Source organism: Glandiceps talaboti, chromosome 13, assembly GCF_964340395.1.
Source record: "Glandiceps talaboti chromosome 13, keGlaTala1.1, whole genome shotgun sequence".
In the NCBI taxonomy this organism is placed as follows: Eukaryota; Metazoa; Hemichordata; class Enteropneusta; family Spengelidae; genus Glandiceps; species Glandiceps talaboti.
Window position 1 is genome coordinate 18,486,873 of NC_135561.1, and position 144,179 is coordinate 18,631,051.

General features: G+C 36.6%; 9 protein-coding genes across 11 annotated transcripts in view; 4 read left to right on the plus strand and 5 right to left on the minus strand.

Annotated features, from left to right (window-relative positions):
- Nucleotides 1-4,488, plus strand: part of LOC144444490 (proteasome inhibitor PI31 subunit-like) — a 32,312-nt gene extending 27,824 nt beyond the window's left edge. The window contains exon 6 of the mRNA XM_078133920.1: nt 1,130-4,488. Within this exon, the coding sequence (XP_077990046.1) occupies nt 1,130-1,259 (130 nt within the window). The 3' untranslated portion in view covers nt 1,260-4,488. The remainder of the gene's footprint in view (nt 1-1,129) is intronic.
- Nucleotides 4,489-10,448: 5,960 nt separating this feature from the next.
- On the plus strand, nt 10,449-44,349 carry LOC144445102 (protein tyrosine phosphatase type IVA 2-like). Of its 2 annotated transcripts, none has more exons than XM_078134657.1 (5): nt 10,449-10,660; nt 34,099-34,606; nt 36,630-36,722; nt 38,512-38,717; nt 39,686-44,349. In XM_078134657.1, the coding sequence occupies exons 2-5, from the start codon at nt 34,472-34,474 to the stop codon at nt 39,789-39,791; spliced, it is 540 nt and encodes a 179-aa protein (XP_077990783.1). In that variant the 5' UTR covers nt 10,449-10,660; nt 34,099-34,471; the 3' UTR covers nt 39,792-44,349. The 2 variants fall into 2 exon arrangements, with proteins under 2 accessions (XP_077990783.1, XP_077990782.1); XM_078134656.1 differs by lacking the exon at nt 10,449-10,660 and adding an exon at nt 10,694-10,803.
- Nucleotides 44,350-52,178: 7,829 nt separating this feature from the next.
- Nucleotides 52,179-60,715, plus strand: LOC144444795 (tRNA (guanine(10)-N(2))-methyltransferase TRMT11-like). The gene is made up of 10 exons (XM_078134334.1): nt 52,179-52,244; nt 53,041-53,106; nt 54,276-54,524; nt 55,068-55,205; nt 55,481-55,637; nt 56,392-56,643; nt 57,516-57,585; nt 58,440-58,571; nt 59,599-59,719; nt 60,483-60,715. Exons 1-10 carry the CDS (start codon nt 52,179-52,181, stop codon nt 60,624-60,626), a joined length of 1,395 nt encoding a protein of 464 aa, XP_077990460.1. The 3' UTR covers nt 60,627-60,715.
- Nucleotides 60,716-62,667: 1,952 nt separating this feature from the next.
- Nucleotides 62,668-73,379, minus strand: LOC144444674 (ER membrane protein complex subunit 2-like). Its single transcript, XM_078134179.1, has 10 exons — nt 73,328-73,379; nt 71,740-71,853; nt 71,067-71,217; nt 69,360-69,417; nt 68,792-68,877; nt 67,266-67,325; nt 66,306-66,387; nt 65,830-65,931; nt 65,236-65,340; nt 62,668-64,048 (listed from the first exon to the last, which is right to left on the minus strand). Exons 1-10 carry the CDS (start codon nt 73,371-73,373, stop codon nt 63,965-63,967), a joined length of 888 nt encoding a protein of 295 aa, XP_077990305.1. The 5' UTR covers nt 73,374-73,379; the 3' UTR covers nt 62,668-63,964.
- Nucleotides 73,380-73,643: 264 nt separating this feature from the next.
- On the plus strand, nt 73,644-85,897 carry LOC144444609 (33 kDa inner dynein arm light chain, axonemal). Of its 2 annotated transcripts, XR_013481860.1 has the most exons (7): nt 73,644-73,832; nt 75,096-75,241; nt 75,884-76,053; nt 77,027-77,205; nt 77,988-78,152; nt 78,599-78,722; nt 85,887-85,897. XR_013481860.1 is itself a non-coding variant. In XM_078134094.1 (6 exons), the coding sequence occupies exons 1-6, from the start codon at nt 73,752-73,754 to the stop codon at nt 78,632-78,634; spliced, it is 777 nt and encodes a 258-aa protein (XP_077990220.1). In that variant the 5' UTR covers nt 73,644-73,751; the 3' UTR covers nt 78,635-79,013. The 2 variants fall into 2 exon arrangements, 1 of the variants encoding a protein (XP_077990220.1); XM_078134094.1 differs by lacking the exon at nt 85,887-85,897 and having other exon boundaries at nt 78,599-79,013.
- Nucleotides 84,435-87,679, minus strand: LOC144444368 (medium-chain acyl-CoA ligase ACSF2, mitochondrial-like). The gene is made up of 2 exons (XM_078133782.1): nt 87,611-87,679; nt 84,435-86,118 (listed from the first exon to the last, which is right to left on the minus strand). Exon 2 carries the CDS (start codon nt 86,100-86,102, stop codon nt 84,435-84,437), a length of 1,668 nt encoding a protein of 555 aa, XP_077989908.1. The 5' UTR covers nt 86,103-86,118; nt 87,611-87,679.
- A 5,868-nt stretch (nt 87,680-93,547) lies between these two features.
- Nucleotides 93,548-97,070, minus strand: LOC144444369 (medium-chain acyl-CoA ligase ACSF2, mitochondrial-like). Its single transcript, XM_078133783.1, has 3 exons — nt 97,050-97,070; nt 95,544-95,628; nt 93,548-94,953 (listed from the first exon to the last, which is right to left on the minus strand). Exons 1-3 carry the CDS (start codon nt 97,068-97,070, stop codon nt 93,548-93,550), a joined length of 1,512 nt encoding a protein of 503 aa, XP_077989909.1.
- An 8,206-nt stretch (nt 97,071-105,276) lies between these two features.
- Nucleotides 105,277-106,944, minus strand: LOC144444371 (medium-chain acyl-CoA ligase ACSF2, mitochondrial-like). Its single transcript, XM_078133784.1, has one exon. The coding sequence runs from the start codon at nt 106,942-106,944 to the stop codon at nt 105,277-105,279; it is 1,668 nt and encodes a 555-aa protein (XP_077989910.1).
- A 17,422-nt stretch (nt 106,945-124,366) lies between these two features.
- Nucleotides 124,367-126,037, minus strand: LOC144444372 (medium-chain acyl-CoA ligase ACSF2, mitochondrial-like). The gene has a single exon (XM_078133785.1). The coding sequence runs from the start codon at nt 126,035-126,037 to the stop codon at nt 124,367-124,369; it is 1,671 nt and encodes a 556-aa protein (XP_077989911.1).
- Between the last annotated feature and the right edge of the window lie 18,142 nt (nt 126,038-144,179).

The following is a 144,179-nucleotide window of genomic DNA, read 5'->3' on the forward strand; positions in this document are numbered from 1 at the left end:
TAGCACATATCCCTAACCCTTTGTTTGCTAGTGTCTTCAATGGTACAGTATGGGAAATGTGGTATCATTCATTTGATAACAAATTCATCATTGTCGTAAACAATCTGTCACATTTGTAACAACAACTAATCGAGTCTCGATATAGAGACCGCGTGCAGGAGTCAGAACGGCTATCATTCGGTTCCAATCACTGCTGATTAGGAATTGCTGTTAAATCCAAGTAATTTGTATCTCAACATGTTCACAGTTGATTTACATAGGTTAAAAGGTACAAGCAGCTCAAAGTTTTAAGTATTGGGCTGTCAATCCATCTTGGTTGAAGATCCTCATCAGAATGACAAATTCCATCATTACAGCTGATCACTAGGAAGTCAATGGGTAAAAACAACCCCTAGAATTGCTTGTGCATTATAACTCCTGTAAATCATTTGATCTGCCAAGCTGATGAACATTTTTGGTTATGTTCACAGTTGTTGCAAATTAGAAATTCAATTTCACATCTATGCTTGAAATTGAAAATTTTAAAGTGGCCATATGGATGAGAATTTGGTATTTATTTTGGATTTTTATTTGATAAAACAGCTTCTCTGTGTTTTTCTACTTTAAAATATAATGCGAAAGAACATATACCAAGTCCATCTTCGCAACTCAATACATTGCAAAAAGATGCAAAAAGTGTAAAAAGTTTGTTATTGTACGTACAATAACAAACATTTTACACATTGTTTAATGTTTGCCGTTTATTGAGTTATGAACATGAACTTGGTATATGTTGTTTCACATTATTTTTTCAAGTAGTAAAACATAGTGAAGCTGTTTTATCAAATAAAAATCCTAAATAAATACCAAATTCTCATCCATATGGCCACTTTAAAACATTAAATGACAAAGAATACTAACTTCAAGCTTGTATGTGAACTTTTGAAACCCTTCTTGTTACCATTGGTAAAATGAGGTTAAACACAAAAACTTATATTGAGAACAAGTCTTGGAGAAATTTATAAGTTTTGTGAGACATTTTGGTTTTATTTACATGCCAAAAAAATACTTCCTAATACTACAGTACTGCTTTGTTACATTTGATGTTTGCAATCAATAAAACATCTTGTTCCCTGATTTTCTTTTCCAGAGGTGCTGTACCACCCGGAGCAAGGTTTGATCCTTTTGGACCACCAGGAACTGGACCGGGATCAACATTCCGGAATGAACCAGACCCAGACCACCTACCACCACCTGGATATGATGATATGTTTGGTTGATAGCATCTGCAAGTTTCTCCACAATTTTGATTGAGTTTGTTATTTTTCCATGGACTACTGTATTTATCCATAGAAATTAAACACAAGTTACTGTTTTACAAAGAAAACACTTTGGGAAGGAAGGAATATCACATATGATTGAGTTGCAGTATCAGTTATCAGCAAACTTTTGATTGATTACTTTCAGTTTGCAGGATGATGGAAATTGAACAAAATAAACTTAAAACTCTGAATATTGGAGAACTTGTACCAGAGGCGATTTAGTTACAGTCTTAGCTTCAGTTATAAATTCACTTTCAACTTTCAATGTTTGATTGACCAATTTGAGGTTGCAGGATGTTTGTATTTGATGGAAATTGAACAAAGTAAAATTAAAAGACTGAAAGAATATAGGAATTTCAGACTGACTGGAGGAGTCATACCAAATGCAATCTCTAATAGACTAGTTTCAATAGCATCACACATTATATTGTTTCCAAACTTTTGATGTACTGATTTCTGTTTATAGCCATGAGTTGTCAATTAACAGTAAAATAAAATAACTGTGTTGCATTTAAAGACTTCAGTCAAACCTGACTGAACGTTTATGGAGGATTATACCATTCACAAGCCAGGTTCCACAAAAAATATGGACTATATACTCTGGTCATTGTACATCATGACAAGAAGCATCTATTTCCCAACAATGCGTGTCTATGCCATTGATTCTGCTATGTACGAAATATGAGTCAAAACACTTTAAATTACCATTACTTTCCCCGATTTTTTATATATTATTGCCAATAGTATAATTATATTATTCCCCAATATTTTTCTTCATTCAGCTGAAAATACTTGTGACCTAAGGGTTGCCACTACTGATCTAGCGACTCATACTGAGAAAGGCCCCTTAAGTCACTCATATTTTCTGTGCCTGAACGAAGCAAAATATTGGGGAATAATATCTAAATTTATCAACCAGAGTTGAATTCTTCTCGAAATAAGGAAGTAGCCTGTTCAGTAGGAGATATCCCCAATATCGGTGCATCTTCATTCTTTCCTATTAAACGGGTTTGCATACGGAACTGAGTCTCTACCAGGTCGGCGACCATTACATTCAGGTGTTCAACCCGTCTAGATAATTCACTGACGGCTCTAAGAAACATGTCTTTGTCACCATCGGGGACTTCCGAGACCTTGCCCTTTTCCTCTGAACTGTGAAATCACAGGAATCTCCGACGGGACCTTGGTGTCCTTTCGTCAGTCTGTTACATATTGTACAGTGAGGAGCTCTACTCTTGTCACTCTCTGATTTATCATCCATCATAACATCTCGGAAGAAAAATGGCAAGGAGGAGCCCCACCCAGCACACTACTTTTATAAACCACTGGCTGGGCTTTGATTGGGTCAACGCACCTGGAGCGACTATATGTTAATGCATTTCAATAACAATTAAAATCCCATAAACCAGAGTTGAATACTGCCAGTTGTGCCAACAAATTGGTTTCAAACTTAATTAGTTTAGTTTAATTGGTACAGGTAACTCACTTCAAGTTGAATCACTTATTAATGTCTTATTTAGGTAAACATCACAAGATTATGGCTTTCTTAAATCCCGACCTTGATGTCAGTTTTAACTTCCATTCTTCAGTAGAGAACTTCTTGTGAAAAGTAACACCAAGAAATTCACGTTTCATAAATTTTTCATTCATTTTCAACCATTATTTTTCCGTTGGGCATATCAAAATAACGACAATTATACAAAGATGACAAAATAATTTCAACATTCTGTCAGTAAATTACAGTTCTACTTCTTAAAATTCTTTTTAAATTCTTATTCCTCAAAGGAAATGTTATATTGTTATTGCCATTTACATTTTGTTCATAAATTCTGATACTTCAGATATATGCTCTGATTGAAGGCTTATTTCTGAAATGTTAGCTTTACATTAGCTTCTTTGGATACTTTATCTTAATACCAAGTTTTTCTCCATGTTTCACAGCTTTATATGACATCATTTCTGTGTTAGACACAGAAAATATTTTTATGCTGATTTTTTTGAAAACTAGTTGATTAGAAATCCATGATGAATACAGGAGATTTCATCTTATCTTGCAAATGTTATACATCATACCAACTTCTGCCTACGCTCAATATAGACCAGTCTTGCTATCTACATATGATCTACAAATATTTAAACCCTATTGTTTGGAAAGTTTTCATTTTGAAATTAACCAATTTTGTGCTGCTTTCCGCTTATTGTACATGATTGGTTAACACCAGCGGCCCAGCTCTTCCAACTATAGTGATATACCCACCCATTGTTTCATTGGAAAATGTTTGGAGTGTGTCTGCCCACAACTCGAATTCACTGGAGAAATGTACACTTGGTGCTTGTACCTCACGGCACTATCAAACATCTATTTACATGGTGGTCACGCTGTAGTGTAAATCAGCCAAACGAAAAATAAAGGAAAAATGGATGTAGAGGTGACCAGGTTTCAAGGAAGATCCAGTATCACTACCTTAGCAAATAATTCAAAGGGGGTGGGGAGGGGAGGGTGCCAAATGTCATCAGTAAGGATTAGCTGAGATTGAATAGGTGTTGAAATCAATTTATGAATATTTGTAACCGTGGCATGTTGGGATGAGATTGCTTGGATGTGCCTTGTATCCAATTGAGCGTAGGCACAGCTTCACATCATTAAACAGTGTATCAAGATAAGGGAGACTGATCACAAGGTTTCATGTTGAGATAGGCACAATAAAGATAACACACAAACATCCCTTACACAGTGTCTGCTCTGTATTTTGTTAATGATAACAAAATACAAATGTAACAATATGAAACATGAAACCTTGTGATGAGTCTCACTGATCTTGATACATCGTTCATTATCATTTGCAAGCTAAGATGAACTCTCCTGTATAGTAGTAGTTTATTATAGTGACATGCAGAATTAAAATAAATTACAATAAATATACGAAAGATATACATCTGCCCAACCCCTTTGGACTTATAAGTCACCTTTTTCCAAAACAAATTAATAAACAAACAAACAGAACATCTGTAAACTTACATACGATATGTAAACATAGAAGAAAAATACATAGAACAGATCTATGGCAATATTTATCTAAACAAAGATTTTTCCTTCTCTCAAAAGCATTATACACATATATAGCTATATGATGATATAATGATGTTGATGCTGTAATTTGTAAGATGGCTGTAAATAAAAAGAATTTAAACACTCCCAGTGAGTACCTGAACTCTTATTTTGATGTATTTTGTATAGAAAGATATATTATGGGAAAATGTACCATTGGCAAAATAAGATATATACAAAGTAAAATTATTTATGTTGTATGTGGTAGATACGCACTATAATGTGATTTTTTGGTCTAACTTTATCATTTGGAAACCACATGGCAAATGATGGAATCTGTTAGGGATGTTTCTAGTAGTGTCCAGCTAAAGATGGCGTGTAAGACATATGGACACATATCCCTAGCAACCATCACCATATCCTTAGTGAAAGGCATATGATAGTCTATTGCTGAAAACTGCATGGTAAATGCTGGAATCTGGGGTGTTTCTAGAAGTGTCCAGCTAAAGATGGAGTGTAAGACATATGGACACAGATGTTCCTAGCAAGCATCACCATATCCTTAGCGAAAGGCAAATGGTAGTCTATTGCTGAAAACTACATGGTAAATGCTGGAACATGGGGTGTTTCTAGAAGTGTCCAGCTAAAGATGGAGTGTAAGACAACAGTTGTCCCTAGCAACCATCACCATATCCTCAGCGAAAGACAAATGATAGTCTATTGCTGAAAACTACATGGTAAATGCTGGAACATGGGGTGTTTCTAGAAGTGTCCAGCTAAAGATGGAGTGTAACTTGTAAGACATATGGACACAGATGTTCCTAGCAACCATCACCATATCCTTAGCTAAAGGCAAAATGATAGTCTATTATTAAGATAACAGTGAGTGATGAGTAGTAAAGGGAACAATCACTCAAAACAAGTTGACACAAATATGCCTAATGACAAAGACCATGCACATAGCAACAGCGAAAAGACTTTAAACAAAGATGAAATGATAGTATTCATGTGAACAAACATTCAAAAATGTAAACAATTATCATCTCTTATCAACAAACTCCACATCAGTAGCAACAGCAAAGTAGCAATCTCTCTTGCAAAGATAACACTGATGGGGAGTATCGTGCTTGAACTTTCAAAATTCAAATACAGATATTCATAGCAACAAAGACCATGCCCATAGCAACAGCTGAATGATATTATCTATTACAAAGGTAGCAACACTGATAGACTTAATAGTGAAAAAACACCACAAGTATGCTTATCAGCCACGGCCATGTCCATAGCAACAACTAAACAATAATGCCCTTTGTAAAATAAAAATTGCGACAAGTTACTTCCTTCATACATGGGCTATTATGCTGTTCCATCTACCAAACACTCCATAAATCCTTGTGTAAAGTATACAGTATACGACATTGTCACCATTTCTTTCTGATAGAAAACATCAACTGATGTGTACTGTCTATAGTGCAACAGCCTTGGTTACTATGGTAGCATAAATATTTACTTGAAGGACGTTTCCTTTATTTGAATGGTAGGCATTGATGAAAATAATAACTATTGATATACATGTACGGTGTGTAGTTTATTTCCTACATAATATTAGCTGAATGGCAAGAATATATTGAACAGTAATAGATTATTAGTATTGCTCATTAGTATTACTGACTATTTATTCTAACTCAATGAAGTCCGTATACATCAATCTACCGATAGTAAAGTGCAAAGGAAGTGGAGGTGCATAAAAGAAAGAGGTAATGTGCAGGAAATGGTAAAGAAGACAACAAAAGACTGTAATAAAAATAGGTGGAGATATTTACATAAGTATTAGTAGTCATGGACTTGTAAATTACTTTATTGTTCAAACAGAATGGAACGTGCTCTATAAAAAGAATTCACCTTGTTATGCTTTTACACCATTTACACCATTTTGGTTACTGTTCATTTTGAAGTCAGGTAAAGTCGCAGACAGGGGAAAGAAAAGCTCACATTTCGCTTCCTGATTTTCAGGTGTTTTCAGGTATTTTCACAATATTACTTATTACTTCTCGGATGAACAAGGTGGTGAAATGTAAGCTTATTATACTGGTAATACTAAGCCCAGCTGTGAAGGAAGATAGAAAAGGAATACTACCACTAGATACCAAATAAATTGTTCATAGCAAAGTACAGCTATAGCCCAGTCTGTAAGATACGATGTGTCGTGTCATGCCCATCGCAGGCAGTACCCACAAGACTGATAAGGGCTGAACTACACGACATGAAACCTATCGTAGTCTATATAAAGCCTAGAGTTGTAAAACCTTGCAACCCCACCAAATCAATTAAATTAATTGCCGAATATTGACAAATGTGGACGCCTCGCCCATCTTGAAACTGATTGATGTATCATTCATTATGTATATGTTATTTACACCCCGGTCGTGTAATATTTCATATTATGTAATATATTCCAGCAATATATATATTTGCCACTCGAACTTATACACTTATTGATTTTTTAACTGGCTCTCATATCTCGAAGGGTGGTGTCGCAGAGTTTATTAAAATTATTATTATCATACAAACGAAATACAATTTGTATATTACCTTTCTGGCTTCAATAATCAAGATATTGGGAAGGCAATTTTAGAAATCGACATATCCATGCTCACTTAAATCCCTTGATTATCATCAATGATGATGCCGCGTTTACTTACTACTGTCGTTCCCATGGTGAATTGTAAACTGATAATGAAAATAGATTCATCAAGGACAGTCCAATAATTATAGTACGATATTGTACTGTCCTAGTGATTCTTGGAACCATGAGCAATATATATATTCTCCTATAGATTCATCTAGTTCCAATCACAACTTTATTTTGTGGAATTAATATTAAAGTAAATGTCAAAATTAATATTTAGTAAAGGTCTCCCAACATCTTTTTTAAATATTCGTGTTTGAATACCACAGTGTTTGTTTTCTTTATTTAGTCTGTTGTTGTTGGTTTGTTGTTGTTGTTGTTGTTGTTGTTGTTGTTGTTGTTGTTGTTGTAGTTGTAATCCGTGCTGGCTGCATTTAGGGAGCCTTCAGAAATTACAAGGGGTGGGGGTGGGGGATTATACCCAGTCTGTGGAATAAAATGTGACCCTCCCCCTAGTCCGTTAAGCTAAAAAAAATGACCCCCTTCAATTTCCTTTCTCTAAAATATGACCCTCCCCCTGTTCAAATATTTCGAGGAAAAAAAACATTTTTAACGATGTCTCCCTTTGGCGTAGTTGTTAGAGCTCAAGATTAATAGTCAGGAGGTCTTGGATTCCGGAATCTCACAAGCGACAGGGAATATTTCTCTAGTAAGACCCCTTCCCATTATTACCACCATAGTGAGTTTGTGTTTGTATTAAATAAATGCCTGTGTTTGGATGTAATTGGCTGCGCTGAAGACCAGAACTCCAAACAACGAGATGAGCACACAGCTGACAACATCAGGACTGAGGTCAACATCTCAACATATCTTGCCACACTGTTCCCCTTTACTATTGTGAGACATACTCCTCTCCTCACGCCATCACAACTAATACTAGTAGTTAATTCACTACATTTCAGTGATATGTTATGATATTATTTTACAACACGTGGCAGTGATGGGATATAGTAGCAGTAGGATTTGGAACCGGTGGCAGCGGTGGGATCATACCAAATTAATAAAATAATGCAAATTTAGATAAAACTGAGTCAAAGTAAAATGTGACCCTCCCCCATTTTCCATTTTCAAAATTATGACCCCCAAGGACCGATTTGTAAAAAGTAACCCACCCCCTTATTCCCCTAGCCTACCCCCTTGAGGCTTCCTTATATCGGCTAACAGAAGATAGAAAGAACTTCCAAGACAAATGTCCGGGAATTAAAGAATGGATTACAAACTACACACATGTTTCGATGGACTTTTGATTCACGTGTGAGACCAATCTCTAAAAGAAATCGAGTATGAAAAGTAAGCAGCCTCAGTTGTGTATTTATTTATTTCCATATCAACACAAATAAAATCTTAGTGTTTCCATATCATTTCCTATAAATGTTATAAATAGGATCTAGGCCTAGGATACTAGAACAACTCTTTTGTAGGGCATTTGAGCGTAATTGTCATTTTTGAAACGGGTATCATGAATTGACTCTGCTTACAAATGTCGCCAAACACCTAGTTATGTGGAAAGAAATGAATGTCTTTTACAGCAATATATACTTCACATATAAGTATAAGGGGATCAATCTCGTATGCCTAGAGACGTTTATTCAAGTTGTAGATAGTCTGGCTTTGTTTAATATTTCGGGACGCTCAAAATTATGCATGACCTGTTGTCATCGTTATAAACCTACGCTCATTTACTGTGCGTGACTTATTGTATTTATTTTGCAACTTGAATAAACGTCTCAAGACATAACTTTATACCTTGCCTTCAAAACTTTGCTTGTTTATGTTTGTTTGTAATTGTGACGATTTTATTGAAATAATAATGTTACTCTCCATTAAACTTACAGGTCGGGTTATCCTGACTGACCTCTCTTAGTGGCCGACTTCTCGTGATACCAAAAAGATAACAGAAAGCGAATGAACAAATGAACAACATATAGCTAAACAAGGCCTATAATACATAAATATAATTTTATATAGAATTTAGAAATTAAACTTTTGGGAAATGTGTCGATGCAATTTTCGACGATGCCATTACCAGTTGCTATTCAAGAAGGTCTTAAAAATAACCATGTTTTCTCCAATCATGTGGATGATAAAATAGTATTTGAATACTGGCCATATTTGCTAAAAATCTATGGCAATTTTTTTTTTAAAGATTAACATCGTTCCGTGGATGATTGGAATACCACTGATTGCATTCAACATTTTATTTATTTATTTATTTATTTATTTATTTATTTATTTATTTATTTATTTATTTATTTATTTATTTATTTATTTATTTATTTAGTTAGTTTGTTTGTTTGTTTGTTTGTTTGTTTGTTTGTTTGATTGCTTGTTTGTTTGTTTGTTTGTTTGTTTGTTTGTTTGTTTGTTTGTAGTGCAGTTCCCCGAACCTATCAATCTCTCGATTCCACCGATATTATCTACGTGTTTGCGTACACGTTCTATTTATATATTTGCCCTTTAGCTTATCAGTTTGATGACGCACAGAAGTTTGATAGAAGTGTACTACTACCACAGTCACAGTGAGCATATTCTATTCAAGGATGGTCATGGTACATTATGTTGTTTACTTCTATTTAGTACTATTTTATTTTTACAAATATTCAAAAATACCGTCACTGCAGCATCGGTGCACGAATCGTTTGACCATAATTGAATATGAATAAAGCTAAATATACTTAAAGGCATAATACATAATTAATTCAAAAATTAATAGAATTTTGAAAATTAAAAATTTGGAAAATTAATGTATTAATTAATATAATTTTCTATTAGCTCACAAGTGACAGTGACACTGCTTACTACGGAGTCATTGTGTGAGTTTACTAGGCTTACTGCAACTACTGTAACTAACTACTTGCATTGTAAGTTGAACTTGTAATGTAAGTTGTATCGTGTGTATGGAATTAATACCATGGTTGGTTTACTGAACCGTGGATTTACCAAAGGAAAAAATAAAAAAACAACCGTGGTCTCAGTTTTGTCACGACGTTTATCAAAATATACCAACTCCTGCCTAAATTCATTGTCCGCAGTGTTATTGATAACAAAGATCGCGATAGCATGTCAAGGTCATCGGTACGGTCAACAAGGAAGTGGGTGACGCAGACGTACTGCACACCGTGACGGCCGGAGAAGAAACCATACATAGAACAGCATCAATGAATGAATGAATGAGTCAGAGAAAAAAAGATGAATAAATTACAAGTACTAAATAATCCGACATCCTCAATCTATTGCAACAATTTCTGTATAGAGCTTTGCAGTTTATTTTTTTTTCAAAAATAGTACCGGATACTCAGCGATTTCGCGCAACACGTCAGCTGTGCTGTGCCGGCAAAAATGTAAAATGTATGCCATGCTCGAAGCCGGCGCAGTCCAGATTTTGTGTCAAAGGTCATTGAAACAAAATGGAGTGATCAAGAAAGTCGGTGTGTGACATCACGCGGAATCCTATCAGTTGGTGATACACATATATTCTAAAGGTTACATTGCGATCCGAATAGTATGTAGAATGATATGAAATCATATTTTGGGGTTGAACGGGTTCGAGGACATCCTTAATATTCGACAAGTACAGTCGCTTTTATGATCAAAAATAGAAATTCTCCTAGCAACAGCAAGGTAAGTGCGCATGCGTACATTGCGACTGACGACATTTCGTTCATTTGTCTCGAGTACTTCTTATATGTTACAACTCCAACATACTTCTTGTGTTGTTGCGATTTCTACTACTGCGGTTTCCTTCAATGTGCAGGGATATCACGGTTAGTTGGTTTAAAATTTGTGTTTCCTTTTTACCGAGTGGAATTTTGACAGAATCAGTCTGTCTTTGACGTTCCTTTCTACTCGTTCATGTCAAATCGTAGGTGGGTCGCTTTACTCGATCGCGATCGCTCTTTGTTCGGATTCTAGAACTATGTGTAAATGTTATGCAGTTGATTGCATGGGGTGTTGTCCCCTGCTATAACATGTCTGATGCCCCAATTTAGAACTTGTTAATATATATTCAATATGGCCAATAATCCAGTTTATAATGAGCTATGTTAGCGCAGGGTTTCGAAAGAATACGGTAAGTAACGGTGTCCGCACCACCGTCATCGTTCTTGTCTGATGGGTGGATTAGAGATGTCGCAGTTTAAAAATTCAATTCTGCGTCACGTTTGAAATTCTGTAATTTATTTGACTTAAGCTATAACCACCGCGACAAATTATGTGCGGAATGTGTGAATATTTTTACTGCTATTTTAAAATCACCATCATGTCAGATAGCGACGGCGGAAGGTTGAATGGAAAGCATAACTTGTCGATCGATCAAATCTTTGTTCGTGCTGATCTTGGTTGGAGGGAAAATTGGATCCTTAGAGACCAATGTATGCATTTTTTATGGTTCATATTCAAAGTACAAATGCCAGTCAACAAAATGAAACCTCCAAATTGCGTACTATGTTCAGGTGTGTCATTACCTAATTTCGACGCGAGTTGTGAAATTTTTGATCGTGCCGGTGTGCTCTACAAGCAAGCGTTCGTATGTGACTAACTACAGTCGAATCAGTCGCTACAAGGTCACCTGTCGTTGAAATGAGGTCAGCTGTTCTGATTGCATGCCGGCGACTCGTGACCATTTTATTATACTGCTTTTCCAATATGCCAATCTTTGGTGTTAGAAATGGTTTCATGGACACGGGTCTGTTGCTAAGCACAACAACATCCCCAGCATACTAGAATTTGACGCTTTTACGTGACACATAATACCCTAAAATTGTACAGTGTATGGTAATGAATGATACAGCTGTGTGGGCGACCAGTCCGACAAGCGGGCTGTGGGCCGGATGAAATTGAGTTAGAAATTGATAAATATGTTTTTATGTATGAAGTGTAAAACCGGGTTCAGTGACCACCTTGGCGTATTTTTAAGTTGATTTAGTCATCAAGGTATGAATCATTCAAAGAGGATGAAAATGGTGAAACCAAATCCCAACGTAGGAAATTGATGTATATATTATACTGAAGCAATTATTTGCTGTACTATTACTGATGACTAGGTATAATTACTTGCTAAATTTCGTAACACTGACTGTATTTTCTATTCAGAATACATATATGTGTTAATTTCAAGTAACACCTGTATACATCTATGATATTGTCATGGTTGGGTTAGCAGAGAAGATGGCAGTCACTAGGATGATTATGGTGTATTGTATGTGTCACCAACTTATTTATGGCACATGTTATTCAAGTGATTAATCAAAATTTATAAAACACCATACCTACCACAGCTTTGTCTGAAAACAGAAGTGTTCTTGTTTGATATCTGATGTACTGAATTGATTGTAAGCACTTGGAATTGTACTTCTTTGAAAATGGCCAACAGAGCATAGGCAGTTGACAATACATCGCTTTACACACTTGTGGGATTGTGTATGCCGACAAATTATGCTCCACAGAATAGACAACCGATTGCTTTGTTGTTGGTTTGATTATCATAGACTTACATGCATATATGTACAATACTTCAGCAGTGACAAGTCAATTTATTTAGTCCAAAGTATGACTAAAATCTAATACTAAATAGTAACAAATTAGGTTATGAGTTGTTTTCCTCACCCTACCATCTTTGTTTTTTAAAAGACTTCAAAAACAGTGTTAGCTAGTAAACTTGTTATGATCATATTATCTTCCTTGATGTTCACTGCTTGTCAGATTATGATGCAATCTTGTAGATAAGCCTGGTATGTCTAGAGATAAAAGAATTGTTTTGCAACTGTGTGTCCCAAATGTAACTAAGATAGATGTCAATTAAAACTCATGTACATTGTAAAGTTATTATGGAAGATCTAGTATGCAGAGGAATAGTTGGATGTAATTCTCCAATATTTTTCTTCATTCAGGCAAGGTAAATGTGAGTGACCTACAATGTAAGAGGCCGCTGTCATTATGAGTCGCTAGACGAGTAATAATAATCCTTAGGTCACGAGTATTTTCTAGCTGACTGAAGAAAAATATTAGAGAATAAACATAGTTATACCAGCACCAGTAATATAAAAATAAATCAGGAAAAGTAATAGCAATTTTGAATATTTTGACTCGTATTTCGAACACAGCAGAACCAGTGACGTAGACACACATTGTTGTGACATAGAATGATCAGAGTATATATTCCATATTTTTTGTTCAACGTGGCTCGTGCATGGTATGATATATATAGTAACTGTTCTTGACTTTATGCAGCAGCCTAGACTCTCTCGCCGGTCCTAGGGAGCATCGCTATTAGCTGTTTTGTATGTATCAATATATATACTGCATAGTTGTACTAGAATATCCTTGTACTGTGGGCCTCATCGACCGCATAGGGCTAATCATTTATCAATGCGTTTCTGTGATGCTCTGTGTTATTGCGATGCCCCAAGCATTGCAGTAACATGGAGCATCACAGTAACATGTCAACAAATGATAAGGCCTATGTAGTCAATGAGGGCCCACAGTATATTCTAGTACAACTCTGCAGTAGATGTTGGTACATACATGTACAAAACAGCCCTTTTAGTGATGTGGTGCTCTAAGGACTGTGAGAGAGTCTAGCAACACCCCTCCTCCTCCTCCTCACACACACACACACACACACCTGTCACATGCACGTTTGAGGAAGGAGAACATTTTTTCTATGTGTCATCAGTATATAGTCAGTATAATTTTCAATTGTCTATTGTTACACATGTATTTATGGTGGAATTGGTGTCTTTAATGAACCATTTTTGGATCACAAATCAAGCTGATACATAAAAACTTGATATGGTAAAATGTCCTCTGTCATGGTCCAAGGAAGGTAATAAAAAACCCACAACTGGTGAGATGCCTTGTTGCTGTGCATTGTATGTATGATGTGTATATAAACCAATAATCATTGAAGTCACCATGTCTTCCTTATACAATATATACACCAGCAGCAGTTATTTTAATAGGTTTATTTTTTACTGAAAAGGGACTATTATTTTCATTAAGTACAGTGCATATTTTTAAGGACATAACTAGGATAATTCTATCTATCATGCTTCCTTTTTGTGGAAGTTTGGACAGGGAAGAACATACCCTGTTTGTCATGTGAGACAAAATTGTGACCGGATGAGTAATCCTACTTCCGTTTAGAATATAAATCCTTGTTTGCATAACATATAATCCATGATTCAGACTCTGTATTTGAAGGCCATCATCTACTAGTGATAACAATAACAGGTGTATATTTAGAATTATGATTGGAGAGTGTTCTGAGTGTGTTATTGTAAAATAATGGTGTTTTTATATTTAGATTGAGTTCATTATTTCATGATGGGCAGGGTAAGACTAGTTATCTTTCTCCAGAATGTGAATTCTCATTCAGTTGGGTGTGTCAAAATACAGCTACACAGACGATTCCCATGTGAGCTCAAATTGTTGAATATTAGTGAAGAATAATTTCAGCAGCTGATAAAGGTAGATGCAACTATTGGTATGCAATGATGAAGAATATAGTTGATCTCCATAGCAACCAAGTTGATATTATTAACATCTGTATAGGTAATTCACACCTGTTCTTTAAATATTCCATACTAATTCATGTACCTGTGAGTGACAATGTGAAATTAAATCAATACCATCAGGTCCTGAACTCTATGATACAGACCATGTTAGTCACTGGAAATGGTGAAAAAAAATTAAGCTTAAAACGAAAGTTTTCTATGTCAAAGGAAACCCTACAAAGTGTAGACTAACTATTACGTGATGACAGCAAGAACAGTGTGTACAATGTATGTCGGAAAACAATTTTAATTAAAATGAAAGACTATTGTCCAGAATGTCTGGAGTGTGTATGAAGGGTGAGTGCTGGTTGGAATTGGTAAAATTTTATACTTGAACTGTACGTTTTGAATATTTCTGATATTATGAATTAGAGTTTCAGTGGAGAAAAGTAATAACCCCCAATAAGTCCTGATTTTAAGTTCATGGTTTTTATAAATTCATTAGAGAAAAAGTGTGGCTTTGAGTATACGTTATACAGAGATTTATGTTAGGAGTGGCCACTGACATTCCCAGTATTAAAACAAGATCTGTGTGTGTATGTGCATAGTTACATGGCCATCAGTTTACATGACCAATCTATTTGCTCTCTTATCTGTTATATTATATGTAAACCCTGGTCTCACCCAGAGATGTTTATGAGACACTTTGATCCATTTATTATCTAGGATATGTGAAACAGGACTGGGGGCAACAACTTAACAAGGTGACCTTGTGTAACGTACGGTCAAGGTCATGAACTGATTTGATTGTTGGAGGTCCGCTAAAAGTTTTTGTTCCTCATCCCAAAGTCATTACAGTCGAGGTCATGTACAATTTGTATCTCAGAGTAATGGCACTGTTGATAAGTTGGGTGAAATATGCAGACAAAAGTCAATTTAGTTTGTTCACCATAGCATATTATTGACTGGTAATGAGATTAGAATGAATAGATATATGGACATTAGGTACAAATGTAGGTATGAAACCATGTTAGTATCGGCTATGACATCACGTCAGTACCGACTAGTTTAAATAAGGCGTACAAAAATTTCATCAAATCAAATTCTAGTCTGATTTCTAAACACAGTCAATCGTAATTTCTCTCTGCTTTGTGGAAATCAGTCAAGTGATTCAACATCAAAAGAAAGCAAAAACTTCCGATTACTTTAGGGGTTGGTGATGATTTCTCAGTTGTTAAGTCGTGCTAAAATGAAAGCATTCCGACTGGAATGATTTCCCTGTAGAATTGTTGGTAATCAGCTTACTATGTACAGCTCTGTATATTATATTATGGTGCTAGTATATTATATTCTAAAATCCAGTTTTTATCAGACAGTGTCGATAGATAACAATCAGTTATTTCATCCCTTCTGTATTTCATCTTCAGAAAAAAATTGCATCTCTATCTTTATAAAAAAAATGTAATTTTTTCACTTGCTAAGGCCTAATAATAATAAAAAACGGTGTGGTTCCGATTACACTCAATTTTAGAATACAAGTAGGTGGGGTACATGTAGGTAGATTTTATATACAATGTATATCTACCCCTGATGAGTGAGGACTACACACCTCACGAAACAGTTCTGTAGGGTCTATAGCATATAATTTGGTTCAAATTTTCAAAACCTGTTTATATATATATATATATATATATTTATATATATATATATATATATATATATATATATATATATATATATATATATATATATATATATACATACATACATACATACATACATACATACATACATACATACATACATCCATCCATCCATCCATCCATCCATCCATCCATACATCCATCCATCCATCCATACATACATACATACATACATACATACATACATACATACATACATACATACATATATATATATTCTCCTTTTCAAAACGACTTGCCCTAGTCCTCATATCACTTCTCCTTGACAAGTACAATTGTAAGAGGACATTATTTCAAGCCCAGCCACTAGTACTAGTAGTATTATAAAGTCAGATAAAGTGACCCTGTTTTAGTCTCATTGAAAGTCCATGTTAAATTTAGAATGAACTTTATACATACATGTAATGTCCAGTCCACCTAGTAGTACAACCAACCAGGATAAAAACCATGAAGACTGTATGGTCTGTTTTATGACTGCATGAATGCAATGCAATGATCAATATGCCAAATCATCAAATTGCATTTACAATTACTTTGTAGTAAAATTTCAACTTTGTACATAGATGAAAAGCTAAACCGGGGAAACCTCTGTCAAAAGTAAATGTATTGTTAAACTAATATCAGTGATGATATCGTTCATTTTGTATTTCCAACACCTTTATTTACTAGTCTTTATTGTCTTTATTGTTTTAAAATTAAAAAAATTAGCATCTGATGAATTGCATCAATGTTATAAGGGATATATGGGATTATAGTATAGAACAACAAGTGGTATTTGAATCATCTCTTCACCCCAAGAGAGATCTTGAGATGCGATGTCATGGATAGAGCACTTGACTAATTATGGGAAGGGGGCATTTTACTCTCGGATCGACAAAGTTGAAAACAAACGACAATAAACGAAGGAAATGGAGGTATGATTAAGATTAAAGAAATGGAGCCCTATTCACTGCATCAGATTTTAATCAGATTGTGCTCAAACATACATGTAGGTACATTATATTACATGCATGAACTGTGGAATAAGTAAAACACTAACGTAACAGAGCCTTGTCAGATCACGCATAGACCCTCCACTATGATATGAATCCAGCCTGTAATGTTATCATGTCTTGCACCTGTTCCTCTTTGCTTTCTAATAGTCATGTGCATAAAGTCAATTGTTTGGTCACTCAGTTACTTATCAGTTTTCCAAGAAACTGGGTGGTGTTGGTATTTAGAAGTCATTCAAAACTGGACAAGATGAATGTTAGTGTACATTTGTTCTTCCCATTTATTGATGGCATATTTGTGTTACTTGGATACGCTATACTTTTCACATGTTGATGGTTCAAAAATGTGGAACTAACTTGTTGTTAACTATTAATTTATGAGCTACATGTAGATTTGTTGAAGAGTCGTTTATGTTAGTGATACTGATAGGTGTTGGCAAATTTGTGAATACGTGTGATAACATCATTTTTTGTGTGCATTTTCTTTTTGTACTTGCTAAATTGGTTATTAATTACCCATAATACCCAGTTGTGTATGTTAGTATTAATGCACTTTATTTGTACATACAGCCCTTTCAATTGTGTAATGATATCAATTTGTTGTCAAAAGTTATTATAGGTTTATACCTGAAAGATGTAAAGAAGTATTATGAAACACAGTAAATTAAGCTATTACATCGAACTTGTTAGAAACTTTGAGGTCACTGTTACCATTGGTCAACATCACTGATTTGTGTGTACATGTATAACATCACTGATTTGTGTGTATTGATGACAGGTATTTTAGGACTGTTTGACTTCAGTGAAATCATGCTGAATTTTCACCACATTTTCTGAAACTGAAAGATGCTGATATTGTTAGGCAATTACAAGTGATACTTCTAAGGACAGAAAAACTATAATCTACATGTATATGGCTCATCTTTTCTCTCTTTTTTTTGTATGAACTATATATTTTTGAAATCCAACTCACCCCCTCCTTTAACTACATGTATTTCTCAGAATATTTCCTGTCAAAGTTATCCTATTGTGTGTACAGAAAACTGAACAATTGTGTCAATTCACCCCACCCCCCCCTACATTCTACATGTTGTACCTCATCACACCACCCTCTCTCCATCTCTTGTAACCTGTCTACTACCTCACTACTCCACCCCTCACCTCCATCTTTGTAACATGTCTACTACCTCACCACTCCACCCCTCCATCTTTGTAACCTGTGTACTACCTCACCCTGCCCCCCTTCCCCTATCTCCATCTTTGTTACAACGCTACAATTTACTACGAGAAAAATCATGGCGATAATAGTGATTACAATCAAGACAGTCCAGCTGAGTGTGTCCTCATGAATAAACTAGTAAGGCCACACAGTAGAATTACATGCATACCCACTGTGGTAGATATGTGCCCAGAATTTCTATCAAATGCACTCAGAATTAGTGACTGCATACAAGGCCAATCTCATCAAATGTCTGTACATTGTATGAACCTTGGCATCATTAGAATAAATCTAGTCAACACAGAATAGACCTCGGATAATTGAAATCTACTGGGAATCTAAGGTCTGTAATATATACATGTACATGTATCAAAAAAACCTCAGCTTTTCCTTGGATAAAAGGCCAGAACTGAGATTGTGTGTCTGGTAGAGTGACAGTTCCATTGAATTCTCTTTAACAGCAGATTTTAAAACATGTATGATGAAAATAAAATAAAGAATTAGTGGGTGAAAGAAATTTTTTTAATGCCATTATGGAGTTTATACATGCATTGTACATACAAGTATTTATATAATTATGCATGTATATGTATTTAATAGATACAAAGAATGATTAAAACATTCAGTGTGCAAAAGAAATGTTTTCTACACCACACTATATTTAGGAGATCATGTATATGCATGTACAATTTAGATGCAAAGAATAATGAAAACATTGACAGTTGCACAGAACCGTGATCAGGATTAGCTCATGACCTTAGATTTGTTTTCTGTAAAACTTAAATCCATAAGTCAGAATCCCCAGGTGTCTATACCATGGTGTACATGTATGTACATTACACAAATCTAGCAGACACATTCATTGGTTTGTAATATTCTCAAGTCTGTATGTAGACTCAGTTTGAAGAGTATCGGTACCATGAATAGGCCTGGACATTACTTCATTCTTTATAGTGTACAGTATGTGAATTCATGTACTTTTGGTAGACTTGTATTTTGAATACAATTGTATGTATAACCTGGGCTTTGTATAATTGTATGACACGATGTGCAAACCAAGTTGCCGCCATTCAGACTAAAAATGTAGGATTTGTTTACCACAAATACAAATGTAAACATGTCTGTGTCATCATTTCGTTGTTGCATGAACTGTTTAACAAAATGGAAACATTTTCTTTTGAAAAAAAAAACCCAGCCATTTCTTGAAAACTGAAATTACATTTTCAACTAGAATATACAAATAGTGTAAATCTACCACTATTTCAGTAAATTTTAAAAACAACAACAACAACCTGAGACTTTAACTTTTGCGTCTGAGAGTACTTTACATGTAATATGCCTAATGCCAGGTATAGTACAGTGTGCCCTCTGATGATAGCTAAATTTTGTTGTTGTGAGTCAAAATGATAAAAACTTGTCATTTCTTGTAAGTCACCACATACAAAATGTAGTAAGAGATAAGGGAATACCAAATTTTGGTGCGTCACTAGACATTGTGTACATGTACGTCAGTGGCGCGACAACTAGGTTTAGAGGGCACACTGGTCAGGCCAGTACATGTACATGTATGTTCTGTCTAAATATCAAACTAGCAATTGTTGTACAGATAATATATTGGTACATATTGACGTATCAAAATTTCTAGTATTCCCTCTATACATCTACATATAAATATATATATATATATATATACATCTACATATAAATATATATATATATATATACATCTACATATAATATATATATATATATATATATATATATATATATATATATATATATATATATATATATATATATATATATATATATATATATATATATATATATATATATATATATATATATATATATATATATATAGACCATGAAGTTCTGTACAATGATGTTTATTTGGAATTTTAAGTTTGTTTTTGCCATTTCCATGGTTTGTCTCAAAATATAAAATCTGTGAATACAAATAACCTGGTGTGACATTCCATATAGACAAAATTGTGTTTGAAATGAATAGTAAAAAAATTCCAGCTACTATTACACAATGAAGATGTTTTTCAGCTAAAAAAAATCAAAATAGTCTGTTCTACTAGGATATTATGCAATAACGTCATATGTAATGAATAAGCTTAATTATTAATATAATACTTGTTTTCTCCATAATCTCAAGATCTGCAGACATATAGCCATAAATCATAGATTATGTTCTGAACTCATATCTTGGTATTCCCCTGGGAATGATCTACTTATCCATTGCTGTGGTGCCAGTTTGTTGTGGAGTTTTAAGGTGTATGATGTATTTGTTCTGTCTGATGTCAGCTATTTTGTTCTCCCCTCCTATTTAATAAAATAGCATAGTAACTTAACTTTGTGAATACAAATGTACGTGTACAGGTCTGAATAATGATATCACAAGTACGGTGCAGTGCATACATGTATGAAGCAGGTGATGTTTTGGACAGTGGTTTAATTCTTGAGAGTGGATGACTTGACAAGGGCAATGTAAAATGACAAATGGATACACTCCCAGTGTGTGTACATTACATGTAGGCGGAAACATCAAATTTACAGTATACAATGTAATCAGCATAAATGCAACAACTTGGACCAGATCCAAAAGTTCCGTCCATGTACAATGTAGACAAGACCTTTTGACATAGTGGGGAAATAAAGAGAATTATTTCGTGTAAACTTCTTTTTCAGTGTTTTCTTAATTTCCTCGTTAAATGTATTTGCTGTCATTACAGGCCCATTGACCCAACCCTTAAAAATGTTGTCAAATTTGTAGTATCCAAGTTCATTTTATCAACAGTTTCAGTCTCATACTCTGTACAGGTACAAAAGGTATATTCTACTTTTACAGTTTATTTACATGAGGTCTCTCAGTAACGCTTTTGTACAGTTAGAGTGTGTATCAGTTATTGGCACCAGATTAGAATGCTATATTTCGGACGTACTGTAGCAACCAGTAAGGGGAAACACTTGGTTCTGGTGGCAGTTGTGATACTAATTTTGCTTTGAATGAAGTGGATTGAAATTTGATGTCATTGTATCATATCAAGATTGTATTCAGAAATTACAAGTCATAGAGGACTTGATACTCTTGTTACATTATGATTTATTCAGGGAGACCATTGCGGATTTCTCTTCAGGTCAAGTGTATGGAAGATGTAATGGCCATGGTAGGATGCATGTACAACATTCTACCCTTCATAATAAGTTCATTTGAATATTCATATGAGGCAGATACATGTTAGGTTGTCTACTTCGGAAATGAAAAAAAGAAGTGAAATGAGCTGGTACCCTATGAATTGATACATCCTGGAGTAGGTACATGTACAATCATTCTGTGTATATCATATGGTATTAGATTTTAATTCAGTCTCCCAGAACACATTATCATGTTATTACGACTATCAGTCTTTTCAATGAGGTGATCATAATGAGTCTCTACTGGTGGGCCATTTTTTAGCTTTTTTAATGAAAAATGTATTATTGTAGCCTGAGGTGACATAAACTGTGCTGAGGTGATAATTGGTGTGTCCAGATAATACATTTTGTAACTGCTAGAAGTGAAGAAAATTGTATACTGATGTAAATCTGTACAAAATGTACAAATGGACCTAAGTTTACCCTGCCCATGCCTTACTGTACATGTATGATGTAGCTACGATTTCTTAAAACCATTGACTTTGAGAAAAGTGTCTCCTTATAAAGTTTGCAAAAGGCAATGAAATGATGGTGTCATGAAATTTTGTATATGGATGCACTGGAAAGAGAAAAGCACTTGTCATTATTGTAGCAGACACTCTAACATTACATTTAGAGTAGACTGTCTCAGTCTGCTGGTTTGGTGACTTTGCCAGGGCTATGTGACACAGTTTTGGTATATCATGTAATCACTAAGAATACCAAATACATGTAGATACAGTGAAATACAGAAACATTCTCTGAACTCATAACCAACTGCAGATACTTCGTCTACACTATCCAATGGCAATATTCAGCAAAGCCAGTGGATTGAAAATTAGAAAAGAAAAGAGGACGATTTCTGTACCAGGAAATACTACATGTATGAGAGAAAATAGAATAAATATGGGAATTGAGGTTACATTGTTTTCGGGGTAGGACTCATCTGTTGACATTGTAGACACTTAACATAACAGTTTTACATGTACATGTAGTTTGATAAAATATGGCATCACAAAAGAAATAAAACCATAAGGTTTTTGTTATCTCACTTCTTAGTTTGATCACATGAAATTGTCATAATTCATAATTGATATCATATGTTTGATGAAATAGTATAAGCCATTAAAAATAAATGTTCCTTTTAGACTCAATGATACCAGCAAGTATGTGTTCCTCTTTGCTGTGTTTTTTGCATGTGATCCTGTGGGTTATAAAATGATAAATGTTAAAAGTGTCGTCAATTAGTGGAATGGTCATGAAAATATATCTCACACACACACAGACACACACACAGACACAGACACACACACACACACACACACACACACATCATGCACACCAAAAAGTAATTATCTTGGCAAGTTGGCAAAATGTTCGCATCAGAGTGAACCAAAGAAAGTATGTGTACACATGATACTTAGTAACTTTTTGTAAAATGTTTGCCATAAAAAATCAGAGATGAAGAAAAAGAGCATGATAAATTACAAATGCATTGTGGGCGAGTTTTGCCCATTGTACCATGCATAAGTGAAAAATATGTAATGTACATGTACATCTTGGTCATTTTCTACGCCATGACAATGTGCGTCTGTGTCATAGCAATGCGTGTCTACATCACGAGTTCTGCTGTGTTCAAAATATGAGACAAAACATTCAGAATTGCCATTACTTTCCCCGATTTTGCTTTGATATTACTGGCACTGGTATAATTATGTTATTCACCAATATCTTTCTTCATTCAGCCAGGAAATACGTATGACCTTATTGGTTTGTCTATTACGAGTCACGAGATGAGTAGTGACAAAGGCCTCGTATTTTCCCTGACTGAACGAAGAAAAATATTGGGGAATAATATCCCATTAATCTTTATTACATCAATAGTCAGTATGTTAGTACTGATAGTGAATATGAATTATTGAATATCGTCATCAAGTGAATTTGATCCTCCTGGGTGATCATGACAGATTTTGAGAAATGGCCATGTAGATTTGAGTGGTTTTTATTGTGAATAAGAATTGATGAACGGAGAGATAACAACAAGTCAAATTAAAGGCTATTATCTGAATGCCAGATGTTGTCACACAATATGACCTTTAAATCCAAGCATTTTTTATAAACATACATGTTTGTCACATACCATTGTTAAATTCCACTGTTTGGACAACCTAGGGTCTCATTTCAGTCATTCCAAACAAACACGGTCAACAAGTTTTGACTTGAAAGATTTGCCATTAAAAATAAGAAATCCATGCGGAATGTACGTGTACAAGTTGTTTTCATGATTACTCAGAAGCATTTGAATATAATGAATTATTTTGGGGCGATGTCGCCGTCTAGCTGCCGGCAGGGCCTCTTATTAGTGTCGCAGTACAGACAGTGCACACAATGTGATTATAAAAAGTGATATCTGTTGCTGGGATTCACATTATCTGACCTTTGAGTTTAATACGCTTTGATATAAAGCCTTCAAATGAATGCCAGGATCTATATATGGATGGTGGTTGTCATGTGAAAACTGAGTGGAATCCGGACTATGCTTTAAGACATGATCAAAACAACATTGTTAGCAATGCTTTACTTCCAAACTTCGATAGTTAGGGTTGTTTTCTCCTTCAGTGAGGCCTCATAGATTATATATGTATATTTGTCGTCTCCAACCTATGTTGCTCAAAAAACGTGACACTCATAGAATTAACTTGTAGCCAATATACATGTATACATTGTATCATTCATTCTAAACAAAAGGGCGTGATCGCAGTGTCAGTGTTCTGTCCAGGATATATTGCAAGGATGGTCTCTATTTTGTATATTAATTTACATATGAATAACATTGGTTTTTCAAGAAGTATGTGCATGATAAAATAGTTTTATAAATTAAAAATCCAAAATAAATACCCACTCCTCATCCATATGGTCACTTTAACATGCATACATGAAGTAGCACGGTGCACCTGGGTATTTTGAACCTCGTAACTCATGTATTTAAGTGAAAAGTTAATCCAATGAAAAAAAGAAAATTAAAAAGTTTCATGGCATTCTGAGGAGTACTATCCACTAATGAAATTATATAATTATAAATTATATTTCATGAGTGGATTTTGTTCACTTGTCAGAATTTGAGAACACTATAAAAATGCTGTTTATGTCAAGTACAACATGTATAGCAGACGCTAATCTTCAATTTTCTAAAATTAAAGTTTATTTTAGAAAAGTAATTAATTAAAAATAATAAAAGCATCCAGTTTATAATGGTGAGTGTCAGAGTATACTAATTCCTAAAGCATTTGAAATACAAAAAGTAAGCTACATGTACCATAATTGACTACTGGCTTGATATTGTACATCCATATATACATCATGTACCAATTGATGATAGTTGTATTAACCTTGTAGGCTTGAATCACTCCCACAAATTGCATTATGTATGAGGTAAGATATTGTCAAACATAACTCCTTACTAAGAAAGTACAATTTAGCAGCTCTAGGAAATGAAGTAGTAAACAGTATAATTATAGCATTGCCCTTCTTACAAGTATTTTGAACTGTACCATGTCTTGCACACAGATCGTCATCCAACTCCAGATATTATTAGTCTAGTTCCTATACGGTATCGTTACGATTTACACCTCCACTCAGAGTTAGAGACCACGTTGGCATCCACACTAAGATATTATGTGTTACTCAAACGTCCCATTTGATTATCACAAGTGTGTCTGAAATACAGTGTTTGGTACATGTGTGATATTTAGTATGGAGGTGACTGTTGTACTGCTATGCTGATAAAAAACCTGCCATTTCCACTTTAATGAGAGTTCTAGTACATGTAATTAAAGTCAAATATTGTAATTAGTACACTATTCTCCACGGGTAGGACCAAGAATAAAAGTTAAAGTTTGACAACTTAGTTGGGTAGGGCTTCGGATATAGTTAAACTTTAGGTACACATTAAGGACTTGGCCTAAAGACTTGGCTATCTGACTTGAAATACTGGCAAACAACATTTTCAAGCTAGCTATCCAAGTCTCTGGCCTAAATGTATAGTAGGTGGGACTTGGGATGTAGTCAAACTTGGAATAGTACTTGGAACAGAAACTTGCTTTAAAATATGACAATATTAGAAGAGGGAAGAGGAAAATAAATTAGATATGAAAGTACTGTGATTCCACAACTGTAGTTCTAAGTGATTCATTTGGAAAGAACACAGCAAAATCAAACGAAAAATAAATTGATGTCCATGTCATTAACTTTGGAAGAAGTGCATTTATATTTACAGGAAATCAGACAAATTTATCATTTTGAATTTTAAAAAGTAAACTCGTGTATCTGTATCACTGATCAGTGAAATAATTAAATATTAATCCAAAAATACGAGTGACCTTAGGAGCCTTTGTCACTACAAGTCCGAGTCACTCGATGAATAACGACAAACCCTTAGGCCACGAGTATTTTCCAGGTGGATGAAGGGAAATATTGAGGAATAATATAATTATACCTTCTAAATCATAATTCATGAAAAATCATATTTCAATCACCGCAGAACCAGTGACGTAGAACGGATTGTCTTGACGTAGAACAACAAGTAGGGTACAATGTATATAATCCCTGTTTTTGGTATAATTTTTCTTATGACCCAAATTAGTATGACCCATTTGGAATGAGAGAAAAAGACATCAAACTCATCAAAATAAATAGGTTGTCTGAATAGGCATGCTACATGTATAGTAGGAAGTAGGCTATATAATAGATCTGCTGTATACCGGCTGGACAACACAGGAAGTTGGAAGAGCAACTAGCATTACATATACAAAATGTGTATGGTGCCCTCTTTTAGTTGACTCTTATGAATTATGCATGATGTACATGTATATTGTCAGACTGACTGATGGACTTAGCTTACAAGATGTTGGACCCGACACCAGGTAAAATGTTGACATGCCACATTTCAACTCTTGACATTCAATTGGTCGGGTAGTACATGTATAAACACTATCTCTTGCCAAGTATGCATTACATGTCTGGAAGTCTACTGACAAACAAATGTTGTACATTAGCTATGTCGTAATGGATAAAATGTGTTAGTTTGAAAATACCGAGGAATAGAGAGTCATTTCTCCTGTATGTAAATGGAGAAGTAAGCAAGGATTTACATGTATGTGCCTTGGGGACTTCAGCTGACATTATCGTGGTATGTCCTAGGCTCTTCAAAGAGAAAAGACACAAGAATTTCCTGATTCTTCAACTCTGTAAAAAAATATTTTAAAGCAATCTCATCTATAAAAGTGAAGCTGCAGGCAATTTCATTTCCCCAGTTGCTAACACATTTGGGTGCAGTGTTAGTGCCACCGTGGTGTTAGCACGGAACTAGCCCGATTCTAGCCCTATCAGGAAGTACCGGTAATTCGGGAGCTATCCCTGTACAGAGAATGTAGTGCAATTTAATTTGCTTGACTGGCTATGGAACGTATACAAAATATTCCACTGAATCAAAGCTGAGATTTTAAGCCATATTGGAAAATAATTTTGTTGATAATGTAGATAACTAATGATGTCGAATCCAAGCTTAGTAGTTTACATGTACAATGTCTGTCATCCAATCTGTCAGTTGACTGAATTAAATTGCAGGCTTTCAAGTTTCATGTCTTCAAATTTCATCATTACGAAGTAGTTTCAAATCCTCGATAAATTTTGATATTAAATTGCTACCATGTAATAGATTTCATTTCATCTGCTTTATTAATAGTGTTATTTCAAAAGAAAAATATTTCATGCACACCGTGAATTGGATTTGTAAAATTAGAATTTATTCGATTGTTGTCATTGGTGGTTTCCAAGGTAACAGGCTAACATGTATTGGCAGGGTGAACAAGAAATAGCACTGATCAATACTTAGTTAATATACATAGGACAGGTCTGTACAATGTATAGACATGTACATGTGTGGGTTACCAGGTAAGCACAAGTTGTGATTTATTGGTATGCGTGATTTAGTCTGCCACTGTGGTTTGAATTCTAAATACATGTCTGTGTCCTGTTACACAAAAGATGTTCTCTGTTTGCCTGTCTTTCTTCTATCTTGTCATTTGTGTTGAACTTTGACCTCAGTGTACAAATGTACCGTAAATAGAGTGCATCTTTCTCAAGAGTCATACAATGGCTTCCTTGATGTATTGTATTGTACAGATCTTTGTAAGTTGTACATGTACATGTACATGTAGCAGATATAAGAATGAACGACCCTGAACTTCAAGCTGGACATTGTACACTGTACCAGTATATATATTGGTACCAAAGTACATGTAGTGTTTTTTGTGAAAGGTGACCTACATTTTTGTATTATAATCAACAGATGAAGGAAATCTGATAGAATTTGCATAGATTTGCATATATTTCCATATCATGTATACATATATACATGTATTTTTTTTTCCTGGGAATCGTCCACTGTCCCGGCAGATTTCTTTTTATGTAGATAAATACATGTATACGCACAAATGCCCTAACATTTCTACAGAAATGTATTCAGGTTTGGAACTATGTAATGTGTTCCATATCATGTCCCCTGTGGAATTGTCAAAGCTTTCCGAGTCAGTCCACGGGCTCTCCTGGAGTCACCCAGGCCCGGCAACATGGCATCTACTGGGTCTGTGTACTGTTTGAATTCACAGATTATTTGATAGCGAAACATAACTTTTTTTTAAGCAACGGAAGAACAATTTCCAATCTTGATATTCCTATATTTGTATAACTCATAAAAAAACCCAGTAAAGAGTAGAAGTCACTTTGTAGACTATGAGATACATGATAAAACCAATTAAAACATGCACTATACATAATTTCTTACTAATGGAGAGCTGGGAGCACAGTAATTTTGTTACCCCTAGCAACAACTGAGGATAGTTGCTAATGGGCAACAATGATGGGCGACTATGGATTACTATTCCCTAGATAGCCATCAGCAGATGTATTTTTAGCAGACAGACTTGTTGTGAGTGTAGTACCATGGCAAAGTGATAAACATGCCCGCCTACATCATGTATGTCTTCATAAATATTAAAAGAGAAAATAGTACGAAGTAATTTCAAATGTGCATCACTTCAAGTATCAGTCATACCCAACAAATCATGTTTATTAGTGCCGTGGAAGTTTGTAGGATTCTCAGCAATTTGTGATATACTCAATCCAATGGAAGGACATGTCAGTTTTAGAGTAGTTTCAAACTGTATGGTAATAGTTTCTGTATGATGATGTTGGTAAGGAATACTTACAAGTTGTATCTTCAATATAATATTCAATCTATTTATTCTTAATAAGGAAAATAGCAGTGTTCTATCAATTTCAGCTTCAACAAGTGTTGAATGTGTTTGTGTGGACCTGGAGAAAACTTCATGTACGGATTTGAATATTTCTGTGAAAACACACACACACACACACACACACACACACACACACACACACACACACACAGTGCACACATACGTGTGCATACGTATGATACACAAGCACACATGCACATCAGTGTTCTCCCCAGGCCCTTGAAGCGGCACGGCACCGTGACGCTTGGACGGCAGGCCGTGACGCTTGACAATGTGCCGTGACGCTTTAGATCTTGCCCGACATCCTTGTTTATGATATGGTAATGATTACCAGACAGATTTCATTGAAGTTTGCCATCAGTATTGTTTTCGATAGGAATAAAATGCGTAAACCCGCTAATGGTAGTGTGATTCACACTCGGTACAACAGCTTTCGGTAAATCAAAGGCAAAACCGGCCCATCCGTAATGTCGGTTCGGTTTGACAACTATAAAATCAAACGATGCCGTGCCATTTTGCTATAAAGTATAAAAGTTCGACAAACGCATGAAGTTGACATTCAGTGTCAAGTTAATTTTCTATGAGTGACAGAGTAACAGTGATAACACCGTATGTCTCAACCCAAGAGCATGAGCATGTGCATTCTTCAATGTCATGAAAAGAGTTGAACAGACTAATGTACCTTTCGATAAAGTGGCAATGTTATCTCCGATTATCAGCTTCATGTTCAATTTTACCCTGAAAACATGTTTAGTTTGTAGTTTGACATTGTAATTTGTAGACTGATACATCGTACGACTACACATGGATTTTCCAATATGGCGGCCATGACGTCACAAACTATCGCGAGTTTTGGAAGTCCTCCATAGGGAAGTATAGTAAGTCTCGTGTATCACGATATTTCGGACTAACACGATGTCTGCCGGTTGCTGTACACAAACTTTTCGTGTTTCGAAAGTCTAATTTATCTGTGGACATTAAGATTTAAATAATTTCAGCTTTCCTAACAATAATAATCAATAACACTGCTTTATGAGTTTCTTTTTGGTGCTAATATTTTGAATTAAGAAATTGGCCTTCAACTTTCCTTTGGTCACATGTACATGTACTACTTGTTTGATATTAATTTTATTATGATGTACTTTGATTTTTCGGGAATATAATTATATGTAAATTGATGCTAATTTATGCTAATGAGCAGATATCCTTTCAACAAATCCTGGGGAGAACACTGCACATATGCATGCGTGCGCACACACACACACACACACACACACACACACACACACACACACACACATGTATATCCATACATGTATGTACATGCATATATCATATGATACACATGCATGCACATGCACAAACACACCTACACACTAGACTAGTATACCTGTAGACATCTATATATATCTAATACATGTATACTAACTTCATTAGAAACAGATAAATTCCATATAAAGTCTTAGTAAATACTGATAATCCTAGTTTTTTATCCGTTGTAAATATCCTATTTATACTTTCTATTCATCTTTACTTCATCCAAAGTATAAAAACTGTGTGATAGGGAGTTTAGAGTTGCATAATTTGTTAGACATGAAAATTGATAGAGACAAGAAAATCTGACTGAGATGTAATCTGTATAAATAATTGATTGATGGACTATTAATACGACTGTACTAATGAGTTCGTAAATCATAAATACAACTAGAAATGTCAGACACTGCAATATGTCATCTCATCATTTCTGGATTTGTTCGTCATATTTTTATTTTTACAATGGTTTAAAAAATTGTGATGGATCATTCCTTCTCTCTAGCCCATAGACAGCCATCGGATTGACACAGCTGGATGTGGTCCTTCATACTATAGCGTCTGTGAAAAATCTTTGAGAGTGGGCAATCACAATGAAGCAATCCCAAGTTGCAAGTGAAGAATAGAACATGATACCAATAAAAATCACATCCTATGGATTTCTCTGACTTAAGATTTGAGATTTCTGTTGTTTGCAGCATTCATGTATTTCATAACTTAATTGTTACCATGGATATATAGATACATGACATGTATGCGACGTCTGAGGTCAACTTGAAAGTCATTGTGAATCTCCAGGTGTAAGATCTATTCTTCTGTTTCTTTGTGACCATGGTGATGTTAATATCAAGGATCAGATAAGATGGCACGTTTTTCTTCCTTGATGTGAAAAGATGCATTGAACATGAGTACGCAGAAGATCTTTCAAATGAAACAGACAGCTCCATGTGTATTTTCATGAAATTGATAAACACTGAAAAGATTTTTAGAAGAAAGGATTAATAGTATAAAACGAGTTGTCACGGTTACATATAGAGCTTATAATCTGAATGATAGACAGTTCAGTCAGAATCAGAACGCATTCAGCATTTTCCAATTTATAAAAATGATGTTTCCAGAAATAGACGATGTTATTCAGTAACAATGATATTTGTGTGAATATATTGACTGTCAGTCTTATTAGTTTACGTGATATTCAGGATTGCTTTCAAACAGTATTCCGATGCTCAAAGCATACATGTTTTGTGACATCTATCGGTGGTGAGTAACAAAATTCTGCTGTACATGTAAATTATTGTTATAATACTGTATAGGTATGCATTTTCAAAGCAAAGCTGTTTTTTCAGGGTGTTAATATTGCTTCCTGTAATATTGTAACTTGGAAATTTTGCTTGCGATATACCATACTTTCCTTTATCTGACACAGTGGGTTTTAGTCCTCTAAATATTGAAGGGTAATAATGTCTTTTACTCCTAGATTGTGTATGTGTAGTCAAGACATTAGATATGCAATTTCTTAAATAAGTTAGGGGAGGGGGGGGGGGGGGGGGTCAGTTACGTTATTACCAGGTTTGCTTGCCTGTCATCCGACTATTCCAGCATTATTGAAGCCTTCCCTATTCAGACGGAGTGTGATGTTCAAAATGCTCAAAAGCAACTACAATCATTTGTGAAATTCAATGTGGTTTAGTTGTATTATTAAGTACAAGCTACATGATGTATACTATATTTGTATATATGTAATCTAGATGCTATCCATGGCATTGAATCTCTAGATCTCTCTTTATCTCAATATCATCGCAAACCATACATTTCAAACCCATATATTTAATATTTGATGTGTACCTTGTGTATATTATGGTAATTGAGCATGTGTCTATTTCATTTTTACAATTAGAAATATTCAACTGTACCAGAAATCATGGCTTGAGTCTTTCAAGAAATGTTGAAATCAAGTTACTCTCATGGAATATATGTTGATTGTAAACCCTACATATGAAGGGCTAACTAATGTAACTAGTTTCACACCTACATATTTAGATGGATTTTTTCATGTAAACAAGAATGAAAATGTCAATGTTTCAATCTTTAAGAGTCTGAGTGCTTGTATTGTTTCCCAGAAATTGTTGATTGAGTGGTACAGTAGTTAGAAAATCATTTGTTTTGCCATGACTCTTTCTTTACCATCAATAGCCAATCCCAATTTGCAAATACTTTATAGTGTGCACTCCTCTTGCAATCAATGAAAATGAAATTCAAACATTGAGTTCGTTTCCAAGCCTTTTTTGAACTGAAATGGTAAAGTAGGCATCGTAATCTAAGATCTAAGAATATTCACACCTGTCACCAAATAGAACCAAAAAATGTGTCCTGAAAGAATTAGCATACATATAGGTACATTGTATGGATGGACTACCGGTACATTGTACATGTTCCACACTCGTCTCTGTTGGTCAGTGTGATAAAACTTGCAATTCTTGTGAGTCACCACATAGTAAGAGATAAGGGAACACCAAATTTTGGTATGTCACTAGAAATTGTGTACGCCAGTGGTGCATCAAATTGTCTTTTAGAGCACACTGATGTACATTTAGTGAATCATTATAATTGCTAATATTAGAGATTTATAATATTTATAATCTGTATATTGTTTCTTCTTAGTTATGACTCATTATGCTGCCATGATAGGTTTTTTGAATTTAAATGACTTTAAATATGAAGTCATCATACATTTCAATTATGATACCATATGACACATAACAGGGATGTAGATAACGGCTGGTAGCCAGGAAAACAACCAGCTGCTCCATATTTCATATATATTACTGCCAGCATAATATACAAGTACCCCCCCCCCCACCCTCCCCCCCCCCCCCCCCCCCCCGGTAGTATTGTACTTTTTTAGGTGTAAATGTAATGTTGATACAAAGTCAGGCATTTGGTGCCCTTCGAATGTTAACAATAGTGACACCTGTAGTACATGTACAAACATTGAACATATATTTGTATACCTTCTTGGTATGAAGAAATGATTATTGTTTGGTTTCCATGTGAAACTTGTAACACTGCAAACTATAGTAAACTGTGCCTCTTCATGTAAATGATTGTACTGAATAATAATCATGTTAGTTTTTATATAGCACACTTTCCCACTTTGTACTCAAAGTGCTTTAGTTATTACCCCTGGCACGGACCTATATTGACACAACATCCCTTTATACTCCCTCAACTCCCTAGGGAACATACAATCCATTGCAGCCTCTGTAAGCACATAGGATTAAAAAAAACATTCACATTGCAACTATCCTACCAGGTCCCCAATTATACAGCTGGGTAGACTGAGGTACAATCGTGGTTCACATCTTGCCCAAGGACTTGAGCCATCCAGAAACAAATGACAGCGATGGGGCTCAAACCTGCAACCTGCATATTCAAAGCCAGCCACTCTAACCATTCGCCCATTGTGACTCCACAATAAAGTTAATTAATAAGAGACAATTACTGAATAATCAATTCATGAGGAGAAACCTTGCATGTACTTATACAGATGTAGTACATTCCCACCAATCAGAGTGTTTTGTTGTGTAGCTGACGCAATGAAACATACATTGTAGCAAGCTTAAACTACATGTACCGATATGTGCTTCATGGGTAAAAATTATTTATTTTATTTAATACACACAAGACAAACAGTAAAAGTACTTGTACAGTAATTCCATGTTACTCTGACTTATTACATAATCATCACCTCCCCCCCCCCCCCCAAAAAAAAAAAGAAAAAAAAAAGAAAAAAATATGAACAAACAGTGATAGTTACTGGTATGTTTTCCTCTTCCTTGCAGTTTTCCGGTTGCTTTGGAGTGACATTTATGGAGTTTATCAAGAACAGCGGAGATTACTGCCAGAGCCAGCACGAGTAAGTGCCACCTGTAAGAACAACTGAATAAGGCACCAATCAAAATACATATCAAGCGCCAAAATAACTCTGATTTTTAAACAAATATTCAAAAAAGGCGGATGGGGTAAAAACACTGTACTACTGTCCAAATCAGTCACATAGCGTATGAGCTGATTACTGATTTGCCTGTCTACCCAGAGAGGAGAAATATTATTGTCTCTTTTGAGTCACTGCATCTGACTGGCTGTCTCTCCGAGTCACTGCACCTGATTGGCCGTGGAAAATTAGTTGTCTTCACTTGGGATATCTATTTTCAAATGCCAGACTACAGTCACATTAATAATATGGCTCGCAACAATTACAGACCAGCGCCAGCTGAGATTTGCTACAAGGGCATGAAGTTCCTGATTATTGACCGCCCAACCAAGCAAACTATGAGTACCTTTATTGAGGTGAGGACCAGAAACACCAACAATCGAAAACTTACCATCAATAGATCTGTTGTTAATCTCGATATATATGTGTATGAAGCCCAAAGAATTTACAAATACATGGAATGGCAGTCTTGTACCAACTTTTTAATACTGTACTTCTAGAGCAGTATTTTTATGGGCTTCTCTCGCATACATTGAGATTCACAAAAGATGTACTTGTGTGGTCTGTTTAGCACAAGCTGTGGCCCATACAAAAAGTAGTTACTATGTGAAAATTGAATTCAAAAGTTTTTAATATGCATCTGTACCATCCTTTGCCAGTTCATGTAAAGAAATAATCAGTGGTACTATACAAGGGCTTACACATGTTCATCTTGAATTAGAGTATTTATAGAGTAAGAGTAAAAGAAGAACACTACTCTAGGAAATAGTCATTTTCAAAAACTATAGGTTCTTAAGTCATTTCGTGATTTTATATCACCTACAATTACTTGCGATTTAATGATTCCTAAGTGCCTATCAGTGTAAAACATCTCATGAATATTCATTGTTCAACCATGAATAAACATTTCTGCTGACTCCCTTGAGGCAATGTGGCCCACAGTAAAGATACCCTGTAAAGGCACACGATCAATTAGATGTTTCTCTGAAATCGCAAGTATGTGTTTTCATCTCATGAATATTCATTGTTCAATCATGAATAACCATTTCTGCTGACTCCCTTGAGGTAATGTGGCCCACAGTAAATATACCCTTGTATTAAAGGCACAAGATCAATTAGATGTTTCTCTGAAATCGCAAGTAATTTTAGGGGATGTTACTTTGTATAACCATAAAATGACTTCCAGAACCCATAGAGTTTATGAAAATGTCTCTATTTCTTGCCTGGAATAGTGTTCCCCCTTAATGAGTACTGTTCTCAGACTGTTATGTCGTTTTTGATGACAATCATTACATTTATCAGATGAAATTGAATGATAAAAGTTTAATGGGTTTAAATTGCAAGGTAAATAAGTGGTAGCCACGGCCCTATCAGCTAAATCTTCTGAAGACTATAAGATACGTCATGTTGTTAAAGCCCTATTAGGTTTCTAAAGCTGTAGAGCTGTAGCTGATAGCATGGTACAATTGTTGTATCTAACAGACTAAGTAAATCCTACATGTAAACCAGGTTGCACTGTTGTCCTGACTACAGATACCGTGAAATGAAACGTTTCCGACTAAATGTTGACACAATGGCCACAGTATTTCTAAATTGTACATACTCCAGTGAACTTAGTGTTGTATACACTTGTAATAAGAGTCAAGACCTCAGGTCTGCACTTTTGGGGAGTTGCTGAATATAGCTCACAGGTACTGAGCACCTCTGTGTGGGTGCCTTCACAGTAGACAGAATAGCTTGAGGGTTCTAGCAGCTTTACTACCATGAACTTAACTTTAATTGCTTTGTTGAAGTCTTGTACTATGAAATGAAGTGATCAACATATTTCAGACTATGTGATGAAATAGTGCCTGCTATTTCTAAATCATACAACCAGTGACAGGCAAGCATTGACAAGCAGAACTTGCTATAAGCAGGAAAAATAAACAACTGAATTGGATTAATAACACTTTGTACAGCATGTTGGAAGTATTGATACCTGTTTCACATTTCATGGTTTGATAAGAACAGTTGTATGGCCTCTTCACATGTATTTGGAATGGTAGGGGGAGGGTGGGACTTGTAGTTGTTTGTGAATGTGAGGTATTATGGCAAGAGGCCATAAAACTGTTCTTATTAAATGTTTGAATGTAATGCATGTCTCTGTACTTCCAACTCGGTGTGCCAAGTTGTTATTAATCTAATTCATTTGTTTACTTTCCCTGTTTGTAACAATTTTCGCTTGTTAACGTTTGTCTGTCACTGGTTGTAAATACTCTAGTCAACTATTATCCTGATTATTAACTTTGTCAAGTCTCAGGTTATAGGTACAATGAAATGACACATTTGTGAGTATAAAATACACTATTTTATAACTTGTACTTGCTCTTAACATTACAGGAATTGAAGAAACACGGAGTGAAGGATGTAGTGCGTGTATGTGAACCAACATACAGTACCGATATCTTAGAGAAAGAGGGTATTCGAGTCTTGGTAAGTGTTAGTGCTTGACTTGTTACAAAAAATTGTACTTGCACAGTGTTATTGTCGATACCTGCAATAGCAAGGTTGAAAGTAAACAAGGAGCTGGGGGGGGGGGGGGGTGAGATATTCTCACATGCACTTATCGTAATGCATGTGTAGCACGTGGAGTAGAAGTCATGGTGTAGACCAAGAAATCTAAAGATTGTACATGCATTTGTATGACACGCTCACATGGTGGTGGTAAAATTCTATTTTTGGGTAACAAAGATTGTTGTGTCTCATTTTGTAGATTTACTCAGCAGTTTTTCTTTCACCAATGTTGGTCCAGGCATTCAGTGTTTTATTATGTACTGTAGATTGGTATTACAATGGTTTGCCAAATAGTATGAACACTTTGCTGAGAAACATACATATTTTTATGAGCAAGACAACTTTAGAAGTAATTGGATATGAGATCCTTTATCAAAGCTGACCAGTCATCCCGACTGAGTGACACAATAGCAGTACATACACACACAGTCAGGTACTTAGACATACACAGAATAACTGAAGTTTTGCTCAAGCCACATAACTTTACTCAACTTCTACTTTTTTGTCTACATGTATCTTAGTACTTGACTGTGTATGTGCTTCTATTGTGTCACTCAGTGGGGATGACTGGTCAGTTTTGATAAGGATCTCATATCCAATTACTTCTGATGTTGCCTATTGTATATATGCTTGGCCCTGACATAACTTTTACAATCTATCAAGAGTTTCAAGTATGGACATGATACAACAGTGTTTGACAAACTGTATTTCTAAGCCTGTCAAACTGTGCTACAACTATTGGCAGGAAGTTTCCGTATTGATCACAGTGTAATGTTTCACTCCCTGATGTTTTAATTGAAACAGATTGTTACTAAGACCAAGACTGGCTAGTCACTGCACATATAATATGACATACACACACTCACTTCACTGAGACAGTAAACAAAAAACTCCAACATTTGATGTTACATTAGCAACTACAACACCATACACCATTGCAGCTTTGTTTAGTATACCAGATTAGATATCCCACAGTGTCCCTATCCTGAAGACTCTACTTAAAACTCCACTGGTGAAATGTACACTAATTAAACATCAAGGAGTGAAAGATTACACTGGGATCAATTAAGAAACTTTGCTGCTAGTAGGTAGTTTTAGCACAGCTTGAGACATGCTAAGAAATACAGTTGGTCGAACATTGTTGTAAGGACCCAAATGCTGAAAAATGTAGTTGATAACTTTTCCATTCTTTCAATGAGTTAGTATATGATTGTGTACTAAAATAGAGAGCAAACCCTCACTATGTCATTAATAAGTGAGGTATTAACATTAGATCAGATAAATCATTGAGTTATGGTTAATATTTAGTGTAAACCGCTTCTAGACTCAACTTGTTTCACTTTACTTTATTCACTTTATTGCCAAGGAAGAAAAGAAAATGATATCATAAATATCAACTAAATACATTGGCAATTTTTGAGGCAAAAAAAAATAGCTTACGCTAATCTAGTTTGGCTTCTTCTCAAATTCAGTATGCAATGACAATGTAAAGGACTAAATGAGTTGGAAATGCATTACTAGTACAGCTACAGAGGTAAAGGAAGTTGAAAGGAGAGAGTGTGTGAGAAAGTCAACTGTCTACATATCATAAATAAGGCTTTGTTTTAAAGCTTTCCTACAAAGATATTTTGCATCGTGTGCCACTGGAATGATTCTATCACTTTAATCCAGGGTTTCGTACTTATATCTCTTCTTAATCCACTTACAGGATTATCCCTTTGATGATGGAGCTCCTCCACCAAACGATGTGGTCGACCAGTGGTTTAATTTACTGAAAACCCGAAACAAGGAGGAACCTGGTTGCTGCATTGCTGTTCACTGTGTCGCCGGGTTGGGACGGGCACCAGTATTGGTTGCCCTTGCACTCGTTGAAATGGGGATGAAATTTGAAGATGCAGTAGAGATGATCCGACAGTGAGTCTTGATCTTAGTTGTAAACATAATGATGTAGTCTGGACTGAAAGAGTCCTCATTGGTTGTGTTACTGTAACTAAGGGACGATCGCACAATGTCACACAAGTTCAATAAGGAGGGGGGGGGGGGGGGGTCTGACGTCAATGCAATTGTTGAACTTCATGTTCACACTTCTAACCAAATTTTTGAAAACTTCCACGCCTTCAATGATACAAGCTTCTGTATTCACTAGTGAGATGTTGATAAGTTAATAAAAATTTACCTCTAATGCGAGATACAGTGCTGGGTTTCTGGTAGTATTTTGATGTGTTTCCGTTATTTCAGTAAACAGGTTCATATGGTTGAAACTTTATGTTTACCATCATGATTTTACATGTACATAGCATTGATCATAGAGGTGAGACCGCTACAGTTTTGGTTTCCATCATATATAAACATGTGATATCACACTTGTGAACATTGTTTAGGGGGAGGAGGTTTTGTTGAGCTTGTTGGACATTGTGCAATGGTCCCTAAGGTAGTATATAAGCTAATTGTAACCAGTGACATGGTAACTTGTTAACTCTACGATTTTTTCATGATGGTTGAATAGTTAGAGTGGCCAGGAAAGAGGGTACAAGTTATCAGTTTAAGTCTTGCCTATGTTATTTGTTTCTGAATAATTTGAGTCCTGGGCAAGATTTGAACTATGCCCGTGTCTCAGTTGTATGTAGTTTAGGACCTTGTAGGATATAGGTTGCTGTGTGAATGGTATACACTTATGGGCTTACAGATGGATTGTATATGTTCCAGGGAGTTAAGGAAGTATCGTATAATGGGTCATTGCACTATTACAGGTCCATGCCATGGGTAATGAAATGCTTTGAACACAGAGTGGGAAAGTACTATATAAACATAATATTGTGCAAAAGTTGATCATTTTAGGAGTGAGTTTAAGTTGTTGTATTTTTCTATCTTTTTTTTTTTAGAAAACGTCGAGGTGCCATTAATGCTAAACAATTGGCCTACTTGGAGAAGTATCGTCCCAAGTCTCGTCTGAAGATGAAGAACGGTAATGGCTGCACCATTCAATAGAGAAAATCAGATCTTGCCAAACAACAACGAAAAACTAAAAAATAATAATAGAATTTATGCAGGATGGAAAGAAATTTCTTTGCCTTTCCCCACTTGTAATTTTTTCCTTTCTTATTCAAACAGTTGTGTATCATCTTTGAAGTAATATTTAGTAAATATCTACAATACATCTCTTGATAGAATGATGTGTTGAGGAAGGTTCCATGTTGTGGTAGGGGTGTCCAAGTGTGTGCCCACACGGTGTGTTTCATTTCACCTTGCTATTTGTCAAAACATTGGGTGTGGTTTTTTGTGAAAGATTATAAAGGTCAAATGGTTTGAGAAAAGTCATTTGAAAATGACGTCCAAAGTACCTTGATTTTTTTTTTAATTTCCTAACTAAAACAAGTTTTTCTTCTGTATATGGAATGTTGTGCCTCCCCACTTTTTTCAACCGATAGCATAAATTATTGATTGATATCTATGAAATGAAATTTGCAGTCATGTACTAGAATATTTTTGTGATATCCAATTGTGTGTTGTAATGAAATGTTTTCCTCTTATTTAATTTCTACAAAAATGCCGTGGTGGAGCACAGTTTGTAAAGATGAATTAACTTATACATTGATCTGATTAATTTCATTTTAAGAGCATGATCTTGAACTTGTAATTGGAGAGTAACTGCACAATGGCAATCATGGTTTCAGATTTCTGAAATTCCACATTCTTAAATAATTGCTTTCAGACGTCGTCATGATAGAAAAATGTAGTTTTGTGATCAAATTATAAATCAGTCATGTACATCTTCCAAACTTAGCAGTAGATACTGTGTTTATTTTGAAATAATTGCAGTGGACTTGAAAACCCACCAGATGATAGCAGCTTATGCAAATATTTATGCTAATCCGGTAAATATTTGCATACAAACCGAGGTTGAAAAACTCTATGTCCAATCAGAGTGACTCTTTGTAGCAGACCTAGTCTGTTGACGGGAAAATGTATCACTTTTGCCTTAAACTTGGAATAATTGCTGAAACAGCAAACTCTAAATCAAAACAGAAGTGCATGAGATTTGTAATTTTATGACACGATATGTTTTATTTTGGACATACTGAAATTTCTTGCCCATATTCAAGAATTGAATTGTTTACAAGTTACTTAGTCTTCTAGAAACACCTTAAATTGACATTTATAAACAAGAATTCATTTGGAAAACGTATCCGGAATGCCTCTGATTATAACAGTGGGGGAGAAAACAATACTTGTGTGTTTTCAGGACAATTTTTTCAAAATCATGACTTTCATGCACTTGTAATATTGATTTCAAATACACAAGTTGTGTAGTCATTGGTATATTGTACTGTTTATCAATATGATGGTGTGTATTTTGCCAGGGGAGTTATGATCATGTGTAATCAAAAACTTTCCATGAGTTAATCATGTGACTTTCCATGTGTAATCATGTGACTCCACGCATGATCATGTGATGCTCCATCTGTTGTCATGTGACATCTGTCCATCCATCACAAATCAGATGTTGAATGCAGCTCTTCAAATAAGCAAAACACACCACCATTTTGTGAACCACGCAACTGTACAAAATGATCGAAAAATTCAAGTATTTCGGTTAAATTGTAACCTTTTTATGTGTTCCAACTTCTAGTAATTTCACAAGACTATGTAGCATTGTTATTATTCCTTTCTAGGGCACCATCATTTCATGTGCAGGTAATAGTAGAAAACAACGAGAGAAAAAAAAAACGACTTGGCACAGGGTATCTTTTTATATGAAGAGAAATCAATAACATATTTATTACACCAAAATATAATTTTTACAAGATCAATTAGCCCACCCTCCAAGAAACAAAAAAAAAAAAAAAAAAAAAAAGACTTGGGTGATGTCTGTGCCAAGAAAGTATGTCACAAGAAATAAACAGACTTAAAACAAAAATCAACCCATCCATGAGAAACGTATTTTCAACCTCCGGTCACAAATATATAAGTGCAAGAAAGAAAGAAAGAAAGAAAACAAAAAACACCTTATTTCAAGCTATCAATGTATTTTACAAATTGTAGAATTTTCAAAGAATTTTTCTTCAGGATTTAGAAGTGTGTGTCAGTTGGTGGGGAAGAAGGAAACAATGCAAACGATGTAAACGTCAGCTGACACTGATGTGTCGACCTAATGTTGACAGTAACAATTAGGAGATTTAATTAAAAAGGGGAGAAAATATAGTGAGACTCTCGTCAAATTTGGTGATAAATTTTGATGAGGACGCCTTAAAACCTTGATCTATAAAACAATAACTATTTTTGGCTGTCAGAGCTTTGTTAATAAACATCAACCATCACCATCTGGTGTTTATTTCCCCACTTTATCCAAAAAATAAAAAAGGAAAAAAAAAGAAGAGATGTGATTTTTTTGTCTACCCAAATTGTTCAAAATGGTGCTTTTTGTCGAGAACATCACAGTCCTGTATATTTTGTCTTACCATGCAAAGAGTGATTGTTTACCCAATACACAGACTGAAGATTTGTTGTTGCGTGCACTCCTGTAACAGTAAGGTAAACATTGAGTGGATCAATCAATTGATTAATTACATTTCTATAGTTCTGATTTCCGGAGCAATGTTCTGTTCAGTAGCACTAAATGGTTAAAGCACACCATAGGCTTTGGTCAACAAGTAAGTCCTCAGTTTTGTTTTGAAACAATCCAGGCTGGAAGCTTGGCGAATGTCAAGTGGCAAAGAGTTCCATAAATTGGAGGGTGACATATGAGAATGAACGACCTCCATAGGTGACTTGTCTGTAATTTGTTGTTGTAAGCAGATTCTTGTTTGTAGAACGTAGAGTGCGACTCGGTGTGTACGGCTGGAGGAGATCACAAATGGATTACAGGAGTTTACACAGTGACAAATCGTTCTGTCTACCCATTACAGTGTTGCTGGTTTAATTATATCTACAAGCCTTCAGGGGTCTTTACTCATAATCTAGTGCTATCCACGGCATCAATTCTCAACATCTCTCTTTATGTCTAGCTCAATGAGGTCCTGAGATGAAATTTAAAATTAAACCGAAGCCACCAACACAGCCATTAACATCATGTCTTTGTTAATCAATCAAGAATTCTACCCGATGAGAGAAGTTGGTGTTTATTGGGGGTAGTTATATAATATCCAATTTGTCTCAACAGTTATGGGTTTTCTCATTTGTATGAACAACTTTTGGTTTCAGATTTCTCATTCAGCTAGATGGTTTGAAGAGATGATTTGATGCCATGGGTAGCATCTAGACTACTTTACACACAGCTCCACATTAAGATGTACTCATGAAACTGTTGTTAAGTTATACTGGAAAAAAATGATTCTATATTTAAGTTAAAAAAAACAGAATTTTACTTTGACTTAAACAAGTTATTTGGAACTATTTATACTCTCAAACGCTTCTTTCATTTCCATCAGTAATGATGTAAATGAAAAGTAGCATTCTTTTATTTGTGTTTTTCTATTTTATTGCCATGACAACCTTGTTAAAAACAGTTGTATCTTTCAATGGTTTTCACTAAGGGGGAGTCTACAATAAGCTTTGCTACGAGTACTCAGAATTATGTATTGTCTATAATCCCATGCTGTGTATATCCCAGACTGCATTATGCATTCAAAGAAACTAGAAATAAAACTCAAAAAACTTAAACTGTTATGCAAATTATGACATGAGCATCAATTGTTGGTATCTCATGGTCATTGTTAAGGGAAGTGTTCAAAACAGGAAGTGATACTTTGACCCAGTGTGAATAAAATCTGATCAATAAGAAGGCTCCGTTCATTTTACCATATGGTAATTAACATACTTCACGTCTACCATGCTTGATGCTTGCATCATGTGTATGTAAGTGAAGTATTGGCCCACCTCCTCATCCTAGATTATTTGGAATGGGATCAACCATTTAAACGTACAGCAAATAGACACAGACATGCAGGCGCCAATGTTTTGATGTTTGCATGGTGGTATGTTAGTTGCTAATATGTAGCAAGAAACTGTATTCATTCAATCTTGCTATCTTGAAGTGTAGCATGTCCAGTTTCTTATTGGTCTCTGTATGATTTTTATCAGACAGCAGGTGAACACTAATCTGCAATAGGCTGTATTACACATACACAAGAAAATGCAAAGAACAAGAGCATCATAGACACAACATATGGTAAATACCATAAAAATGAATTGAGCCGTTGATAAGATTTTAAAGGGAATGCCTTTGACCTGGAAAAAAAATAGAAAAAAAATGAAAATAAATTGAAAATGCAAGTGATAATGGTGCACCTCAATACAGGAACTCAGGGTGTGTAGAGCAGTATAAATAATAATAGTGACTTGATACCTATAGCATAAAATAACATCTCTCCATTTCACAGTGCAGCTTGCTGTATTTTACCCTCTTGGAATTTAAAAATGCTGTCAATGTGTTGTGTATAATGTATCCTTCCAAGATGTATGTTGCAGTTTAAAATATTTTCAGAGGTGGGGAAATAAATATTAATTAATGAGAATCTCTTCTTTTGTGATTTGTGTGTGTGTGTGTCTGTGCACACACACACGCGTGTGTGTGCGTGCGTGTGTGTGTGTGTGTGTGTGTGAACAACTTCAATTCATAAACTGCCAGACTGATTTTCTTGGTATTTGGTTAGGAGTTTGCTTTGGGTGTGTAGATTAACTTAAGCTCAAAAACTAATGTGCTGATTGGTCTTAAGTTTGATGGGAATGTTAACATTCTTTGGGATGTGTAGATAAAGATTTGTTCATGACATGATGATCCCAGCAGTGACATACAAATTAGGTCTAACCTGTGAATTTTGGTCCAAATGATACATCTTGTAAATTAACAGGTGGATTGGGCTGAAAGTTGGTGGGAATGTTTCTAGAGCTGTCAATATGCAGATGTACAAGGCATTGATGCAATTGTCCCTAGCAACCATTGTGGTGCCCTTAGCCCTGAACTTGGCTCATTCGAGGTACAGAGATCGTAAGCTGGACATATACACTGGATGAACTCACACAATCATGATATAAAGTTGTTTAGGGAGCCTTCAATATTTACAAGGCGGGGCGGGGAGGGGGCGAGGAATCGGTGGGGGAAGGGGTCACATTTTGCAAACCTGTTCTTGGGGGAGGGTCATATTTTGCATTACAATGTTTGGGGGAGGGTTACATTTTACAATCCGTAGTTTTGTGACCAAATTGAAGATTCAATTATTGGCAATTTGTTTTGTGTGTTTTGAGATGTAAAAGTGAGGTGAGTACTCAACATTTATTTTTACGAGTACTTTACATGCCAAAATAAAAATACATAAATTGTAAGAAAATTGTTTAATAAAACGATGCATTTTGTTGAGTGTACCATCTCACCTTATCACTCACTCTATTCGTGAATGTTGTTAAAATATGATGGTGATGGTAGCAGTGATAATGATGATGATGATGATGATGATGATGATGATGATGATGATGATGATGATTTAGTTTTGAATATCATAGAGAACACGGAAAGTGATACATGTACTGACTCAAGTAGTACAGCAAGTCAGCTTAGAGTGACACTGATAATGGCAATACTGAGGGTGATGATGATGATGATGATGATGATGATGATGATGATGATATATGTTATCAGGGAACTTTTACAGGTGACCAGATCATATACAACATGGAAAGCATTTCTCAGACCACTTAGTGGCTTGAGTTTTCACCAACCCTACATCGTACAATCTCTCTTAACTTTGTTTCCCAGAATGCCTCGTCCCAGTTTATAGAAGGTCGTAAGCCGGATTTACCAATTTTTGTAACTCTATTTCAGATAGGTTACACGGTGCAGGGTTGATGAATACGATATTTCTGGACCCCTAAGGCATAAAGAAAAATGCAGCTGAGATAAATTCCGCCTAGTTTTATACCACTTTAATGTTATGCACCTTTCCACTTGTTAAAATGAATACTGGTAAACCGTCGTCCACATTCACCAAGTAAGTACCAAGTACTGCCTTCGTAAGGAACAATGGGCCTATTTACTACACCTTTTCAATAGCATCATATCGCCGTATTGAAATTAAAAAAAATGATGACCCCATAACAAAAAATCGACAGAAATCAAAATGCCATATAACTTAAAATGGGGTTCAAATGTAAAGCCTTGCATATCGAGAACATTGAAAGGTTGAACATCAGCTACTTAGATTGTCACAGTGTTAAAACACATTTCGACTGGAAAGTATTTTAACCGAATATCTGTTTTGGTTCACCGCGGCCTTCAATTTGACTCGTCAAAATGTAGTGCAGCCACTCCACGGTAATTTGATTCCAGAATCCTGAGGAAGGTCTGCTGTGAAAGACCGAAGCGTCGAATAAAGTGCGTATTTTTATTCACTCAATTGAGTGAGCCTCGTGACTTGGACTTAATTGTCCTCTAGATTTGAAAGTGTTTCTACATTAGATTGTAATCAGATTGCGTAAATATAGGATGCACTCTGTCGGTTTAAAATAGAATATCTGAAAATAGAAATACATGGGAGATCTAAATAATATATATGTCCACTATAGCAATTGATAGTCGTAGTGAAATATCAACATAGACAGGCGATTGTACGTAAAATATAACTTAGATTTCGGTCAATTCCGAAGAGACATTGTTAGCGAAAACATATCTAGAACTACATACCGTGTCTAGTTGAGCCTGCAAGCTGTGAGCTCTAAATATTTGATACAAAGGAAATATGATAAAGCATCTTTAATATTCATGCAAAATGGAATTCACTACTGTGTCATCAACTTACACAAAATCTCTGACAATCTTTGGCCTATACGCAGTTAAGGTCGTAATATGTACATTTTACTAATACGACTTTCACTCAAGTCTACGAACTTTAAACTCTCAGTTGCTCTATTATTTGGGGATTATTCCGTGAGTCACCCGTCAGTTTGAATTATGGTGTGGGTATATGTAACGGTGCTGTAATGGCAAGAAATACGTTAGACAACACCGACTCCATCACTGTGACCGTGATACATCGTGAATCCCAAGATTGTTCTCAATCAATCAATCAATCAATCACTTACTCAGTCTATTCAATCACTATGTCTATTGACGCATCATACCCTATCACCTACATACACTTCTTAGAGTGGGAAAATTGTCTACGGAATAAAGTGTGTGGGAGGCATTGTTGAGAATGGAGATTTATATCTTGCTGCAATTATCTCAGCCTGCCCCAGAAAGGCCAAATTATCATACTACATACTATTACGTCTAACTTAAGCCAAATAAAAAAACACAGTTATATAGACACCTTCTTTCACCCCCACCGTACCCCCACCCCACCCCGTACTTAGTTCAGTTAACCGAAACATAATCGTGCCCTCGAGGATCTATGTCGGAATCCATCGTGCAAATGGCCCTAGTGTCAATCATGGCATTTAAGAGATAGGTCCACACAATGTAAAATTGTTCACAGATCTTGATATCGTGTCTCCAGAACTCTCTCGATTGTCAGCATAGAAGAGAAAAGTGCAAAGCCCTTCAGACTAAAGTAGTCTCGCTAGGATTTCAAATACTTTTGTTACAGTATGTCGTATATCTCCGAAAGCGTTTGAGATTTTAACATTTGAAAACGGTCATTACTATATTCTCTAGAATAATACATTTTTTTAATATCACGGTACGGTTGTACTTTATTATTAATAGCTCCCAGTTTACAGATTTGATAACATGACGTCAGACGTAATACAACTTACAAGTGACGCAGTCTGTAAATCCAGTGTACAAAACCAACAGAACAAATGCCTATTTTGAAACAAATAAGAGTCGAAATGCACGATATGCATATATTAAGATTATGGTGTGCTAGCATTGTTTGAATGGTTAAAACAGTGTGTTAAAATGTTATTTTTACGTCGCATACGAATTTCCAGTGAGAACTCTAGACATGATTTGTGTTATTTGAAACTATTAAATTATAATTACATTACATTATATTTCATGAAAGAAAAGTAACCACGTACTTACTTACAAATAATCAACTGCCCCTTGTGAGCCACGATGTCAACTGTTGTCAGTCTATGTAAAGACATTACATACAATAGTTTGAGTGTGTGTGTGTGTGTGTGTGTGTGTGCGTGTGTGCGTGCGTGTACGTACGTACGTGCGTGCGTGTTTGTTGTGACACTCACGCGCACACATATATATCTATAATTTACATACAAAGTAAAGCACGTTTACGATCAATTGCATGTAGCTGTTGGGTTAAAATCCCAAACTACTAGTCACTCTGACCAACGAATGTATATTATGCATATCTCTTTCAAATCACTCAAACTCTAAGGGGTAGACCATTCGATATCCTGGGGGGGGGGGGGGGGGGCTTGGAAGATTGGTGGGGAGTCATTATTTTTTTCCCACCTGCTTGCCTGAGAATTATTTTTTTCTCCTTCGCCTATGCTGGCAACTTTTTTTTATTTGCTTCATTGAGATATCTGGATTTTGTTTACGTCAATGTTGAACACCTACTTTTGTTGCCACAATTTTCTGTTTGGTTTTCGCACAGGGTAATACAGAGAGTAAAAAGATGCTGTTCTATCACACACATATTTTATTTAGAAAACTACATATTTAAATAAACATCATTGACAGTTTTTATGCCATGGCCATGGTATGATGACACACTGAAAATGCAAATCGGAAATTGGTGAGCTCAAACACTCAGATAGACCGGTCAGTTTCTCCAGCTTGGGGGAAGGGGGGAATGTCAGTGTTTTTTTTCCATTGGTCCGACAAAGAGTCACTGCCCCCATGAATAAAGTTTCATAGCATCTGCTGACAGTAAAGCTGTAGAGGGAAGAGCTTTGAGACTGGGATACGTCAACCTCTTGTGTGGGTGTGTGTGAATGGGGGGGGGGGTTCTAGAAGCCCTGGGGGATTTTTACTCGTAAAGCCAATTTTCAGGCTATTAACAGACACTTCAGACAATAATTTGCCGCAAGCTTTACAAGACAGCTCTAACAATTGTAAAAAGCAACTACACATGGTTGAAACATTTTTGAAATAAAGTTTCATAGCATTTTGACAGTAAGAGGTGGAGGGAAGAACTTTGATTTGAGGCTTGGACATGTCTACCTCTTGTGGGGGGGGGGGAGTCCTAGGGGTCTCCCCTAGAAGCTTTTCAAGTTTTTTTTTTACCAATTTTGGTGAATCTTATTGTGTGTTTAACGAATGAGTGGCCTCTGGGGTGATGGAGTCCAAGCCCCCCCCCCCGCAGATCTGCAGTTTTTTGTTTCTATTTAGGCAATTTTTAGGTTATTCATAGCCTCTGAGATATGTATTGCCAAGCTTCGAAAAGCTAAAGTAATTATAACTTTTTAAAAAGTTTTCCATGTTATAAAAGTGGACCTGTAACATTATAGGGGCATTGATATTGCATGTATAGTAAAGTTACTGATGTGTTAGAGCACTTTCGGAGGTCATACCTAGTGTACAATAGAAACTTGAATTTGAGTTGATACATGTAGTGTCCGAAATAGGAAGTATATCCATCCCTTCTGACAAATTCATACTGAAGAGACTAGGACAATTTAGATTAAGTTCTTTTATAAAGTATCCAATAGTATGAAGATTACGATAACAAAACCTTCAAGTGAAGTGAAGCACTGATTGTGAAACAGCCAAACACTTACATGGCATGTTCTGTAACTAGTGTGGTAGCTAGGTAATACATGTATTATATGTATACTTTTATGTATAGTTATGTTTGAACCCTTACATGAAGTAATATTTAAACAATTTATGAAAGAAACAGAGACAAGAACAAATATATATATGTACCACAGGCTAACGAAACTGACTGATCCCTGACATGTGTTTGAAAATGTTTGTCATGATTTGACAAGTGTTCTGGTTGGAGAGGTACGAGCAGGTTGAACAGTATACTCGAACCTGACAGGTGATTAAACATAACAAATTACTAACAAATATGATAATAGGGAACTTGCAAACCCGCCATGTTGAATGTTGCATCATGGGAACTGTGATAATAAATACTAATAAATTGGTATTGTAAACAACACTGTTACATTGTTTGCAGCCACGAATGGTCAATTCATAGTTTACCCTGACTATTGTAGGAGGTTTTTTATCGGTAGCTCCAGATTAGGTATTATGATAACCACAGATAATCCCATAGTCCTTTGCGTCTGAGCATGCTCAGTCTGGATTGCAAGTTCCCTATTTGCCCGATATTTCACATTTAGGATCAAAGCAATTTATATTACTGTCACGGTGGAAGTTACCCTTTCCTCTAGCCTATGATATTAGGCCATCCGTACTTAATTCTATGTTTCTGATCACAACACATCTTGCATGTAATGAGTCGGTTGGTCGGTTAAATTTGGAAAAAAAAAGTAAAAAAAAATAAGCGTATATTATTACTTGTTGGTGATATTTCATAATGGTACTTTAACTGTCTGAATGACGTACAAATGACAATTACAATATACGTAGGAAGGAAACTATGAACCACTTGTTTTATTCCCGTCGTCTGACACTGGCAATCAGTGACATTGTGATATTTTTCTACTCCTGCCGTAGAGGGCGTGGATTAAAAATATTGGGCCAGACTGCACTAAAGAAATATATAATAGAGTCTGTCTTCAATATACAGGCCTTTAGGTCTGGGTCTGTCACCTTACACGAAATCCTTTACAATCGTTATGGCTTTACAGTTATTCATTTCGGGGGGGGGGGGGGGTATTCCAATAGAAAGGGTATGTGCCGCCCAAAACGGAAAAATCCTTAAAAACAGGTCAACTTTTCACGTGAAAATTAATGGGGTTGATAACATTGGAACCGTCTTCATGCTTTAGAAATACCTTCATAGCTAATAGGTCTGTTTTTGGATTATAAATAGGTAAGCATTAATTATTTTAAATAAATGTTACCTTATGTACGAAAGTCGCGGGTTTTTTTTTTTTTTAAATTAAAAAAAAATTTTCGCGTTAATGTTCGGAGTTTTTGCAGACTTTTCTGCCAAAATAGTGGCATAAGTCTACTTTTTGATAAAATTAAAACGAATAATTATGTTCATAGAAGAGGGAAATAACGCTCATATTCCCACATGATGTTCCCATAATCTGTAAGGTACGTCGACGTCGTACATGACATGTAGGGGAGCGCGCCCTCACACATCAGTCAACCCCTCTCACCCACAACTTGAATATCACAAGACAATGTCATTACGGAGTCGGAATATTGGTGATTGTAAATGAAATAAACTTTTATCAGAGTGAAAACAATCAAACTGACAACGTAAGAAAAGATTGAAAAAGATGTTTCCATCAATATTTTATAGCTTCTATCAATATTTTATAAGGCTTACATACTTTTATGACGACAGGTTTTTGAGCTAATCCATCACTAAACAATGTTGGTGGTCTGAGCCTAGCAGGTCATGGTCATGGTCATGGTCTCATGGTCATGAGAAATCTTCAAAGAATATACAGTACTAAGGAATCCTTCAGTAAAGTAATTACAGGGGGGATCAGGCCCGGGCTGTTGCGTAAAATATGACCCTCCCCGAGTCCGTCGTGTTAAAAAGTGACCATCCTTTAACTTTCTTTCTTCCATCCCCTGATAAAAATAGTTCAAAACATGGGTTAAAATGCTGTCAGAAATGGAAAAAGAAATGAGTTCGGAATCAATGTAAGTGCTTAATCCCACCGCTGCCACCATATGTTGAAAGTTTTAAAGGCATTTGCTATTTCCCACAACTACCACCATGTGAATGTGTGTGACGTCACTTAATTAATTAATAAATAGTACTGTGTACTAATGTGTTTGTTTCAAATTCATAGTTTGAGCTGAAGGCCACAAACTATCAAAGATTAGATTGACACACTCCCCATGAGACCCACGTCACTGCGCTTCTTAGAGTTTACATGGTTGTCAGCAGTGATTTGATTGATATGGGTTGATATTATGGGGCTTAACCTAACCGAAAATTTAACCCTAATCCTAATATAACCCAAACCCGTACCCAAACCCAAATGGCAGTATTAAAGGTTAATGGGGTTTGGAACAGGTGGCACCGCGGCAATGAGATGGTAACCTGGTCCCCCCCCCCCCCCCCCCCCCCCGAAAAAAATGCAAAGTTAGACAATACAATGAGTCAAAGTAAACTGTGATCCTCCCCAATTCCATTCCTGAGAGCCGATTTGTAAAATGTGACCCCCCCCCCCCCTCCTCCCTGTAATTACTGAAGGCTACCCAACGCCCGACCCAACGAAGGTCATGTCGGGACAAAACGTGACACTGGAGAAAACAAAACGCTTACAATTATTACATTCAAGATGGCTGCGCCCAAGACTTGCAACATGTCTGGAAAATGGAAACAATATCTACTACTGTTCGCACAGGAACACATCGAATTTAGAATGCCGGTGAGTATTATTAAAGTGTACAATCAACTTCATGTTATGTCCCCCCCAAAAATGATATCGATTTTTGAAACAAATGATCGTAGATTTCCAGTAATATTAATAATGTTTGGGGAGCATTTGTTGTGATTGTGTCATTGTTTCATGGTTTGTGGATCTTGCCTCCGAGGGCCGATGTTTGAACACTCTCATTCACCAAGATAGTTGGGTTAAGTTTCATTCTATTCGGCACCCTGTTGATCTGACCATGGAGCTACGTATTGGTCCTGCTACCTCCACGATCTGTCAGTTCCATTGCGCTATTTAGTATATACATCATGGCATGTATTATTGTAATTTGTACATGATTGCATAACTGCAGTAACAGCACTTTCAATCATCCAATATACTTTTTGTTGCAAAGCCCGTAAGAAAATAAAATTGAAAACGAAAAATGTTTAGTAACAAAATAAAATTAAAAAAAGAAAGAATAAAATATTGCAAATAAAAACAAAAGCTACAATTATTACATTACAGCTAATGATTGCGTTGCACATGGTACAGTAGTCCTGCTTGCATACGGAGTAATCTGGGACTCGATTCTGACAATCGTCCCTCTCCTTAGGGTTGTGTCAGTAATATAGACCCGTGCACCATCTGCAAGCAGGACTAATGTTGCAGTGACCATACATTTATCGGATATCGGATCGGATCCGATCAAACTGCTCTCCTTTGGCTGTGTTGCACGATACTGCATGATTACAAATAATGATGGCAATGTCACAAGTTTAATATAAAATAGCCATGGTCTTTATTTCAGGAACTGCAGTCCATCTTTAGTTTATTTGATATCAAAGCAGAAATAGAAGACATAGAAGACAAAAAAGTAAGTACATTAAAACTTTGTCAATGTTTCAGAAAGTTTGGAATAGACTCATGAGAAATGTGTACTTGCTGAATTACAGTAGTATTTAATTTCAGGTTTATTATTTTTTGTTAACCCTTTGATCCCTGATAAATTAAAAAAAAAATCAAACTATGTACTGTTCAGATATTGTGAGATGTGATGACCAAGAAGAAAGCAATTTACTCATCAAAGGTGAAGCTGATTTTCTCCAAGCTGCTTTAGTTGGTTTCCAGGAAGTCACAAAAAGTTACTTTCACCACGCCTGCATCAAGTGACTTCTCTAAGTCTAAGAGAAAAAAAAACAAACTAAAATAAGCAGTGGACTGCTGAACATGTACTGTGTGGTAGGGAATTGTGGGTATACAAACAATCATGGTATACTGGATCAGTTCTTCTACCATGGAAGTTTTCTTGTATTCGTGACGTGAATTCAACAATTTTGTAACAAAACCATGTGATTCAACTTTTCATCACCCAAATTTATGATTTTTCTACTCAATTTACCAGGAATTTAAGAAGAAAATAGTTAAAGCTGCACTAGTTGCCACTGGAACATTGTAAAACTGTTCTGTTAGATCTAATGACTTACTTGTTATATTGTACAGCCTCAATACTATCAACTCTATTGAATCACTTCTGGAGGAATGTTGTCTGTATCTGTACATTGTAGCTGTACACATTATATGGTACAACAAATCGAATCAAATTGATTTTTGGGTAGGTACCCTAAAATCAGTGCCCTAATACGAACCTGTAACAGTGTTATGTTACAGTACTACCTGTGGATAAAACTGACTTCTAATTAACATAATTATTTGTATTTTAACACTTTTTAGTGATTGTATTGTTGGTTGTCTGATCAGAGAAATAACCCTTCATTTACAGCTAGTGCAGGTGTAACACCGTATATTGTGTACCTTGTCTTCAGAATTGGTTTCAGGGTTGTAACTCTTTTCAATAATTGATATCATACAGTACAGTACAGTACAGTACAGTACAGTACAGTACAGTAATACTATACAATATATCTTTATTGGCCCAAAATGAGCAATTCTTTGCGTGACAGAAGAGAATAAAATCATACATGAAAAAAATATTTCAAACAAGATCACAATACACAGGCCTGTTCTGTTTGGTTTGTATTGCAGTGTCCATTCATTGTTTTGACACTTCCTGATGAAGACAGTGGACAGAAGATCATGACGCGAACAGTACTGGGCAAATATTTACTAGAAATCTGGGCGTCAGCTAAGACATATCCTGAATTATATGAAAAACTGCGACAGTGTCCATCAGAGATGATGGCACCATATTGCAGACCGGACACCACACTCAAAGTCAGAGCTAATGCATTTGGTAAAACAATGAAACAACCAAGACAGTGGAGACTGATAGATGTAAGTGATCCTTTTTTGAATGTTGTTGTACTGAAGATCAGAAGTACTCGGACCACTCACAAAGTTTGAGTTGGTGCATGAAACAAGAAAACAACTCAAACAATTAAAATAAAATTTTCATTTGAAGATAAAATGACTTTGGCAAGTCTTGCGTAGACAATTTGGTTGGCAAAGACTGAAGTATGTAGCCAAAAATGTCAGGTAATAATTGTAAAGTTTGTGTTTAGGGGTGTTTTTTTTTTTCATTTTGAAAACCCAAAACTAGGGCTCCCCTGACACTATTTTGACACAATTGTTGATGTCAACCAATATTATTGAGGTAAGGAACAATTGGTAGTGAGTAATTGTTCGATAGCAACCAAGAACTCTAAAACATTTTACCATAAATTCTAAAGATTTCATAGTTTTGGGGACTAATTTCAATACATCCATTTTCATAGCTGGAAATTTATCGCTGACAGCTGATTGTTTTAACTGACTTCCGGCTATTTTCTACATCACTGTTTAAAATTAAAGACTGTGTATGTTTCTCTTTATCTCCAGGAAATTACAGATGTCATCCCATTCCAGGGAAAAGTAGAATTAACAAATCCAGAGCATACATTCTATATCCTGGAATACTATGGAACAGATCCCAATAGGGCTCCAGATGAACCGTATAGTATACATTTTGGAAGATGGGTAAGTTGGAACTTGATGTGTTGATGAGTAAGTTGGAACTTCATGTGTTGATGGTATCAGGCTTGGGTGCATCCATAAATTGTTGTTGATATTAGGATCACAGAAAAACTTCACATGCTGTAAACCTGTCAGTGACATAAAGTGACTGTATAACTTACTTCATGGTACAAATCAACATGAATATAATGCTACTGGTGTACATGAGTTTAATGGGAGTATTTATGTATGGTGAAAATGAACTGAGTAACTCTTGTTTGTTTATCTGTATCTTACAGATCACAGATGGTAATCGGACTCTCATTGATAAATACTCCGTCAAGAAGCGACATTTTATTGGCAATACAAGCATGGCAGCAGATTTGTCCCTCATAATGGCAAACCAGGCCAAGGTAGCCACAAACTCTGTTGTGTTAGATCCATTTGTTGGAACAGGTTGGTCTACTCAATACAGTTATTGGAAAGACAAAAGATTTTGTAGTTTGGCCACTTGGGGGTGCTATTTGGTAACCAATTTTTAGCAGACAGAGAGGACAACGTTGATTAGTTTTATACTGTCACCTCATATGAAAATTGCCATTTCCCATTGTTTATTAGTTAAAGATGGTATCATTCTTAGCGCGTTCAAACAGTTCTCCATTTTGCTATTTTTCATGGAAACATGAACTTCTTTCTTGCACTAACTACAGTCATGAAAACCTGCCATATTACTATCTAACTTCGAGTCACGATGGTCGAATGGTTTGAGTGGCTCACTTGGAATCTGCATTATCCTGGTTTGAGCCTCATTGCTGCCATTTGCGTCTGAGTGGCTAATGTCCTCGGGCAAGATTTCAACCAGGATTGTGCCTCAGTCAACCCAGCTGTATAATTGGGGACCTGGTAGGACAGAGGTTGCAATATGAATGCTTTAATCCTAGGAGTGCAAAAGTAGCAAGTGACACAGTCCTTACTAATCAGTGCTTTATTCCCATACATTTACTAAACCTGCAATGGACTGTTTGCTGTCCTGATAGTTGAAGAAGTATAAAGATCCATTGTTCCACTATAGGTCTGTGCCAAGGGTAATAATTGAACATCGCTATGACCACATCATCAATTGTAGAAGGCAATTTATAAATGTGTATTATTATATTATTAGTATTAATATTGTAATATCAGTTCTTTGTGCTTGTTTTGCCCAATGTAGGTAGTCTGCTAGTAGCCTGTGCTAACTATGGTGGCTATGTGATGGGAACTGACATTGACTATAACGTAATCCACGGTAGGGGTAAAACAAGTCGCAGTAATGCAAGGTCAAAGTTCAGGGAACGTGATGAAAGTATACGAACAAATTTGAAATTATATGGACTTGAAAAATATTACATTGACGTCATGGTAGCCGACTCATCTAGGAATTTATGGAGACAGCAGTCTGTGTTTGATGCAATTGTAACAGATCGTAAGTACAGATAATGTGATGCAATCTATAAGGTTTAATTCTGATTGGTTAGTAAAACAAAGGAAACAAGCACATCTGTTTACTGTATTGTTAATGAGTGATAAAGTATATGTATGTTGGCCAATCCAATCAGTAGCAACCTTGTAATAGCTTCACATTCTCCCCACCCGACCCATGGTGAAGAAAGACTTGGTAGTTTAGCAAGCTGTGTTAGCGCCCTCATGTGGTAGACATTATTGGTGTTGAATCACCACTGATAATTATACTAAACCATTGCTCATTCATTTAGCAATGGCAGTCTCAGACTGAGAGTTACAAAATCATCCAGTTGGTTGTTTGTCACAATATTTATTCTAGCATACAAGATTTGAGTTTTATTCAAAAAACGTAATCACAATATCAGTAATCACAATATCATATTATGTGTGTCTGTTAGCCATATTACCGATGTCCGCAAAACCCATATCTGGGCCACAAAGGTTTTATCTTATCTCCTGTGTAGTAATTGTCACTTGCCATATTTGGGCAGTGTGTCAATTGCCATATTTGGGCAGTGTGTCACTTGCCATATTTGGGCAGTGTTTCACTTGCCATATTTGGGCAGTGTGTCAATTGCCATATTTGGGCAGTTTGTCACTTGCCATATTTGGGCAGTGTGTCAATTGCCATATTTGGACAAAGTGTGACAGCTAGGGCATGATACAGATACAAAATATTGCTTGGATTTGATGCATGCACTCTCCATTGTCAGAAATACTGGTGATATGATGATGATGACTGCTTTGTTACCTTGTAAATAGTAAGAAGACATTATTTATGATATGTATTATGCTTTACCTGTATTCTTAATTTTAACTCTCTCCGTTCACTAGCTCCGTACGGAATCAGGGAATCTACGAGAAAAATAGGCACTACTAAAGACTCCAGTGTGGAAGATGACATGTAAGTCATTAAACCAAGAATAAACAAATTACTATCAAAACAAAATGTACTATTATCGGTATATTCAGAGGATTGTGAGAGTATTCATAGTAAAAGTAACAGGATAACACTTGAAGACTTCTACAATATAAAACAGACTAGATTTATTCATGCATAGTTATGAACAACATGACAAATGGCAAGCTCCTATGCAGCGCTACCGTAAACACTCCAAGTAACACTGCATTCAGTGGGGGGCCATATTGGATTTTGTCGTAAAAACATAGCATTTAAATACTAACAATAAACATCATATTTAAGGGCAGATTTGTTCATAAACAATACAAATATGAATTACTTTTTTCTGTTTGGCAAAATATCTATATCAGTAGAACGATTTTTTGGAAGATACGTGAAGGAACACTGGTCATTGGTTGACATACCAACTACTGACTTTGTATATAATACAGTGCACCAGCGTTTGATGGAATTGTACATAATCATAATTTAACAGAACATATTTCAGAATTAAGCCAGTCTATTTTATCAATAAACTAATTATTATTAACATGATGGATGTTTTATGTTAAATACGCATTTAAAAAAAGTAGCGAGTGTGTGACGTAAACTCTGTGATAGGGCAAGAGTGGCTACCATTGAAGGCAGCGGTGTATGTCAAAAGTGAATTGCTGAGTCAGCGGATATCAACGAGTGCACCACTTACCATATTTGGGGACAGTGTGCCAGAGTTTGATACAGAAAATGATTACATGAGTTTGATATGCACACTCTCCATTGAATTACATAGGATGATATACCGGTACTAGGTATATGATAATCTCCATTTGAACCTTGACCTATATTTTCATCCCTAGGGTCACAGGCCATATTCCATCCAGGGTTGGATATCACTTGGCTGATATATTTACAGATTTACTAAACTTTGCAGCATGTTATCTTAGACTTGGTGGTCGACTTGTCTACTGGCTTCCTGTATCAAGAGCTGAGTAAGTTAACTTTTAGTTTGGATATTTTCACATCCATGGTCAAGAAGTCCTAGCTTTATAGGTAGCTATACTGTATGTATGTCTTCTACTTGTCTCATTGCAAGATATCATGTGATACTTTGTGAAAATTAAACGAAATAAGGAAAGGAAAACAAGTTAGGTTGTGTTTAAACTCATCCATGTTTCAAAATTACCACCCATTAACAACACATTTCTGAAATGATAGGAGCTACTATATGTGACATTGTTTGGAACATATTTAGTGTACAGGTGAGAAGTGAGAATGAGGTTTGAAAGAGGTGGGATTGTCATGGAATTGGAAAAGATGAAATGAGAGTAGTTGCCAACGATGAAAAATACTATTATGGTTTTATTACAGGTATTCCCTAAATCAGATTCCTGCCCATCCATGTCTGTGTCTAGTTGCTAACAGTGAACAAATACTATGGTTTTATTACAGGTATTCCCTAAATCAGATTCCTACCCATCCATGTCTCTGCCTAGTTGCTAACAGTGAACAAATACTCTGTTTTTATTACAGGTATTCCCTAAATCAGATTCCTGCCCATCCATGCCTGTGTCTACTTGCTAACAGTGAACAAATACTATGTTTTTATTACAGGTATTCCCTAAATCAGATTCCTGCCCATCCATGTCTGTGTCTAGTTGCCAACAGTGAACAAATACTATGTTTTTATTACAGGTATTCCCTAAATCAGATTCCTGCCCATCCATGTCTGTGTCTAGTTGCTAACAGTGAACAAGTACTATGTTTTTATTACAGGTATTCCCTAAATCAGATTCATATCCATCCATGTCTGTGTCTAGTTGCTAACAGTGAACAAATACTATGTTTTTATTACAGGTATTCCCTAAATCAGATTCCTACCCATCCATGTCTGTGTCTAGTCGCTAACAGTGAACAAATACTATGTTTTTAGTACAGGTATTCCCTAAATCAGATTCCTGCCCATCTATGTCTGTGTCTAGTCGCTAACAGTGAACAAATACTTTGGTTTTATTACAGGTATTCCCTAAATCAGATTCCTGCCCATCCATGTCTCTGTCTAGTTGCCAACAGTGAACAAATACTGAATGGACAAATTAGTAGAAGACTTATAACAATGGAAAAGGTCAAAGAAATTCAGGTTGGTTGAATATTATAGTACCCCATGACATGTGAGAACTAGTGTGACATACTTGGGGTATTTACACAAGTGCATGTAGTGTTGTCTATGCCCATACTTTCACGGGTGAAAATGTATCTTTGTTGGTTAACCATACTAGTGAATTAAACTTGAATGCCATGAACACAAACTTGAAAATTGTTACTTGAAAGTTTGGACTGACTTCAGTCTTTGTGAACAGATTGATCATAATTCAGAACTTATGATGAATAACAGTTTTAGTTTATATCTGCTGTTACAGCTTGTTAAAAATATGTCTCCCTTTGTTGTATACAACCTGCAAAAAATATCAATGCCTTTGCTTGAATGAAATGAGCTAAGGAAGGACACAATTAGGTTAAAACAATAATACAACTAATGCAAAAACAACAGGGGGTGCATCTGATTTAGGTTCAGGTGACACCTTTATCTGTTTGTTATATCTACGGAAGTTACAATGCAACACTAATGGTCATACTTGATTGTTATCACATGTAGCATTCTATTAGTAAACAGAGTTATGGGATTTGACTCCTGTAAAGTTTATGCCATGATAAGTTACCAGCACTAATTACATTGTATGTCTTTGCATGAAACGTTATCGCCACCGTTGCCGTCGGCGTTGTCTCATTTCTGCTTAACATAAGCAACTAAATGTACTGGTGTTTTTTCTTGGGTTGTAGTTTTTTCCATTGATCAGTGTTCACAGTGTTCACCTCTAACAGTATAGTGTCTTCTTTGACAGGGGCTAGATGACTGTGATGCTACCAGTGCTGTGATCAAGAACGATATCTATGATGGACATAATGCAATTAGGAAAAAATACTTTATACCAAGAAGTGAAAGACAAAAACAAGACAAGGACGACATAAGGACAGAAACAGAATGAAACATAATTCTATAAATATAGAGTGTCGAAAACCCATCCCTGATAAGATGGACTATTCCTATTGTCTCAAACAATAAGGTTATACCAAAAGGCGGGGTGGACTGGTATGAAAGTGACCTAAAACGGTTGTCAGGACATCAGAAATATGCCAGTGACTATTTGTAGGTCAAACAAGACATAGATATTCATATTTGCATTCAACGTCACATTGATACCTGGAGAGGCTGTGGTTGGTCAAGTTTTGACATCGGACATGCTTTGTGTTCAATTTGTGCGGCAACCCATGAGAAAGGTGTAGACTTCATCTGCTGACGTACCATTGGGTATGAGTTGTAGACCCAAACATATCTCTTTCTAAACTACTACAAGTATCTGACCAGAACACCAGCAAGTTCCTGTCCTTCCATGCTCCTCATATTCAAACTATGGGAAAGTTGTGACATAACATTTTAACAACACAGTGGTTTGGTGGGCTAACAATAGTTTTGATGAAGTTAGGGGATTTAATTAAAGCCCCCTTAGACACGTGAAACATGTACAGAAAATGTAGGTGAAACAGTCGACTACCAAAAAAAGTACTTTACTCCAATAACTTAAGTGAAAGACAGTCCTAGCAAAATTTATGCATTATAGACATGTACATGAAATATGTCAATCATTTGTGTAATTGCCACCTGTCAAGTTTGCAATTCTGTTTGTACTGAAGTTATGAACTGTTAACTTCATGATGTACTCATTGGCATTGGTTATTATTGTCTATTATATTATAATGAAACCCCAAAATGATCAAAGACTGGTTTATATTGGGGGGGGGGGGGGGATGAGCTCGGTACTGTGAATGTATATATTTTTGCACTACTTTTGTTTTAGCTTGATGACTGGAATACTTTTTACACCAGAATCAATTCAACTGCTTTTAAAAGTAAATTACATCTACAAGTACTATAGTACTGATTTACAATAAAGGGTAAAAGATAAATTGATCTCATAGAATTATTTCAATACCATGGTGACTAACACAGATGGCTTTAGTTAGTAGCCATTGAGCAGATCTTCATTTAATCCAATTTCATTGTCAAAATCCCTTTTCCCATTATCTCTATATCTCTTTGTCTGCCTACCTGCCTGTGTGTGTGTGTGTGTGTAACTGTATGTATGTATGCTTGCATGCGTATGTATGTATGTATGTATGTATGTATGTATGTATGTATGTATGTATGTATGTGTGTATGTATGTGTGTCACATTTGATCTGCTGCAGTTAGAACATAACTGAGATAAACTAACTTCTCTCAAGTAGTTTATGTGCCAAAATAAATCATTTCAGTTCTATAAATAAATCAAGAATGATGATGGAATCCAGTAAATTAAGTTTTATTAATCCTGCATTGTGCAACCTCTTTAAAATATAGTTATGGAAATTAGCATATCTGGCTACCTGCAGTACATTGGAACAAGGCATTATGGGAAGTACACCAAGTTAGGAGCTTCACACCTCTTGAAACAATGCCCACATAATGCTAAGGTCAGCTGTGAGAACTAAAAGAAAATAAAAGCCCCACCTTTGTATGGCTCAAGTTACATAGTTGCACATTTGGTTAAAAAATGAAAAACAATATTGCCAATAGCAATGTGCACAACTGAAATCCAATGTCTGACATGCACATGCAGTGAGAGAAACACACCTCAAACATCCCATAAACTTTACCAAGTGATTATATAACATTATATAACCTACCTCTAAGACTTCCATTGTAAATTTTTATAGAAAATCACTTGAAAATCACTGATTGGATCACTTTCATTTGAACAAATTTTCATCTACACACCATAAGGAATGTCCCTACCAAATTTGAAATCAATCGATCCAGTGGTTTCGGACTTCAAGTTGTTCACACACACACACACACACACACACACACACACACACATATACATACGTACATGCCTTTAGCATGCTGAACCTCAGTTCAGTTGTGCTAAAAAAAATACATTCCAAAACAGCCCATTTTAATTAGAGTACTTTTATTGTACTATGGCATAATCAATTTTCATATTCATGGTGTGTACAATATAAAATAAGTTCTACAACATGTGATTTTGAAAAAAAGAGAGAAAAAAGTCTGACATCTAGTTTGTCAGTTGTGAATATTCTATTCTAGCAATGAATTACAGAATATACCAAAACCCTACCCATAGCGCTCCTAGCATCCCAACAAACAGTTTGATTGTACCCACATAAAATTGTTATAAGTTAACTCAAGAAACAATACATGATACAAATTCAAACTGGGGAATTTTTCAATTTTCCCCTAGTTTTGTCTTTGTCAATCACTAAAAGTTTGGTATACAAAAGATGCAAAACACAAAGAATTGACTAAAGCAACGTAAGAATTATAAACATTGAATTTATGACAGTGGTGATTAGGTATGAAAGTCAAAAACTAACATTATTATTACAGTATGTAGTGGGTTATGTGTATTGTATACGGTAATGTGTCTGGTACTATATGCCTTTATGACAGTATGTAGTGGGTTATGTGTATAAACAAGATAATGCCTCTGGTACTTTATGGCCTTTATGACTGTACTGTCAAGAGTTTGGAACAAATTGGAAAATCCATGGTAATACAGGAAATAGTATGTCATAGCAAAACCCCGCTATACAATAATAATTTAAAGTTGTGCGATCATTATTATATTCACAATGTTTTGAAATATGAGGCAAAAGAAAAGTGCTTTTAAGTTTTATGAAATGATGCCCTACATTTTTACTGACAAAGTAGGCAAATACATACTGTTATTCTATGTTTCCATGTACAGATCAGGCATTTGCTGATTTGGCATCAGTCCAACACCTAGACTGTAATGTAATCCTTGGTATCTATGGCAACACTTCCAGATATGTTTCGGGACTATTATGTGCAAATATTTAATATATACCAGCAGGTAGGTATCGGTACTACTGCTGATTGTCAACACCAGTGAAAGTTATTTTCATATTGTGTTAATATACATTCTATGTTCTTTGACCAATGAGCTCCATTGTAGTTTTTCCCTATGAATATCTAATGAGTACTAATAATTATGTGGAGAGCTCACAGGCTTAGTGTAAGGATGGCGAATGCTGAAACCCAGATAATGCCCATTGACTTTTGTTTTGCTGTAAGGTTTATTGTGGTAAATCAAAGCATAGAAAGGACCCATTTCTGTGCAACAATGTAATGGACTTGATCAATAGTCAATGTTACTGTATGGCAGTTTTCATGGCAAATTAGAAGGAACCACTTTATATATAGGGAGTTTCCAGGTACATCTGGACTGGCTAGGTTGGTTTGTCTAGTTGGCAGGTACAACTTGCAGTGTGTCCAACATGTGTTCTAGTGCTGCTATCTGTTGGTCATGATCTCGCATTTCCACAACCTGTACAAATAGAAAGAAACAGTGAGAGGAGGGGAGTGAGGGGGATGGAGAGAGAAAGACAGCAAGAGAGAGAGAGAGAGAGAGAGAGAGAGAGAGAGAGAGAGAGAGAGAGAGAGAGAGAGAGAGAGAGAGAGAGAGAGAGAGAGAGAGAGAGAGAGAGAGAGAGAGAGAGAGAGAGAGAGAGAGAGAGAGAGAGAGAGAGAGAGAGAGAGAGAGAGAGAGAGAGAGAGAGAGAGAGAGAGAGAGAGAGAGAAAGAGAGGGGGGGGGGTGGGTGGAGGGAGGGAGAGAGAATGAGCAAAAAAAGGTGAAAGTGACAGAAAGTGGGAGTTCAAGTGAGTGAGTTTTTAAAGAATGAATGATTCTTATAAATAATCAGATAAGTTTTGAATTAAGATTCCCTTTCTCTTTCCCTTTCAATTGAGTGCATTCAATGGTGATACAGATATAGTCTAATCTAATAATACCTTATGTGTCATAGTTTTTATCACATACAAACTAATAATCTCTTGGCAAACTGGGCCCAGTGTCTTCTTATGGCCCTTCCTACAGTATAGTACAACTAAATAATACCTTTAGCCCAGTGTCAGGTTGGTCTAGTCCCTAGACATGCTATGATCAGCTCAATCATCTCCACCGTACAGTCAAATGGCTTTCTTTAGTATGCCATTCCATTCTTACCACTGACAGTGGTAGTTTAATGATTTTTGGAACATTCATTGATAAAAATGTGATGACATTGTCACATTCTCATGTGACTTTCTTTAAGACTTGAGGTTGAGTTTGTATTGAACTGAACAAAGTAACCAATTACAACCACCTGTCAGTGTGAGATGGATTAATACTGACATGTGCTGTTCACCCTTTCGCAAACAGGAGATTTGGATAGATTTTCGGTAAAATCTGTCTGTTAGACTATACATTAGATGGAGATTGCAGAAAACGAAAATGACTACACATAACGGTATAGTAACTAGACTAGTGTCAGACTGGTATTATAGCAAAACATTGGACCAGAATCAGCATGAAGCCTCACAGTGAAAAACAATATACTAATACGTTGTTAGTGCTAGTCTAGTGGAAAGGTGATTATTGAGCTGTAATGGGCTGTAATAACTACTAAATTATTTAATTAATGGTAGCATTTATTTGGTATCTTTGTTGGGGGCCAAGCCTTAAAATTTCTTACCTGGTATTTCTCAGAGATTTGTCTTGCTGCCCAAGCTGCGTACTTCATGTTATCTTTCTTGACTTTAGGGCTGCTACTTTTATGTGTGGCTACATTATTTGCTGCCTACAGTAGTTGAAAGGGTACAAAAAAACCAATGTCAAATCATTGTGAGTCATGCAATTCATGGTCATGTCAAGTGTGCTGTAAGTGTCATGTGTTACATACAATGATGATGGTCTGCAATATACTTTACAACATTGTAATCTCATTGTCTGACTAGACTGTGCAGCTACATACATACATACATACATACATTTTGTACATACGTACATACATATGCACACACACACACACACACACACACACACACACACACACACACACATGCATGCACACACGCATGCATGCATGCACATACATACATACATAGGAGTGCAAAAGTAATGAGTAGAGCAGTCCTGATAAATGAATTCAATTCTGAAGTTTCGAATGAATATTCTTTAACAAAGGATACCAAGGCAAGATATAGGTAGGTCACCACCTGACATTATATCTTTGTGTTATGCATGTTACACACACACACACACACAACAATAAATGTATTTATCTTACCATAAACAATCCATAGAGGGCTCTCATGTTGTTTTCATTGCATTTTGCTGCTTGTGAAAAATATTTACATGCTGTGTGCATGTCCCCTTGAGTGTATTTGATCTGCAAGTAATCACACGAATAATGTACTCAATACATGTATTCAATTCCATCAATCTTACTGATAATGGCATTACACCCAATACCACACCTGATTGGTCAATTTTGGTGACATTGCAATAAGAATGCCTAAATATAAACACTAATTGGCAAATCTTCATGATTGACATTTTAGGTATTCCAACTACCACAGCTGATTGGTCAGTCCTGTTGATTGACATTCTACAAACTCCACCTTCCTAAGCTCATTGGTGACTCTTTATAACCGACATATAAACTTCAACTACCACAGCTGATTGGTCAGTCTTGTTTGCTTGACATTCAACAAACTCCACCTTCTTAAAGCTCATTGGTCAATCTTTATGATTGACACTTACCTCAGCATATCGTTGATGATAAAGATGATTGTGGGGATTAGACAGTATGAGTTCTTCTAAACAATATCCAGCTCTGTTATATCTGAGAAGGAATAATATCAAGAATTCATTGTGAAGTGATGAAATCTGAATCTTACAATGTGTGTACATGTAATGGGGAGAGCCTTATTCCTTTATCATAATACAATGTACCAAGTGTTGTACTGATATGGGTTGGCTTAGACTGCAAGATATTTGATCTTGCTCCTCAGTCGCCAGCCTGGTCTATCCGTGAAAGGGGTTGACTGATATGTGAGGGTGTCACCATTATGGCGTACCTTACACTGTTTACAGGCCATGGTACGGTCAGCTGAAGTAGAATCAGATATTTCTGACTGATATTAATATTATAGAGTGCATACAAATGTACAGCTGCATAGAAGGCTAAGTGTATCTGTAATTTGTAACAACCCACAGCAAGAAAAGCTTCTTATTTCTAGACAGTTGGGTGATGATAATTTTCTTTGAATGGAATTTTTCTTTCAAGTGGAAGTTTAAATACATGTGTACATTGTATGTTTATTTATATTGTTATATATTTATATTATTTTGTGAAATTTAAGAAAATGTAGTTCAAGTCACAGCTATTACTCTTGTGTTTACACCATTACAATTATTGTTCTTGAGGATTCTTAGTTCTGTCACGTCAGTAGCTAATCATTATGGGCACATTCAGGATAAAACTCATTTGTAATCAGTTAGCTAGACTGTCCACGGAGCTGTATCTGGGGACTGCACTAGCTCTAATATAGTATGCAAGTTAGCATAGTTACAGATCAGCGCCATAGATAGGATAGTTAACGGATTGCAAATGTTTTTTATCCTGTAACTTACCTCATGTTAAATACAGTATTTCCCTGTCATGTATTTGAGGTCAAAGGTTAGAGATATGCTAATAGGAATTCATATGTGATAACTTACTCTTGTTCATAGATGTAGAGATCTGCTAACTCCATCCAAGCTTCATGGTCTGTCATAAACCTGGATACAACAACAGTATTACCATTAAATCAAGATTATAGTGGTATTTATTTTACCATCTAGCAATAATGTGGACAGCAACACTATCAATACATGATGAAAGCTCATCTGTGCAAAAGTTCAGTCTAAATTAATGGATTTAACTTCGGGTTGTCGGTGGCCAAGTGGTTAAACCACTTGCCTCTTACCACTGCGGTCGGGGTTCAAACCCCATTCAGGATTCAATTAAATTTACCACGATGTAAGTAAGAAGAGTGTAGTTCAGTTTGACTCTACCGAACAACACTGGTTTTCCCCGGGTACTCCGGTTTCCTCCTGTATTAACACTGAACCCATGAGGGATGGCCCTTACTGGACTTCTTGGGAGACAAGTGTTTATATACTTAAAGAACTATCCAGTATAAATAAAGATTATTATTATTATTATCATCATCACAGTTCATGGATGGTTTTAAAGTTTGAATATGAATAGCTTCCTTAATCCCTCGCCTAAACCAGTCTGACTCAAGATCCAAAATTGTAACATTGTCAGGGTCGAATGAATATCAATACATGTTCTATACAAGTTGTCATGCTATAGAAATGACATTTACAATGGGAGCAAAAGAGTAGGAGATGTGATCATGTTCCAGATCAGAAAGTTTTCAAACTTACATGTACACATGAATATATCATTTTATTTCACTTTTGTCGTGCACAATTGCAAAGGAACATGTAGATCAACTAGTCTAGGTAATGTTTCACTGTTGTTTGTTCAAATACCACCTTTGTAGTGTACACCACCTTAGGCTTGAGGTCACAACCCTTTTTAGGTCAAGGCCTCATTCCCAAATGAAGATGGCTTTTAGTCGTTGAAATATTGGAAGCCTCTGATATTTTATTGCACTGTTGATTGGTGAAATTAAGTTTTGTTGAGAATTCTCTGTTATTATTTCGATAAGCTCCCCTTCCCCCTCCCTAGTGACTTAGTCTAGATGCTAACTGTGGTAGCTTCACTACATTTAGCTCAATGAGAAATTGTGAACCAAAAGATATTCATGCAAATGAGTAAACCCCAACTGTCAGAATGATGTAAACAATGTATAAGCATCCTGACGTGACAAATATGTAACTGATATGCAACTGCCCCCAATAAACACCAACTTATCATTGGGTAGAATTCTGTGATTGAGACATGACATGATCTTGTTAATGACTGTGTGGGTAGGTGGGTGGGTGAGTTTGTTTGAATTTGAAATTTCGTCTGAGCTAGATGTAAAGAGAGATCTTGAGATTTGATGCCACAGATAGCACTAGCCTACCACTGTACCAGTGGCTGCTTTGATAAATTCATTGAGAACAACACTTACGCCACTATAGTGATTATTATATGACACAAAATCTTTGATAATTTTATACCAAATTAGTTTCCTGCGGTTTATCAATTATCCATTATGTGACAAAATATTGAAAAAAGTGTCACTTACCATTTGACATGTTCATTGAGTTCTTTGATGGCTAGAGGTATATTTTTCCTGGCTTTGTGAATTGCAACTTTTCTTTTCCTTACCACCTGTAAATAGAAAAAGAAAACAGAAGAAATAAAACAATTTATATATTGCGAAAGTAGAGTTCTCTTCTCACATTCTATCAACATGGTATTAGTACTCTTATTCTATTTTATCTTTGTGCTAAGTTTGATGGAAATAGACAAGTGTATGAGTGAGAAATATTGTCCACACATACAGAGGGATGGCAGATTGTCACAGTGTTTTTGCTATGGGTAGTAGGTAAGCAGGTCAAATCTACCTCAGTTTCCCAGTCATTTTACCAGGGTTCCCTACCAGTGTTTTTGTTAAGGGTAGTAAGCAGGTAAAATCTACCTGAGTTTCCCAGTCAGGGTTCCCTACCAGTGTTTTTGTTAAGGGTAGTAAGCAGGTAAAGTCTATCTGAGTTCCCCATGCATAGCATTTTCCCAGGGTTTCCCACTAAAAGTATGGTACATGGTATAGAATTTACCAGATTTCCCGACAGAGTACAGTAAATAAAACTTACAGCATTAGCTTCATCTTCCTCTAAAATGTCATTATACACTTCTAAAGCTTCTTCAAACCTGGAAAGAAAGAAATTGAGGAACTTTTTATCAAACTGTCGTTCAGATAATAGAAGGATTAATTAATATCTACATTCACTCTCCTTGTTTGTTATGACTATATGAACTACTGCATATACTGAAGTCTTATAGCATTATAAATTCAACTAAATTCAGGGATTTGATCTCAGATTCTCACACGGGGATGTTCAGGGTTCTGTCAAACTTGAGAGTAGTGTTATCTTATCAGTTGAGCCATAAGGATTACATAATTTACATTTGATTCTTTTGTTCTTCACTAACTTTCCATATATTAGATATTATTCAATTTATTTATTAGTTCTCAAAGGATACACAGTTTACAGCTCACAACTGTACAGAATAAATAAAAACAATATACAAAAAAAAACAATTTACACAGGCGCTGTATATGAGGGCGCTGCTTTGTTAGCGACTGGCTGCCAGTTATTTTACTCATCTGTAAGAACCTGTCTTTTTTTCGTCAGTTTTGCTGTTTCTTTCGTTATTGTTGTCAAGGATGTCTGGAAGAATGACCAGTGTTGAGCTGTAGTGCAGTGATCTTGTGGGTTTGAGTTTTAAATTATTGTAGCTGTTTAAATTTAACATTACATGTATGTGGATCTTGTTGTGTATCTGGTATAATTATATTATTTTTATATTTTGTGAATTGTTGTACTGCTGGCAGTTTCCCAATTTCTCCTTGTAGGATCAATAAAGTATTTATTATTATTATTAAAAACCCTAAAAAAGACAAGTAAAAACAAAGACAAGCTACACAAATACAACTTAGCATTGATTTAACAACCTGACTGCTGATGGGACATTACTCATTCTGTATTGAACTTTAACTTTAAGACAATGGTATTTTTGATGAGATGGGAGAATATCAAAATATGCATTAAGTGGATGTTTATTGTCAACAGCAATCACACGTGCCTTGTATAGTACGGCCAGACAACGGTTTTTCATACCTACTAGACTAGTACATTGTACATGTTGATTTTGGTGAGACCTTGGCCTTTAACTTATGACAATACAATTTATAAATGATAAAACTTTACAATTTAAGCTGAGTATGTTAGGAGCAGACTACTTAGTGGACACAGCTAAGACATCGACTATATGACAAAATTATCAACAAGTATTACATCATTACATCTTCATGATCATACCATAATAGTAACAACCCAAACCCACATACACACATGCACAAACAAACATGCATTCATACCGTGTCTACACACACACACACACACACGCGTGCGCGCGCGCACACACACACACACACACACACACACAGAGTGAAAGAATAATGCATATTATAATTTATTATACACACAATGTTACATACACTTGAAAATATACACTAACACAACTACACAGATAAAATGTAGATGTAAGTGCACATGCAAATGCAGACATAACAAACATGCACTTGCATGCATGTACACACACTATCTATACACGCACATACATTGCACCCATCATACACATGGCATGTATGCACAGCAAATATACACATGCATGCAACATATACATACATGCATGAACACATACACACACTTGCAAGTAAACACACACATACCAGTGCATACCATGAACACAATAATACAAAGACACGCAAACACAGTGACACACATAAAACTTACTTTTGAAGTGCTTCTAACTTCATTCCTTTTAACTTCTTAACTCTTAGACTGTTTGGGAACTGGCTCTCTAAATCTCGTATACATGCAGATGCTAAATCCATCCTACCAGTATCAAGTGAAGCTATAAACAACTGTTCATAGATCACCCAGGCTGTAACAAATAAAATGCACTTGATGTCAGAAGTTAACTATGTAATATACATGTACAGTAGAAGCCTATCTATGCATAGACTCTGTTCAATTCAGGGTCTATAAGTATAACATTTTATTAATCCCGGGGTCTGATAATTCTTTATTATTCACACACCTTCTACAAATGTAGTAGTTATACATGTACTTCAAGAATCTTAGCCAACATGAAATGTTATCTTTTCTTGCACAAATTTTCACTTTTTGTTTCTCATGATATTGATACATCTTCATGTAAAATTTTCCCCCGACCTTAACTTTATTTCCGACAGTAAAACACAGTGGAAATTACTGTAAACTTTTTTGCTAATTTTGCAATTTCACAGTCTTCAGCTAGTACTTAAACACTACGTTTTACTAATTACCAGACTGGCACATTGGTTTTATGTACAAACAAACAAACAAACAAAATGCACTGTCACACCACTACAGAATGTCCTTTTTTGCTTTACTAAACAAGCATATTGTATAACAATTGTTTTACCTTCATTGCCGAGTTGACTGGCGTGGTCTGCTAAAAGACTATCAGCTATGTCAACTATTTCTTCACTACATCTCTGATTCTCTTCTCTCCATTTCCGAAGTTGGTCTCTTGCTTCTGTAAGAGAGACATTTAAATATTGAAAAAACTGTTGGTTTTATGATCATTGATATACATGTATTTGTAACACTGCAATTTTTTCGTAAGTTGGAGTGCCATGATGCTACTAATCCAGTCACCGTAAATGGTAAAAGTTCCAGAATCCACTGTCCAAGAATTCAATTTTCATTAATATTGGCTGGATTTTTTAATGGTTGAGTTATCAAGAACAACAAAATCTGAAAAAAATGCCCCCCCCCCCCCCGAGTCCATTCAATTTTTGTCATATATAATATTACACCCCTGAGTTATTGCATGTATGCAACTGTCTCCTCAGCCATGAGGTAGAAGGCACTCCATGATTCAGCCAGTCAAACTTTATGCGACCACAGGGAGACAAGGAAATGTTGCAAACAAACAAACAAAACTAGATATACACAAACAGACTCTGCATGAGTAAATGGAAATACCATTTTAAACACATGAATAAGAACATTCTGTATATGCATGGACCTGTATACCATTGAAATAATCATATACTATGTTATGTTTCTATATACACTCATCCACGAGCATATAGAAACATAATACATGTATGTTTTCAATGGTTTACAGGCTCATGTAATACATGTATATAAATATATATATATAGTTATCCATGTGCTTAAAAAGGTATTTCAATTTACTTCTGCACATTTTGTTTGTTTGTTTGTTTGTTTGTTTATTTCTATTTATTTATTTATTTATTTATTTATTTATCTATTTATTTATTCATTCATTTTGTAACATGGTTCCTGGACTTAGTGATGTGACCCTTCCTCAATACTAGTACTGTTACATGTAGTTCTAAATAATTATCTGCACGATAATGGATTCCTATTTCAAGACAATAACATGTTCATTTCATTATACTTTCGATTACCATGTTACTGAGGTCGAATTGTCACGTTCTCACGTTCTCGATTCATGTCAGTCACATACTATTAAACTTGGAATGCTGTGAATGGTGAATTAATAGGCCATATTGCTTTTGACTAAATATTTTAACCCGTTTTATAAAATGACATACACTATTTTCTTGAATTTTTTAATTGTGTCAAATTTATCATGACTAGAAAACTCTGTTACACGTGTAGTGAAAGAGGGCCGAGATATGAATTTGTAGGCCATTTTTCTCGTACAATACCGTCGATAAATTTATTCACATTTATCAATATAATTTGTACAAATTACAACACTATAGAATATCTATGAAATTATATTCATTATACTATGGTCGTCCTCCCTACATTTTGTACCTCCAAGGCTCCATGATCATGGTGTACCTTTATTTTTTGTACCATTCATGGAACAAAAATTATTCTATTTTTTTCTTTTGTATTTTACAAACTTAGATCACCAAAATTTCTCAAGCGCCTATGATAGGATACACCTAACTGCTATACGCGAAAATACAACCTCGCCTTAATAATTTGCTAACAATTTCCCTTACCTTCCCAACTCATATTTGCTCCATTCGAGTTCACGGAGGACGCCATATTGCTTTTGACTAGACCTTTTAACCCGCTTTTAAAAAAAAGACAGACACTATTTCCTTTAAACTGTTAAATTTATTGCATTTAAAATTATTGTCGGACTGATTTTAACAGTTTCTTTCACGATACACAAATTTTAAATGCACAGTTTTATTGTGTTCACTTGTGTACGATGCTGCTTAGAAAACAGCCATACCAATTTTTACGGTTTAGCTACGTACTTTGCATTGCATGCCGGGATATTAAATTTACGCATGCGCTGTTTACAGTTTCCATGGAAGCTGAGATTTGACAACAACTTGCATCGCGATCGTCTCACTGCTGATATTTTCAGGAATACCTTGCAAATAGCGTGTATTTTTGACAGTTTAATCAAACAAGATGATTCCACCAAACGCATCTCTCGTCAAATATGATAACCCAGTGCTCGTTAGTCGAAATACAGACAAGAAAACGCCACGGGTAAGTTATAATGTTGTGGTGCGATGCAAATAGGCGCTCAAAACCCCAAACGTTATTTCAATGTGGTAACATTAGCAAGTGTTAGCAGATTTTTTTGTTTACCAATGTTGACGTGCACGATTTATTTTTTCCGTAAACTTTTATTTGGTTTAATGTCCATGCTTTGTGACGCAAAAAAATGTGACATTGAATTTGATTGATGTATATATTGACCATAACGTTAGATACATAAGTTGCAGGTTACACAGCAACAAAATGATAGTATACACATGGACTACATACAATATATTACATACATGTACCTGATTCCAGCAAATTTTACATCATGACATTACTTTGCTTTCCTCATAATAGACTCAGAGATCGAAACAAAATATGTTAGAGCGCCGTTGATATGTTTTACTTTGATTTACTGACTGTTGTCATGATACATGTATGTAATCAAATTCAAAGTACAAGTTTATCATGTTTATTTATTAACTGAATTTCTTAAATTTTGTCATTCCATCCAGGTGTTTATGTTGGCTGTTATAAATTTTTAAAAATGAATATTTTTTTAGAGCTAAAATGATAATAAAGTCCAAGTTTAGAATTTTGTTTAGTTTAACAGGTTCTAATTAAATGAATATATTATAATATTGTGTAGTCTCAACAATGAATATTTAAGTTATGTCATATTATGTAGCACAAATTTGTTTTACCATAAATGTATGTGAAAAAAGTAACATATGTTGATTGCCATTCCATATATAAAGTGGACCAATAGTAATATTAAAGTAAATGTGTCCTAGCCTGAACTTTTTCATTTGTGAAATTTCAATCATTTCACTCACAGGAAGTCTATTGATGTCTAGATGACTTTGCAATTTTAAGATTTCACAGGGCTCTCCTTAGTACTACAATAGTTGATTTCACTATAATAGTATTAGTTTACATCACACTTGGATGTTTTCTACAGACATATAAATTATAGAGTAGCAGGTTGCACCATATAATGTCGTGAAAACAATGAAATGATTAACACGACAGTGAGATTGTTTTGTTATTTATATTTACTTTTTTTCTCTTTCTTGGGAGATCTTGTAAGGAGGCCCAGGTATCGAAGATGTGACTAGTATTCCATTTTAAGTATTAATTATACACACTAAATTTCAGATCATGACAATATGAGTAAAGTATATGTATGTTTGTGTGTGTACATGTAAATCACACCTTTTCTTCCAGAAATTAATGTGTATCCAATTTTGTCTATTTTCACATTAGGCCCGTGCACTCAAAGCTAGTCCACAACAGTCTGGAAATACTGGACCAGTTCCCAATCCTCCACCAAAGGGAGCCAAACTTCCTCCAATGGATGCCCAGAAAGCCCAACAGACAGATGAAATTTTAAATTCAATCCTGCCACCAAGGTAAGATCAAATAACATCCAATAATATCGTTATAATAGATTGCATACATGTGTGTGACAGTGTGTTATTGTCATAGTGTGTGACAGTGTGTGCGTGTGCCACTGTGTGTGTGTATGTATGTGCATGTGCATGTGTGTGTATGTGTGTCATTTGTATGTCTGTGTTTTCCATAATGTAAGACTCAATGAGGCAGGATGGGAAATAAACAATGTCAGGAGCTTCCTTTATCTCCCAGCTGGTCTCAGCATTGTTTACAGTAGGCAATGTTTCAAGAGAGGCAAAGCTTTGCTAAAATTGTTCATAATACCTCGCCCAAATGTATAACAAGCCTCTCCCTAAGCCAGGTCTTCCAATTTTTACAACTCCATTTTTCAGAGACCAATCATCAGCTTCAACTCAGTAGACAAATTGACTTACATTTAGGTTATAACACACAAACACTTCAATTGAGTAAAATACCACTGAGCTTTCAATCAGTGTTGGTCGACAATCCTCATCAGAATGACCAATTCTATCATATTTACAGCTGACTGCTTTGAGAACTTCAGAGTGCTTGAGTTTCCTAAGCATAAAAAATGTAGCTAAGATAAAATTAGCCTTGCTTATGTTCTCATTTCACAATATCATTTGATTTGCTAATAGGGAATGGACAGAGAACGGACAGCTATGGGTACAACAGGTATCAAGTACACCAGCCACACGTCTTGATGTTGTCAACCTACAGGAACAGTTAGATCAGAGGTTACAACAACGTCAAGCTAGAGAAACTGGTATTTGTCCAGTCAGGAGAGAACTTTATTCACAATGTTTTGGTAAGTTAGGATAAAAGTGCTCACAATAAGTGTGTTGATGCTTTAAAAACATGATGAAATTGATTTGTTTCATTATGTCTACTCTTTTGTATATTGTGAAATACAGTATATCAAATATACAAACTATTTTGTGCCTTGATTTCTATGTCTGTAATGTCTAGCAAAGTATACTGTTTCAAAAACAGACATCAACATTGGGAACTTAATATGAACTACAGCCATGGCAGGACCTATGTAGCATTTGCTTGAATTTATAAAACTGCCTTTGAAGATTTCTTGATGGTTTTGACCCTTGTACAGTTGTCAGGCTACAAAAATAGATCACTTTCGATAATGAAAATCTTCTACTTTTTTAGACTAGTGTACAGCGAGTTCTTGTGGTGCACCAAAATTTGATGGTGCTCTTTCCCTTACCACATAGTAACTTATGGACCACATCTCCTGATTTTATCATTTTCGCCCACAACAATAATTATTGTCCTTTATTTGAAGCATGCTTATAATCACACTACATAAATTTCAGTGTTCCCCCCAGGATAGATTACATACAAGGATGGTAGCTTATTTGCGTAAACATTTGCATATTGACAATATTTTATATTTATTTGCATAGTGATTATCACAATTGTCTTTAACATTGAAACATACTCTGACGTGTTTATATTTTGAAGTGAAAGTATCACCATATTATAATAATAATTATATCATTCAAAAATTACTAAAACTCAAGAATGGATTTTTGAAGCATGGCAGAAACCTGCAAATCATGGTTGCCTGGGTTGCAAGGACTTTGTTAGCACCATGTTTTGTCTAACGTGGGAGAACTCTGACAAGACATGTACAAATAAATGCATCAAATTTGATACAATACAACTGCAATCATGCAGTTCTGCTATGGTTGTAGTTAATAACTATGGATGTGTCTTAGTTTCAAATTCAAATGATGACTGTGGATTGTTCTACATCCCTGTAGATGAGTTAATTCGTCAAGTTACCATCAACTGTGCAGAGCGTGGATTGTTATTACTGAGAGTACGTGATGAAATCAGAATGACCATTGCTGCCTATCAGACCCTCTATGAAAGCAGCGTTGCATTTGGTATGCGTAAAGCATTACAAGCAGAACAAGGCAAAGCTGATATGGAGAAAAAGGTAAGAACAAAAAATATTCATCGTGGAAGTGAAAATATGTTGATTAATGTTTGCCTCATTATTCATAGTAAAGTATTGTTACCATCTAAAAACAAATATTCTATTGATTGTGTAAAGTTGAGAGTTACTTTCATGTCTTCAGATGATTTCTCCAATGGCTCATATTACAGGATAAAGTGTGGTGACCTATGAACTAAGTGACATTTAAATGACTTTAATATGCAAATTAGCAAATTTACTGCATATTTATGAGTCTATGTTAATTACCGTTTGAACAGATGTACATTTTGAAGTACAGGCTAAGAAAATGGATCACAGTATTTTGCAGTCTCAGTACACTATAAGAGTAAACTTGACACTTCTTCTGGACATGTGTATCAGAAGACAACTGAACTGAAATAGTCTTTAACCCTAAGGATGCCATAGACTTTTCATATAATAAAGACTCCCTAGGTCAAGGACTTTTTCCACTATAGAGGAGGTTCTTACCTACTCAGCAATTATCAACTTTAACTGGAAAGGAATTGAATCCTATTGTACCATATTCACACATTACATATATACATTGTCGAATGAATATTAATTTACCCAGATATGAGGTGAAGAGATGAAAATTGGGCTTATGAGTAAACTTGTCAGACGTGCGGTGTGGGAACCAAGAAGGGTCTGTTTAAATATATACAGACATGGCTTTGTAAGGGTTAAATGTACACATTTTTATGGTTGTTGGTATTTGTACCCATTGCACTAATGAATCACTGCTGTTAATTTTATCATCTTAGATCTCAGAGTTAGAACAAGATAAGAGAGACTTGGAACGTCAAGTGAATGAACTGAAAGCAAAATGTGAAGCCATTGAGAAGAGAGAAGCTGAACGTAGACAAGTTGAAGAAAAGAAACATGCTGAGGAAATCCAATTCTTAAAGAGAACTAATCAACAGTTGAAGGTAAGATCATTTAGTTTATGAACATGTGAAACTTGAAGAATAAACATATTGTTTGCATTTTATTTCCACTTATCTTATGTTAATCAGAGATTGAAAGTCAAGAGAAAAAAAGCATTTTCTGTTCTTCAAAGTTTGATATGACTGGAAGAGTCCAATTACCCATCAATCAATCAATCAATCAATCAATCATTCATTCAGTCAGTCAGTCAGTCAGTCAGTCAGACAATACATTTATCAAATCAATCAATCAATCAATCAATCAATCAATCAATGCATTTACTCAATGAATTACTTCATGACTCAATGTAGGAATGAATGAACCAATCAAGTGATCAATTACTTATATAATCAATCATTTCAAAGAATGGCAACGCACAGGGATGGGATATTAGTTTTTATTCCTCCAATATATTTTATGACTGATGACATTTCTGTTTATCTTGCAGACACAACTGGAAGGTATTATTGCTCCAAAGAAATAAAGTGAAGATTCCTTGTTTTGAACCAAAAGACTATTCTTATCCTACAATAACAAAAAAACAATAATAACAGAAAAGAAAACAAAAAAAAGTGGAGAGCCGTGTACATGAACTGAATTATTCACACACGAAACTTAATTGAAATGTTGTCGAAATTGTTAAAACCACAGATTGAATGTCTATTTGAATTGATGTGTGATCATTCTTAGTGTATATATATAGAACATTGTATTCCTTACCAACACAGACACTTACTTCCATTTTGTATATACATTTCTTGTGGCTATCATATACCTATTTGGAATTAATTTTATTTCTGTAAAAGCCTTGTCTTGAAAACAAATGAAGTTTTGTTACCATGTATTCCAATAAAACTATTTGACACACATGTCTGTCTTCTGTGCTGAGATGATAATTCATAAGTTGACAATAGTTGAATGATCACTCTGTAAAGACAATTATTGCACAGCGTTCTCCCCTTGATAAATGGCAAGGGTGGTGCATGGTAATTTACTTAACATTAATAACATGGTGATTTGCATAATCATTTGCATAATGGTCAGCATATAATATGCATTGAAACATACTCTGACATGTTTATATTTAACACATACATGGACATTGGGATCAGCCAGTTCAGGGGATGTGTAGATGAAGGTGTATTCAGGACATGATGATCCCATCAGTGATGTTGAAATTAGGTTTTTACATGTGAACTTGTATCTCAAAAAGTATTTGGTCGATGGGGCTGAAATTTGGTAAGACTTTTCTAGACATGCTATTCTGCAGATATTGTTCAATTTTTTTGGCACAATTTCGACACAATTGGCCCCAGCAGCTATGACCACACCCTTAGCAACAAACATGGCAGTATATTTTGCTAAAGTAAGAACACCATCTGGTAGGCAAGTGAGAGAACAATCAAAAAATGTATGCAAATATACCTAGCAAAAAGACTACGCCCATAGCAACAACCAAATGGCATATGTTACAAACATAACAACAAGGAGTAATAGACAAGTTAATAAACATTCAGAAAATGTATGTGTATGCCTAGCAACAACACCACCCATAGCAACAACCAAATTATGTATATCGCAAAGATAACAGGGATTATTGACAAGTGAATAAACATTCAACAAATGTATACAAATATGCTTAGCAACAATACCATACCCATAGCAACAGCTAAATGATGAAGTATATTGCAAAGATGACAACGCATACCAAATAAACTTTAATATTTTAAAATGTATTTTCTGATCACAACCCCCCCTCTCTCCCCCCCCCCCAAAAAAAAATCATTATCATATATATAAGTAATATTTGCATAATGGTGTTAGCCATGGTTCACAGTGTCTAATATTTCTAGGAACCTAAATATGAACATTACCCGGCCTCCGTTGACCCAAGGAAACAGACATTGGCTGTTTTCCACTTTGGGGGAACATATCCTTCCCGAATTGAGCTGTTGAAAATTACACAAATTGCTTTGGCAAGGGAATCAATAAAATCATGCAAAATCCAATTTGGGATGGAATCAGGGGAAACGGATTTGTTCACTTTGATATTGGCTAATTTTACCTCAACGTCATGTACTGTAATTGTAAATCTACTGGGAAATTGACCTTCATGTTTTGTCACTCTTGATAGATCTAGTGGTTTGAGTTGCTCACTGACACTTTGAAAGAAGGAATTAATTTGTGTGGCTAATTCTTTGATATTACCATTACAAATATCATTTGCTAACCCTTGGAAGCTGTTTTTTCCCTGTTTACTTTTACCAAGAAGCTCGAGGCAAGTAAAATCATAAACCCCTCGTCGTAATTGGTTGATGAAATCATACAGGTAATGAAAGAAATGCAACAGTGATGCGTTCTTTTTGAATTAAATCTGCTAATATTGATGCATCGGCCTTGGCGCGAGGTACAATAGCAGTGAATCCACACACTATACTCATGACAGTTGCGAATTCACCACCAGAATACGCAAATGGACTCAGAGAGATGAATTGAATATCTTTGGTAACTGCCTCTTTGATGTATTGTCCAAATGTATACGTATTTTCAACAGAACACCTATGTGACCTCACAGCTGCTTTCGGCATCCCTGTACTTCCAGACTGATGTGAATATCATGGTTACTTCATCATCTTGTTTGACTGTTTTCCTGATTTCCATCACTTGCTTAAAATCGCTTTCTTCCCCTAACTCTAAAACATCTTCAAATCGAGACATACCAGCTTTCTCCTCTTTATCAAGATAACTGACTCTATGAAGAGCAGGGAGATTTTCTGCCCTCGTGTATCCTGTTTTATTTTTACACATATATGGTACTATTTCACCGAAAACCTTTTCCCGGTTACCAGAACCAATAACCAAAGTTGAAACCTTCGTTTTGTTGAGAAGACACTCCATTTGCTGTGCCTTGTATCCTACCAGAAAGCGGACATTTATCATCTTGGTGTAAGCTGTTGCATATTGGGTAATGATCCATTCATATCGATTTTCAAACCAAATACCAACTCGATCTCCTGGTTGGAGACCCAAGTGGAGAAGACGTCATGACGAAGCTGCTTGTACGTGATTATTTCATTTCCCAACTTAGAGACAAACGCGAAATCTTCTTTGTCCGGGGAATTCTCTGCAACTCTATCCAAAGCGTCACATAATGTCATCCCAGAGTAAGGAACAGATGATGCACTGTGGAGATAGCTTGTCTTTGGTGTTAAAGACCATGTCATGTCGCTAGCTATGATTTTTACCTATATTAAACGGAGGATGAATATGATATATTGTTATCAAAATTGTATTGTTGAAAGTATTCATTGCTTTCGAACATGGTGAGTTTAGAAGCTCATTTTCCTACATAAAGCAAAGACAAATTTGCTTGAAAAATTCTACTTATGCAAATTCTTAACTCCATACATTAATATCTACTTTTATTGGTTACACATTTTGTTAGTGAGAGTTTTCTCAATTGCAGAAGAAAAGACACATGTTTCAGTAAATACTTTGTGTAATATCGAAAATGCTTTTCAAAATTTATGCCTGTGCGTTTACGTTGCAAGCGTTGCGAACGTGGACGTCACGATCAATCGCTTCGGGACACACAGTAATGATCAGTAAGCGTTTGAAAAGAGGCGAAAATCACATTAGATATTTATTATCAGTTCTTAGTGACGCGACTATTTAGACAACCAACTTTAGCGTCATCGAAATGATAACGAGCTATTCTCTCTTGTAACGTTTTAAAAGAAAACTGTCGGACAGTATAGTACTACGTAGTATAGTACTAGTGCCGATAACAAAGTAGCAATCCTGCACAAAGAAACGTGATATACATTTCTATGACACGACAAAACCCCCTGTTTTAGATGTAAACTAGTTGTTTCATGTCTCATGCCTGTGGCATGTTAAGTCTTGATAAAGCGTTTAGGAACTTATTGCATAGGTTGGAAATTGAATCAAAGGCAATAGGCTTTAGTAGCGAGATCAATAGTTCAATGTACATGTAGGATAAACACTAAACATTTTAAAGTTAGGCCTTATATCAGACCCCCAGCCCCTTCTAACTAATAAATTGGCCAAATTTACTATTTAAAATGTTTCAGACAGTACAATCAATTTCTAATCAGTATGTAGTAGTGCATGTATGTAGTGCTAAGAATACAAAGCCAGTGAGTTATGAGAAAACAGTTCTTTTGTCGACACTTTATTTTAGTGCCATGCATTTACTACAGTGAAGATTCTCCCATAAATGTCTCAATTTTACATTTAAAAAGATTTATGTATTTAGGGGTACAAATTTCTATTAAAAGTAAAATCGTTCTTGTAGAATGAGAACTAAAATGGCTCAGAAAACCCCCACCCCCAAAGTCAATTTCTTTATTTTTTCATCCTACATTCAGTTACTAACCTCGCCCCTTAACCAGTATAAGAAATGTTAGAAAAGACGAGAAATTCGTTTTGTTGCATATTTTTTCAAGACTGACCAGACGACCTCATGACCCCGTTTGGCTGAGCTCCTTATGTAAACTTTTGACAACCTAAAGCTATCAATTTCAAAACACAATAAATTTTGTTTGTGTTATGCACAAAACACTACAGTACAGCCACGGTTCGATGCCGATAGGTCGCAAAGTGGCCTAAATTATTGTTACACCACTGATTTCACTGCATAACCACTCATTGCTGGCTGACATTGAGACAATATGAGAATATACAACTGTATAGTTTGCAATTTGAATCTCAACCGGTTTATGCAAGTACTGTTGTCAATATCGAGGGAAGTAGAAATATGGGACAAAATAGTTGGCGCTACATGAATAGATCCTGTATTCATATCCTGTCATTGGAACCTGTAACCTTCTTACGTAGTCGAAGAATTTGAACATATCTCTGTCAATGACCCCATAAAAAATAGTATTATTACGTCATTCAGAAAGCAATCCCATAAAAGCAACACTTACAAATTGACTTTAAAAAAGATCTATAACAGAATGTCTTAATGGTGTTTGACGTGTCTCTGCTGTCATACCACGTGATGTATTTCTACCTTTCACCTTTAGACACATAATGACGAGGACAAAAACCCCGTCCTACCTGGTTGAAGGTGCAGTTTACATGTAGTCATTTACATTCAGCATATATATATATATATATATATATATATATATATATATATATATATATATATATATATATATATATATATATATATATATATATATATATATATATATATATATATATATATATATATATATATATACATCGTGATGGTTTAATGGTTAGAGTGGCTGACGTACAGACGACCGGGTGCTAGCCATGCTGCAGTCATTTGTTTCCACGTAGGTAAAGTCTTTGGGCAAGATTTGAAAAATTACTTTTCCCTCATCAACCTAGCAGGGACCCAGTAGGATAGAGGTTGTTATGTGAATAACGCTGTGCTTATGAATTGGTGGCTCCCTTGGAGTTGAAGAGACACTGCCATTACAGGTCCATGCCAGGGATACTTCATATAAAGTGACAAAAAGCATAAAATTATTGTTGTTATTAGTATTACAAGCATAACCAACACCAATTTCTCTACTAGTTATTCTTTCTATCCAAAAACTTTCCAGTAACCGTGGTAATCTTTAACACGCAGTGTTCACGATGTCTTTAGATAATCTTTTTCATAATTAATCTTTCTCTTCTCTTCTCTTCTTTTTTTATTTAATTCTATTCAATTCAATTCAATTCAATTCAATTCAATTCAATTCTATTCTAATTCAATTCTATTCTATTCTATTCTATTCTATTCTATTCTATTCTATTCTTTTCCATTCTATTCTATTCACAGCTTTGACCATGGAACTTTGGTCATGGCCAATACTCAAGGTCTCATGAAACAGCTAATTATTGGTAATGTTGGGGTAGACACATCAAAGGTATCAATTTGTATCAAACGTTTGGAGAAAATGTGTATTTTGTATCATAAATGTGGCCGTAATATTAACAAAATGGTCAAGATAGCAAAATTAAGTGACGTGCATATAATATACTGTTTGGTATTTGTGTCGTATTTGTTGAAATTGAGTCAGGAGTGTCAGATATGGCTAGCCTTGGATGGACAGATGGATGGAATGATATGGGTAATTCCTCCATTGCTGTGTCAATTGGGAGCTAACAGCATGATATTCACACAAGGGTTTCCAACTGGATTTTATTGTTCACATGTTCCATGAATGTCAGTTGAGATTTTAGTACAAATACCAAGCTTTCTACCTACAATGTATACTTTTCTATGTTTGGGTTATTTATTTGTTAAGCCCCAGTCTTTCACTGGCTTTCTTTGCAAGCTCTATGCGGGCTATCTTCCCAGAGAGGCTTGATGGAAATGACTCAAAGAACAGCACATACTTTGGAACAAAGTACTCCTCAAGAATAGGACGCACGAATTCCAAGATTTCATCAACAGTTGCTTCTTGGTCATTTTCGAGGCAAATACATGCACAGATTTCTTCAACCAGCCGTTGATCTGGAACTGATACAACCTGTGGCAATTTAACTTTTGGGTGCCTGACAAGAATTCTCTCTATCTCTTGAGGATATATATTCCTTTCTCCTTTGATTATGATATCTTTTTTTCGACCCATCACATGTAGACATCCATCTTCCTCCATCAGACAAAGGTCACCGGTGTGAAACCAACCACTGACATCAATATCATTGGTTTCCTCTTCATCGCCTTCATATCTGAGGAAGATGTAAGGAGACCTTACACACAGTTCACCTGTTGTGTTAAGAGGCACTATGTTTCCTTTATCGTCAACGACTTTGATTTCCTGGTGATCGATTGGATACCCTATCTTGGAGAATTTGTCCTGATTGAAGTTGAAGGTGACATATCCAGCTTCTGTTGAACCTAAACCAGTGAAGAGATTGGGTGTGACCAGCTGCCTAACCCTGTCGAGAGCCTCTTTTGGGACTAAATTGCCACCGGTGAGGAGACATTCAAGTGAACTAAAGTCATGATCCCGAAATTGTGGCTGGTTGATGAAATCAAAAAGGTAGTGAAACATGAGAATGGTAACAGTGATACTTTCTTTCTGAATGACTTCCGCAATCATAGATGTATCAGCTTCAGGGTCTGGAATGATAACTGTGAACCTGGAAATGACTCCCATGATAGTTCCGGTATCACCACCAATATGCGCAAATGGACTCGTACACATACAACGCACATCTTTGCCGGCTTTGGAGACTACGTCTGCAATATGTCGACTAGATGTGTATAGATTTTCCGCAACACATCGATGTGACCTTACAACAGCTTTTGGCATCCCTGTACTTCCAGAAGTGAATATTATCATCACTTCATCATCTGGTTGGACTGTTTTTCTGATTTCCATTAGTTGTTGAAAATCGACTTCAATTCCTAACTCCGAAATAAATGTGAATCGGAACATGCCAGCTTTCTCATCCTGCCCAATATGTATTATTCTCTGAAGAGTAGAGAAATTTTCATATCCCGCATTATTTTCTTCTCCTTTTGCCACCATTTCCCTGAAAACGTTCTCCGGGTTACCAGAACCAATAAACAAAGTGGACACTTTAGTTTTGTTGAAAAGATATTTCATATACTCTGCCTTGTATCCCACAAGAAAGCGGACAGTTACTAATTTAATGTAAGCAGATGCATATTGTGTAAGGATCCATTCATATCGATTTTCAAACCAAATGCCAACTCGATCTCCTGGTTTCAGACCAAAGTGGAGAAGGCCAGCCGCAAACTTGATAACGTCATGATGTAGTTGTTTGTAAGTGATGCTTTCTCTTCCCAACTTAGAGACAAACACAAAAGCTTCTTTGTCCGGGGAATTCTCTGCAGCTCTATCCAAAGCATCACACAATGTCATTCCAGAGTAAGGAATGGTTGATGCACTGTCGAGATAGCTTGTTTTGGGTTTGAAAAGTCTTAGCATGCTGTGAATCTTGTACCTGCATTAGAAGATGAATGCAATATGTTATCAATATATTATTGATGAATGTGATAAATTTCCTACCTTCCATTCAGGAAGCAAGTATATTATTTTGATTGTTGACAATGTACTTTGCATTGTTATTAACTATGGATATGAGGTGCTCATGTTTCACTTTTACTATAGCATTCTTTTAACCATGGTAATGAACAGCCCCCCAAAGTTACCTGAAATTATGGCTTTATGCATACAATGTATTCAAACTTCATGCAATATAGACAGATAGAAGGTTCACACTTAGTTACTCCTCAAATAGAAACATTGTTTTGACACTGTACTTTGCATTGCTATTATATATGTATATGAGGTACTCAAGACATATTTCACCTTTACTATGGCAGCTCGATGTTGGCTTGGGGTTAGGGTTATGCATCATAATCAGATAATGTCAGACCATATGACCATAGCCATTTGCCATATAGTGAACAGTGTCTTCACATATACTGTTGTGGTAGTAGAGGTTGGAGAAATAATCAATGCCTTTAGGACTTCCAAGGTGATGGCATCGATATGATTAATTCCTTTAAACCATTGTTGATGGGGTTAGTGTCATTTTCCATGTCTGACAGCATTTAAACCATGTTTTTGAAATATTTTAACTGGGGAGGGTCATACTGTAGAGAAAGGAAATTGAGGGAGAATCACTTTTTACGCAAAAGGCCGGGCCTGATTTCCCCCCCCCCCCCCGGCCGTCTCCTTGTAATTACTGAAGGCTCCCTTAGTTGGCAAAATGGTGGTTGGATACCTCCATTTCTGTATCTGAATATTTGTAAATGTGTTCAAAGTAGGTTTTGAAGCACTTTATATTGCTGATTGACACTGTAGATATAGCTGTATGAAGTCAAAATGGTGGTCGTTCAGTTTGCCAAACAATGTATGCCATGTATTAACCATTTCTATAGGCGTGTACATAATGAGCATATACAGTTAGCCTACTTGATTGTATTATTATATTTTACACTGGCATGATCTCACAACAGTTTCCGGCATCCCATGTAACAACAGTATTTTTGAAATAGTACACATGAATTATTATTGAAGTTGTGTAGTTCTTACGTTTTTAGTAGTCAAGACGTCTACAGTCAAATCTTTTCCGAAAAGTGACTTTTGCTATATAGCGTTTTACTGTAAAATAACGTATTTAAGACACTGTGTACTCAGCGAGTTTCCTCGTATCAGTGAGGTGCCTCGATTATGTACTACGATTGAGAACTATGTAATGGTGGTATTCATACAATAGCTTGATACAAACACGGCGTTACCAATAACGAGGGATGCGGATTTGGGGGCAGGAGACATGCCAGACAAAGTATTTGATGTTGTCAGAATGGAATATGTGACCTACTTACAACGTTGAACCAGGCAAGCCATCTAAGTACGCCTATGTGTCCACTCACCATCTGATATCATAATGTGAAAGAACCGATTCAGTAATCAATGTAGATAATTACCTTTAAAAGCTTATTCCACAGGGAAGGTAAAGAGATTGTCTGGAAACTTGTTTGCTTGACACGGCTCTGCTGCCGTATCACGTGATGATATTATTTGACCCTAGCTACTCTGACCTTAGAATGACACATACAAAAACAGGTCTTACATAGCTAAGTTAAAGGTACATGTATAATAAATACATTTACATTCAGCATGTTACAAAATGTAGTCATGGTGGTTGACCCCTATTATGATAAATGTGGGAGTTTTCCTAAACAAAGAATTCCGAAACAGCAATTGCAGATCTGTATGCAAATGGTTAGGTTACAAATGTGATGCTATCTTAAATTGTGTGCATAAACACAGACACGTTCGTTAAAAACTATCAAGAAATTAGAAAGAAATATGATTCTCAATTATAATGATGGTCTTTGAGAATGATGCAAGAAGTTTTGATCTGAGGACGCTGGATGTTGAACACTGATGGCAAGTATATTTCATTACTAGTTATTAAACACGACATCCAATCACAGTCTGTCACACTAGTTTTGCTTGCATATATAATATCCAGTATACAAACCTTGACCAATTGTGATCGATCAGACTTCGATACTAAATACTCAAAAGACACAAATATTTACCCAAGCGCATCTGTTTCCAACAATAGGTCCGGTTCGAATTAAGATTAAAACTTGGGTTTGAAAAAAACCCCAGTTGTCTGGTAGAGTTACAGAAAAATTGGTCAGAACAAAAGAGTGGTCCTATGTCATCCTTATGGCTAAATTGGTATAATGATACAAATACAAGAACCTAGGATTAAAACCATGACCTTTGACCATAGATCACCCCGCACGGTGATTTTATAATAATCTTGCCAAAACACAACAATGACTTTATCATAACAAGGGTTTGAGTTACATCTATATTATACTATTTATAAGTCGCGACCTCTATTTTATATGTTTTGATCTGTTTTCTTACAAATCTACAACACGTTGTATATGTTTATAGTCAAAACATTGTCTTTGTCTAAAAGTTGTCCAAATAGGCAAAGTAGTTAATAATAACTATAGTTTGGTCAAGTATAGACTTCATCACTTTGGTATTACTTTGGAATACAATATACTATGTGCTGATTACATACCAAAGTATTCTTGAAGAGAAACGTCCGCGCTATTCATTCACGCTTTAATACTAAGCAATCCTGGATATGGACAACTCTATATATTTCATGCTTCATCGTATCACCTTTAGAATGTTGGGACAGTTAACAAAAAGTGTTTGTGTACATGTTGTTGATGCTTTCAATTCGTAATCGTACTTTTTATCAGGCTGGATGCCTTGGACGTTAAAAAGCAAAGTCCAAAGAACAAAATGAAAATCACGTGTGCGCCTGTCATAAATAATAATGTGTGCCCAGATATATATTTGTGGTGTCACCATCTTATTGTCCGGCCACAGAGGGCGTTGCTTTTAAAAAATTATTTTGTTGATTCAAGGAAATATGCAGGCGTTTGGGTCATTGGCGCCTAAGAAGAAAAGAAAAAGAAAGGCCACCTAATACGTATATGTGACTGTTTGTGTCAGACCTATAAAAAGAAAAAGATAAAAGTACACATTTGTGTTTTAAATATTTTTTTATTCAAATATAGATTAAAACTAGCTCGTATATTGAGCATGTCTACTCATTTACCAGTTGTGCCCTAGTCTGTGTATGATTTTCGCTGCAATCACTGTGCAGGCAATCTTCCATTAGAGGCTGGATGGTAACGACACAAAGAATAGCACATACTTTGGAACAAAGTGTTCCTCTAGAAAGTGACAAACGAATTCCAAGATTTCTTCAGCACTTGCTTCGTGATCATTTTCAAGATAAATACATGCACAGATCTCTCTCAGGATCCGACCAATAAAACCTGTCGCGATTTTACTTTCGGATGTCTCATAAGAAACAAATCTACTTCAACGTCGTAGATATTCTCCCATCCTTTGTTTTGATGATGATAGCGAGCTAACTTGTCTTTTAATGCAAGGAGTAAATCCATTTTAGCTATATTTTTTTTTGCCAGAGATGACATGAAAGGAAAGTGTTCTTCTCGGCCTTCGTGAAGGCCAAAGTTGCACAATATTGCCCACGCATGCGCAATTCAAGTTGATGATACTACATCATCTTTTTACGACCCATCACATGTACATGTACACATCAATTTTCCTTTATTAGACAGGGGTCATCGGTATGATACTAACGACTGTCATAGTTTGGTTTTCCCTACTTCGCTTTCACATCTGAGGAAGATGTAAGGAGACCTTACACGCAATATGAGGAAGATGTAAGGAGACCTTCACGCAGTTCACCTGTGGTATCAAGAATGACTATATTATCAAGATTCAAATCTATTACGTATATTATTTACCAGATATAAAGTGAATGCCTTCTATACGGATTATTTTTCATGTTCCATGTCCTTTATTATCAACTCTCTCTCTCTCTCTCTCTCTCTCTCTCTCTCTCTCTGTATACTGTGTATATACTAAAGCATATTTAAGTTGAAGCATATTGTTAAGATATCATTAATGTATGTAAAAGATTGTATCATTCTAGTAAACCAGTCTTCGACTAGTAGAAAATATGGCAGTATTTAGGTAGAATTAAAATACATCAATATTGTGGCAAAAAAAGAACACGTGGTGGCTGTTGTTGTGTAGGTCTTACTTTTATAGAACTCACGATTTCCACAGTAAAATATTAACTGAACATTGGTATCATTACAATGTTTTGTTTTCAATCAACACATACATTATATACAAGGTTATAAGTGTATTTCCAAAGGTCAAAGAAGGGCTTACATTATTTATTACGATTGAGAAGTAGAGAACTATGTACTTATTGTATATATGAAGTTGAGTCTGAACTGGTTGACGCAAACACTGTGTTGTGTACTGTGGATCGGGAGGGGAAGGGGGAGTATACACGGCGTGTTAAATATCTTGTGACCTCGTAACAGAATCAAACTAGACCAACCTATTCTAACACCTCTCTGTCCCAGCTGGTATCTTTATAAGAAAGATATAATCAAAAGGTAAATGGAAATACTTACCTTCAAAGGTTTATTCCAAACGGAAGTGCAGGAGAATGTTTTAAGTCTTGCTTGTCAACGTAACTGCTTGGCGTGGCTCTGCTGTCATATCACGTGACGTTATTTGAACCTTGTCTTTGGCAGTCAAACATTCTGTTTACTGACTCCATTCACACAGCTGGGTTGAACTTCAAATCTTACAGGTTACCCGAGGATTTTAGCCGTTCAGTACAGCCCGGCTGTATGAATGGGGACCAGCTAGGATAGAGGTTGGAATGTGGTTGCGTTTATTCTTCTATACACTTACGGAGATTTGCAATGGATTGTATACTTCCCAGGGAGTTGAGAAAGTATAAGGGGTCATTGTGGCATATTGGTCAATGTCAGGGGTAGTAATTGTACAGTGCTTTTCAAGAGAAGAGCGTGGGGAAAGTGGTATATAAAAGCTACCAATATTAAAGTGTATTGATTAGTATTGGGTAGTCTTGCTACTAGATCTCCTCGGGCTATTCTGCTTACTGTGAAGGCGACCAAAGTCGTTAGTGAGGGTGACAGCCTTCTCGGCTGTTATTTATATCCTTGAATGTGGAGATGACTTTAGCTAGACCTCGGGTGTTCCACCGTAATATCTATCAGAAGAAAGCCCAAAGTCTATATAGCTAGGAGCTAGACAAAGTATTGGCCAGATGAGTTTAATTCATGTATTATATTTTGAAGAAAATATCGCAACATATTACGTGTTATTGTGTTGTAGGGTCTAAAATAGTACTACAGAATAATAACGTATTTCGTCATAAGGAAGTGTTTTATTGATATAAGCTTACATCTAATTTTATATTAACACAAATCCAATCTATTTTGCATTTCAAAACGATTTATAATCTCCATGGGTACAATTTTCAGCCTGGATAGAAGTATTGTATTCGTAACATCTATACCAAAGCAGAAGTTAAATGTGTAACGTATGATTATTTACCAGATGTAAACTGAATGCCTTATGTTGAGATTGTTGGTGCTATATCCTTTGCTATAAACAATATATATATATATACCAAATTATATTAAATTTGAAGAATGAGATGTTAAGATACAGACATCATACCAAAGCATTTAGAAATTGCATCGCATTATTCAGATATTGCCTAATCATTTTAAGTATGCAAATGGCATATAACAATTAAAACATCATGCATATTATCGCCATGGCAGTCGTTGCAGTGATCATCATCATCATCATCATCATCATCATCATCATCATCATCATCATCATCATCATCATCATCCTTCTCCTCCTCCTCCTCCTCCTCCTCATCATCATCATCATCATCGTGTCTGTATGTACAAAATTACTTCTGTAATAGTTCAGTACACGAAAGGCTGGAATCGTCTTGAACAATGAGATTTGAAAGATGCATTCTTGCCTAACCACCAAACATCATGTAAATGACTCAAAATTAACATTATCACTCTAAATCAGACACATCGGACGCCTTGTTACCGTCAATGTATAAACAAATTTAATTAATACATTCTAACGGTATTGGCTGATTTCCAAAGGAACATTAATTATGCATATGCATGGGATGCTTTCAATTCCTATATGATACTTTTTATAGTCTGGATGCGTTAGAACTGATGTTCAAAGTCATAAAGTAAAACCTAGAAATCAAAATATATATCACCCCCTAATATAAAACTTAAGATAGTAATCAATACTGTAATCTGAATGCAATTAAATATAATATCGGGAACGCAGGGTTGCACATCCCATTGTTCTCATTGGGTGGTCTGCACGCGCAAAATTCAAATTTATGTCGACCCGAGTGCTCGGAGGAGTTCGTGGTATTTTACTAATTTCCTATCATTTGTTGTACAAATTTGAAGACAGACTCACATTACTTAGGTATCATTACTGTCACATACATAACAAAATCCCACAGGTACGATTTTTTCGTGGTAAAAACTGCGCTCAGAAATGACATACCACGATCAGTTGATAAACCATTGATTTTTTTTACTTCTCAAATACACTAATTTCTAGAGCGCACGCCTCTTCGAATTTTCATTTCATGTGGCATTATTAATCTTTTGGGGAGTGGTGTATTTTGAGGCTTTATGGCTTAAGACAGAAATGATAACCAAAAAACACGTACGAAATGTTGGATATTTTATGAAATTATAATAGCTAAAAAAGATACTGGAAATACAGGCTATTTGCAAGATAGCAACTAGTATAATAGCCGACATTTTGACTACATAAGCGTCACATGCGCATATGAATACACATTTTGAAAGCATTTGCTTTCAATCATAGCAAAACATCTTGATATATATGGAGTAAAGTGAAAGAATACGTTCGCCACTTCTGACAAGACAAGTGTTCTGATGGTCGCTCCTGGTCCATAGCATCGACATCATGTCTGCAATTACACGCCCAGCAACAACGGAAATAGAATGACCATGTGTTCCCACTGTATAGTGGTTGTGGTATTAAAGACTACTGTTTCTACCTCTTTATTATTAGCTTATCACACGAGTTTGCTTTATTCCCGTTATAGTCTACAAATAACACACTTTATATCTGCTATATAGACTTTTGAATTCTTAGCTCATTACTTTTTCTGCATGTTTTTAGTATTTGACTGGCTTTCGTTGCAACCTCTGCACGGTCTATCTTCCCTGACAGGCTCGATGGAAATGACTCAAAGAACAGCACATACTTTGGAACATTGTAATCTTCTAGAAAAGAACGCACGAATTCCACGATCTCATCAGCAGTTGCCTCTTCGTTATTTTCGAGACAAATGCATGCACATATTTCTTCAACTAGCCGTTGATCTGGAACTGACACAACCTGTGGTAATTTTACTTTTGGATGCCTCATAAGAATTCTCTCAACTTCCACACATTCCTCCCACCTTTAATGATGATATCTTTTTTACGACCCATCACATGTAGACATCCATCTTCCTCCATTAGACAAAGGTCACCAGTGTGATACCAGCCACTGTCATCGATGCTATCTTTGGTTTTCTTGTCGTCGCTTTGGATGTAAGGAGACCTTACACATAGTTCACCTGTTGTGTTAAGAGGTACTATATTACATTTGGCATCAACGATTTTGATTTCCTGGTGATCGATTGGATATCCAACCTTGGAAAATTTCTCCGGATTAAAGTTGAAGGTGGCACAGCCAGTTTCCGTTGATCCAAAATAGCTGAAGAGATTAGGTGTGACCATCTGCCTTGCCTTGTCAAGAGCCTCTTCTGGGGCTATGTTGCCACCTGTTAAGACACATTCTAACGAGTTAAAGTCATACTCCCAACATTTTCGTTGGTTGATGAAATCAAAAAGGTAGTGAAACATCAGAATGGTAACAGTGACACACTGTTTCTGGATTACTTCTGCTATTATTGATGCATCTGCTTTTTGGTCTGGTACAATAACTGTGAACCCTGACACTACTCCCATTACTGTTCCTATATCACCACCACCATGCGCAAATGGTGCCACACACATAAAACGCACATCTTTAGAAACCACCTCTTTGATATGTCGACCATAAGTGTAGAAATTTTCAACAATACACTGGTGTGACTTCACAGTAGCTTTCGGCAGCCCTGTACTTCCAGAAGTGAACATAATTGTTAGTTCATCATCTTGTTGGACTGTTTTCCTAATTTCCATCACTTGCGTAAAATTCTTGTCTTCTCCCAGCTCAAAAATCTCTTCGAAACAAGACATACCACCTTTACCAAAGCGAATAACTCTATTTAGAGTAGGGAGATTTTCTGCCCCTGTGTATCCTACTCCAGTTTTACACATGTATGGCACCATCTCTTTGAAAACCTTCTCCGGGTTACCAGAACCTATAACCAAAGTGGACACCTTCGTTTTGTTGAGAAGATACTCCATATGCTCTGCCTTGTATCCTACTAGAAAGCGGACATTTATCATCTTGGTGTAAGCTGTTGCATATTGGGTAATGATCCATTCATATCGATTTTCAAACCAAATACCAACTCGATCTCCTGGTTTGAGACCCAAGTGGAGAAGACCAGCTGCCAACTTGATGACATCAAGGCGTAACTGTTTGTACGTAATGATTTCATTTCCCAAGTTAGAGACAAAGACAAACGCTTCTTTGTCTGGGAATTCCTCTGCTGTTTTATCCAAAGCATCACATAATGTCATTCCAGAGTAAGGAACGGATGATGCACTGTGTAGATAGCTTGTTTTTGGATTGAAAAATCTTGCCATGTTGTGATGCTCTGTCCTTTTCCTTCCTGTAATAGAGGATGAATACAATATATTATCATATACCTATGCCTAGTTCAATCGTTCTTAATGATCTTTAACATGAAATATTGTTTTTAATATGGGACGTTAAACGTGATATTCATGCCTTTCTGATTGAATAAGACACAGTGATTTCGAACATATACAAAGCAAATGGTGGCCGATTGTTGACGTTGATGTTATAGTGTATGGTGACAAAACTGAGACATCTTTGAAAGAATGGAAATTTTGGCTGTATCCAAATATATAGCTATAAGGAAATGACGCTTGTTAGGATCATACATTGATTTACAAATTCATAACCAATCCATACAGGTATGTGCATTTTGCAATGGTATTGCCTATGGGACTGTACAAAGGCCACCCACATGTGTTTTCTGCATGTACCACACCAACATACCACAGACGTTACTCGATAATATGAAAGAAAACTTTCTGAAAGTTTTAAAAAAGTTGTGTTATTACCAAACTTGTATTTTGAAAAAAATAGGAACAGTTACACCAAAAGCTGATGAAGATAATGGTCATTCAAACATTTTACCAGTGCAGGTTGACACAGTCAGCAGAATATGTGTACCTGACAATAGAGTTGCACAATGCACGAAGCGCATAGCACATGTAGCAGGCTGTGCTGGTATTTTTTCTGGATTCTCTTTGAACTCCTGGGAATAGGCATATGATAAAGTGGTTATTACCCGATATCACCTCTTTGTTTGTCATATTGTGATTCAAGTCATTTCTGCAATGTGACGCTCGTCTAATTATGATATGTGTCAAGATACGAAAATGGCACTTACAGCATAGCAATATGGCAAACGAACAGGTGATATCGGGTAAGGCCAGGGAAAATAACAAAGCTGTTCAACGGGCCCGACCTACCCATACAGTAAAATGGCTGCTGGAGTACTATGCACAAGCTATATTTTCAGAACAATACATTTGAGTAAATTCCTAATGCATTTTTTGAGTCAATTCCAAATTGTATACAGTGTTTTACTTGGCTCTGATGATGCATACAAGAGGAAACTGAGACTAAGCTAAGCTGATCCATATGAAGGAACGAGCAGAATATACGACAATGGGAAGGGGGTTGAGAAGAAGTCAATGGGCTATCAAAATTCTGAAAGGGAGACATGAAATGTTTTGCTCTTTAATTGTGATTTTGTGGAACCAAACTAAACTTCATGAGAAGTCGTCTGCCAAGTGCACATCTGCAACATATCTTGCGGCTTGGCCACAACAAAATACACTTCATAGCCAGATAATATGTACTGTATAGTAAAATTGTTTCAATTCTGTATTCTAAGACTATATCCAAGCATTGTAAGACTTTAAATTGTGCCTATGATTTGATACTTTATGTCTCTAAATGGTCCCCTACATATTTTCAAAAAAGTTTTTATCTTTGTAGATGTCCCCTCCCAACTACTAGCAATCACTGTGATGATGTATTTCTACCAAATCAAGATGGAAGGTGGCTGGCTAAATACCTCCATGTATTGTTTAGAGCTCGTTATGAGACATCTCCTTATGCATGTGAAATCCACATCCTTTGTAAAGTTATCTCGTTTGGACTGTTACTGTAGTTGGTTATCACTGTTATTTTAATGCATCATTCTACTATATAATTTTATGTTTCTTGTGTAGTGCACGTAGGTGACATAGGGGATGACTACAATAATTCTGGAGTTTCATTTGGTGAGCCTTAGATGTTTTTGAGAGAGGGTGGGGGTGGGGGAGAGGCGCTACATAATTTGTTTAACCATAAATAGTGTACATGTAGAATTGATGGTAAGAAATCACTTGCCATACAGACAAATTGCAAAGGGATAAAATCAAAATGACTGAATAAGAACTATATAAACTCAACTTGTTAAATTTGGGGTGTAGTCGCGTAAATTTACTGAGTGTTGATGCTGAATAGATGCTGGTTATTCTCTTCAGTTTCGCTGTCTGAGCTGGAGTTTTCAGCGCAAATATCCACTCATCTTACAGATCATTGTTTATGGGTATTTTTCCGTTATTTTAGTCGTCGTGTTGTCTTGGACTAATGGACCTTAGCGAAGTGAATTGCACCCCTTACCCTTTGCCAGGCATATACCATTACGGAGTTAATGACCATTCCAGAAATATTTGGTACATACATCAACCATAACAAAACACATATCATAAAAAGCTAGTTGGCATAGTGTTTAGTTTTAATGAGTAATTTGCATCATTGGTGGTTTTCAGTAATTAAGCCACATCTAACGAATGCACACTAACATTTGGTACATACATCAAACATAAGAAAGCACACATGTCATAAAAAAGGTAGTTGGCATTGTTTTTAGTTTTAATGAGTAATTTATATAATTTGTGATTTTCAGTAATTAAGCAATATCTAAAGAATGCACACTTCAAATTCTGCAACATTTGGTATATACATCAACCATAACAAAACACACATGTCCTTTAAAGCTAGTTGTCATAGTTTTCAGTTTTAATGCATATTTAATTATTTCAGTAACTAAGCCATATCTAAAGAATGCACACTTCAAATTCCACAGTATTTGGTACATACATCAACCAAAATAAGAACACACATAAAACGTCTGGTGGCATTGTATTGAGTTTTAATGAGTAATTTGCATAATTAATGATTTCCGGTAATTATGCTATATCTTGAGAATATAGCAAACTTCAAATTTCATTTAATTTCGTACATACATCAACCATAACAAATCACACGTTTTTGATGTATTTTGTTTATGCAGTGATGTTTAATTTGCATAAATAATCATTTGTGATGATTAGGCAATATCCTCAGAATGCAAGCTTTACATTTCAGATAATTTAGTATATGCGATGATTGTAAAGAAAATTAAGTGCTTGTCATGACGTGTCCTTTAAAACTTGTTGATGTATCTTATCATCGTAATCGTCAATTTGCATAATTAATAATGCTTTGATAATTAGGCAATATTTAATTATGCAAGCTCCATATTTCATATAGTTTCATATGATTAATTTTCCAGTTTTACAACTGATTGGCACTGTACATAATACGCCCCACCCATGGCTATCCGATATTGAAACACTATGGCAGAATGTAAGTAGCATGATGTCCTTCAGTTGAACTAACAATATGACATTAACATGTATAAACGATTTTTATCGCCAACTACATAATTTGACTACACTCATTAATCAGCCTACATCATTGTACGTCACTTTGAAATACACCATATAGCAACACTATTTTGATGAAAAGAACAATGTAGATCATACGTTTATACTACTCATGACTTCTAAAGTCAAACGATTACTGTAAACTGACCTTTGTATATTTGTATATATATTCTGTGGTAAGTTAGACGAGAAAAGGGCTGAAAGCTAGGATTATCCAAGTATTTTGATGCAGTACAGAGTTTTAATATATTTGTAGCTATTAATCTGCACAGGTGAGTCTTCATCATAACAATTCACGCTGTTGTGCACAAGCATGCCACCATTGTCTAATAATGTTGTTATACAACTGATTGACATTGTATAGAATAGGTCCCAACCCATGGCTATCCAGTATTTAGAAAATATGTGTGTAAGTCTTACTTTTATAGAACTCACGACTTCCACAGTCAAATATTACTGGACATTTGTATTATTACAATGCTTTGCTTTAAATCAACACATACATTATATACAAGGGTATAAGTGTATTTCCAAAGGTCAAAGAAGGGCCTACATTATTTATTATGATTGAGAAGTAGAGAACTATGTACGTATTGTATGTATGAAGTTGATTCTGAACTGGTTGACGCAGACACTGTGCTGTGTACTGTCGATCACTAGGGGAGGGGGAGGGGGGAGGAGGAGCGAGGGGGAGGAGTAGACACGGCATACACAGTACAACTTTTGTACCTGTGACCCAATGAGTAGTTGAACCAGACAGACCTATTTGCACACCTGTTTGTAACTTTCTTAAAAATGGTCCTATCTGGTATCTTTGTAAGAAAGCAATAATGCAGCATTCAATAGAAATACTTACCTTCAAAATGTTATTCCAGGGGGAAATGCAAGAAATTGTTATAAGATTTGCTTGCTTGTAAACTGCTTGGCCTGGTTCTGTTGTCGTATCACGTGATGTTATTTGAATCTAGCTAATGTTATCTAGTTGGAAAGGCATTTACAAAGAAAGGTCTTTACGGGTCAAATATATTGTTCGCTGAAACCATTTACTTTAGTCATGTCATGGGTTAAAGATTAAATAAAGGTTAAGTTATTAGCATTCAGTGCGTGCAGCCAGGCAAGTCTCTGTATCCACAATTAATTATTTGGCCTTATAAAGACACTTATTCGGATGTAAGGTGCTTTTTAACTACATAACAACTATTTACAAGATCATGTTGAATGTACGTTTCACTGATCTCATTTACATAGTCACTTTACAGGTTAAAGACAGTATTTTTCTCTACATATATGCCCATTCACCGTAGGCATGTAAAAACCTACACAGTTGTTTAGACCCCACACACACTTTAATTGAACTTATACAGATTCTGTCAAGAAGTATTCTCTATGGAAAGAATGTATCGTTTATGCAAGACTTATTGAAGTGGAGAAAATGTGCACAATTTTAAAAATATAACATGACAATTTAATGGTGTATTGTTCTATAAAGCCATTAAAATGTATGGTTATAAATATTTGAAACAATTTACTTAGAAATTCAACATATATGAAAAGAATTCACCCATTGTCTTTGGTGTCCTTATTTGATACATTTTCATATTTAGTATCTCCAACTACTTTTTCTTAAAGAAATCGAAGTAGGTGAATAGTAAAGAATGATATTTGCTTGACCCTTGTTGATAATTTATAGCTCAATGGTTAACTTTAAAGACTAAGGATTGTTGAGTTGATAGACTGACCATCTTGTTATCCGCAGGTTGCAGGTTTGAGCCCCTCTACTGCTATTTATTTTGAATAGTTAACGTCTTCGGGCAAGATTTGAACAACGACTCAGCTGTGTAATTTGGAACTTGGCAGGATAGAGGTTGTAATGTGATTGCCTTTATTCTATGCACTCATTTGCTGCTTCTGAGGGAGTTGAGAAAGGGTATGGGGCCATTTTACTGTATTGGTCTATGTCAGGGGTAATAATTGTAAAGTGGTCTAATTAAGCATAGATCGGGAAAGCCCGATATATGCTTAATTAAGTATATGTTGATGAATACGGTCAGGTGAGTAGTCAATAATCCATGCATTATATTTTGAAGCACATATCGCAACTTATTATATGTTGTTTGGTTATAAAATTATACTACTACAGAATAATGATTTATTTTCATCACAAGAAAGAGTGTTATTATAAATATAAGTACAATTCTATATTAACATGAGCACAATTCATTTTACATTTCAAAATGTTTTACTGTACCACAATGCAATTATTGTGCTAGCGAGAAATATTGCTTTCATAACATAATACACAAAAGAATATATAACGTATATTATCTACCCTGTGTAAACTAAATGTCTTTTTACCGGACTGATGGTCCTAAATCCTTAGTAATCAACAATATATATATATATATATATATATATATATATATATATATATATATATATATATATATATATATATATATATATATATATATATATATATATATATATATATATATATATATATATATAGTTACGTTTTGGTAGTACTGGAACTCTTTCTTGGTTGTACATCGGAGTTTCACGCATTGTTTATTTGTGAAAGGTCATATAGTTTATTCATAATCGAAAACATTTGCCCGGATATACATTTCTCATGTCAACATCTTATCGTCAGAACATACCGGCAGCGTGGTAGATTTATTAAATGAATGAAGGAAGGATACAGAGGGTAGGTAAGGTCTCGTAGTTGTATTTGTCCTTAGACGCATATCAGACTTTAGCCAGTCATTTGAAGTTATATTATAGTAGAGGTCACCTAGAAAAACTGTAACCTGCTAGGCACAAATCGCATGTTTCAATATTACTATTATTATAATTCATTTATTAGTCCTCAAAGGATACATAGTTTACAGCCCATAACTGTACAGAATAAATAAAAACATATTACACAAAACCCCCAAAAAGGGCAAGTAAAGACAAGCTACACAAATACAACTTAGCATCGATTTAGCAATATGACGGCTGACGGGACAAAATCTCTTTCTGTATCGAACGTTGGGGCATTTAAGACAACGGTATCTTTGACCAGATAGGAAAATATCAAAATATGCATTAAGTGGATGTTTATTGCCAACAGCAATCACACGTGCCTTGCGCAGTATTGCACGATGAGTAAAGTCGGAGAGAGCAAGAGTAGTCGGGCCCACAATTTTAGCAGCATTGAAAGAAATTTTCAAAAGTTTGTTTCGATTGACGACAGAGAGCAGAGCGCAATAAAAGATGTTACAATAAGTTAAGAGAGGTTTAATAATGCTACGATAGAGTAACAGCGCGCAACCGACGAAGCATGTGTTAAACGCTGTTGACATTTCTTTTGGATAGCTTTAGAATGATGTGTAAATGAGAGTTTATTGTCAAGGGTCAAACCAAGATATTTGTAAGACACCGGTCACCATTAATCACAACTGGGCTATCAGGCACTGCATTTCGACGAAAGTAAATGTCATCTCTTTAGTTTTAGACACATTTACCTCCAGGAAATTTGTAGTACACCACTCAGAAAAATGTGTGACTGAATTTCTATACACATTCACAGAGTCTGCATCATACAAGAGAGCAAGTATGGGCGCATCATCAGAAAATTTCAAAAAGCAAACAACTAGGATCAGTGCTCTGACAATCATTTGTGTACATAATAAATAAAAAAGGGCTTAGAACGCAGCCTTGAGGTGCGCCAGTGGGTCTTGTCATTTGTATAGTGTTAACATCGGGTTTTCATAAAATATTCATATTTTGGATGTAATCCTTCCCCAAAATATGTAGACAGTCGTTTTGAATGAAAATATGATCAAAAAGATTCAAATGTGACATATTTAGCTGTGTTAGTATCGTGCACAAGGTAAAGTCAAATGGGCCTCGTATGTCAAAGTACCAGACATGGTAATTTAGACAAGAAGTGAAGAAATGAGGACTGAGTCAACAACAAGTATGCTTGACCCAAGACCAACTGAGTGAAAGCATGACATCATTGGCAACATGATTGGCTTACTGTGCTACCCTATCATAAGCGATGCCCCGTTCTGATATGGTTTACATTTACATGCAGATATTTAGTTGGTCTACTTCTATACTGTGTAACCATCCAAAAGGATTATTATCACACAGGCGTAACGCTGGCGGCGTCCTTTATGTCTCACCCGTGTTCAGGTAAGCACAATCTATGAGATCGGTGATATCAATGCTGGAAACAATTGATAATAAAGGGAAGGGGACTCCGAACACCATCAATATTAAATAAGTGTATGACATTACGTTTACCATATAACCAGCTATGGGTTGTTAGATCAAGTTTGAACCAGTCTTGGAAAATGCTTCCATTTAATAAATGGAAGCATTTTCCAAGACTGGTTCAAACTTGTTTATTTTGTTTGGTGACCGGTTTGTCAAGGTTATTGACCCAATTTAGATTAATTTCTTTTATAAACTATCTATGAAGATTTCCATTACGAAACCTTTAAGTTCACTTTTGCCCCAAAGTGCAATAGTGAAGCACTGATTGTGAAACAGTCAAGCATTTACATGACATGTTCTGTAACTAGTGTGGTAGCTAGCTAGGTAATATATATATATATGTATATGTATATGTATAGTATTGTTTGAACTCTTACGTGAAATAATATTAAAGAATTGATGTAAAGAACAGGGACAAGAACACATATTTACACGTATCTCATTTCAGACAAGGCGATATGCCATTGTAGAAAAGGACGCGAAGAAACTGACCGGACCTTTACTGCACGTTCATAATTATGTACCTCATTGTTTCGCCTTTGATAAAACCATTAAAGACCAAATTTGGGTGACACGATTGTCTGTGGAAGGACTGAAATGTGTCAATCGGTTTGGTGTGTGTCTTGATGTCCAAAAGGTTGGACATCAATACATACACCAAACCGACTGACACATTTCAGTCCCTCCACAGACAACCGTGTCACCCAAATTTAGTCTTGTTTGAACCTATGACCGTTGTAAATCACCAGATCAAGGTATACCACTTCGGTTTCAGAGCTAACCAACGAATATTTTAATGTTAGGTGCATTGAATTTTTTTACTCAGAATATAAAATTCAGTTTGTGTGCCACAGAATAGCATGAATATATCGTCTCTGAAAGGTGTCCAAAGTGACAAAATTTTATCCATCATGTATGTTTCAATAATGCGACACTCTAGTTTTGTGGAATACGATGTCAGCTATCTCTGGGGATGCTGGCGAGCCCATACTAAAACCACATGTTTGTTTGCAGAAATCTCCATTAAATTCAAACGTGTTGTGTGTTACGATCACATTTAGCAGTTTCGGAATCGTAAAATTGACTTGCTGACATTCTACAGAGTTCAATGCCCCCGATCCGCTATTGATCATTGTGTCAATGTGCAACATGTTGGTGTACATTGATATCACATACCATTACCAGTGTTACGTTTTCATTGACCTCAACCGATTCAAGTTTTCTTATGAAATCTGTTGAGTCTTTAATATTTAATGGTTGTGACTGCACAATAGGTTACAAAGTTCACTCTGTTATCTAATTTCAGCTAAGCATTTTATTTTATTTGAATTATTTATTTTGTTTAAACTTTAGTAATAAAGAGGGTTAAAAATCATACAGATAACCTGGTTAGCTAAAAGCTAGACTTCCCCAGGGCCCTCTAAAGACAACAAACATGATAAGTTAAAACACACACACACAGAAATACAAATAAGACAAATACAATATACAATATGCAAGAATCTTATACAAATTAAGTACAATATGCAGGAAAAAACATAAAATATGCTTCTATAAAATTAGTCTTAAAAGCGCTTAAAGACGGTGAACTCCGAACTTTTTCGGTAAGCTTATTAAAAGTGATTGCACCAGCATGTCTTAATGCTCTGGACGTTGACAGTAATTTGATTGTAGGACAATAGGACATTGTTTTGGCTGCTGAGTCTGGTATTGCGGGATGATACATTATTGTATGTTTTATCACCGTACCAAATCATATGGTAATTATAGTTTGCCTAATCATTCAAATTCAGTTAATTATGTAAATGACCTCTAACAATACAAGGCGTCATCAGCAGGCCGAGGCGTTAGAGGACACATGCGCGTGTATCGGCGTTGTTGTCGTCACAATCACCACCACAACCCTCATCACTGTATGTACAAGATCTGCAGTAATTCAGTACAAAATGTCGACACGTACGAGACTGAAATTTGAAACATGCAATTGTGATGAATTGCATGTTACCGAACATCATCAATTATGCATATGACTCATTATATTAAAAGTAAACATTATCACTCTAAATCGGACACATCGGACGCCTTGTTAACGTCAATGTATGGACAAACTTAAAGCCTACGTTCTAGAGATATTGGCTGATTTCCAAACGTACATTGATTGCACAAATGTACGTGTTGCTTTCGATTCTTGTATCGTATTCTCTATAGTCTGGATGCCTTAGAACTGACATTCATAATCTTAAAGTAAAACGTAGAAATCACAGTATATATCACACCCTGATATCAAACTTAAGATATTAATCAATACTGCAATAATAATAATGATAATCTTTATAACCCAAAATAACCCAAAATAACCCATTGGAAATGAATTTCAGCGTTCTTAATTTGAGACTGCACAACTGTATTTTTATATCTATTCATACGACATCAAGCTGCTACGTATCTGCAGCCAGACCTTGTTTTAACGAACCCATTGTGAAGTGGGTGTGGATGCTTGTAGAGATGATGAAATTTCAGTAAAGATTTAGCTATAATTCTTCCTGCTGATTTTGATGACCGTACTCTGGCAAACATATTGGCAGCTGTAGCACTTCCTCCCCAACAAGAAATACAATAACATAGACATATAAAAGGTGGATATTCAACTGAGTAGGAGTGACATTAGTAGTCAATAAGACAACAAGGTACACATAACTGCTTACTCTCTCCGCCTTTTCCCCTCTGATCTCTAATGGAGGAGCGCAAGGATTGTTTCGCCTAAAATCGTTGAGCAATCTGACTACAATAAAATAATATTCATATTATGGATTGCGTATTAAAGACTACCTTTTGCACTGTTTGTAGTTTAACTTTAATTTTTAGTTCATTTACTTTTTCTGCATAAGTATTTCGCTGGCCTTCTTTGGAAGCTCTTTGCGATCTATCTTCCCAGACAAGGTCGATGGAAATGACTGAAAGAACAACACATACTTTGGAACGTTGTAATCTTCTAGAAAGTGACGCACGAATTCCACGATTTCATCAAAAGTTGCCTCTTGGCCATTTTCGAGGCAAATGCATGCACAAATTTCTTCAACTAGCCGTTCATCTGGGACGGACACAACCTGTGGTAACTTTACGTTAGGATGCCTAATAAGAATTCTTTCTATCTCTGCCGGGTACACATTCCCCCCTCCTTTGATGATGATATCTTTTTTTCGACCCGTCACATGTAAACATCCATCTTCCTCCATCAGACAGAGGTCACCAGTGTGAAACCAACCAATGTCATCGATGTCTTCTTTGGTTTTCTCTTCATCGCCTTCATATCTGAGGAAGACGTAAGGCGACCTTACACACAGTTCACCTGTGGTGTTAAGAGGTACTATATTACCTTTATCATCAACGATTTTGATTTCCTGGTGATCGACTGGATAGCCAACCTTGAAAAGATTCTGTGGGTTAAAATTGAAGGTAGTAAAGCCTGTCTCCGTTGATCCAAAGCAGTCGAAGATATTAGGTGTGATCATCTGCCTTGCCTTGTGAAGAGCCTCTTTTGTGACCACATTGCCACTTGTTAAGATAAAGTCAAGCGAGTTAAAGTCATAATCGCGAAATTGTGGTTGGGTGATGAAATCGAAAAGGGTGTGAAACATCAGAAGGGTAAGAGTGACTTGTTCTTTCTGGATTAGTTCTGCTATTATCGATACATCTGCATTTGGCTCTGGGACAATAACTGGGAATCCTGAAATTACACCCATGATACATCCTATATCACTACTACCATGTGCAAAATGACTCGTACACATATAACGTACATCTTTAGAAACCTTCTCTTTGATGTGCCGAAAATATGTGTACATATTTTCGACAACACACCTGTGTGACTTCACAGTAGCTTTCTGCATCCCAGTACTTCCAGAAGTGAACATCATTAATACTTCGTCATCTTGTGTGACAGTTTTCCTAATTTCCATCACTTGCATAAAATCATTTTCAACCCCTAACTCGAAAATCTCTTCAAAACGACACATGCTTACATTCTCTTTACCAAGGTAAATAACTCTATGCAGATTAGGGAGCTTTTCTGCACCAGTATATCCTATTCCAGTTTTAGACATGTATGGTTCCATTTCTCTGAAAACCTTCAACGGGTTACCAGAACCTAAAACCAAAGTTGACACCTTCGTTTTGTTGAGAAGATACTCCATTTGCTGTGCCTTGTATCCTACTAGAAAGCGGACATTTATCATCTTGGTGTAAGCTGTTGCATATTGGGTAATGATCCATTCATATCGATTTTCAAACCAAATGCCAACTCGGTCCCCTGGTTTGAGACCCAAGTGGAATAGACCGGCCGCCAACTTGATGACGTCATAACGGAGCTGTCCGTACGTTATCCTTTTACCTCCTAACTTAGAAGGAAACACAAACGCTTCTTTGTCCGGATGTTCCTCTGCTGTTTTATCCAAAGCATCACATAATGTCATTCCAGAGTAAGGAACAGATGATGCGCTATGAAGATAGCTTGTTTTTGGTTTGAAATATCTTGCCATGATGTGATGTTACCACCTGTAACAGAGGATGAATACAATGTCTTGTTAAAGAAATAATGTCACTAGTCAATTATTTAGTACCATTTATAATTATGTATGTAATTGCAACGATTGTTGTTATTAGGTTATAATTTAACTTTAGTGAGAGAGGGTACTTAGGCTAGGCTAGGTAAAGTTAAAATAAATTATAGGTGTTCATTACATATGACAACAACTTCCCATGTTTGTTGTTATGGCACATTACTCAGGAACTCTATCTATCTATCTATCTATCTATCTATCTATCTATCTATCTATCTATCTATCTATCTATCTATCTATCTATCTATCTATCTATCTATCTATATATCTATATATCTATCTATAGGGGTCAGCGAAAATGCTATTATAAAGACAATTGAGAATACAATGTGGCCGAATACTGTATTAGGCGGTCACAATTTCTAAAATATTTCTTATAACTTTTTCATGGAAACTATAGGTCGATCGGTCGATAACAAAAATAAATAAAAAAACCCCATTTTCTTCTTGTTTCTCTGCCTATCAATTTTTCTTCTGTAACCTCTTTTTATTGGATTCATGGTAGCAAACCCTTTCCCTGCTTCTCTACACAATTGACATCTCCTTAGCCCCCTACTTGAATAACTTCCGTCATGAAAGAAATGCTCAATCTTCTTCGTCAACAAGTGTTGTCGTCGCCACTATGACTGTAGATTGACATAGACAGTCCAGACACTTGTTTATTAAGAGCGGACGAAAATAAAAATATATATTTTTCATGTTGACGTCAAAGCTGAAAATTTAGGTCGGTCGGGTGATGAGAAACAGAAATAAATAGGGTCACCCTTAAGTGTATGGCAGGAGTTTTTATAATTTTTGGGTTTCTGGGTAATTCGTCTCAAGGCATATCTATCATGGACTGTAAATTTGACATCTCTGCTTGCTTATAAAGATAGATGTCCCACAGACTATGGCGTAGCCTATCTGTAGACTAGAAAATGTATGTAATTATGGTGTATGGTGGAATGCCATTCGAGACCAGTTCTGAATGGGAGACCGGGTAGATGTGTGAACGGAGCGAACATTCAAAAAATCGGAAATGTTGGTTAGGATAGCAGAATAGTAGTGTCAGTAGTTCTTTTGGTCTACAGGTAGGCTAACTATGACCAGGTCGGAAGACAAACTGTCTACGACTGATTAAGTGTTTTGAAGCAGGTAATTCTAGAGTTCTTTGTGCACAGCACGCTCCCTAACCTCTGTCATAAGATGCAATACTGTGACTGTTAAAGGTGATAGGTGTCTGGAGGTTTGACGGTGTCTTTGAACCTGAGGTATAGCTTGTGCTGAGGTTGTGTGAATTTGATGATTATGAAGTAGTCATGTTTTACGTAGATACTTTGGCTACACAACCTACGACAGCGAGAAAACACATTGTATATGCTTGCATCTCTGGGTACCCCAGTTTCACGGCCATTCAAATCATGGGATGGCATTCTCAAGTGACAGCGTGCAGGCCTAAAACTGGTACACACTACATGAGAATGACATGAATCGAACAAAAATAATTATTAAAGTATGCTAACCATTCTATTACTCTATATATAGTTAAGCACAACACATTGCTTTGAGAGTTCTTCAAGGTCAATTCTATATAATGTTACTTCTACAAATGAGATTATACTTTGACTATCACGCAAGTAGCAACGGACAAATGAGATTAGATAAAAAAAGAAGAAAATCCAACCACGCTAAATTCAATTGTTTATACCTGCAACGATCTTCACTGATCAATTTGTGTAATTTTAGCCCATTTGCATGAACATCTCATAGATGTCACTATGTTCCCGTCTAGACAGAAAGCTTGATTTTAAGTTAACATTTTAGGATAAGGATAGTTTATTTTTGAAACAGCCCTTTCATAAATTTGCCTATTTGCAAATATAAAAGCTAATACTCACTTCGTCCGTTTTGGTCAGTTGTAGTCTGAAGACAATAACTCACAATTACAGCAAGTGTTGTGTATAATGTATAGCGTTGCGGTTTTGAAATGTTATTCTGGGTGAAAAATGTGACACAAATTAAACGATCGACATGGGGAGGAGGGAGTCCTCCACGACACTGCAAAGGCTGAATAAATAGTTACACTTAATTTCATACAGTGGGGTTGGGGTTACTTGAAGTTTTGTTTTGAGTGCCTGGGGAATTTTGAAGAAAGGGTAGCAACAAAAAATTTCTCTCCAGTATGTGTATGGGCATACACCCAGATTGCCACCGAGTATGGTAATTCAATACCACATAGATAAGACCATGGTTTCTCACGTTCCTGCAAGCCGAGTGTGTTGTACAGCCGGTGTGAGATCGATTTCATCTCACACTCTGTATCAATTGCAATACGCGAGTTAAATTTTGTTTTATTAACCTATTGCTGATTGGCTTATTACTTTCCGTAATCAGCAGGCGTACGTATTGATCTACGAATAAAATAACGTGTAATGTAGAACTGGAACTATGTACATTCCAGCATACAATAACAACGTGAACGAGCTAATAATGTTGACATTTATGCTGCACCGAAGATGATAAATATTGGCGACACATTTATAGCATGCATGATGTAGACTTGGTGTTTCACTCATGGAACATTACGTTTTTGAATCAAAGATAGACACATGGAGTGACAAACCAAGCCTACATCATTCTAGCTATAGGAGGATTCTCTTGTTTTTGTTATTATCGGAGAATTTAGACCCCTCGGAACGTCTCGATTGTTCACCCTCAGAGACGACGCTTCAGGTGAAAACTAACTCGCGTTCAAACCAGCTCGCAATAGACTTCGTAGTGATCGAGCCACCCGTTACGTAGGTTTTACTACTTCCAGTGACTACATGTAGTGCAACCGGTGAAATGCCAACAACTACACGTCATCAGAGCCGCTTTGCTGCTTCTCCCCCCCATGTACTCGAAAATGGAATGTAAACTTGATATTGTAAGTGCATGTACATGTAATAGTAATTGATCCCCCAATTAAACGAGACTTACCTGGAAGTTGAAGTTTGATAGGGATTCTATGTAGTAGTCATCACAGCACGTAGGGATCACATGAGATTGTACTGCGCATGTGTAGCCTCAGTCTTGAAAGGTCGATTGTGCACATCCAGATCAAATGTAACCACGCATTCACGTACATTACATTTAAAGTAGATTACACCCTCCAAAGGGTGGGTTAGGGCGGGCATGTGATCCCTATGTGCGGTGATGACTATATAGAATCCCTATCAAACTTCAACTTCCAGGTAAGTCTCGTTTAATTGGGGGATTCTATTACGTCATCGCACTTGGAATCACACGAGACTCTAAAGCAAGATGTGCACAAGAGACATGTTAACATTTATATTTCACACATTACTTCAAATCATTATACATCACATTAATTGGATGAGGTAAGCACGCCCTCTGCAAATTGACTGTCTCTTACAATTGTTTTATCATAATACCTGGCAAAAGTAGTATGAGATGACCAGCCTGCTGTAGATAATATCTGGTCTATCGGAACTGAGTTATTTTTTGCACTAGAAGTTGCTGCAGCCCTCACACTGTGAGGCTTGAAAATATTTGTATCGACTCCTGCCCTGGTCATTACTTCTCGAATCCATCGACTTATTGTACTTCTTGTAACTGGCAAATAAGGTTTAACAAAACTAATAAAAAGCTGTGTATGTTCTCCTCTAATCTGCCCAGTATATTTCAAATATTCTTGAAGTGTTATACAAACACAAAGTTTTTTTATCAGGGCGGTAAGCTTTCAGCTTTATATCAGGATTAGAGAATCCTGGTCTACTTTGCTTAATTAGACCAGCTGTAACAAAAGTATAGCAAGCTTTGCCTTCTGACATGTGTTTCAAGTCCAACATGTGCAATGATTGTTCTCTTGCAGCTGTTACTAATGCAATTAGCATACATAATTGTAATGTGAGCATCTTTAAGGTAAGTGTCTTTACCGGCCAAACAGTTTTCAAAAAGTTCAGAACTATGGATACATCCCATATATTCTGATATCTTGGCATAGTTGGTCTCATATTAAAGACACCCTTCATAAATCTGATAATTAAGGGATGAGCCCCTACAGTCACAGTTGTACTACTTGTACATAGAGCTGATAAAGCCGATCTCGCTGTATTTAGGGCACTGTAACCCAGTCCTGAGTTATAAAGTTCAGTCAAAAAGTCCAATACTTCAGTTATAGCTGGTTGAAATGGATTTGTTTGGACTTGACGACAAAACTGTATCCACTTCCTGGTGTAGGTACTGTACTGCTTTTTTGTACCCATTCTCCATGATGCCATGATGATATTGGTTACTGCTGCAGAAATGTTCTGCTTTTTGAGCGATCTCCTGATACTCGACAGGCATCAGCGTCATTTTCCTCCTCGGAGGATGAAGTTTTGTCGTGTTTGGTATCCGAAACACAGACACTGCCATGTCTGTAGCACAACTGAACCTTTCCAGTTCAGTTGTGTGAAAAATAGTCCCCATTGAAGCTATGATCACTTTTATATAATTTTCATTTGTCAATGAGCACAAGCAAAAAGTCTAACTTTTACAAATAGAGTAAACAATGTACAATTTGCATTTTATAAATTAATGTTATAAAGAAAAATATCGGTTTTGTTTGAGATAGTGGTCAAATATGAAAACAATATCACCATACATGTGCATTCCTACTAGTCAGTATACATTGTAACTGTATATGCACATACAATGGCCATGTACACTCCACACTCCAGTATGGTCTACAATATTTTATTTTATTTTTCTTCAGAATAGGCTTGAACCTAGCAATGAGTTTTTTCATTGATACTCTCCATGTACATTCACATTGGATGGGACATGTTTACCATATCAAATCTAAAATTGAATGCTACTTTTCTGAGAAAAGTAACACAAGACTTCCCTCCATTAGATACCACGAAATATGTGGCCCTCACATGGTGATTCAGACAAAAGTGGTTTGTGACCTATGGGTTTTTAGGCATAGGGTGTTTAGTATTTCTTAGATTATCTTCCTTGTCTACAATTCAACCATCTATAGTTCTCAGCTATGCTAACACTGCCTTCTATTATTTGCTGCCTACCTATCTTAAATTAACACAATCTAAATCGTCCTGGAAAAATATGCAGAAAATTAGTTGATAATGAAACCTATGAACTATCTGATAACTCTATATCGTATAAAGACACGGTGTTTAAGACTGACACAAAAAATATTAAAGATTCAACACATCCACTACATACAGAATATGAATATCTCCCAAGTGGCCGTTGCCTCAGAGTACCACAGGCATGTACAAACAGGTTTAAGTTCAGTTTCGTGCCAAGTTCAATTCAAATCATTAACCTGTCAGTGCAAGGGAAATTTCATGACGAATGACGAATAAAGTAATTATTATTATTATTATTATTATTATTATTATTATTATTATCATTATTATTACAAGTTAAGGGGTTTTAATAGTACATAATAATAAAAATGTCTGCACAATTTTTTTTTTTTTAGAGGAATGGTGCTTTCAATAAAATGTATCCGTGTGAGCTTATAGAATAGGTACCGAGGTGTCCAGCCCACAGTGCTCCAGCCATTTGTCCTTAAAGGTGACCCTCCAAATCCCACTTGATAAGTCCTTCGGTGGGGAGTTGACATGCTCCTCCCCCTGTGGGCTGTCTACATGCATAGATGCCCACGGCTGTCGGACTGTCTCTTTGGGGTCTTCGGGTTGAACACAGACCATCAGAATCCCTTCGGAGGACCTTCTGACAAGGGGCATATTGCTATGCCCCCTTGCGGGGTGTCTATGTTCGTAGACCACCGCTGCCATCGGGCCACCTCTTGTTCAGCCTATGGTCCTTTGAGGCAAACAGACCAAACCACTTACTTTCCCTGCTGGAACCTGGATCTTTTTTTGGGGGATCCTTTGGCCACCGCATGGCTGACCTGTCAGGGTGGATGAGGTTAGCGTCGATCCAAGAACGACTGATGGCCAGGAAGTTGTTGGCATCTGTCCTCATGTCCCTCATCCACTTGTTCCTTTTCTGCTGGCGGGCAAGTTGAAACTGGCCCACCAGTAATTTCTTTGTCATGTCAGACCTGCTGACAGCCAGGTCTGGATTCCCCAGGAGGTTCCGCAGGTCGGCTTGCATCATGACCTCACCTTTTCGGGTTGCTTCCCATATCAATTCTTCATTGTGTCGTCAAACATGACTGGCCCGCTCCCTCCTTTTTTTTCTCGTTGCAATTTTTGGAGGTCGCTAGTACTGCTACCAGTGAGCCATTCACGCTTGGCGGATGGGGAAGAGTCTGATGAAGCCATATTTGTAAGTGGTCTGAAAAAGAGAAGGTGGAAAAGTGCAGCAACATTTAGTGACAGGTTGGACAGGCATACTTGTCGAGTTTACGGGCTGCTTGTGCTGTTATTTTTACACAGCGCCCATGGTACCATTCGTAACAAGTATCACATTGCACCATGAAGGAGCCATCATATGGCTTCCTGCATAAACAATACACAGCACCTTGGTTTGGGTTGGAGATCTTACCTGTTTTTGCTTAGGTATCCCTGAATTTTATAACCCAAGGGGCGAGATCCGGCTATTGCATATTTTCAACCTATCATGGTTAGCGGTCATTATTTCCCTTCCTAACTTTATCTTATAAAGAAAGGGGGTGATCTTATTTGTTATGACCCCAGGGCCCTTCCATGGATTGGAAAGTTTCCTGCACTTACCTTTATCCGTTGCTGTTTGAAGTAGATATACACAGTCACCTATCTTGTACATGTGTACATTTATCCTTAGATCGTAGTCTCTTTTCATTTTTTCCTGAGTCGTTTTCAGGGTTTTCCTAGCAAATTCGTGAGCAAGCTGAGTGGCGTTTTCAAGGCTCTGTACATAGTCTTCAGGGTTTGCTTTTGGTTGGGCCTTAAGGCCATAAATGAGGTCTGAAGGCTGATTGACTTCCCTCCCTAGCATGAGTTTGTTAGGGGTGAACCCAGTGTTGCGGTTCACAGAAGACCTCAGTGCACCAGCTATTTGTGATATGTACCAGTCCCAGTTCTTCTGGGTTTTGTCCACAAAGCACCATACTGCATCCATTAAGGTACGATTGAAATGTTCAACCTGACCATTGGTGGACAGTCTATAAGGGGTCATCCTGGCTTGGTGGATTTGTAACAATTCACAGATTGCTGTGAACAGCTTGCTTTCAAAGTTGGGTCCCTGGTCAGTAAGGATCTCAAAGGAGTATCCAAACCAAGAGAAGAAGGGGTCCACTGCAGCACAGGCGGTCACTTCTGCTGTCTGAGAGGGGAGTGGAATACACTCTACCCATTTAGATAACTGGTCCACCATTACTAAGATGTGTTGATTACCTTGGTCCGTCACGGGGAGGGGGCCAAGGAAGTCAAGGTGAACTCTTTCCATTGGGGCGCCTGCATGAATTTTGTAAGTGGGTACTTGTGATGTCGGTTGGGCTTCTTACTTAGATTGCATGCAGTGCATGATGACACAAATCTCTCGACATCCTGTGTCATACCATACCAAAAGTACTTCTCCTGTACTTTGGCCTTGGTCCGGACTATTCCCTGATGTCCCGATGCCAGAATATCATGTGATAGTTGCAGGACTTCTGTCTGCAAGGATTTAGGGATTACCAAATTCCTGGGCATGTCTTTCTCTATTTGGTGCCAGAGTATCCCTCCCTCAAGGAAGAACTCGAAGGTATCATGGTTCACCCAGTAGAATTTGGCAGTGGGAGCCCCAATGAATAGTTCTGCACTACTCAGTTCAGTTTTATCGTGGAGCCAGGAGATCAGTGACTGCAAGTCCTGGTCCTTGGCTTGAGCTTGACAGAGGTTTTTGTTGGTGTAGCCCAAGAAGGAAATGCATTCATTTGCTCGGTGAAATCACGTCACCACTGCAACTTTGGCTGGGCCTTTTAAATCCAATTCCTCAGTCAGTTTGCACAGCTCAATGCTTGGGTACCAGTCCTGCGTATCACTGTCTCCCTCGGGTTCCAGTTCTGAATATTTTCTGGCTCCCACAACCAAATAGGAGCCTCATTAGTGTGTACTCCGGAAGATGGGGGGGGGGGGGCTGTCAGTGAGGATCTGCCCTCTTGTACTAAGTTGATTATGGCTAGAGGAACTAAATTATCTACTTCCTCAATGAATGTGGCCCAGTTGTTGTGAGCCTTTAGACAGTAGTGACATCCCCCACAGGGAAGAGCTTCCGGTTTTATTTCTGGGGAGAAACTAGAGCAAACATCCTTGGTTTGCAACCAGGACAGAGCATCGACATTTGCATGCATCTTTCCAGGTCGATGGCAGATAGTCATGTTGTACTGACTTAGCTCTTCTAACCACCTAGCAAGCTGCCCTTGAGGTTCTTTGAACCGTAGTAACCATAATAGGCTCACCTCAAAGTGGTTACTGAACAGGTAGTGTTTGAACTGTTGGGTGAACCTGACTACTGCCAGAAGTTCTTTCCTGGTTGTGCAATAACGGCGTTGTTCAGCGGTTAGGGAGTAACTACTGTAGGCTATTACCTTCTCCTGACCATCCTGAACCTGTATCAATTCTGCCCGAATTGCAAAGTTTGAGGCGTCGGTGTCTAGTATGAATGGGTCTGACCTGTTGGGGAGTGGCAATACAGGGGTTGAACACAAGGCTCGTTTGAGTTCCTCAAATGCCTTATGATGCTCTTCTCCCCATAGTAAAGGCTTCTTACCCGTTAGGTCATAAAGAGGCACTGTGATCCTGGCTAGGTTCTTAATAAAAGACCAGTGATAATTGATTAGACCGAGGAACTGTTCCACCTGTTTGGTTGACTTGGGTGTGGGCCATTTGCGCACTGTTTCGATTTAGTCTTCTTAAAGCTCAACACTGTTTTTTCTTATAGTTCGACCCAAGAAAGAGACTTCTCTTTGGAAAAGTTCACACTTCCTCAGTTTGAGATGGTACATGCACAAACATTCACACACAGCCCTTAGGTTCTGGAGGTGTGTTCCAAAGTCTGTTCCCAGGACCAGTATGTCGTCGAGGAATGCCAAAACAATATCCCATGTTAGGCCCCTTAAAACCAGGTTCATGACATGGGAGAATGTAGCTGGTGCATTGCACAGGCCAAAGGGCATGCGGTTGAATTTGAATAAACCATACTTGGTTGTGAATGCTGTTTTCTTTTGATTGGGTTTGCTAATTCTTATTTGCAAATATGCTGAATTTGCATCCAGTTTGAAGAACCAGGTTTGGCCTGAGAGAGTGTCAAGGCATTCTTCGATTAATGGGAGGGGGAAGACATCTTTAGCAGTGCAGTCATTCAGTGCCCTGTAGTTGATGCACCACCGGACGCTCCCATCCCATTTCATAGCCAGGACCGGTGCCGAGGCCCAATCTGAGGTGGATGGTTGCACCACTCCGGCGTCAAGCATTTTCTTCAAGTGATTCTCCTCCTCCTGGGCAAAACACATGGTAGTACTCCTCATGCGCTGTTTTATTGGTCTAGCCTCGCCAGTGACAATATTGTGTCCTATAGTCATGAAGTTGCCAAGGTCAAAGTCGTCCTTAGCAAATACGTCTTCATACTCTAGAAGCAGTTGTTTTAATTTTGTTGTCTCATTGTCACTTAGATTTTGGCTTGACTTTTCCAATAAGGTGGGGAGGTACTGGTTTGTCACTTGGTGCCGGGATTATAAGGTTTACATGCAACTCTCCTCCGGAGTTTACAGACTGTCCTCCATTGCTACACCAACTTGTGTCCACTTGTGTATGACCAGAGGCTCATCTAGATCTGTAGGATTGATTATACAGACGTGGGGTTGTTGGTCTCTATTATGGTACGTACGTGGGACCATGGCCTCTAGTTTTCCATTGGGCTCAATAAGGTAGTCCGGCATATGTCCATGTAAGGCACATTGCAGATGGACTACCGAGTTGGCAGGAATGGTGGTACGATCCTTTACAGTCACCTTGGTGGTCTTTGGGGGGCTCTCGATACCCCCATAGGCTATCATCAGGCCCACGCCATTTACATGGGTAGCTCCGTGGGATTCCAAGAAGCATTTCCTCCCCTATTGGAGCGACATATATGATCTCCTGATAAGTATGGCCTCCTAACTTTAGGCTGATGGGCCCTGCAATAAAACCATTTATTTTTAGTTCCCTGCCTGCAGTCTGTAGGGTGATTTGTTTAATTGAGGGAGGCTTAATAGAAAACTTATCATATAGAGAGTCAGAAATGATCGTGACTTCTGAAGCCGTGTCAATGACAGCGTGGGTCTCTGTTTTCTGTATGGTGATGGGTACCCTGTACATAGATCCTGAATGCAATTCACAGGTGACCACTTCTCGCTCCTCTGACTGGTTGTCGGTGTCACTCGAGACTGATGGCTGGCAAGGGTCGTTTTGATGGCCTGGTGCAGCAGGGATCAACTCTAGGCCTCGGGAGTTGATCCCGTCTCGTTTAAACCTTTGGCAAACGTTACTGATCGGTTAGGTGATCAGAATTGCCTTGGAGAGACCTGAGGGCACTCACGCCGGAAATGTCCAGTTTGGAGGCATAGCGTGTGAACCGCAAAAAGTAAGGTTTCCATTTCCCCTCTCCATTGTAGTACAAGGTCTTTGGCATCCAGTTACCCTGAGATTGTCTATGGCCGTCATCATGTCTATGGTGGTCCAGTGTATGGGGCCAACCCATGCGCCAGTGCCCCTGATTAGAGTTATGTTTTGGGGGCAAGGGTGGGGGTTGTTCTCCAGAGGTGGGGGGTCTGTAGGAGGGGTGCTGCCCCAGTGGAAGTTTGCCTTGCCCACTGAGTAGGTGGTATTTTTTATAGTGTGGTATTTTCACATGTCTTTGTTCTGTCTGGGGTGGTAGTATGTTGGGGGGGGGGTTTGAGTACCAATTGGTGCTGTAGTAGCCTCCTCCTACACCCTGAGACTCGTACTGGTGTGGTTTGGGGGAGGGACCTCCCACTTCCCGATAATTATCTGGTGGTTAACCTGGTACCTGCTCCCTGGTACGAAGTGTGGGGATGGTGTATGGCAGGACATTTGTCATTGTATCTCTCAATACGTTAGTGTGTCCACCCGCATAGGATTTTCTGTACCTCCTCCCAACTGTGTCCTTTTTTGTTGGGGCACAGTGGTACTAGTCCCAATTCTGGGCCACATATATGTAGGTGTCCCATTATTGAGATGGCCTAGGCTGGTATGGTGGCTGGTATGTTGTTTGGTATTGCCACCAGTCGTGGTAATGAGTGGATGGGTCTTGGTGGGGCCCTTATGCTTGTATAGAAGGGCAGACATCCAACTCATAAGGTTGATTGCCAATATGGTACCCTCTGTGTACCGATGGGGGACTATTATCTCATGGTATAGCTGTTTCCCCTGGTACAGTGCCATAAGTGCCATGGACAGCCCTAGCTGGTTGTGGTGTGTACCCAACTGCAACAGGGGGTTGTTCTGAGTGCAGAGATTGGTCACTGGACCTTGTGTGTTGCCATGATACTAATGGGGTTGGTGTTGTTTGATTGGATGGGCCCTTGTCATGCAACATGGCAGTGTCCATAGCCATGGGGGTACTGTACCTCGGGTAGATATTTGATTGTATATTTTCTCCTCTGTGATACACATGTTGTCTTACAACCATAGGTCTGACGGAAGTCATTGCATCTGAGGGAGGCTTCACATAAGTGGGCCTATCCCTATGGGTGGTTTGTCCAACTGGCGATCATATTGTGAATGGTTGTTACACGCCCATGTCGCAGTTTGCGCCATCTGCATCCTTCCATCTGGGAACATGGAGGCACCGATGTGTACGAGGGGCTCCATCTGGATGGAGTGTCCCTGAGGCATATTGTACAACCATGTTACCCTTTGCGGTGTTGATGGTTACGTCTTGGGTGGTGTGGTTGGTGTTCCTTGAAGGTGGGTGGTACACAGTGATGTCGGCTGAGTGGTGTTCAATGGTTGGCTATAAGTACTTCTGCCGACTGGCACGCCGTGTTTTAATGTGTGCGGTGTCAGTAATGGAAGAGACAGACACGGGTCATTTGAAATTTTATTTTGTTTATGTTTCTGTTCGTGACGCGCCACTGGCAGCGATGATACGGAATTCATTTTGGGCCTTATTATCCCTTGACGTGAGGAATCACCAGGTGTAGGTGGTTTAATCATCAATGGCGTCTGTCTCCGTTCCATCAGGCGCCTCCGTTCCCATTCCTTCACTAGTTTGTCTACATTGGTAATTAATTCCAATGTTTTTGGTGTCATCCTTCCAGCAAGGCTTGATGGCATTTGTACGGTAGTAGCTGAATATTTGGGTTTTGGTTCATTTGTCTTTCTTGTGCTAGGGCAAGGGGACCTATCTATTAAGTGAAAAGGGGTAAAATCTACCCTAACGTAAAAATCCGGGGTTAGCCTTAGAAAGGGGATCTCCCTTAAATGATCAATAGTAATGTTTCCATATTTCTCTCTTAATTGTATAATGGCCTCTGCTGATTTAGGGCCAATATAGGGGATCTCCTGTAATTCCCTGGCACTGCAAACATTAACGAAAATTTTATTTGACATGGCCATTGTTATCTCATTATTTCAGGGAAATGGCCTTAAATTGAAATTGATCGTAACCTTAGGTGTGGACTCACCATTTGCTAATATAGTGCAGAAGCAAACAGCTTACTTAGTGGTAACATACTGAAGCAGTACTTAGCTAAAACTAGCTTACTACAGGTAACTGACTACAGTTGTACTAGGTTGAAACAGAAGGGTCAGTGACAGAGAAGTTACTTTAGTACAGTCGGATCATCACCACTATTTGGAGGGGAATTTTTTTTAATTTTTTTAAAGTGATTAATTCAGATGGTGGGCAATTAGGCAGTTAAAAGAAATGAAAATGGGAATGAATGTAATTGCCTCAAAAGGGTAGAGAAAGAAAAAAATAAACAAACCAGGTATTTGATAAGTTGAGTGAATTAAATCTGGCTTAGACTTAATTTAATCAGAGCTCCCTTAATTAATTCGTAGCTCTATTTAATTTATTCTGAGTCAAGTTAATTTATTCAGGGAGTGGCTAATTAGTTATTCACAAAAAGCCTGAGGGAAAAAATTGGAAAATTTTGTCTTAGCTTTGTCGAAAGTATGCTAAGATATATCCCTGAATAGTATAGCTAACTAAACTCTGGAAATTTTCGACCAGATAGGGGAGGATGGGAGAAATTTTTTTTATAGTGGGCGACAAAGGTCGACTGTTCTGGTCGTCAACTCTGCACTCTGCCCTTTGTTTGAAACTAGTGCGGGAGATTTAAAAATGGCGATAGCACTCACAAAAAGCACACCTTAGTTTTGGTGTTCAGACGTTTAGGAAATTCGTGCTACTGGGTCAATTAAATTTTTTCCAACACGAAAAAACAATATTGGGGAAGGGGGAAAATTTCAGGCAAGAGTTTTCTAATTGAAAAACAATTTGGAAAATGTTCGGCAGTTTTTGCTAAATGAATTACAAATGGGGCGTGTGTAACCCGTGCGAGTATTTAACTCGAGCACAAGTCAAATTGTGAGTTTAGTGCCCACCTTTACCACTTACACTAATGAAAGGTAAAGCAAATATTGCTGTTGAACAGACTAGCAATACCCGTGGGAGAAAACTCGACCATAAGTACACAAACCTTTTGCCTGTTCACAATACGAACAAAGACGGTTTGAGATGCCTTATGTATTCACAACTACGGAAAAGTTACATCGTGCAGTCCGAAGTTTTTCGCTCGCAGTGCCAGTAAAGTATTCTTACCTTCGTATTATTAGTCTTTTTTCGTTGGTGAGAATATTTGTTAGCTTGGGTTGGTGACCAAGTCTTTTTCGTCGGTATGGTTTGGATATGTAGATCAATCGCTGGGTCATCTCGGAGATGAGTTGCCTCTAAGAAGTACATCTGTCAATCGATGTCCAGATCAGTTCTGCCAGTTCAGTCTGTGCTTGGAATTTTCCATTCAGTCCTTGGTGGTCGTTGAGGGCGTTGGTCACATGTCAGTCACCTGACACTACACATGTATATTGAAAGAGTTTACCCTTCCATTTAAATTTTTAGATATCTTTGATGTTCTAATGCAATCGGAACAGAATAATATGCATCATGTAAATCAATTGAAGCCATATAACAATTTGGCGTTATTTGTTTCATGGCAGTTTCGAATGTGTCCATTTTAGTAATTAGTTTTAGTAATTTTGTTTATTACTATAGTGGAGTTGTTTATTTCGTCTGCTTGACACTGGGATTTAGGTTTTTTGGTAGGTTTTTGAAGAGTCGTTTCCACGATATTGACGGTAATAGGTACCATTTCCTCTTCCTCTCCATCGAAACCCTCTATTGCGTGATCTCCCATGAGATCCACCTCTTTGTTGCCAAGTGTTTATCTGTCTGACTGCCTGCTTTATTCACTTCACTTCGTCACCAAACAGGTGGTCCGTTAATGGAACTCGAATAGCCCTGTTTCAAGTTTAGGCGTCATGCAGTCACATCTACGTAAATTAAGTAGGCGGTTAGAGTAGCCATACAATGCCAAAGCATGTGTTCCAAGATCCACCAATTTTTGAACATAAAGTTTGTGTGTCTGTGTCGGAGTTCCGGTTCACAATTTCTTGCACCAATTAAACTAATGCTGTTGATCCTCTCACGAGAGCCATCTGAATCACCTGAAACTTTGTGTCCATTGTTCTTGTGTCTGGAGGAATAATATTCCAAACTAGTTGATTTACTGCATGGAGGTATAAAAATTATCGGAGTGTCTGGTGACCAGCGCTTGTCAGCAGCATATTGTTCTCGTGACAAGCGCGGGCATAAGCTTACGTGTGTACTACAGCCTGGTCGACGTCAACATGTGCGCTACCTTTGACACAATTAAGTCCCGGAATGGAGTAATATCGTCACCGTGTCGTTTTCCTGTAGTAGTTTCAAGTTTCCCACCCCAGCTTTAATAGTACTTGAGATTTAATGTTTATTTCACGATTCGGCGTTTAACTTGCGCGGCCAGTGAGCTGTCGTCAGCTATTCAGGTCAAATGTCATTACTTTGAGGCCATCACTGCACATGGGATAAAACAAGTAAAAAGACCGAGCAACACCACAACAACTATACGCATTTTACCTGTCCTTCACAATAATGAATGTTATTGATGCAACAAACTTTAGTTGTTTTAGATTAATTACCTTTACACGTTGCACGTAGTACTACATCACATACGCGGCCATGGCCTTGGCGCATATAGGCAGTGTGTACGCGGCGGACTTCGCGGTTGTTGGAAAAAACAGGAGCTATCACACGTAAATTAACAGTTTCAAGAACTGATGGTGTTTGATAAAGTGATAAAGTGCAATCAATTTCAAGGGTAATAAGAACGTTTTATACTTGACGCCAAAGCACATCATAATGGGTGTCAAAGGTCACGCTTGTCAGCAGCATATTGTTCTGGTGATAAGCGCTTGTCAGCAGACTCGGCCAAAAATTATACCTCCATGTTTGCTCTCACTGCTGTGGGTGCCTCACAGTTTTCAGGTCGGTCGGCAATGTCTTTGAACAGAGTGGATGAATTACTTGTACTGGTCTCACCAGACTCGTCGCACTCTTTCTGAATTTTAGCAAGAGGTTCACCACCATCTGTTTCTTCTAATGGTTCATTGTATTCTTCATACGAATTTTCTAAAGCCTCTTGCATGGTGTCTACTCTCTGACAGAGAGAAGTAATTTTGTCACCCTGTTTACCTTGGTTTTCCTGGATACTTTTCAGTACCTGCAGAATAGCAGCGTTATCAGTCATTTTCGGTCCGTGACCTGTGTTACCACTAGTAGAATCTGTGGCCGTGGCTTGACTAGCAGCTGCACGTTTGCTTTTCTCACGGCTGAGTGACTTGTCTTTGTCGCCATGTGTATTTGTGTCTTTATCCTGCACACGCATGGCAGCTCCGTGCCTCGACCCCATACCTACGAATATCACTGAGTCAATTTCTTGAACTCAATAAGAAAACAACTGCATTGCATTAAACCACAGTGACAGTATCTGTAATACATGTACAGCCACGCTGCACATAAAGAACTATTGTTTTTGTAGAGAGAAGCCAAACAACATCCAGCTTCCAAGTTTATGAACAGTACACAGAGGATACACATGCTCATGTGATTCCAAGTGCGATGACGTAATAGAATTGTAACATCAACAAATGTAACTGATGTTTACTTGTCCAGTAGTAATGTATATAGATCAATGAAGTGCTCATAATTTTGAAAATAGAATGTTGTTTTCACTTATTCTACATATATTTTAAAACATGAAATCTACCTATTGCTGAGACAATAAGGGAGTTCATACTGAAAATAAATCGCCGTTTGTTGTAAATTACGATGTAAGCCAAGGTTGCATCACATGCTTGGCCTGTGAATTAATATGACCTCAACTCTGCATGTTCCTTTCTCGAGCTCCGGCTCCTTCCATTCATGTACACGTTTGATAGGAGTCACATGAAACACACAAACACAGCTGCCAATGCAAAAAACGCACAAAAGAACCCACGAAGAACCTGTTAACAAGGTGTAGCATTTATTAAAATTTATGATAATATGACTATGCAAAATATATTTTGGGAAAATACGCAGTATACAGTTCTGTCATCGGAACAGTAGATGCATAATACTACATTCAAAGAACAGAATATGTAATAAAAAAACATCACTTTGTAATACTAAAATCGTCAAAAATCACAAATTGGGAGCACTATATTTCAGTCCCTGACTATCGTTCGACTTTAGAAATTCACAAACGGACATGTCCTCTTCATGTTTTAGACGTTTGCAATTAATATATACAGTAAGATTATAGTTGTCCATAATCGTATGTGCGGAGTGGCTATCGTCTGCATTCATCTTCGCCATCAGTACCTGCATCGTTCATCGAATCTTCAGCCACCTGACCAATTACTTTGCCACAATTACCAAATACGATACTGTTTAAGTCTCTAGGAGGAATTTCTTGGAACCACTGTTGATTACTGTTGGCTTCCAACTTGATACGAGCATACCAGACGACAAGTTTTGGAGTTAGCAATCATTTGTTTCCATACATCAACGCGCATAGAAATTTGAAAGAAAGTAGTTTAACTTCCTGCAACTGACCTTATTTGGGTAAAGTGTGCTGGTCCGTGATATGGAATAATATTGCCCAGCTAGAGCTTGCGATTTCTCGATAGCGATACACAGGGAAGTGATTATAGGTATATAAGATCTTAATGATTATATGTCAAGATTATCCAAGGCAAAGGAGTAAAGTTCTTCATTCCATCTTATCTATGTGTATAAATTGTAGTGTTGTTTGTATTTTAGGTCAAAGGTTTTACTTGTAAAGTCCCAGTCTTTCACTGGCTTTCTTCGCCAGCTCTGTGCGTCCCATCTTTCCCGTGAGACTAGGCGGAAATGAATCAAAGAACAGCACGTACTTTGGTACGAGGCACTCCTCTAGAATGGAACGCACGAATTCCAGGATCTCATCAGCTGTTGCTTCTTGCTCATTTTCCAGACAAATACATGCACAGATTTCTTCTACCTTCCGTTCATCAGGGACAGGCACAACTTGAGGAATTTTAACTTTAGGATGCCTGATAAGAATTCTCTCTATCTCCATTGGATACACATTCCTTCCTCCTTTGATGATGATATCTTTTTTACGACCCATCAAATGTAGACATCCATCGTCCTCCATCAGGCACAGATCACCAGTGTGAAACCAGCCACTTGCATCAATGTCTTCTTTGGTTTTTTCTTCATCGCCTTCATATCTGAGGAAGACGTAAGGAGATCGTGTACACAGTTCACCCGTGGTGTTAAGAGGCACTGTGTTATCTTTGTCGTCTATGAGTTTAATTTCTTGGTGATCAATCTGATACCCAATCTTTGTAAATTTTTCAGCGTTGAAATTAAAGGTAACAGCCCCGAGTTCTGTTGATCCAAAACCGTTGAAGATATTAGGTGTGATAAGCTGTTTAGCCTTGTCAAGCGCTTCTTTTGGGACTACATTGCCACTTACTACGAGATGGTCAACGGAGCTAAAATCAAAATTCCGAAATTTCGCTTGATTTATGAAATCAAAAAGGTGAGGAAACATCAGAAAGGTATGAGTGACACGCTCTTTCTGAATAGCTTCTGCAATCATCGATGCATCAGATTTTGGATCTGGTACTATAAGTGTGAACTGGGAAATTACCCCCATGACGGTTCCAGCATCACCACTTACATGAGCGAATGAACTCGCACACATAAAACGCACATCTTTGGTAGCTATCTCTTTGATGTGTCGGCCATATGTGTACAGATTTTCAACAACACAGCGGTGTGACTTCACAACAGCTTTTGGCATCCCTGTACTTCCGGATGTGAACAGCATTGTTACTTCATCATCTTGTTGGACCAGTTTCCTGATTTCCAATACACGCTGAACATCGGTGTCATCCCCTATTGCGAAAATATCTTCGAAGCGAGACATGCCTGCTTTCTCCTCTTTACCAAGATGAATGATTTTTTCAAGGGTTGGGACGTTTTCTGATTCAACATGATCTATCTCAGCTTTATGTGTATCTGCTAGCATTTCATTTAACACCTTTTCCTGGTTATCACAACCAATAACCAAAGCAGACACCTTCGTTTTGTTAAGAAGATATTTCATATATTCTGCATTGTATCCCACTAGAAAACGGACATATATCATCTTAGTGTAAGCTGTTGCATATTGGGTCAGAATCCATTCATATCGATTTTCAAACCAAATACCAACTCTATCTCCTGGTTGGAGACCAACATGGAGAAGACCAGCAGCCAACTTGATGACGTCATGACGTAGTTGTTTGAATGTGATCCTTTTGATTTCTGACATCGAGGCAAAAGCGATTGCTTCTTTGTCCGGTACTTGCTTCGCACTTTGATCCAATGCATCACATAATGTCATCCCAGTGTAAGGAACGGACGATGCACTGTGTACATAACTTGTTTTAGGTTTAAACAATCTTGCCATTTGGTTTTACTGTAACCTGGAATTGATAATGAAAAATGTACAGTATGTGCAGTACTTGCGAAACCTGTTAAATTTACAGTACAAATTAGGCTGAAAAGTTACTCACCGTGTGCCCCTTGTGCCATTTACTATTACTATTACTAGTATTAATTTTATTTATGACTATTTCATTTATTGGTAATACGATATCATTGATAATTTATGTAAATGCTTCATTATATCGGTTTGAAAGAAAGGCAGTGGTTGGTTAATGCATATGAATAGATCTGTTGATGAAACCTTTACAATATAACTTAATAAGGAGGTCCAACTTGCGATCATTATGTATGTAAACAATATTGTGCAACTGTCCACACCTTCTGTGAGAACTGTAAATAGGTTGTAAATGTACAACGAATCACTACATTTACTTATGTTGAACTTTGTAACATGGACCATACTATACGTGATCAACCTACAACGATCTGACCGGGCGCGAACTGTATACTGATGACCCTTCTATGATTCTATATATATTAAAGCCATACGAACTTCTACAAATGAATTATAATAATACTTTCACTAACAAACAAGTAGCAACGGACAGAGATTAGTTAAAGATATTCATACCTGCATCAATCATCATAGTTCAATTTGTGTAATTTTAGCACATTTGCAAGAAAATGTCAACGTATCGTTCATTTGGCCGTAGAGGTCACCATGTTCCCGGCTAGACAGCACGCTTTGAGTAAAGCTAGAATTTTAGGACAAGGGGTAATTCAACAGTCGTTTCTTGTAATTTTGCCAATTTTGCAAAATATGTAAACACTATTACTCACTTTGTCCGTTTTGGTAAGTTGTAGTTTGAAAATATTCGTCTACAATAATTATTACTTCTCTGATAGTCTTGCCCCCAGCAGAGTCTGGGAAACTACAGTGTCGCCGATTGTAAGGAGCAAAATGGCGGCTGACAAGATCTGGGACAGTCACTGATTGGACAAAATTGATTCTGAATTGTAATTTCCATCAGGACTGTTTATATTCAACAGAAATAATAGTATAAACGTTTTGAAAACCATCTTTGTAAGGAGATCAATCATAATACTGTCAGCAAGAGTTGCCACCATGTGATTTTACTATAGAGGTCATGTTATGGGTCAACTCTCCGTGCAGCGATCTTTGTAACAATCGGCGGCATTGTATTTTCTGTAGTGTTATGTATAGCGTTGCAGTTTTGAAATGTCGGGTCAAAATGTGACGTATATAGCATGACTCGAGCACCTTTATTAGCATTTGTATGTCATCTATTTACTTGTTCTCGCTTGTATTATAGAAACGCTTGTAACAATGGATGTATAAGTCAAATGCCTGTAACAAGAGAGAGACTGACTGACAGACAGACAGACAGACAGACCGACAGACAGACAGACAGACAGACAGACCAATTAATCATGAAGAAGGTTTGATTTCAGGGGACAGCGTTACAATTATCATAATGTTTTTCTCATGAATGACTTTATATGAATAAGTTTCGGAGTAATTCGCAAAGTGACTTTGATTAAGAAAGTCATAGAAGGATTTAGTGCCCTATCAGAATGCGTACCTTACAATTTGACCTTGACGATGACGGTCGAATGGTTGTCTGACTAGAATGCACGTGCACTCTTCTATCATGTGGAAGTAGACACCTTATGAGTCATTTGCATAAATGATGATTAATTCGTTGATATAGTAACACTACATACTTCAAATTACCCATCGTAACTTCGAAAATGGAATCAATGTGATGCTATCTATAGGCACATAATGTTTATTGTCGTAAGAATTAGTATGCACATTAATGAGTAGTATGCATTTTTAGTTATTTTTATGTAATTTGGTGATACCTCGAGAAGGTGTTCACTGAAAATTTCAGATGGCCAAGACAGCGACTGAGAGTTTTTCGGCCAGTGGTGGCGCTTGACTCATGTGCGGACGTCGTGGAGTGAATGATCACCTACCACTAGATATTTGACTGTATATGTATGACTTTTGATCGTGAGTATATCTTTTGGTATTCAAGAATTTTGAAATATTTCTAGCTCATCTAAAGGACACTATCTGTACGACTCGGTGGTTAGGAGTTTTCGAAAGGAATGTTGAGACATTTTTTTTGTATTACCATGGCAACCGCTAAATATATTGATGATTTATTTCTCGACCGCTTTGAGAAACTTAAAAAACATATGCAACTGTCGTATCGTTGTGATATTGCCTAAATGAGTACAAGTCACCGAAAACCAATTTATCGTTCGTTGTGCAACACAGATACAATGTTAATTATTCCAAAGTATTAACTGCATCTACAGAAAATTGGCATATTCATTGTAAAGGCTCAGTGTTATACCACAATTGGTAAGAGACCAGTGTTTAAAACATACATTTATTTTGGCACACCAACTCGTTCCAGCACTTCCAAGCAATTCCACATATGGGTATTCTTACTATTAAAGTATGAAATCATGGTGTTCATCTCAACGTGTTCTTAGACGCAAACAAGGACTACAGAGACATTTCAGTGTGTGACCATTACACTTTTATTGTTTTAATGCTGGTTACATACATATGACATTTCACTTTCTTATGCTCACTTAACTGATTTGTATTCATACTCCGACAAAAGAAGTTCGATTTCGTCTGCTTGCATACGGCTGGGTTCAATGTTTACATCTACTGTTGAATGTTAGCTTGCAGCGAAAACGGTACAATTGCAGTTGACAAACGGTCTTTTATCGGCGAACTTTGACCTTAAGAGTACTCTGTATCCATTCAAAGACACAAAAGTTCACAGAAGCTTCACATGTTTGTGTTATTTGAGTATGTGAAAATGTCTGAAAAAATCCCGTCACCTGTCAAAATGAAAATAGTCTTAACCTGCACTGGCTGTGATTGAAGAATTTTTCATAAGAGAACCAACGTTATATTCACTATAAATTAATCAATTACTTGTAAAAAGACATTTCACCGGTTAATAAATGGTTGGAGCAGTTGGAGCTAATGCTCGCTCTTGAATTCAGTACTATGCATTTTTTAAGCAGCGAAGCTAAACAGGCGATTATGGCAACAGAAAACCCATATCGCCTTAGTTGGAAATAGGCGAAACAAATCGTGTTTCTGATATAAACATGGTTATGGCCTCAGAAAATTGGGTTGGTAGGTCGGGAATTTAGTTTATTTTGTTTTGTCTTTTTAATTGTTTTTATTTTTTGAAAAAAATATTGTTTCGACCCAAAAACAGACAAAATGTCTGCTAGTATACCCCTTCTGTGATAGTTTGATGAAATATGTTCAGGTATCGCTGGGGAAAGAAAACACGTGCATGAAGGTCAATACATTCAAATATTAATTCATTATCTTTTTGTTTAAAAAATGTTTAGGGTCGGCGGCTTAAACGAGGGTCATTCAGGTTATCGGGAACACACAATTTTTATTTATTTTGTCTGAGTATGGAACGATACTCTCAACAACACCCCATCATTGATAATATCCACTGACCAATATGAGAACCACTTTATTGTATAAAGGGGCTTTGTATGTTGGCAGAAGGAATACAATGAATGAGCTTGGGATGAAGTACATAGAGCCATGTAATGTTAAACAGGCCTATCTCGGCCCACTGTTGACAGTACATTGCACACTTCATTGCGGATTGTACACGGCTGTACGAAGAATTATCATCAGCTAAGGCCTAAACAAATTAATTGTTTGGTTCCGGTTACCCCACCCCACCCCACCTAGCTTTTCACTGCCGACCCTGAATTTTTTTTACGGATTCGAGAAAAAAAATAATTCGCAAAAATTGTGAAGTCTCACGAGAAATAGTGGATGCGGAAAATGCCTTCAGGTTAAAAAAGACAATATAAAACCGTAAAGTTCTTCCAATATGTAAAAGCTGTACATCTGATAGGAAGAAATAAACAACACAAAGACCATTTAGAAAACAATGGAAAACCTGAACTAGGCATTCACACACACACAAATCTACCGACCAAACTTATTCTAAAATTGAGCGTAATCGGAAGGACAATTTTTTTTACTAGGCCTAATGGAAGTAGTCGTTGTATTACAGCATGCGAAGGAATATGACATCTTCTGGTACCATGAACAAGGCCAGACAGTTTGTTTTATAGCACATCACATTCTCAGAGTCAATTCGTAAATCAACTGTAGGACTCCCGCGCAACTTAAATAATTCCCTGGGGAAGGTGGGAAAATAATAGTGCCTGTTGTATGCAAATTGCAATCACTATTGGTCACTAGTCCATACCACTTGACACGATCTAAGTCGAGCACTGAGTCACTGTGTAACGTGCATGGCAGCATATACACATGTTGACTAGTCTGACAAGCTAATTAAGGGAAGCATCATACGTCTGCTGTCTCGAGGAACTGTGGGTTATCTCGATAAGGTGTTTCCCTCAAACCTTTGGGAAACTGAGATATGATGTTAGCCCGATAAGACAAGTACAAGTCAGCATGTGTTTTAAAATTTGTATCATATACCTCACGCATTTGCTTGCCGTTGGAACGAGCACAGTTCAGTGGGTGAGTGTACCATGCATGGGCGACAGTGAAAGTTGTTTGCGGAACATCTTAGGAACATGCAAAACCGTGCTCCATCAATTACAGAATTTGTACTTTCTGAGAACTTTACGACAAAAACGGATGACAACTTCGTTTCTTTAAGTTTGGAAAACTGCTTCGTAACCAGTGATGACATATTCCTCTGCTGTGAGCGACATATACACATGCAAAATGACATCACATACATTAGTTTTTTGGGTGAGGCTGCATATGTCATGTAAGTACGGAAAGTATCGACCAGTGCAGTGAGAATACTATGTACAGTGAAAAAATGGTCTATACCACGTGACCACATATTGGAATGACGAAATGGGAAATGGATGAGGTATGTTGCAATGACGAACATCAACTGCAAAACGAGAACCACTACGCTATGATGTATGACATTATTACAAATCATGTATACTGGCCCCTGATATTGGAAATTCTGCATTATAATACAAATGTGTAGTTTGTCTCGATTTATTAAATGATATAATTACATCGGGACATGAACGCTGGATGATGCGATATTTATGTTAAAGACGGGTAAGTGATATCCTTAACTACATATTAGCTAACTTCTAGCTGCACGGTAAACGAGATCAGGATGGTTCCAACGATTAGAATATATATAGCCTGTACGTGTACCAGCTCTCTGGCTCGTTTAAGCAGCTGAAACCCACTCCTTGTTAGTCAGCTGTGACTTGTAATTGGTTTATAGCTAACATTTAAACCTGCACTAGCGGCAACTGGGACGTTTTTTTATCAAATAACCAAGCTATATTTACTGACAATGGAGCAAATACTTGTAAAAAAAAACCCGTTGGAGCAGTTAATTAGTGGTCAATACTATCTTAATGTAGTGTAGTGGAAAGCGACAGATAGGTTCGAATCTGTATTACTACTAGAAACTGCACTAGTTGTACCGAAGAGCCATTTTTTCGATCAGACAACAACGATATGTTCACTGAAAATGATGAAAAAATTAATATTATGCATTGTACAAGTACATATTAATCAGTAGTCGATATTATAGTACAGAATCTGGTTTTAATTGTGATTGCCTTTGAGGGCGCTGATGTTTGGGTGCGGGCCAAAACAATCAATTTTGATTTGATTTACCGTACGACTACAAAAAATACGTTTACACACAGATTATGCAAAATACTGTTCACAGTGTACGATATTATGAGTAAGGTATTGTATCTGACTATATTTAAAAAAAAGAAGAAACGTAACAATTACACTTTTAGGGTTGATTAGTAATAAAGTGACATATTTATGATAATTTAACTAAATATAGTTCCCTACCAATAATCAATCATTGCATTGAGTAACAGATGGAAGCGTTCATAGAATGTGACTTGAAAACAAAAATGAAAGGGAAGGTTGAAGGGGTTGTCAAAATTGCACACTACACATAGTAATCTAAAACATAACAAATCTAAAACAACCTGGGGAGACAACTAAACAAAAATGAAAGGGAAGGTTGAAGGGGTTGTCAAAATTGCACACTACACATAGTAATCTAAAACATAACAAATCTATAACAACCTGGGGAGACAACTAAACAAAAATGAAAAGGAAGGTTGAAGGGGTTGTCAAAATTGCACACTACACATAGTAATCTAAAACATAACAAATCTATAACAACCTGGGGAGACAACTAAAATTCTTAAAGAGAACATATTGGTACAGCTTGGGAGAAACTGTATTCGATACACCACTATTATTTGGAATTCAGGGCAGGTGACGTCACATTCAAAGCTCCTTTTACCTTTTCCTAATTCACTTATTGAAATTTTAATAAGATCACTTGTTTCTTATTATGAATGTATCGCTCAAAAAAACTACACTTCAAGCGGGTATAAAGTTTTACAGTTTGTAAGATTTTCCTTGATTCAGAACATCTTACAGTCGGAGCTGAAAAAGATCAACGTTTCTGTTTTGCCGGTGCAACGCCAGTCTAGTTCTTGACGACCGTATTCCGATTTTGCACCACCTTATGTTTACACATTACATCTAGACAATGTCGTTAGTCTTGCATAGAATTCTGTGCCCCCTCCCAACAGCGTTCATATGAACATGATGATGTTGTCGCGTCCCCACATGTGCAAACTGGGGGCGGAGTTCGGTTGGACATCTGCATATCGTATCAGTCCTGCTGTACCAATGAATACTAATATAAAGCGATGACGACAGCCTGTTAATTTGTGATGGATTACTACTGACATGCGCCGTTTGCACTTCGCCAAGCATGGGGTTGAACCACATTTAATGCCTTGAGAAATAAGGGCATTGACTAGAGGTAATGTGTGAAGATAACCAGTGAAATAATATAGTGTAGAATCGGAATATAGTCGTCAGAAACTAGACGAGTGCTACGCCTTACATTACAAAGAATTTTACAAGCAAGGTCCTATCGATTGTCTAAGCACTAAGTATAGGCATGGACAGTTGTACAGACCTATATGCATTTCATACTAACATATATTGTTTTGTCAATTTGGCCCAGTTAACAGTTTGGTCAAATCAAAACTACCGACACATTATATCCTTGCAATAACTAATCTAGTTTAACATGAAGATGTATATGAAAATTATTCATATATAGTATGATGTAATGTATATCATATGTAAGAAATAACTCAATTTTGAAAAAAAGAATAATTTTGACGGGCAAGAGCAACGTTCAACCAGAGAGCAAACGTTCTAGAAGCAACGTTTACGACCTTATTATGAATATTAGTAATCTATGACTAGAATAACCTTCAATATCGTGCTCTTTTTGTGTCCAAAAATGATAGGACCGTACAATATAGTTATACTGTCCTATTGATTCTTTGAACCATGAACAATATATTCTCCATTCCAAAAATGATATTTACTATTACGGACGGAACAGAGACGCCAGGTAGATAGAACCTCATTGGCAAACTTTAATATAAGTGCCACATGAAGCTTGATCCGCTGATTTTCGACGCTACTGCTACACCCTCCAAAGCAGGCTGAGAAACTGACAACTGCCAGTATCTAAGTCAACACTTTATGATCTTTTTTGCCCTTTTCTTTTCTAAGCAAATGTCATAAATTTACATAATAATCGTCACGTTTTGCTTATCTCTTTCTAAACTTACATTATACAACTGAACATGCGACAAAACATAAGAAAATAAAAAAATAAATCAGAATGTGTTGGCCGCACGTTTTCAGAATATCTACCCTGGATCCAGAGAGAAGTCGCGTTGCTAATCTGTTTATTTTTTGTTTGTGGCGTAACTAAGGTAATATAATTTGATAAAGACACTTGATTAAACATGTTAGTTGTCTATCATGACCAGTCTATCATATCATCATCACAGGATGGGCTGTAAGATACGTCAAGTCGCTCCTTCCCGCCATGACGTACCTTACATACTCTTCACAGGCTGGCTTGCGATTGTAATCGTCTTTATTCTTCAAGCAGCTTTGCTATGTTCTTGAGCTTAGATTCCTTCAGTGTTGAAGCGAGCTCTTCCTTTGTGGCATCGTTGCCCTTCGTGTCTCTCCACGAGCGTAGCATCAGTAGCTTTCGTTCACGATTTTTGTCAATATTGTCACGTTTGACAGAGCCAACTTCAACTTTAGCAACACCAAGTTTCTTTGCGAACTGGGACCATTTAGCGGGCGGAATCTCGTCGGCTACCATTTGCAGGGTTGTATCAGCTGTAAACCAAAATATAAATTATACACAAGTTCATGAAAGTTTCGGAATTTATGCTTAATATGTAACAGTCGTCCGTTTATAAGGCTCCCTCAAGTAACGATGGCGTCATATATAAAGGTCAGCGTGGTGTTTGGACGGAACTTGGGATAGGTGCACATTTGGGATAGTGAGGGTGACACATCTCAACGTGTTTTCCAACACTTGATTTGGCCATGCGTTTCGAACGGTTAGACCATTGAACTCTAAGGTTATTATTTCAATTTAAATATATATATATATATATATATATATATATATATATTACGCTCTGCCACTGCGGTTAGAACACTGTCTTAGCACTGAGATTGATACTCACCGAGTATATATATATATATATATATATATATATATATATATATATATATATATATATATATATATATATATATATATATATATATATATATATATATGAGTAATAAACCCTTGTAATTATTTAAAACATACTTAAATGTATTAATCTTATTAACGCTTGCGCTAGCTTAGTTGAGAATGTACGCTGTGCGCGCGTGTGTGTAAGTGGGTGTGTTTATGTATGTATGTATGTATGTATGTATGTATGTATGTATGTATGTATGTATGTATGTACATGTATGTATGAATGTATGTATGTATGTATGTATGTATGTATGTATGTACATGTATGTATGTATGTATGTATGTATGTATGTACATGTATGTATGTATGTATGTATGTATGTATGTGTGTACGTACGTGTGTCAGTATTTGGTCATGGCGCTGTCTTGTCCTTTCTGTTTTATTCAGGGACTGTTTCTTTGTACATGTATAACATAAAGGTATGAATAATACGGAAGGGTATTAGCGCCAAGTTGTAAGGAAAAAAATAAAATTTAAAATCTCGTAATTACGAGATTTCTATTCTCGTAATTACGACTTTTTTCTCGTAATTACGACTTTTCGATTCTTGTAATTACGACTTTTTTCTCGTAATTATGACTTTTCGATTCTCGTAATTACGACTTTTCGATTCGTAATCACGACTTTTTGATTCTCGTAACTACGACTTTTCTATTCTGGTATTTACGACTTTACGATTCTCGTAATTACGACTTTTTGATTGTTGTAATTATGAAATTATGATTTTTTATTGTTTGTTATTTGTCAATTTCTGAATTGTTCAGACACGAATCTTATGATTTTGATGTACTAAGCAGATGTACTATAGAGTGTTTGACACGGTAATCGGTTTGTATGATTTGATTGCGTTTTTCGTTTCTTTAAAAAAACCTCGAGTGCATTAAAACAGCGAAGAATATTCTTTCATTATATGTCGGCAAAATGAATCAATAATGGATTTGAAATTGAAGAAAATAGTATTTACCATCCGATATTTGGTAAAATTCACAACTTTAGTTTAGAATTTTCTTCATTAAGGTAAATCAGATTTATACGGTTTTGAAATTTAAAATTCAATAACGTGGCACCGTAGGTCGTTCGATCAAGTTTGAAAATGTGTGGAGACCTTTTCCACGGTTGATAAATACTTGAATATATGTATTTGGTATGGTATAATAATATTGGTTTGAGGGTCAGTTAGCCAAGTGACCGGTTTGTCGAGGTTATTGACCCTGGTATATCAGGGTGTTAGTAGGAAGGCATTGGCGAGACGTCCCCAGATAGAAACTTTATTGATCCTTCTTTTAAGACGTTTCGGACCGGCCGTAGGTCCTTCATCAGTCGTAATCCTGTCTTGTATTAGACAGTTTCCCTACATCTTCATCATTGGATATAAGTTGGAGTTGTGTCCGAATTTCAGAAGAATATCTATATGTTTAATATTGGACTCCATTATATATTTGAACAAATTCTTTGCTGATGAAGAATTCTTGTTGTTCTGGAATACTTGTTTTGTGTTGATTATTTGGCTAAGTTCATTGACAGATTGCTTGTTTAAACATTGCAGTGAACCTACTAACTTCTTGTTGCATCCAGTATATGTGTGTACATATGTGAACACGTTATTTCATTGCCATTTCTTTTTTTAACCTATAGGTGTTATGTAATTTCACTGGACTTATATTAGAGTGTTCAGTTCAACTTAAATGTACTTACTACCCGATGATCGGGTGTTGTTGAGAAGTTGTTGCTTATAACATGAACTTAAAATGGCAGTGTGATTTTTCCAGTTAGATATCAACTTACCGGAGAATTGCGACGTAATTACGAGATTCAAAAAGTCGTAATTACGAGAATCGAAAAGTCGTAATTACGAGAATTGAAAAGTCGCAATTACGAGAAAAAAGTCGTAATTACGAGAATCGAAAAGTCGTAATTGCGAGAATTGAAAAGTCGTAATTACGAGGAAAAAGTCGTAATTACGAGAATTGAAATCTCGTAATTACGAGATTTTAAATTTTATTTTTTTCCTTACAATTCAACTTGGCACTAATACGCTTCCGTAGAATAACACGCTCCCCACGAATACTATTGTGTATTCTGCTATAAATTTCGGAAAGCATCTGTAATTTTTTGGGGGATTTCTTTTTGTATGGTATCAAGGTAATCATTGTAATCAATATTATCTAACAATACTAACAATGCATCTTAACCAATACACTACTAATAAAATATACCTAGTGTGCTTTGCAATGTTGAATAAAGTCTATTCACAATAAGGTAAACAATCTTACTTATTGACTTTCGTTTCTTGAGACGTCCTGCCAACGCAGATGGAGGACCAGCGCTGCTTATGGTTCGGGTCCGTGACAATGGTCTTGCCATAGCACTCTTTGATACCTGAACATAAATTACATAGAAATAAAATATATTAATTACCACCAATTTGACATATGATGTAATTACCCCAATATCACCTCTTCGTTTGTCTAATCACCACGCGCGCGTACGAGTGCCATTTTCGAAGTAAGTGGCTCAAGTCGAAAGACGAGAGTCACTATGTGGAAATGACACGAACGGGGATATGAACGAATGAAGAGGTGACATCGATAACAATCAATGTACTATACAAAGAGTATACACGAAACATAAAGATAACGAAGAGGTAAGATATGTGTGTAAAACTATTAGATATTAATCTTATGTTTTCAGGTGATGACGTTTACATGTATAGTCCATCTGCTTACCGAGCATGACAAACTTTTTTAGGATTTGTGGTAACGATTCTTATAGTTCAAAATATAAAACAAAATGGTTTACAACAACCACAAATTAGTTAGATTACTGGATTATACACGGCAATTAATATTAATATCGTGCATGAATACGGGGGGGGGGGGGGGCTCAGGCATATGGAACAGAGAGATGACGTATATAATTGTTTAGACTGTTTGTTTAGCTTGGTCATTGTACCTTACCTCGGCTTGGAAAGCCAACGTAGCGATGTGATCTTTTCCATTGTCGTTGATTTTGTAGAACCGAGCCTTTCCTCTCTGTTTTTTACTGTGAGCGACCACTTCCATTCTTTCAATGAAAACTGTCCAGTGATTGTCTCCTTTGTAGTTGATTCTCTTTTCTGTGTATCCATCTAGTGAATACTCGTCATCTACTTCAATAGATACTTTTTCACCGCTTGAAATCATTACTTTTTCACTTTTTTCATCATAGGTCGACTCGTAACGCTCTTTCCATTTCTCGATCGTTTCATCTACTTTGTCACGGGGACAAACATCTATCAGAAACGCACCTTTATCTCTTTTATTACGAAGCAGTATTATGTGATATCCGTGACGGGAATTTTCGGCGAATTTTCGGTATGTCTGTGGAGTAGATTCTTTCTTTGAACTTGTCTTCCTTGCTATGACACCATAACTGATAAGATAAATATAATATAAACTCACCATTTAAGGAGCTTTGTTACTTTAAGTCAGTTAGTCAATCAGGCTGTGTGTGTGTGTACGTACGTACGTACGTATGTATGTATGTATGTATGTATGTATGTATGTATGTATGTATGTATGTATGTATGTATGTATGTATGATTATAATAGTGTGCACATGTTCGTGTGAGGGAGAGAAACCTAATATGTTTTTATGCAAGTACTAATGGAATCCAGGTGAACGCTAAGAAATAATGTATCTATCCGCCTATCTATTCTATTATCTGTCTACGAGGGAGTCTTGGTACTTTTTGATGACTCAATATGGGAGGATATTCGTGTGATTGGTTGGTAAGTTAATATCAATCTAGCAGACAGTCTGTACAATTTCGTCTTTCTTTGTTTCTTCTCGTCGCAGCCGTTGATTGCATTGAACAATTATGAGGCTGGAACATTTCAATTCCAATAGGATTTACCGTTCTCTATCCAACCATTGTTTATTAAATGGAAAAACGAAAATGCTAGTGTATGCATAGGAAAGAAAGCGTCCATTCTGGAGAGAGTGGTAAACAAAACAAAAACAAAAGTATGTCAACTAACCCACTGAAGCTCGTAACATTGAAAGTAACATATCCATCCTTGACATGCATATTGTGACGAAGTGTATCAGTGATATCCTTCCAATCTTCATTGTCATTTGCATCTTTCAAGATCCTCACTTCCAGTTTTGCTTCTCCCTTCTTGCCTTCATTTTCCAATAATGGAGGTAATTTGAGACTAATAGAGACTGGCTTCAACAGATTAGTGATCTGGGCTTCTTTTCTGTTCACGTAAATGAAGGAGCCATATAATATACTGTTATCGTCCCCGTCGTCTGGTGGCGTGAATGTCGGACCACGCACCTGAAACAGTCCATAAGATTTGCATATTGTAATCTTCAATGACACATTGTGAAATACTTGTAGTGATATGCACACTTTAGAGGGTTACCATTATACTGGTTTCTATGGTAACAATACCTATGGATACTTCGACCATTATTAAATGACAATCACGGGTTGTCAAGAAAATAATTTCTGATCAAAGCAATGAATACAATTATGCCTAGTAACCATTTCCACGTCATTGACAACAGCAAATGACGATGGATTTCGTAAAGTCAATAATGATATGATTAAAACGAATGCAAATATACCTAGCCACCAAAGTAAGGATATGCTCCTATATAATGTACTGCTTAAAGCTTTGAAAAGTGATTTCCAAAAACTCATATTGATTATTGATAATTTTCTAGACGACTGGATCGTGAACATATTCTGGTTCAAAACCCTTACAACTCACCGTGTTTATTCAATTGTCGTCGGAATTACTTCGAGAATGTTCGCGTATCCAAAATATAATATGCAACTATAATCTACATAACCTCACCCAAACTTTACTAGTAGTGTTTACCATCATATGATCTACCATTGTTATGATATTGCATTCTTATGATCATTATAATTATGATGTATTATGCAAATAATAAATAATAAGATATAAATAATAAACATCCAACATTAATTATAAATAAAATGATAATAAGTGATAAAAACTCCAGAGTCAGCGTTAATTAATACACAAGAACAACGTCTCCTCAAAATGGAAGGCATTAGAAACAACGTGCACCGCAAGAACTGTAACAACTTTTACCAGACTCATTCAATGTAAACGGTACTTCAAAAAGCTTTACAGGATACCATCGCTAAGTTGTAATACTACCCTAGCTTGTATTCTTAAGATATAGCTTGAGTGATTAATGATGCAAAGGAATATTAACATTAAATATCACATCATTCTTTTAACTCAGACACATGCCAGATACAAACAAAATTATACAAAATCGACAGTTTACATTCTTAAGGACAATCTCATTACTATACATCATTATTTTATGTAAATTGCTCATTTATGCTATTGATGGGATATTGAGGTATTATGTCCACAGACAGACATACAGAAACAAACAAACAAACACACACACAGACAAAGAGAAAGATAGACAAATATATGTACAGACACAGACAGATAAGACTATGACGTTACCTTTCTTTACGGAAGGTAAAAATGCATACATTCGTAAGACATTGATTGGGTGATGAATTAGTGGATTGCTGGTTCAATAGATGATGATGGAATTATTTAATTAATGTCACGCACTGTTGTTTAGGGCAATTCATACCTCAACTTTTACAGGAATTGGTTCCTTGCGTGTACCTGGTGCTATCGTAACAGTTGCATGTCTGTTCTCGCCAAAATGATACTCCTTTCCTTCAGCACCAATTACGACTTCACTGCTGTATGGTTTAGAAATGGCTGCAAAATATCCCACTTCTGATGACATAAGTTTCAGCTCTCCCTTTTTCTGGAAAATTAAGAATATCATATAAATATTTGTAAATTTAAAATTTGTTCTTACGCTAAGGAGGGATTGAAATGTTATATTGAAATATTCAAGTTACATCAAAAGTAAATTTAAAACAGAAGTCTTACTCTGCTACATCAAACATTACACTTAACGAACCTGGGTACTAGGTAATTCTTTCCAATTAGTGCCGTCAGTACTACCAATAAAAGTAAAGTCTTTGGAGTTATCATCTGATTTCAGTGGAAGGCTGATTTCAACCGGTTTATCGAATGCATATGAATGTGGAGAGAGTTCTATGACATCGGATTCTGAATACCGGAAATCACCAAGCTTTGGTTTACATTCAGGCTTCTTCATAACACTTGAGTGCAGTGTTACAGGATCTCTTGCAGCCCCCTCTTCAATTTTGATGCTAAAGTCCGCCGGAAGGTGATGCACTGGTACCACCTGCGAGATTTGAATATAGTGCATAGTCATGTTTACTAAAAGCGAAATATAAATATTTGTAAGTGCGAAGATTTCACAATTAGATTTCCAACAAATTTCTTGACTCGATTAAAAAACCTCAAACTTCACAAATCTAAAAAAACTGTTGGTCCTTTCATGTAACTCACGTAAATCTAAAGAACAGACAATTCATTGTCTTTCAAAGTAACTACATGTATTAGTATATGTATTCATTTACTAGCGTTATATCCCAAATGCTATCTAGACTGCACCATTCGCAAAATCGCGGATCGCTGAGATATATATTTCGTCCAGTGTAGGAATCTTTTTCTTTCTAGTTTTCACAACAGAATTTTCATGGACATAGCGTGCAATATGTTGCTGAGTGTTTGACGGTCATAGACTGGCCCTTCTCACTAAATTGTGTACGCGGTTGCTATGAAGCTTAGGTGGTCAAAGGTGAGATCTCATGTGATCGACCTGGTGGTGTATTAATGTGATATGATTACCTCTTCACCCCCACCGACAGTCATTTTGACCTTTTCGTCACCACCTGTAAAATAATGAATACAAAAGCATGGCAATTTGTCAAATTAAAAATGGTGTCCACAGGAGAGCAGGTAACGTCTGATGTTGATATTATATTGTGTATGCGGCAGTACTTTTAGACTTCAAATGAGTAACAACACGTAGATTTACATTTAGTGTCGCAATGACGTAACATATCCCGCACATGAAATAATTTCTCCATGTCGTATAGAAAAAATTGTCTAGGAGTAACAGGTACACTGTATTAATAAGCAATAAACCAACCTAGAGAACGACTAGAAACCTACAAAAAACTATTATTAAGAGGTCAGTTGTTATTTTTTGAGAAATACTGTGTTGCGGTTAGGACTGTCTTTGACCTTGCCTTGCCATGGCGATACTTTCATGGTGGAGCAAACTCAAAGGAGTTGCGTAGGTTGTTGTGTAATTTCTATACAGGAATAAGATACACTGAACTCTATAGAAAGAAGTCACCAATTTCGATTGGATACGGACTTCAAAATGTACACATTATGTGTCATATGTCAGCTTACTCGGCCCGTTGATCCCGCGAAAGCGAACTAATTGCCTTGGACTAATACATTGGTTTTCGGGTGGTGATCATCATGTACACGTGTACAATATGCTATGATTTGTCGACTGTTAGGATTCATAATTATTACTACAGTCTTCCAGGAGGAAACAGGAAGCATCATAATTGCAATATTATGTGAAAGCTGCACCAGTCTTAACTGGAAAGTGTTTTAAATCAGACGACGCACATCATATTTACTGAAGATTGTTACAATACCAATGATTTAGACACTATGATATGTCAAATAGAGGTAGACGTTACCATAGGTTGTACAGTCACAGATTAAAATCCTGACCAAATTGGGGCGCTGATTTTAGGATGCAGAACCAAAACTAAATTTGAAAGGATGTATTGCATCACAGCTATACAAATATGTTTGTAAACACGTGATTCAATACTATGCAGAGTGTACGATATTACTGTCGAGTGATTATAACTAACAAATCAGCTTGCCAAAAAAAAGAAAAAAAGCTCATTCAAATTTCAACGTCTGTGCTCACTAAATTCCACATTGTTGTGTGCCCCCACGGTTATAATTACCTTTTGACGTTACATGTTCCTTTTGGTACTGTTTGATTGCGTCAACACCATAGTCAATCACTTCAGAAAGTGGTTTGTTGAAGTTAAAACCACTAATATCCAACGACTTTAGTTTGGAAAGCTTCAGAGGGAACGTGGTGGGTAATCTGTTGATTTCATTGTGTGAAATATCCAGGTTCTCAAGGTCTTTGAAGTGTTGAATTATTTCCAAGCATTCACTCCCCAGGTTGTTGTTTTTAAGATCGAGTTTCAACACCTTAGCTGTACCTGCAAGTATACAATGGTATTCTGTTAAATGCATGAAATGTAATCACAGCCTTCCCAATATAAAACAGGATACAAACAGTGTAGATCTCCTCCATTTTTCGGAATAGGGTAAACATTAGAAAAGAAGGCTCAGATAATACAATCCATAAAATTTACTAAAGTAAGCATGTAGTTTCCTACGCGTACGTGCAGACATGGGTGCCTTTGCACAAAATCGAAAGATAATCGAAACTTATGCCAAGGCCTTCGACTTCAAGGCCAAATACCAAAATGAAGCCATTTCTTGCACGCTATGCTATTTCTGTGTACACTGTGATATTTGGTAGAAAGATATGTTTTACGACAAATATAACTGCCATTCAGTCACTGTCCATGAAGGTCAAAGTCGAAGGTCGAAGTCAAATATAATGACACTAGCTGAAAGATAGCATCCTATGATAAAAGAGTAGACACTGGAATGGTCAGGATTAATATAGATTTTGAATTTTGAAGGATGTCGATAACGACTTTTGTTTTTAAACCAATCACTATGTAATGATAATCTGAGGATAATTCAACTATATAATGAAAATAGTCAATACCTTTACTAGGCTTCACGAGCTTTGTCAGGCTATTTTCGCTGATATTAAGATCTTTCAGTTGCTCTATCATCCACAACTTAGGAGGTATTTCCTGTAGTTCATTGTCTGATAGGTTCAATATTTCAAGTTTGCGTAGTTTATCTACACCATCTGCTATTCTGCTCAGGCTATTCAAACTCAGGTCAAGTTCTTTTAATTGGTTCAGTGTCAACAATGCTGAGGGTATCTCTTGGAGCTCGTTGTTTGATATATCCAGTATCTGCAGCTTGGTAAGTTGACCAATTTTGGGTGATATAGCATTCAACTTATTGTGTCCCACGTTCAGCAATGTCAACTTTTTCAGTGACGTCCACAATTTCGATGGTATGTCGTCCAGCTGGTTTCTTCCTAAATTCAGCTTGTTGAGCTCTGTAAGGTGGCCTATATTTCGTGATATAGAACTCAATTGATTTACACTCAGATCAAGTTCAGTCAACTGTCCCAAAGCGAACAAGTCTGACGGCACTTTTTGAAGTGCGTTATCTGCCAAATACAGTTTCTGGAGTTTAGTAAGTTTGCCTATGGCCTTAGGTAATTCACTCAGCACATTGTGGGACGCATCCAGTACGGTAAGCTTTGAGAATTCAGCAACATCTGGCGAGAGCTCACTC

What these genes read in the sequence shown, in the direction of transcription:
- LOC144444795 (XM_078134334.1), top strand. Translation starts at nt 52,179, where the DNA reads ATGTCTGGAAAATGGAAACAATATCTACTACTGTTCGCACAGGAACAC. An exon ending in AGATCCATTTGTTGGAACAG is followed by an intron (nt 55,638 to 56,391) that starts GTTGGTCTACTC and finishes TGCCCAATGTAG; the next exon opens with GTAGTCTGCTAGTAGCCTGT. An exon ending in CTTCCTGTATCAAGAGCTGA is followed by an intron (nt 58,572 to 59,598) that starts GTAAGTTAACTT and finishes GTTTTATTACAG; the next exon opens with GTATTCCCTAAATCAGATTC.
- LOC144445102 (XM_078134657.1), top strand. Translation starts at nt 34,472, where the DNA reads ATGCCAGACTACAGTCACATTAATAATATGGCTCGCAACAATTACAGA. An exon ending in AAGAGGGTATTCGAGTCTTG is followed by an intron (nt 36,723 to 38,511) that starts GTAAGTGTTAGT and finishes ATCCACTTACAG; the next exon opens with GATTATCCCTTTGATGATGG. An exon ending in GCAGTAGAGATGATCCGACA is followed by an intron (nt 38,718 to 39,685) that starts GTGAGTCTTGAT and finishes TTTTTTTTTTAG; the next exon opens with AAAACGTCGAGGTGCCATTA.
- LOC144444369 (XM_078133783.1), bottom strand. Translation starts at nt 97,070, where the DNA reads ATGGTATATGCCTGGCAAAGG. An exon ending in TGGTATATGCCTGGCAAAGG is followed by an intron (nt 95,629 to 97,049) that starts GTAAGGGGTGCA and finishes GCCTATTCCCAG; the next exon opens with GAGTTCAAAGAGAATCCAGA. An exon ending in TTGTGCAACTCTATTGTCAG is followed by an intron (nt 94,954 to 95,543) that starts GTACACATATTC and finishes CCTCTATTACAG; the next exon opens with GAAGGAAAAGGACAGAGCAT.
- LOC144444372 (XM_078133785.1), bottom strand. Translation starts at nt 126,037, where the DNA reads ATGGCAAGATTGTTTAAACCTAAAACAAGTTATGTACACAGTGCATCG.
- LOC144444368 (XM_078133782.1), bottom strand. Translation starts at nt 86,102, where the DNA reads ATGCTAAGACTTTTCAAACCCAAAACAAGCTATCTCGACAGTGCATCA.
- LOC144444674 (XM_078134179.1), bottom strand. Translation starts at nt 73,373, where the DNA reads ATGGCGTCCTCCGTGAACTCGAATGGAGCAAATATGAGTTGGGAAG. An exon ending in AAGTTAGAAGCACTTCAAAA is followed by an intron (nt 69,418 to 71,066) that starts GTAAGTTTTATG and finishes CTTTCTTTCCAG; the next exon opens with GTTTGAAGAAGCTTTAGAAG. An exon ending in CTCAATGAACATGTCAAATG is followed by an intron (nt 67,326 to 68,791) that starts GTAAGTGACACT and finishes TGTTGTATCCAG; the next exon opens with GTTTATGACAGACCATGAAG.
- LOC144444609 (XM_078134094.1), top strand. Translation starts at nt 73,752, where the DNA reads ATGATTCCACCAAACGCATCTCTCGTCAAATATGATAACCCAGTGCTC. An exon ending in AATTCAATCCTGCCACCAAG is followed by an intron (nt 75,242 to 75,883) that starts GTAAGATCAAAT and finishes ATTTGCTAATAG; the next exon opens with GGAATGGACAGAGAACGGAC. An exon ending in GAACTAATCAACAGTTGAAG is followed by an intron (nt 78,153 to 78,598) that starts GTAAGATCATTT and finishes TTTATCTTGCAG; the next exon opens with ACACAACTGGAAGGTATTAT.
- LOC144444371 (XM_078133784.1), bottom strand. Translation starts at nt 106,944, where the DNA reads ATGGCAAGATATTTCAAACCAAAAACAAGCTATCTTCATAGCGCATCA.